General features: G+C 37.4%; 4 protein-coding genes across 6 annotated transcripts; 2 read left to right on the top strand and 2 right to left on the bottom strand.

Annotated features, from left to right (window-relative positions):
• The first annotated feature begins 2,436 nt into the window (after positions 1-2,436).
• brox (BRO1 domain and CAAX motif containing) lies at positions 2,437-14,902 on the top strand. The gene is made up of 13 exons (XM_066677500.1): positions 2,437-2,506; positions 3,129-3,255; positions 3,416-3,522; positions 3,787-3,883; positions 4,143-4,238; positions 4,329-4,401; positions 5,474-5,579; positions 5,668-5,757; positions 5,860-5,945; positions 6,601-6,682; positions 7,454-7,604; positions 10,868-11,027; positions 11,185-14,902. Exons 2-13 carry the CDS (start codon positions 3,155-3,157, stop codon positions 11,275-11,277), a joined length of 1,242 nt encoding a protein of 413 aa, XP_066533597.1. The 5' UTR covers positions 2,437-2,506; positions 3,129-3,154; the 3' UTR covers positions 11,278-14,902.
• A 2,327-nt stretch (positions 14,903-17,229) lies between these two features.
• On the top strand, positions 17,230-66,922 carry disp1 (dispatched homolog 1 (Drosophila)). Of its 3 annotated transcripts, none has more exons than XM_066677030.1 (8): positions 17,230-17,673; positions 40,242-40,817; positions 55,436-55,465; positions 56,338-56,461; positions 57,065-57,192; positions 60,225-60,322; positions 60,417-60,514; positions 61,610-66,922. In XM_066677030.1, exons 2-8 carry the CDS (start codon positions 40,270-40,272, stop codon positions 65,168-65,170), a joined length of 4,587 nt encoding a protein of 1,528 aa, XP_066533127.1. In that variant the 5' UTR covers positions 17,230-17,673; positions 40,242-40,269; the 3' UTR covers positions 65,171-66,922. The 3 variants fall into 3 exon arrangements, with proteins under 3 accessions (XP_066533127.1, XP_066533125.1, XP_066533126.1); XM_066677028.1 differs by having other exon boundaries at positions 40,237-40,817; XM_066677029.1 differs by lacking the exon at positions 17,230-17,673 and adding an exon at positions 26,996-27,104 and having other exon boundaries at positions 40,237-40,817.
• A 3,930-nt stretch (positions 66,923-70,852) lies between these two features.
• On the bottom strand, positions 70,853-83,664 carry rsph3 (radial spoke head 3). The gene is made up of 9 exons (XM_066677783.1): positions 83,427-83,664; positions 81,229-81,316; positions 79,569-79,710; positions 78,094-78,239; positions 75,099-75,302; positions 74,497-74,659; positions 73,869-73,955; positions 72,576-72,655; positions 70,853-70,957 (listed from the first exon to the last, which is right to left on the bottom strand). Exons 1-8 carry the CDS (start codon positions 83,537-83,539, stop codon positions 72,624-72,626), a joined length of 975 nt encoding a protein of 324 aa, XP_066533880.1. The 5' UTR covers positions 83,540-83,664; the 3' UTR covers positions 70,853-70,957; positions 72,576-72,623.
• Positions 83,665-89,885: 6,221 nt separating this feature from the next.
• Positions 89,886-96,535, bottom strand: LOC136702038 (cholesterol 24-hydroxylase-like). The gene is made up of 15 exons (XM_066676858.1): positions 96,387-96,535; positions 96,145-96,222; positions 95,720-95,801; positions 95,555-95,628; positions 94,693-94,779; positions 94,463-94,601; positions 94,048-94,161; positions 93,790-93,946; positions 93,550-93,621; positions 91,281-91,353; positions 91,053-91,137; positions 90,710-90,820; positions 90,347-90,435; positions 90,198-90,264; positions 89,886-90,089 (listed from the first exon to the last, which is right to left on the bottom strand). Exons 1-15 carry the CDS (start codon positions 96,533-96,535, stop codon positions 89,937-89,939), a joined length of 1,530 nt encoding a protein of 509 aa, XP_066532955.1. The 3' UTR covers positions 89,886-89,936.
• Between the last annotated feature and the right edge of the window lie 5,125 nt (positions 96,536-101,660).

Below are 101,660 nucleotides of genomic sequence, written 5' to 3'. Positions count from 1 at the left end.
ACAAATGCAAGAGGATTTTAAGAGCTATGGACTGTAATCAACATATTTACAGAGTAAAGGGTTCATCTTTTCACATAAAAAACATCTGTGCTTATTTTATTAGTGATCTTATTATGTTTTATTATTTTCTCTTCAAATATTGACAAGTTTCATATTCAAACAGTTTTTAGTTTAGTTCCATGTTAAGTGGGTCTGTTTACGAACCTTACTGGTGTAATTTGCCAGTAATAAACAAAACTCTTTTGAAACAATCCTCATCCCCATTTTGTCTGTTGAAAACACACAACCAAGTCTACAACATGTCACTAAAACATGGACCTACTAGTGAGACGTTTATATTTGCAGTGTATTACTGAGAATAGTATAGAATTCTCAGTTTCACATTTAATCACTTAACTCTTAATCTTTAATCTGAGAAACACACATTAACCTATTCACATTCTTCATATAAAATACACAGTCCGTACACCTTTTAATCGCTGCTATCTCTTATTTTCTTTAAAATGCTAACTATGCAGTTTACTCTTTTAAATCTATACTTAGGCATCTGTTCTTCCATTTTTTTTCTCCTGAAATGACTTGCTTATCTGTTTAGGAGGAAATTAGCCAACTCTGGATCTGTATGATACAGTTGCTGTTTCTAATCTTCCTTCATCTTTCAAACATATGGTCAGTGTTTCCTCTTCTTTTACTCCATCTCAGGTCATGGAACTTTTTTGATTTTGGAAGGGCACTGAGGCTTTTTTGGGCACAGTAAAATCTAACATTGTCTCTCTACACTTAGTCACTTCATGGCTGCGGAACGCTATGTTTGAGTACCTGGCAACCCAGTGAGTTGAGACTGCAATGTGATTGGACAGAGGGTGGGATCTCAGAACAAAACTCCAATAGAGCTCCCTTCGGACTGTGTATTTCTCAGAGAATATACTGGCTTCAACACTGGCAGCCATCAGAGACACCAGTGCTTCAACTTAGCCTCTTTCTTTAATCTATGATATACACTATAATACCACACTACAAAACAGTTGGTCAGGGTGCAGTGGTTAAAGTTTGTGAGGGTCTGAGGAGCTAGAGTGTCCTTTTTCAGCCTCCTCAGAAAGTAAGGGCGTTGTTGTGCCTTTTTTTTAACCAGGTGAAAAATGTTGAATCCTCAGGGATGTCCAGGAACTTGAAGCTGCTGACACACTCTTGCTGCTCTACTGATGTCGATGAGACAGAGAATGTAGCTGTTGTTTTTCCAGTAGTCCACAAAAATGCATGCTTTCACGTTTTATTTATGACTGTTAAAACATCAGAAGGAATTTCACATGGGCTAAAAGGTGAAAACTTCCAAAGAGATACAAGCTGAACTTCAGGTTCAAGACAAATCTGTGTCTTAAGGCCCCATGTCACGCCGTCCTCGTCACTGTCTCATAAAGTGTATGCTTGGTGCAGACAAACCCCAACAAACCTTGCTTTTAAAGGTGACATGTCCCAACGCGGCCAGCAGATGGCGGAAGAAGCCTTTCGCTTCGCTGCAGTGTGACTGTACCGTTAAACAAAATTTGGGGTCGGAATTTTCTGACCTAGATCCTTGACTTGAGGGAGGTTACTTGAGAAAGGAAATACACAACTTTAACTGCAGGCACATGCGCCCCATGCACAAGCAGACACGTGTGTATAGGGAGAGGCACTGATAATTATTACACAGCTTTAGTTTTCTGGAGACAGTCAAAATATGCACAGTGCTGTACAATATTCCCTCTACCAAAGCACGTGTGTGTGTACGCTACAGTACAAGTTCCCACTCTATTGGAGTATATATGGAATGGCGTGTCAGAACAGAACCCTAAACCCTAAAAATCTATTTAATCACAACAGTAATTCGAAGTGAAAAAAAGACGCTTTTCTGTGTCAAGTTTACGTGCGTTGCCATGGTAACATTCACAAAGTTTTGTCAGCCTGTGACAGACGAGAACATTTTGGCGACTGTTGACGAGTGTTATATAATTTTTCCGCTTAGTTCTATATAACACTTTACTGAATGTATCACATAACACACAAGTTTAATATTACATAAGCAATTCAATATATAAATAAATATATTACCGGGCCTTTAAAAACTTGTACCAGCGCAATACACAGAGTGATAACGTTACATCGCACAAATATTGCCTGCTCTCTATTGTAGTTCTGGGGAGATCTTGGCCGTTTAAGAATACCCAGTGATCATTTGAGACAACGACTAATAAAGATGTAGCTTTTATATACGACTGATAGATGTAATCTGAGGCTTATGTGTAATTAAATGAGCTACATAACCGGTTATGGGATCCGTGGTTTTATTAAGACTCTTTATGTTAAAGGCTTGGTACATTACGTGAGTTATTTATTTATTTATTTATTTATTTATTTATTTATTTATGTTGGAACGTCACCGATGACGTATGTGAAACAGGAAGAACGGCCATTGTGTTTATTTGGTGGATTGGGTTACACATTTCTTTGGAAGCTTTGCTGTTTTAAGGTTTGACACGTTATCATTTATTTCTCTTTGAATGTGCAGCAAGTTAGGATTTTATGACGGAGACCTGTCTCTCGTGAGGGTGATTTTTGTCGGATCATGTTAGTGTTAGGGCTTCCTATTAAACGTTTGAGTGGTCTATTTACGTTGCGTAGCTAACGTTAGCCAGAACAAAGCTAGTTGATGTTAGCTTCTGGAATAACGTTACTATTTTGACACTGACAGTATTCAAACAACGATAAAACGTAGAACAAAAGCCATATTCTTCAAAAACTATATTCACTATATTTTTTACGTTAGTTAATTAGACGTTTCTACAGACATCTGCACAACACAAGCACTTTATATTTTGTGAGCTGTGTAAAATAATTTACCTCCAACTAATGTAGATAAATGCCGCTTAATGACGGCAGTGGGTTACCTGTTATTCCTGTTGATTATTGCTAACTGAAGTGGTTAAAATTAAAATGCCTGTAGAATAGATAGATCAAGTAGCTAGCTATATATTAACGTCCTTTCTCCCAGTGGTGAATGTATTAACCAAATTCACATACGTATGCATTTGTGTATATCATTTTATAATAATTATTTAAAACTGCTAATACAAACATTGTCTACCAAAAAGGTGTAGGTGCCTCAGCCTGCCACACAATGACGCACTGGTTTCATCGAAATCCTTTGAAGTCTACAGCACCGGTATCATTCAACCTCTATGGAGTTGCATCCAGTCCCGCTGCAAATAAAATTTGCAAGTAAGCTTCCGGTTCGAGTTTGTATGGCACTTTATGTAAATTACATACAAATGTGTAGCCACCATTTGTTTTTGGGCATACTTCTTCTTTCAGTGCTGTGGAGTTCTGAGCAAACTCTGCGTGAATGTTGATAACGATCCTCGTTGACTGTTTGTTATAGTGACCTGAGAACAACGCGAGCCAGGCTTTTGGACATGTTTACGGATGCTACCTGTACTCCAGAAATCATGAAGAAGGCCACTGATGAGTATTTCTCTCTTCTACAGGGTTTGTTGTCTTAAATGCTAATACCTATAACTACCGCTGTATTGCTTAAGATTAAATAATGAAGAAAATACCAAGCTGTGGGAATGAATGATGTGCATTTCTTTTTTGCTGTATAGAGTGTGATGATGGATAAAGATGAAGCATATGCCTAAGGCTACTTACATGTCTAGGTCATAAACTATAGTGTGTATTCAGTCTTAAGTGGTCTGATGTAGACTGACTGCTTTGTGTTCTTTCTGTGCTCTATCTGCTTCCCATCTGTAGGATTTCTTGTGAGTCTGGATGGTACCACACAAGAGAACAAATTACGGTTCATTCAGAATTTTAAGTGGACTGATACTTTGCAAGGAAACATACCAAGGTATTGTAAAAACAGGAATGAAATAATTTAGCTTCTTTTAAACAGTGTTGTCAGTTATATACGTAACAGATTATTTTATTGGCCAGTTTACCAGATAACTATTGAGCTCTTTAATCTAGTATTAACAAGGATTTGCTTGTTAGTAGATAATTGCCATTTAGATTTCTGTGCAGTGTTTTTCAGATAAACCAACTCTAGGCTTAAAACCTGTAAAAGAATCTCTAAGTGCTGTGTAACAAGATTATTTTTTTATATTTAGTTCCCAACAAGATGCAGTGTTTGAGCTGGTGTCCATGGGCTTTAATGTTGCAGTTTGGCATACTAAATTTGCATCACGACTTGCTGGAAAGGAAAAGTGGGTAGATTTATTTATTTATTTTGTATTTGCATTTCTGAAAACTGCGTATAACATGAAACATTTGATATTGGTGTTTTTTTTTTGTAGCATCACAGAAGATGAAGCAAAAGATGTTCATAAAAGTTTGAAAAGTGCTGCTGGAATTTTCAAGTATCTCAAGGTAAAGCATTAGAAGCAGTGTTTTCAATGCTGATTTCAAAACAAGGGTTTTATATTTTATGAATGTGACTGTGTTAGTTATTGAATTAGAAGTGAATTTATAAGTTTTTTTCTATTCTAATATGTGTGGCTGTGTATGTATGTAATTGTGTAAGGAGACATTACGTTGCAGTAAAAACAGGGTGGTGTGTTGTTGGGTGCTAGACTTGCTGATTTTGGTGAGATGGTCACTGTTACACACTAGATAATTGAGAGGAATACAGAAAAAAAGTGTGGTTTTGTTTGTAATGGATGCAGATTGTTTTTGACAGTATGAAAAAAGTTTGGAAACTTCCTGCCAAAATGGTCTTAAACATATAGGCCTTTGTATAGCTTAGATTTGTTAAATGCACACTTCTTACTACAGAATGTATCATCTACTCCAACACATGTTTGTTAGTGATTAAAGGAACCTGGAATTTGTTGTCATTTATAGCCCAGTACCAATGGGAATAAATATTTGTTTTCATTTTTTATGTTTTGTTTAGGAAAGTAGCAGTGATGTTTATATATTAAATCTTTATATATTAAAAGTCTGTATATATTAAATATTTTTTTTCTATATATAATGATGTAAACTAAACAGTTGTATTTTACTGATTTCTGCCAAGTGTGAAAAAAAATTATGCACCTGACTGTATAGTTTTGAACAATAATATATTAATGAATTAATTAATTGTCTGTAACCGCATATCCCCTAGAGGGGGCGCTAGTCTTTCACAGGGTGACACACACTCACGCATTCACTTACACACTCACACCTACGGACACTTTTGAGTTGCCAATCCACCTACCAACGTTTTTGGACTGTGGGAGGAAGCCGGAGCACCCAGAGGAAACCCACGCGAACACAGGGAGAACACACCAAACTCCTCACAGACAGTCACCCGGAGCGGGGCTCGAACCCACAACCTCCAGATCCCTGCAGCTGTGTGACTGCGACACTACCTGCTGCGCCCCCCTGGAATATATTACAAACCTTAAATGTAATAAGTGTGATTAGGGAATTTTAAAAACTTATTTTCTCTTTCCAGGAGGTTCAAATACCCCGCCTCATCACACCAGCTGAGAAAGGCAGAGACCTTGAGCCCAGAGTCATTGACACATACATTGTGCAGAGTCAAGCAGAGGCTCAGGAAGGTGTGGAACATTCTCACTATTTACCTTTCCTTGCAAAACCAAAAAAAAATACATGGGCTTCATGTCATATGTCTTCTTTTCCTTTTAGTGACCATTGCCCGTGCAATTGAACTGAAGCATAACGCAGGCCTTATAGCAGCTTTGGCATTTGAAACCGCAAACTTCTATCAAAAGGCGGGTGAGTTAAAGTGTATTAAAGCAACTCTGTAATGTTTTTATTGGCATGGTTATATCCTCATAATTATTCAGTGTTCAATTCTTCATTTTTGTGTGTCACTAGACCATACTCTTAACACCCTGGATCCTGATTACAGTAGTAAGTGGAGGAAATACTTGCAGCTCAAACAGCACTTTTACATGGCTTATGTAAGTATCCATTATATTTGTATATGTGTATTTTGTTTCACTAAAAATAAGTTTTTTACATGTTTTTCGTCTTTATCTATGTTTCACATTAACTTAAACATTATGTAAACACATATGGTCAGTTTGAATGAACATATAGGTGAAATTGGTTTGTTTTATTAATAAAATGGAAAAATATAATCTAGGTGTATAGTCCTAAAGTTCTAAACATATTTAATACATTTATTTCTTTTTAGCATTATAGAGTGGGCTTCTTCTAGGCCACAGTTTTATAGGAATGTTTATACACTATAGGTTCATTTTAACATTATATATTGACTAAGGAAATATGGTGAAAATAAATAACAGCAGCAGCAGTTTGCACCTAAAACAGATAGCAGTTTGGAGTACTTTGCATGTTTGTAGCTTTAATATACATGAAGTTTGTCAAATGCATAGAAGAAATTGAACGGTTAAAAATGAATTGGTACACTGTAACAGATAGTGTATCTACAGACATGTAGTAAAAGTCCTATAATACGCTGTGATTGACCATGGAACTGTGACACTAACAGCCATATTAGTCATTAAGATTTAAATGTGAGGTTCAGTTTTATTGATTAAATGCTGATTAAATTAATTGAATGGATGTGACAGTTCTATGTTTATGTAACAGGCGTACTGCTATCACGGACAGACTCTTCTTGCTAGTGACAAATGTGGAGAGGCTATACGATCCCTACAGGAGGCTGAAAAATGTGAGTATTTATGAATCAAATAATTCTGAGTTAAAAGCATGATGTTCAGTGTACTGAAAATTAATATATTTTTGTGTGTTTTGAGTCAGCGAATATAAACTAAGGATGATAATTATAATAGTAATAATAATCTTTATGTATATTGCACATATTGATACATTAAAATGCAGGTCAATATGCTTAACAATGCAAGAGCAAAGAGAAACTAGGCACACCTATAAATAAAAAGAAAATAAATCAAATTCTACTGTTAAATCAAGGGGGGTATTAAGACAGACTAGTTAAATGCTAAAGTAATTAAAAAGTGTGGTTTTTTTGTTTTGTTTTGTTTTGTTTTTTTAACAGAACGAGCCTGATGGATGTTTAATGGTTATGTTCATTAATTAATTGTCTGTAACCGCTTATCCTGACTGTCTGTGAGGAGTAGTGTGTTCTCTCTGTTTACACATGGGTTTTCTCCGGATACTCCAGTTTCTTCTCATGGTCCAAAAACACGTTAGTAGGTGGATTGGCTACTCCACAATTTGACCACAGATGTGAGTGTGTGAGTGAATGTGTGAGTGTGTGTTGCCCTGCGAAGGACTGGCACTCCCTCCATGGTGTGTTCCCACCTGCGCCCAGTGATTCCGACCATGAACTGGATAAACCATTACAGACAGACATTTATTTTCCCTCAACAAACATTGCATTTCTTATTTGTAAAGGTTGACTCACACACCCTCTAACAATAGCCTTTTTCCTTAGGGTTTTAATTGCTTTGTCTTGCTCCAGGTTATTCACAAGCAGAGGCCCTGTGTAAAGAATACCGTCAGACCAAAGGCCCAGGCAGCACTGCTAAACCATCTGAACAACTTTTCTTTAGGAAACTTGGTGGTCTCATCAAGAACACTCTGGAGAAATGTCAGAGAGAGAATGGTTTCATGTAAGTGCACACTAAGATTAAATAAACCTGCATTTTTGTGAATAAGATGCTTTGAGGAGTTGTGTCAGCTGTCCTTTAGACATAGCAGTAAGCAATGAATACACTAGATTTATTATCAGAAATATTGTGTTGAGTGTGACAGTGCAACACAATGCTTTACTGTATCTACACAATGTAAACAAAATTAGTAACACTTTCTAATGATTTCAGTACACATTTTGTCCTCGATAATTTAAGCCACCTAATAAAAGTTTTTTTTAAAAGACCTCATAAAAGTTTCATCATGGATAACTGACCAATACATTTTGTACAGTTTAAGGCCGTGGACACATTTAAGACGGTGTATTCAGTAGCAATGCTGACCAGATGGAAAACAACATAAAAAAATATATGTACATCATTTGTATTGAATTCTTGTTAAAAATAAGACTCATATGTCTTGCGTGTGCAATAAGGAAAGTTAACCAGTGTCATATGGAGTCAAAAAAGGGTCAAAATGATTTAGACCTTGTAAAACAATACTCACAAATGTAACAGAATTTGTAACTGCAATTGAGCAACTATATAAATGAAAAATTTAAATCCACCAATGTATTTGAATGCACAAATTTAAAACTAAACAAAAATAATGATTTAAATTCACAAAAGTGGAAAAAAATTGTAATGTATAGAAATAAATTTTAAATGTGTAAAAAAAAAAGATTTGCATTTGTAAATCAAATGTCATGAATGTGTGAATCAGTACCTTCTCAAATGGCTTAAAATGTGTAAGAGCAAACATTTTAGAGGTTCCAAATGTGACAGTGGGAGTTTTTGAATGTGGTGGAAAAAATCCATACTTTCACCTTCTCTGCTGCACGTGCGAATCTCTTTTTGCAGTTGCGGATTTATTGGTTTTAACAGCCAATTGATGAACCAATAGAAAAGCTTTAGCTCGACCAATCAGAACGCGAGGTTTGTTTAACCAATCAGAACATTGATTTGAAGAAGTCATTTTCATTTGTCTGAGTTGCAGAGATGTTACTTTATGTCCTGTCTTTAATACGACACAGTCCTCCACCTGAGTATGAGTAATTAGCTGATTTATATAATTGTGTGTCTTCAGCACAACGGTGAAATTTAACGGCATGTTTAAGGATGGCATCTCCTAGTGGTAACATATATAATGTAAATATTAAAAGGCCCTAAAACAGAACCTTGTGGTACCACATATTTAATGGTCATTGTTACTGCTGGTTCTTCTTGTACATTTAAAAACTGATAAAAGTTGGTCCAGTAGGATTTAAATCAGACTGACACTACTCCTCTGACAGCAATTAATTTATCAGATTCTTACACACTGTCAGACTCTTGTACACAGTATAAAAAACTCATTCATTTATCTACACAAGGGTTTTGAAGCGGAATCTATGTCGGCAATGTAATTTTTAAGATAAAGATCTTAATGTTTTGAGATTAAGGTAATAATTGTTTTCAGATTAAAGGCAAAATTATTTTGAAATTAAAGTTGTAATTATTTTGAGATTAGAATCATAACATTTCGAGATTAAATTTGAAATATGTCAAGAATAAAGTCAATTATTTTTGAGACTAAAGTCAAAACATTTTGAGAATTGTGTCTTATATTTCGAGCATAATATAGGACAACTAGACTCCAGATTACTGTATACCCTATGTATCAGAAAATATGTTCTTTAGAGCTGCAGTGAGGTTTTCTGATAGCTATTTGAGTTAGGTCCTTAACAGGAGAATTGTATACTGGCTAGAGAATGTGAAATGTCAAAAATGGGTTCGTATGAGTTATCACATTGTAACCCAACCAATGTAGCGGAGAAGAAAATGATGATGATGATGATGAACCCAACCAATGTGGATTTGTTTGTTTGAAAAGCACTCTCCCTTTCACTCCTCACACTTCTCTTCCTCATCTCTCTGCCTCTCATTCCTCACTGTTCTTTCTCCATCTGCTTCCACATTCCTCTCTCTCCCTCTCATTCTTCTCTCTTTATGATTCTCCCAAAAGTATTCAAACTAACACAAACATACACACAGACAAGTTTATTTTTTCAGGCCTTCTAAATTATCTTGAAAATCTGTTCCCTTGTAGTGTGTATGTCTGAAAATTTAGGTCACAAACAATGTGCCATTTACCGGAAGTAGAGAAGATAATTCATTTGGTTGTACTTTCATCCATAACATTTCACTCAAATCCGAGAGGTGTGTGTACGAAAGATAATGAAATCCTTTAGAGCATCACTGGATTTGCAGCTGGTACAGCATTGTTCTTTACCTGCAAAAAGGGACTGTTAGAACTTTCCTAGTAGGTCTGTTCTGCACTGCAAGCTGTAGATATACACTAAACAATCACTGGATTAGGAACTTGTATTTACACTCCTTGTCCATTTTATAAGCTCCATTGACAATACAGTAGCGCTGTGTAGTCCTTCAATTACAAACTGTGGTCCACTGCATACTTTCTTTTCCCCATGTTCAGGACCACCACAGAGAAGATATGGTTTGGGTGGTGGATCGTTCTCAGCACGGCAGTGACACTGACATGGTGGTGTGTTTGTGTGTTGTGCTGGTACAACTGGATCAGATGTAGTGTGTGTGTCTGTGAACACTTGATAGTATTTATGAGAGAATACTCTCATGTGTCTGTTCTACAGCTTGTACTAGCAAAACACACAACCACCACAACACCAGTGTCACTGCAGTGCTGAGAATGATCCACCAGCCAGATCATACCTGCTCTGTGGTGGTACTGTTGGGGACATCACCATTAAAGAACAGGGCGAAATGGGCAAAAGTGTTTAAAGCAACACAGTCTTAAAAATAAAGGTGCTACTAATGATTCTTTGAAAGATGCCATAGAAGAACCACTTTTGGTTCCATAAAGAACCATTTTTGCTAATACATTTAAAAGAGTAAAGAACCTTAAGACAGAGTGATGGATTTTTAAACTTTTAAAAGGTTCTTCATACATGCATTTCTTAAACAAAAATTATTCTTTACGCAACCAAAAGCGCTTGTTCTATGGCATCGCGCAAAGAACCTTTTCTAGCACCTTTATTTTTAAGAGTGCATATGGACTACAGTCTCCTGAACTACAAAGTGCTCCTGTATGAATGGTGGGTCTGAAAAATGGACAGTGAGTGTACCAAGAAGGGGCTGGTTACAATATTATGGCTGATTGGTGCATTATCTGGTGTGAAAATTTGTGTGTCTGCATGCTGTTCTTCATAAGATGTTTTGTCTGACAGATACTTCCATAAGGTGCCTGCAGAAGCCCCTGTTTTGGAGTTGAAGGCAAGTTATGGCCTGGCAGAGCCCATTACCTTTGAGCTCCCAGCTGTCAGTGAACAGTGCACTCCTGAGGTCTACGCCACATTTGATCTCACTAAAGGATCGAAAGATGACAAGGTATAAGTGCAGTTGTTTTATTTTAAAATCTTATCATATTAAAAAGATATCTAGTATGCAACACCTATTAGAGATATTCAATAAACTCATCTTTTCCCATTACAATGACATCTAGCTCTACCGTTATGTCAGTGTGATGTGCATTTGTGTCTTCTAGGCAAAAGCAAAACCCAAGCAAGAGGAGGAGATTAAGCCTGTGAAGGAGCCTGATCTCAAGCCTCAGAAAGACACTGGCTGTGTGATATCTTAGGCACTTAAGGAAACGTCCACCTATGGGTCCCTATGACTACAGTACTAGAAAGGGAGTCTGGATCCTTTCGTTCTCATTAAACCTCAGATCATTTTTGTTTGCTTTAAGCTCCGATCACACTAGATATTTGCAGTTGACATCATTCTATGAAATAGGCAGTGCCAGAAAATTGGCAACACAGTCATCCATTCTGGTGCCATTACTTGTGAAACAAACCGGCACACTCACTAACCTTAAACAGTTTATAGAAAAAAAAAAAAGAGAGAGATCTATACTGTCAAATCCAACCTCCCGACTGACTGCGTATCAGGCTGCCTTACATTTATGCACCATGTTGTAAATGGCTCGGACCATATTATATAAAAGTTAGTGCTTACCCACTGCCAACATGACCATTTGCACCATTTTGGATGTACAGCACTGCGCTACAATGCCCATTTTATTCAGGGCACTGCGGCCAAAGTAGTAGCGCTATTCAGTAATGAATTTTACATATAAAGTTTTTATATATATATATAAAACTTTGCATGTAAAATTCACCAAGTACGCTAAGCCTCTTTTCCCCCTGATGTCTGCAGCAAGATTTGCTCATTGCCTGAATTTCATTATAATAAAGGGGAATTTGCTGGTGACATTTCACTGATTAAAGTCTTGTGTGAACACAGCTTTACTCTGGCCCAGTATTTACACTTAAAGTAGACATAAAACTCAGAGCTGGAATACCCTGGTTCCTGTAACATTTTGAATTTACTTTTTTTTTTTTTTTTTTTTTGAAGATTTAACTTATACAAACATATTGCTCTTTTTAAACAGGGTATGTTCAGTTTAAAGACACACTACTTGTTTTTATTGAGATTATTGTAGTTTCAAGACGTTTTTGAATTATTTTTCTGACTCTCAGTACTTGAAATATATGTTTAACTGATTGGCAGGTTGCATTAGTAATTTTACTTGTACTTCTACTAATACTGTGTTGAAATGCCAGCACTTGATTAGAGCATTTCACTACCTTTCTTACAACCGCTAAAACGTATTTGTCTTTAATAATAAGACTAAATTTGGGAATTCCTAAGTGATTCTAATTAAATGCTGTTCTGAGGTTTCTAATCCTTAGAGTAAATAATGTAAATCAAACTGTTAAGCCATATAGAGCTGGTTTCTTGGTATTTACACTAAACTGTAACACCAATGATGTTTAGTTAATGAAGTCCTAGGTTTTATTAAGTCTTATTTTGTCATGTTAATTTATGTTTCTTCCTTAAACATTTTGATCGGGTATTCTAACTATAAAATTACAAATGGAAGGGTATATTATTATTACTACAGGGTACTATGTGTGGAAAATATAGAAGGTTATTTTATTAACATTATGTATAATATATGGAAGAATAATCATTTGGTGTCAGCAGGACAATAAAGAGGTAATCACATGTAATTTCTGGATTACAATCTAAAATTGCACTTTTTGTTCCATTTAAAAAAATGAAGTAAAACTTTTTTTTTTTTTTTATTTGTAGAGAGGTCCTTCACAGACTCCACAAACTGAACATTGTGCTTGCATATAGTCCCCAGAAAAGTTAAGTGCCATCATAACTACAGTCGCAAAATTATTCAACCTTCATTGCAAATTAGGATATTTAACAAAACTTAGAACTTTCAGCTATATCATAAGCCAAACAAGAACTATTTAAATAGCTCTACACAATGAATATAACATGGTTTCTCCAGATTTAACAACAACAAATTAAATCTTTTAATGACTATTGCGGTCTCAGAATTATTCAACCCCTTGAATAAAAGCCCTCATAATAGCACAACTTTGCAAATCAGGTGTTATCTCAAACACACCCATTGCATCTAATCAGGGCTTCAAACTTGAGACTAAGTGATCAATGCCTTGCACAAACTACGAAAAGGATACAAACTACAGCAAAGGCACAGAATGTACTTACAGTCATACAGTTGGAAGCATAGATTGCAAATTCAAAGTTAAAGGAAAAGGTTAAAGATTCCTGTGGATGCGAGTGGTCAAACACTCTCAAGTGACTGCAGAAGACCTGCACTGAGATTTGGTGGCAACAGGCACAGAGGTTTCAATTTGCACAGTAATACACATACCAAATGTTGAAGGTCTCCATGCCAGAACTCCAAGACATACACATCTGCTGACCCAAAAGAACAATAATTGTCAGCTTTAGAATGCTCAAAACCACATAAGTCATGGTAGTTTTGAGATAATGTTCTGTAGGACTAGAACTGGCCTATGGATGGTATGTATGGAGAAATAAGAATGATGCTTAGGCTGAAAATTACACTCTGACTACAGTAAAGCTGGCCCTGGAAACCTGCAGTGTGGGGAGGACAAGATGTGTTTAATCAAGTACCAGGACATCCTAGGAGAAAAGGTCATGCCTTCTGAGGAAGCTGAAGCTTGGATATCATTGGAAACTTCCAACAGTGATCCCAACATCTGTAAAAGTTCAGGCTTGGTTTCAGAAGTAGGCGTTGGTCACCTGACTTGAACCCCTTAGAAAATCTGTGGTGGGATTTGATGAAGGTTGTTGCAAAACGCAAACCCAAGAATATTAGTGAACAGGAGGCCATTGCCCATGAGGAATGAGCTAAGATTCCTCAGTATTTTGAGATTGCGGTAGTGAAAAGTGGCATTTTTTGTAGAATTTGGAGAAACTGCTTGTTATATTAGTTATGCTATTGTTATTGTTTGATTGGTTGATTAGGTTTTTAAACCTAACTGTAATTGCAGCTGTATAGCAACTGTCAACTTTGTGGGATTCTTCCAGGTGTGTATTCATTTAATAAAATGACATATGAAATTGAAAATGAAGGGCCCAACCTTTTTTTTGTGATTAATATTGAGGAGTTTGGTGATAATGCTTGTTTACATACTATATGTCATACTTTGTGCATCATATTAGGTCTCAGTTATGAAATTACACAAGAAATGTATTCACTGCTTGAAGTTTCCTTTGCTTAAGCTACTTTTGCTGTCTGTTTTATAACTGGGCTGAAATTTGAATCATTCCAGATCTATGAGCAAATCCAACATTCTGAGGAACCAATAAGACTAGTTAAAAGAGGAATTTACTATGTTGCTCTTTTAGTATACAGAGATAACTCATGTTATTTATATATATATATATATTATGTCATATGTAAACCATGTCTTACATAAATCATGATTAATACATATGTCTGTCTCATAAGTGCTTACTTATACACAGTTATGCTCAAAATCTAGTAAACCAACTTATGATGTCTGTTATTTTACACAGTATATTTTGAACATCAATTTATTTTCAGTACAAATATGACAAGCACTGAAACGGACAAGGTCTTTAAAATCTCGAAATTGTTCAAATGCTCATTTTAGTGCTAATATGTCTACAAACTGCAGAGTCTAGAAGTATTTTTGATTGTAATTTTGACTGTGTTTGATGAGAATGATTTGCATTCCTGTACATGGTGTGGTTTTTCAGATGCTCGCATTCAGAGATCATTGATGTTACTGTTTCTTTTTTATTACTATTATTTTATTATTATTATTATTATAATTTTTTTTTTTTTTTTTTTTTTTTTTTTTTAACTTGGATTACATGTACATATGATAATCTTCACATTAAGTATTTGCAGATTGTTGTGACACACTGTCATGGACTTAATGCCTTCCTCCATTAAAATATTGATCATATAGCTGTTTTTTTAGCTTTGTGGTGTAGTTTATTTCCTTAAAAATTACTTTGCTCTGCAGATGTTTTTACTCTACACAGTTACTAATATATTGAGCTGCATGTTTATCCACAATTGCAAAATAATTATACTTCTTTGTATCATGATATGTCATAGGTAGCCTGTAGGCTAAGGTGATATCCTTCTCACTAAACTATGGTAGCTATCACTGTCACTATAGGCTATATGTGTGTGGAATAACTAAACATTCAAGTTAACTTTCCATAAATATGCATTGCTTAGATATTTATCTAAATCAAATTGTCTCCACAGCAATGGGGGAAGAGAAAAGTATTGCTAATTGTCAACATTCATGATTCATTATATTCATAATGCTTCTCACATACTTTAAATGAGCTGCTGCTTTAAAATCTGATTAATAACACTACATAAATGTAATTAAAGCAATTAGCAAAGTGTACAGACTGAAATATATATATACACAGGGGTTAGACAATGAAAATGAAACACCTGTCATTTTAGTGTGGGAGGTTTCATGGCTAAATTGGACCAGCCTGGCGGCCAATCTTCACAGCATCTTCACTGCACATTGCACCAGTAAGACCATGTGCATCCAATGGTTCTAACATTGTGTCCTGAAGGCGGTGCCGTGTATCAGGACGACAATGCACCAATACACACAGCAAGACTGGTGAAAGATTGGTTTGATGAACATGAAAGTGAAGTTGAACATCTCCCATGGCCTGCACAGTCACCAGATCGAAATATTATTGAGCCACTTTGGGGTGTTTTGGAGGAGCGAGTCAGAAAACGTTTTCCTCCACCAGCATCACGTAGGTGACCTGGCTACTATCCTGCAAGAAGAATGGTATAAATCCCTCTGACCACTGTGCAGGACTTGTATATGTCATTCCCAAGATGAATTGACGCTGTATTGGCCGCAAAAGGAGGCCCTACACCACACTAATAAATTATTGTGGTATAAAACTGGGTGTTTCAGTTTCATTGTCTAACCCCTGTATATATATATATATATAATTTTTTTTTTTTTTTTTTTTTTTTTTTTTTAAATGGTGGCTGTTCTTTACATGTCCTCCTATTGTAAACAGAGTGTTTGAGTTATTAAAAGGTGCTTTAGAAATGCCATTTATTATCATTATTATTAATAATAATTAATTCAACTTATGTGTAAAGCATGCAGCGGTGAGATGCTTATTCAGCCATAAAACAGCAATACACACTACACTGAACAATCACTGTATTAGGAGCACCTACCTTGTTTCTACACTCATTGTCCATTTATCAGATCCACTGACCATAGAGAAGCACTTTATAGTTCTTCAATTACAGACTGTAGTCCATCTGTTTCTCTGCATACTTTCTTATCCCAATTTCACCTTACTCTTCAGTGGTCAGCACCTCCACAGGACCACCACAGAGCAGGGATGATTTGGGTGGTGGCTCATTCTCAGTGCTGTATTGACACTGATGTGGTGGTGGTGTATTAGTGTGTGTTGTGCTGGTACACGTGAATCAAACACAGCAGAGCTGTTAGAGTTTTTAAAACCTTCAGTGCCATTGCCATTGACTAAGAATTGTCCACTGGTGAGGGTCTACATGATTACTAACATAAACCGTGCAGCAACAGATGAGTTACTGTCACTGACAAATACAAGACTGACCAACTAGGTAGGTGTGTCTTTCAGACTGGACAGTGTTTGAAAACTTGAGCAGCACTGCTGTGCCTGATCCATTTGTACCAGTGCAACACTAATTACCACCAGGTCAGTGTCACTAAGAATGATCCACCACCCAAAACATACCTGCTCTCTGGGTGTCCTGACCATTGAATATCAGGGTGAAATGGGTTAAAATATGGACAGTTGGTCTTATAAATTGGACAATGAATGTAGATATGTGTGTGTTTGTGTGAATTTTCCCTAATACAAACACTCTGTTGAATATTGAATCCTTTAAAATTTCTGAAAACTATCCTAATTTCATGTAACAGTAATGAGCTTGCTGGAACAGATGTTATGGTCTTTTTCTATCGTTTTCCAACACTGTTTGTAAACAGAGAGTCCCTCCCAGTCGTTGCGTCACTTCAGACGACCGCCCTTCCCTGCGTCATCACATACGTCACTCACTTGCTGGGAAAAATAAACATGAAATGTTGCCGCCTGCGAATTTAACCAGGCACATGAACAGTGCAAATCACTGTAGTATCATCCGGAGTACATTTCAAAAGTCTTACTCGGATTTTTGAGAAAACTGTCGTACTGATTCTTGCTGTCGTTTTACCAGAGGGGTGAACAACAGGTTTTCTTTTGCAAAGAGTGGGGTGGGGATGGCCCATAATACTGTGCGTGTGTGTTTAACTCACTGGGCCTGTACCACCAGACACAAATCAGGGCGATGCGACCAGCAGCTGAGTCTTTAATAATAATCATAACAGTTATTGGCCAAGTGATGCTGATTTTTAACGGTACGTAGAAAATCTGCGCAGCTGCCTGGAGTGTGTATTGCGGGAACGGTCTCTTACTTCCTGTAGTGTAATATTGTGGTCTCTCGGTGGTCTCTGTGGTCGCTAGTTCTGATTGCACACGGCTGCTTCACAAACTACAAACTGGCAAACACGACTATTGCAACTCTATCTGGACAAACACGCGCCTTTTTCGGAGGATTGAGGTAAGAATGTCTTCTTGCATGTTTTAGAATACTTTTAAACACTTTCAAGCCCTACATTTTATAGCTTTAACCTACATTCCTATGTACAGCCAGTCTCCTCTGAAAACGACTTCGAATTAGTCTTTTACGTTGAGCTATAGGAAGCTTGCCATCATTTTAAAGATTAGTTTATTAGATTCATACGATAAAAAATGTCTTTTACGAATTTGCGTTATTTACTCCATTTGTTGTCTTTCTTTTTTTTATTATTATTATTATTTTCTCGGATTCGAATGTATTCAACCATCAAAGGTTAGCTATCTGTCTTTTAGTGAGTTTAATAAAGCAAGCTTTGTTTGAGCCGAGAACTGTTTGCTAGCTGTTGTTGCGAGGGGCTTAAGTAACCGTCGTTGTTATGCAGTACAATGTTGGATAGTTGTCAGAATACGAAGCTATTTCACCATTTTTCTGCGATTTCCCCGGCTTCGGTGTGCTACAGTTTAAAATTAAAATGACGTTGAAGTATCCCTTTCAGAATAATTCAACACTTTTTTTTTTATTGCGTGAACACAGGAACAATAAATAAATGGGAGAATATGTCATCATATATTGATGAAAATATCGGTCTTCGTGACTTACTGGGGCTCCTTTAAATTAGCTATTCCCTGAGGATAGTGGAAATGAACTCAAACTAAATACGTTAGAGTGGTCAAAACGAGTAATTAAATGAAACAAATTGCCCTAAAGAGTTTATTCTGATGGTGACAGTATTGTGTGATATTGATTATGAAGTGTGTGAGAGCACTGAATCCACAATTACTTCCAAAGCCACCTACATTAATATGGCACTTTTGCTCCTCCAACAGCCTCTTATGGTAGTCCATTAAGTTTTCGAGAATGGAAGTGGGAATTCACTTTCAATCAGCTTTCAGCAATGATGTCGGGCAGTAAGGGTCACTGTTTGCCTTCCAGTTGATCCCAAAGGAGTTCAATGGTGTTGATCTCAGAAGTTTGTGTATTGCCAGCCAGGTTTTCCCCACATTTTCTTGGCATTCAAAAGACCTTAAATCATTCGGCAGATTGTCAAATTAAGTTTGTGTGGCCTAATTCTTCATGGCTAGAATTCTTTTCTACTTTTTTCTACAGCTCTAGAAAGCTGATGAACTAGTGATTCAGGGTCACTCAGATTTGTCATTAAATCGTCCTCAGACCGTTGAAAAGATATCTTGTCCTTGTTTGGCACAAACTAGTGTTTTGGCTCAAAGTAGTGGTTTTAACCATATTAATTTTGCATCAGTTAGGAATGATGTACACGTTCCAGGCCAACTTCTGGATTATATATAAGCCGGAGTGGTTAGGTTTTTTTGATGAAGTACTATGCTTTCACTTTAAGTGCTTTAATTGCACACACAAAAAAAACCAAACAAACAAACAAAAAAAAACAGTTAATACTCTAGTCCTTTCATAGCTGTCCACCTACATAGATTTGTAGATTTAAAACTAAATTTAGACACTCCCCCCTGGAACTTTAGTGCCCTGCTGATTAATTGGATTCCTTTGTCTGTTGTGTAATTTGCAAGTGATTTTCTAATACAATGAAATTAAGGGCTACAGGTAGGACATTATTTTAATAGCAAATTCAGGCTTATGTTTCCAAATTTGTTACAAACTTCATAATCCTAGCTTTCTTTATTTTCAGTTTAGCATCAGAGAATGTGATGGATCTGTCCATTACTGTCACTAAAATCTTTCCATTGTACTGGCTGCATCCAAGCCATTGCTTAATGTGTTCTGTTTTTACAAAATAGCATATTTTACAGAATATATCTTTATAAATAGCTCAGACAAATACTCATACAAAATGAAGTGATAAATAAATGATCACTACCCCTTTTTAAGCTACTTAATATTTAATAGGTGCTTTTTTTATATATAATTACAACTTTCAAACTCATTTGCACACACACAAAAAAACCCTCATTGGTCCTATGCCAATATTCACTAGTAGGTCTTGCTGTTGTGGGTATATAAATTAAGTAAAAGTTGGACTGCAGTTTTGAATAGCTTGGAGCACAGAAAATTAAACAGCACAGAATCCAATGACTGGATGTTCCTGTTTTATTAAATAATTTTATTGTCAGCTGAAAACTTCAAAAGGATTGTTGTCTGGCTGTTGGTGAGAAGCAGACTGGGTGTTCATAATAACCACTTTAGTCCTCTGGTCGTCTACCTGAGGGCTTTTTGGAATGCATATAAGTTTACACACTATTGAAAAGATTTTGAAAGAGCCCTTGAGACTCTAGATTACTTGAGCTATGCTATCCAGTCAAAAATATGTAGTCATTTGTAGCCTTTCACATGTTTTTACCAACTTTCTATGTTGGCACATTTTTTATTTACCCCTGGATTTTGTCTGTCTTATTAGCCTGTACTAAATCAGCGATCAATTGATCTTACAATCATGGAGTAATTTTCAGTTTATTAAATCAGTTATTTAAAATAAAGTTCTGTGGCTGCCACAGATGATTTGTTTTTCTTTCTGTTACTAGAGCATTTCACGATTGTGGGGAAATGCAGCTTTAAGCTCAGTGTCTTTTTAAGTTGGAAGAGTGTGTTTGAGGGAGAATAATGACTGTTTGTACGTGGCTGAAGTTTAACTTGTCTGTAAGTTTGCATTACCACAAAAACTCATTTGTAACTCGAGTTGTTTTGTTTTGTAACACTTTCTGTAATGCAGTGAGCCATCTCTCCTGTGTTTGGAGACATTTCCCCCTTAAGTGATCTGAAACAGCAAAAATTAGTCAATATTGCCCACGTATGGAGCTGGAATAGGTCTATATCCCCATTTTGGTTTGTGTTTTTCAGCTTTTGGAGTTCTCCGCATTGTCTAATACAACTCCAGATGCCACTGCCACGGACAGAGACTAAGACAGACTAGCATACCAGACTGAGCCAGTGTATTTTAATTTTATTTTTTATAAATTTTTATTTATTTATTTTTTTAAACCTCATTTACTCACTGGGGTTACATAAACACACCAGAACAGTTTAGAGCACACAGACTGGAGAGCTAGCAAATGTTGAAGAAACACATTCTGAATTGAATAAATAGTGGGGTTTTTTATTATTGCAATAGTGAACTTTGCCTTTAAGTGAGAACCAACTCTGATGTTTGTTTCCTTTTTGCATTAGTTCAGAAACTGATATTATCGACAACATTTTGCACCAAACTGTGTTCACATTAAAGATGCAGTGTAAATGTCTGTAGACTGGAACCATTTAAAATAAAATTTAAAAGCATACCTTGTAAGCCAGTGGCAGTAGTACAACATGTAAATTTGGTCATGTGTTTTTCAAAAGCGGACTTATTATTCTTAGTATAATCTGTATGCCATAATAAATAATTTAATATTTGTACATTTATTATATATTATCAATATTTTAAAATGGTGGCACAGCAGGTAGCGTCATTTCTGATTTATGAAATTTCTTTATCAATTCAATAATAGTGTAATTTAGAAAGGAAAAAGTGATTCACCTATGGCAATGACAGGGCACTCTCAACCATTCAGTTTTAAACAGTAATCCAGATTAAATCTGTTGTTGAGGATTAGATGCCCAACTTTATTGACTTGGCAGTTCTCCTTGTTGAATCTTATTGTTATTATTATTTGTGCTATTTGATGCTTAATGATTACATATTTGTAGAAAGCATAAAAAAGAGCTGTTGCCTACCACAAGCATGCTGTTGAACTTGAAACAGGGCCATGTAAAACAAACAAACAACAACATTGAGAAACGCTTTATATTTTCACAAAGCCAGCATGGATGCTCATGTCAATATTATTTTATTTTTTCCAGTCATGAAAACCACAGGTCTTTAGTGGCAGCATCAAAGACACACATATAATAGCTTTCCACTTTCTTTCAGAATTGGAAAACATGTTGGAACCTAAACATATTTTTACTCTTTGCAGATCTGTCAATTGGTGAATTATCCACTGTTGTGGAGGAAGGTAAAACCAGTGTATTTGTTTTTCTTTTAAATGATGGGTTCAAGAGACTTGGCTTTTTTTCTAGGTCTCTACATTCTTTTGCTATGCAGTGTCCAAAAGTTTGAACCCTTTTATTCACTAAGAGATAAAATGTGCAAACCTAAGCCATATTTGCTGGCCAGAGCAGGGAGTGGATTTCATAGCCTTTCACATCGGGGCTGTAAATCTCTAGAGTTCCATCTGCTAGACTTCAGAACAGTTAAAGGAGCTTTCATTATCTTGACGCAAACCAGAGAGGACAGGGCAGAAAAGAAAGCCTCATATTTTAAGCCTCGGTATAGGCCAATCATTGAGCTTTGGAAGGAAATGCCGACTTGATCAATGTGGTGAAGAATGAAAGAGATTATTTTGGAAGGTGTCTGAGCATGGCACAGGGAATTAGTTTTTTTCTCAGACCACGAAATCCCCATTTTAAAGGGAAAAAAAAACATCATCAGGTAGCTCTTTAACAGTTTTTTTACGCTTTTTAATTTCATTAGTCTTTGCGGGTGAATAGGAGCATTACCTCACTTTTTTGATGCAACTTCTCATTATGCTATGTTGCCAAGAGCAGTTATAAATAATTTCAAGACATCCACTTACAAGTCTGAGGCACTCCCTAAAAACTGGAGAGGGGAAGTGAGCCAACAAAATGTTGCTTACTCATGCTGAGCAGTATAGCTTCTGTACCAGTGCTTCTCAAATGTTTTAGACCAAATACAGCCCATTATCAAACCAAAACCTCCAAGTACCACATATGAGTCTTATCACAGAAACAGGTACACCCTTGGTTCTTCCTCTGTTTGGGAATAATTAATTTAAAATAATTACTAACAATTAGAGACAGAAAACAAGTGACTAAGCCTAAACTTAGGCCTAATGTTTTAAACACAAGATACAAAACCTCTGGTGCCTGAGCCTGGTGAATCATGAAAAGATTGTAGCTCTCGGAAAGTCCAGAGTCCAGTTTCTTTAATGATGTTGTCCAAAACACGGATCCCTTTACATTGCCTTCAAGGAAAAGAAAAATATTTATCAACACTAAGAAATTTATAATTGTGGAAAACAGGAGACCATTTTGTGAAGTTTTTGCAATTCTCTCGGGCTAGGGCTGGACAATATGGCCAAAATTTATATCACAATATATTTCTTAATTTCAGTCGATATGATATAATTCCGATATGGGTATAAACAACATAAAAGCCACAGAAAAACTGCCCAGAACAAACAAACGTAACATAACATCACTGTAAAACATCACCTTGTCAATATTAATATTTTAAAATTAACTTTAAAATTGAGAGCAGTGAACTGGGCAGTGCCCTCTAATGACCATCAGTCAGTGACAGATGCAGTAAAAAATGTCTATTGAAATATGGAATACAGGAGGTCCTCGGGTTACGTCAGTCCTGATTTACAATGTTTCGTGGTTATGACACATCTCCCATTTACTGTATAAAGCCTTGTTTTGACTTAAGTGGTTTTGCGTTGCAAACGTCGTAATGCGAACTTTGTGTTTGGTGTGCTCGGCGGAAGAATACACGGTTACGCGGCTCGGACCGCGGAGGATAGGTGATAGGATAAGTGCTTACAGTATGTTATTTACGTACAGTATGTACGTATGTTCCTACTTACACCGAAAATTGGTTTACAACGCGACATAGGAACGGATCAACGTCGGACCCCCTGTATTAGAGTTAGACAACAATTCAATATCAATATATATCATATAATATGAAATGTTTCAGTAACTATTTTATGATTTTAAACATTTATTTTCAATATTTCATATACATTATTTACAACAACTGTCACTGACTGACAGTAATTAATACTTACTCTTCATATTGATATTGGAATTATATAGTGATATACATTTTGATTGTATCGTCCAGCCCTGTTGAAAATGTGTTTTAAAATCAAATAATTGTCATTGAAACATTTTATATTGTGATTATATATTGATACAGAATTATTGTCCTGCCCTAAATCGGCCATAACATATTTTACAATGCTTCTTGTTTTCTTTGAGGAGAAATTATACATTATTCTATAGTACGCCAGAAGATTTGAGCACCAGGTTTAAACCAGAGAATGAAGAACAACAGTGTTGTAATACAATTTGAAATTAGGGAAAGACGGGCCCCCCTCAGTTTTATGACCCTAAAGATTGGACTGGGGTTGTTTTAATTTTATTTTTGAGGGAAGTGATATTCTATCATTTCAGTTTGTTTGAGAAAGAGGCAAAAGAGATGGTGTGCTCCCTAATAAACACTTTGATTGGACCCTATAGCATTTGAGCATTCTGGAGGGAGCCATAACTGCAATCTATGAACATCACTAAACATAGATACATAAGCTGAATTTTGCCAGTGTTATCAAATCACCATCTGTGAATACGCTGTTTGAATACAATATTTGGATAATGATCTGAAAAATAATGAGGGGGAATTAGAAATTAGTGTACTATTGAGAGTAAAGAGTTGTCATTCGGAATCCTCTTCTGTTCATGTATCTTACCCATCATACTTTAGAAATCATCACCAGAACAGGTCTCATTTGAGAGGTAAAATCCTCTTTAATGGCTGATAGCTCGGACCTAAAATCAGCACACATTGGCCCAAGCTATGATTGGGAAAAGGCCACACACAGGACACTGCCCACATGGCTATCATAGACAAATATACCAGTTAGTTATATGTTTAAAATATGGTATCTTTGACTTTGCTTACAGTTCATAATCTGATACACTGTAGCGTTCTTGTAGATAAAATAGACGCAGTTTTCTCTCTCTCTCTCCCTCCCTCTCCCACTCATGAACCAACATTCATACATGGGGCAATTTCCAGCTCTCTTGTGCCCAATCAGGGAACCTGTAAAATGAAATGCTTAGTATACATAACTTAAACTAATATGCCCAATAATCATTCTCTTAACATGCTGCAATAAAATATTATTCAGTGTCAGCCTCAATCACAGTATGTGACAATACAAATCTTATAGGGATGATCAAATTGTTCTATTGCGCAAGCCTACTAATAAATGAGTTGCCTTTTCCTGTAAGGTCCTGTAAACACAGACACAATATAAGTATCTCTTTACATGTTAATGTTCTTCCTTGTACAGTTTATCTTGACAGTCATAATGAGTTGTACCACAGTGAGATTTTATCAGTACAATACTGAATTCCTAAATTTGTCACTAATCAAGACACCAATAATAGACTGTTTGTAAACAACAACTACAGGGTACCAACGTCAAACCACACTCGGGGAAAGGGACATTGGGACATTTTGTGTGGAGTAAAAACAAATTTGGCAGGTATCTTGAGTCTTTTTAAATAATGAAGTTATAAAGAAAGAGATTCTCAATGTTTTCTCTGACCAACTCGATTGTATGTATAGGATGCTATTTGTTATGTTACTTAATTTATTGTGAACAGAGGATTAAAGACTTTAGCTGCTCAACAGTTTTGGACAGATAGCCCTTTTCCACAAACGTGGAACCCATTCAGTTCCCATTTTTGAACCTAGTTAGTTTTTTTTTTTTTTCATTTTCTTTTTTTTTTTTTATATAAAGTGTGGAATTGTGTATATTGACCTTGATGGTGTGCTGTGTAAAAGCTCAGAGCACAGGGGGAAATTGAAAGCGAAAAATAATCTATTTTCTGATTGGGAAAGAAAACTGGGAAAAAGTAATGAAGAAAATGCTCCATCTCTATGTTATGGGGCTGTATAGCATAACACAAGCTGCATTTGCTACGTTTCTCTGCTGTTTTCACTGTTCACAAGCTCAGCAGGATAGCTTAAGACTCATCATTTACATGTGTGTAACATATATCTCTGTGAACTGAATGACTCCTAATTTATCTAACCAAGCTCTGTGTGATCATTCGGACATCCAGTTGGATTTCTAACATGTCTGAAATTTTGGTCATGGTCACAGAATACACAGAGCGAGCTGAAAATGCTTCGGACGCTGCAACGCATTTTCATAGCCCAATCATAGCTCACCTCCAATTTTCTTTGCAAAGTGGACAAGCTCTATTGTCCAGTGTCTTCACAGCCACCTGCTGTGATTTCCAAAATCTCAGTGTTTGCCTGTCTTAATTTCTTAGCAGTGAGGGTAGCCTGCAATTTGAGAAGAACTGTTAAGAAGACCTTTGCAAGGACTGAGCACCCACAGTGGTGTAAAAGAACACAAATTCTGGAGCTTATCTCTCCCACATCCTGCCAAATTTAGGGCTGGTGAATGATTGTAGGGGAGGCTTATCCTTTATCAAACAAGCTTTTAGCTGTCATGGTTAGGTGAACTGGAATTGGCTGTGGTCTCTTAAACAACAACATCCAGGAGCTCTTGCCTTGTATCATACGTCTTTCCAAACATCATCCACAGTTCAGCGTGGAGGCTCTACCTTAGGGACTAAAAATGCTATATTTAACGGCGTCTATACACAGGCACATTTCATGACCATTTCTTCCTCACTAGCTGTAAATAAAGATCCCGTTAAAGGTGTCTGTCCGGCGACTGTATAATTTGTGTTCCTGTTAATAATGTTGTTCTTATTTCATGCTAATCAAACATTGATATTTTGCTACTTGAAGTGAACTTACAATCACAACACTGTGCTCAACTTTGTCTGCTTTTAATATCAAGTGTTGTTTTTTAACGTTTGTTGACCGTTAAATAAGCTCATAGGCCAAAACCCCAGACAGATATCCCTCCACTGCTGACAAACTAAGAAGTAATCCAAAATTTGACTTACCACAAATCAGTGGGCAGCATTACAATCTCGCTCTTATTCAGGACTTCATGTTTTGATAAAAACTCACCGTCTGTTCAAGAGGCAAAGAACTCTACAGGCGATTGACTTTTGCATGTCACTTGTAGCACAGACCATTATGAAGAGATATAAAGATTTGAAGACTGTTCAAAAGTTAGGAACTGTGCCCATTTGGGGGGGGGGGTGTTAATAAAGCCAAATGTTGGGTATGTATGTGCTTTCCTGGCAGTTTGTCCTCAATAAATGTAACTATTAAATATTTTTCTAATTAATATTGTTGACATATGTATCGCAATATATATTGCTGCTGTTTTATCTCGCAGGCTTACTCAACGAGGTTGGACAGCTGCTATGGTATGTTCATGTGACCTTACAAACACTCCCAGAAGTAAGATATCAGTGGAGGGGCCTGGTCTGGGATTGATTCAAGGTCTGCCCCAAAAATAGTTGGAAACAGTTAAAGACAAGACATTTTTTCCATGATTGGGGGAGGGAGATACCAAGTTTCACCCTAGGTAGTGGTCCTCTGTGCAACTTCCTGAACAGCTGTGTTCTCAATATATTTCTCAATCTCAGCCTTGTACGCTCGAGTTTGCACAGGATCTTTCAACAGACATCTTACTGTGCTACATAAGGTAGGCATTACACATTTTTGGGGGCGTGCAGGTGGGGCATATTTGTCTGTAACAATAAATGTGTGGCATTCTGGAAGATTCTGTTCACCTCGGAACAGATGGGTTTTGTTGTCCTGGTTTCTAAATTAGCTTATTCATCTGTTGAACCAGTGAGGATACGAGGTACTGCTGTGAAACAACTGGACACCTCATGAACATAACAGGGACTTGGGAGGGTCATCTTTGGGGGCCAAGTATGATGGTTTCATTGAAGCTATGAAATGTGGTTGAACAGAATGTTTGACATCATGTAAATCATGTAAGGGACCCATGGGAACACAGGTGCCTATATTTCTTCTAAAGTTGGTCCAACACTTTGGAATGTGGGGCTGGGTTTTTAGGGGGCAGCCATGGCTTAATAGTTGAAGAAACAGTCTAAATTATGTCTGTGATATGTTTTGGCTAAAATACCATGAGGACCTAACAACACAGCACGGTTTTCACCAAGGTCTAAACAGCCCTGTTCAGAGCAAGCAGCTTCAGTGCCCTAAAGGATTAAATAAGGACGAGCCACATCTTAATTCATCATGGGATTTCAGGAGTGAGTTTTGCTGTTTTTCTGCCCCTAGCCGAGGGAGAGGAAGGCTAGCTTGTCTGACTGAGCCACTTTGTTTGTTTACTCATTTACTGACACCGCTTCCTGGTTTCCAGTGTGCAAACAGACTGGAGAGCAGCCAATGGTGAGGAAACACTTTCTGAATTTTTATAAAGTTTTTTTGGATTACAATCATGAACGTCGCCTTTTAAATGGGTACTGTTTATTTATGTAATGGTAGTCAGACATTGAGCTCTGCTTATCCTTGGTTTCCCTCACTGAGACCTGATCATGGAAGCTCTGGGACCTTGATTTGTAAGTTGGCTAAATTTGAGAGACTGTACAATATGTGTGGTCCTTGATTGTTGGAACATCTGACACAGAAACTCTCCTCTCCTCCAGAGGAAACTTGTGTAGCAGTTGAGCCACATGTGACCCACATTTCAACTCCATGTCTTCTTCAGCACCCAAGGTCCTTAGTATTCCCACCAGAGACTGTACTAGGCAAACCTCTGGACCACTACATATCCCTGTCACCACATCTCACATCAAGACACTTGCTTTTTTAAAACAGTATCAGTATAACGAGCTAGAATAGCATTTGCTAACAAGTTGGTTCCTAATAAATCTTGATTAGATCTTTCTAACTTATAGTAAAGTCACTTGCAGTGGCCCTATAGGCTACATTGGTGTGTTCACTCATACAAGAGGAGGAGGTAATATTTAGGCAATGGAAATTAGCCAGTTATTATCTGGAGCTGAAGTTCATGGACCAGCACTGCTGATTGCTAAAGCCCCCCATTCAGTGATTTGGATAAATGAGCATGGTTTTAAAAATGTTGTTATATAACACATTGTATAATTGCTACAGCAATATATGAAGAAATTCATTATAAATTATATTATCAGTCACTGTTATGTCCTCACGAAACTTAGTTTTTACTTTTTATAGTTTCATGGGACTATATAAGTGGTTGTACTTATTTATTGATGGACAGTTCTGCAGTATTTCACTTTTTTATGCATTATTTTAATTTTTATTATGCATTTAGTCATTAGAGCATTAAAAACCTAGCATATTGGGTGTGAAAGATACAAACTGAAACTAGGCACTTACTGTTTATTAGTACAGATCTTGTCCTGTCTCAAGTCAGGTTTACTATCATTCCTCGTTTAGGTCTCTATTTCTCCTCTGTCTCAGTTTCTGAGAGGGCCCCCCCCCCCATGCTTTAGGAACCGCACATCATCTATTTAGTTAAAGTAATCCCTCGCTACTTCGCGGGTTTTTTCAAGGGGGCTTTTTTTATTATTTACATGTATTAGACTAGGCCTGTAGGTGACAAAATATATAACTTACAAGTATTTCTTACGTATTGTTCATGTCCACATCCGAGTGAAATTTACTTACGCTAAATCACATCCTACCAGTTTCTTTAATAGAGTAATTCCTAAGCTATCACATGTAGTTCCAGCTGAAAAACATTATAGAATGAATGTTTAATGCAAAGGGTGGGTTGTTAACAGCACAGGGAGGGTTTAAGTCCAAATACTCATTAAATACATAAAAAATAATCTTTCCTTTACTTCACGGAAATTCGAGGGATTACTATGTTTGTTTTGCTGTCACACTTTTGCATCTTTGCACCTCTATCAAATCCTTATGTTCTGTGTTTATCAATTCCTCTCCGGCTCCACCTCTTGTTTTGTGTGTTATGCTGTCGTCATACACTCAGGTATTATACTTCTGTATTCTCCTTAGTTGTTTCTCATATGTCTTTCCCAGTATTTTCCCATAATATTCTTAAGCTTTGTTTAGATGTTGCAGCATTTGCAACAACATGTAGGCTGTCTCAATTGGCTCTAGGCTTCCTAGCTGCACAGGTGATGAACTAAGGCTTTTGCACCAAAATAATACACTGAATGTTAGAAAAAAGACATGGATTTTGTAGCTGAATATGAACAGATTTGTGTTAGCAAAGTAGAAGCTGTAATTTTAAGGACGTACATTTTGCACTACACAGGGATTACGACACATTTGGGATGGAGCCACATAAATGTGAGTCCATGCATTCATACATAAGTCATTAAAGTTCTATCGATCAATCGATCGTGTGATTTGGGAACTCTTTCTCTCATGCTTTGTGGTGTTTTGATATCTCTTAAGAGGTACTATAGCCGCCTACTAGACTGGCTTGATGATGTAAGGGAGGAACGTCTGGGTTTTTTTTATTTTTTAACTATCCTATGTATACAGTGCCAAAGATTTATATTTGCATTAGGCTGACTTGGTTCAGCTTTGTTTAACCTACTGCACAAATGCAAGTTTTATAAATCCATCACTTGAACTTAAGGTTCTTTACCAATTTTAAAGTATTACCATGGTTCTTTATGGAACCAAAAGTGGCTTTTCTATGGCATTGCTCAAACTACCTTTTGTAGCACCTTTTATTTTTAAGAGTGTAAAACTATACTTGCCTTAAGTCATGTTTTTTGATAGATTTTATTTTTTTTTAATAGCATATTTATTATTAAAAGTTGACATAGTTTCAACTTTTGGAATTCATGGTTTCTTGCTCCAGAAGGTAGTGTCGTCATTAGCCATGTTTTCGTACAGCGTGACACTGTTAATAAGCCAAGTAGCTCAATATTTCTTTCGGAACACAGTATATCCATGTATACACCTCAGCTGTAATAGAATATTGGATTATTGAGGCCATTCTGAATGCAGTCTCTATCTGATTGTATAAGAGTTGTGTATAAGATTTAAATAATCTTATAGAAATATAATATCTGTATAAACACCTGTATCTGACTAGAGTCCACATTTCTGAAGTTTTAATACATTGTGTGTGTGTGTCTGGCTTGTACATGGCAACATCGAAATGCTCTTACAGTATGTTCTGGAGGGGTATGAGTCTTTCAAGTTTCAGAATTATGAATGGCTGCCACGTCATGCAGAATATTTGCTTCATATAGAAATTCCTTCAGTTCAAATTAGCCTTTTAACTGCACACTTTCATCCAGGCATTTTATATCACCAGCATGCAACTTGTGTGCTTTGGAAAGTTGAAGGACATGACGTTTTCTTCACGACTGTTCTGTAATATGTGCATGCAAAGCACCTTTTTGAATCTGCTCTAATTTTTAGCCACTAAAAAAAAAACACAACAATAAAACCCCTGGTAACACACATTTCTGCACCCCTCCTTCTGCCTGGAATCCCGTGCACATGCTCATATTCATGTAATTTTCCACTGAGTGGTACTCGGTGCATGTGCATCATTTTGGATCTGTTTACTTGTAATATGCAGATAAACAAAGGTGTTCATTTGATTGTTGAGTAGAGTGTACATATGAACACCTCAGTCTTAATCTATAAGATTGGAGAAAATCTTTGCATGTAAAAATCCTAGATGGCGCCGAAGAGGTCAGCTGCCTTCAGGAAGGCAGGAAGACCAAGGCTGCGTCCGAAATCACATACTTGAACAGTATGTACTGAATTGTATCCAGTAGGCACTGCCCAACTTTTAAAGCTGTACTCTTTAAGTACGCGTCTGTGCCGTATCCACGCTACATCGGATTCACTACATCTGCCATCTTGCCAACATCCTATGATGTCACACCACAAACAACAAAAGTCCCATTAGTCTCTAAAAGCCCTGTTTGCCCACTCTGTTTTAATTTAATATTTTTGCCAAACATACTGGGGCTCTTTCCCCTATGGAATCTAACTCCACACTGAGACACCATCGTGCAGTAGCTCAGAGAAGACACACTGAGGAATTTATTGATTCTTTACCTCAGGAGAAATGTAAGTAACCCTAGCCTTCACTTATAACAGCTCTAAACATGTGCAAGTTACGTTAATACCACTTTAAACAACAAGCAAAATTGGTTTATTGTTTTCTGCAGACTTGCTCATAAATTTACTTAATGTTGTCCATAAACACACAATTTTTTTTAATTGTTCTATCATACACTTGTAAAAAGCAGGTTCCCCCCCTTTTTTTAAAAAAAGCACTGCAGTGGAATCATGGGATAGGACTGTGATAATGTTGCATACTTTAAAATTTTCCCAGATGAAGTACAGCTGGGGACTTTCCATGTACTGCACGACGAATACTATGTATTCGGACACACTAGTCATTCTCATGTACTGCTTTTGCGTACTGTTCAGTATGGAAGTGTTTACATAAAATTTAACACCGGTGCACAGCAGTGTACATTGGCAAAATCCCAATAGTTATAGCCATTTGATGCACAGTCCTAATACCACTGTGGAAAGCGCATCTACATTTGAAAGGCATTCTTTGTTTTTAATATTGTGTTTCTACGAGCCACTTTTGAAATAGGTTGTTTGCAGATGACATCGTGTCATTCTGAAGGGCAGAAAGTGATTTTATACGACAGGATAAAGCCTGGGCTTTGCATGGTTTACGGTCATTTAAAATAATTTCCACCAATAAATCACAGGGAACATGTATCAAGCACAAAAAGGAGAAACATCACCTGCAATCAGGATGAGCCTGAGGCAGCTTTTTGTTCAGAAGATTCTTGTTTGAATTTAGTTGTGTTGCTTGTAGATGTTTTAGATTTATCACCAACGCAGACACAGCACCAACACATCTGTGTAAAACACACTTTTCACTTCTGAAAGCCACATGAAGTGCCATATATCTGAAAGCCATGAAGTGCCATATGCTGCACCTTTTAAGGTGAAATGGAAAGGTTATCTTAATTGTACAGTTCATGAGGAGCGAGTACTTTTATTTTGCTCAGTTCTGTGGGTGTTGAGTGTCCACTGATGATGGATTTTAAACCTAACGTTACCTTATATAAACAGCCAAAAACTAAACTGCCTGTGTACAGCAAGATCGGAAACTTTTGTCCAATTTGCATGGCCTTCAAGCCCTCAGACATAGTTGCATTAGACATCGTCATGTTACTGTCATCTGTAATCAATAAATAAAGTGACATAGGTCACTTTATTAGCAGTCTGATGCTGCTTCAGGTTGCTGTACAACCTGAAATTCAATCATGTAAGTAGAACGGATAAGAACTATGCAGAAACACCAGAGTCTTCTTTGGGCCCAAGCTCACCTCAGATAGTCACAGACAGTGGAACCTGTATTGTGGTCAGAGGGTACTACTACAAAGGGATAAACACTGTTATTAAAGAAAAGTGCACAAGCCAAGGTCTGTTGTGATTTTTGGGTGTATCAGTTCCACTCCCACGGATTAGGTGAGATGCATATGTGAGAAGGTATCTTTTGATATGGAGGCGTATTGGAGAGATGTATGCAGCTGGCATATGTTTTTCATTTGTATTTACTCAATACAGTTAAAGTTGCTCTTTAAATTATTCTATGCACAAACAAAAATGCCAAAATAATCCATAAAATATTCACATCATCCTGCTGATGTTTACTCTCAACATCTTTTTCAATATGGGGTTTTTATATTTCCACACTCCTTTGTAAACCATGTAGAGTCAGAGGCACCTGGAGAAATTTTACATCCATGCTCCAAAAGTGGACTGGCCAGACTCACTGGAGAATAGATGCATACCCTTCGACAATACTGCTCTCTGGCATGCGTTCCCAGCTTCTTCTCCCCGTCCTCCCCCTCACTGACCTGTGCAAAACTTGGAAGAGGCTGAAATTCCCGGGGCCCCCTCACTGTTTGTTGAGCTCCAGCCAGGCCTAAGATTGACTCTGGATGGCTAGGCTAGTATTTGGCCAGTTCCTCAAAGGTGAAATCTGAACTGTTGGACAAACACTAAAACTGGACCTGAAGACAGCTTCTCTTTTAATCCTCTCTTCTTTTGTCACCTTTGATTCAGAGTTTGATTCAGAATTTGTACGAGTTCATATTTGACACGATAAATTGGATCAACATGTGTAATTGGAGCCCTGTGTGTTGAGTTCCGATTACGCATAATAGTAAACAGCAATCTACCCGTGAAATACATTCACATTTCTTTGTTCTCTTTACTAAAATAGTAGGTAGTAACCAAAAAAACTTAAGTTTTTCATGTTTGTTAATGGGTATTATATATGATATTTAGAGTTAAAGGGTACAGATTTGCATTTAGGATTGAACTAGTATTTTCGTCGTATTTAGTGTTTATTTCAGTTTTCAAAATGAATATGTTAAAAAAAAATTCCCTAAAAAATAAAACTATGATAATAACAAATATTAAATTAATGGACATTGACAGTCAAAACAAATACAAACTGAAAAGGTATAGGTTAAAGCATTAGCTTATTGTGCCTACCCTTTTTACTTAGTCTTTTACTTCTGTATTTCGATGAGACAAAACAACCACAGGAAGAAAATCAACATTCCTCCTTTTATTTATTTATTTATTTATTTTTGTAATAATGATCAATTCTTGGTTTTGTAAGTGCCTACCACCTTATTTAAAATAAATAAATAAAAATTTACTTGCAAAGTGAGCTACACATTTTAGTTCCCTATCAAAACTATTCGACAAATAAACCCCTTTGATGGACTTGAATTTTTTTTTTTGCACTTGCTCTAGTTTTTTGTAAATGTAACTGTTCTCCTGAGTTCATATTTGCTCTCTTTAGTTTCAAACAACTTCTGAACAGAGTTGGGAAATAAGTTGTATTGTGCTTTGTACATTAATTGTCCAGCATTTACGTTAACCACATCACAGAATTTTAAAGTATGTAAATTAATACATAGTTTGTTGGTTGGCTCATAATCCATAATCCTTTTGATTACAATTCATATAGCTTTCTTTTGTTGCCTTAAAATTGGTTTAGATTTGTTTGTTTTTTTGTGTTTCCCCATACCTCCACACAGCAGGCCTTGTATGAAGCTATGAAAGAACAGTATATAAAGTGATTTCTCATTCAGGATGTCTTTAATTGTAAGTAATATTGCAACTCTTTTAGGGATTTTTGTCTTTACATTATTTACATGTGGTTTCCAACCTAATGTATGATCAATTATCACACCCAGAAATTTCACACCTTCCATTTTGTTGATTCTAAACTGCCCTGTGTGGGTGGGCACACATCTCTCCCATATTAGTGGAATTTTTGTCTCGTTGGTAAACAGAGGATATACACAATATGGTTTAACTGGGCACTGCGCTTTCCATTCCATTTTTTCCCCAGCAATTTTCAAAATGAGGTCATTTTTATATGTACGTTTATTCATTTATTGCCACAAAATAAAAGCTGTTCCTTGTCTCCTACTGAGATATGCGATGTTAACTTGATAGTGGTAAATAGGAAAAATATGGAATATATATGATAAAGCATAAGTAACTTTGTCATTTTTCATTTTATACCTTTTTCTGTAGCTATTTCTAGTGCCTTCTATACTGTTTTCTTTCATTTACCATTCTTCCTTTGGACATTTTTGTGTGATATATTAATTATTTTGCATATTTCCACTAAATGAATCTCTTTCAAAACTCAGTAACGGATGTATACCACCTTTCCTCTTTAGCTCTCATCTTCTTGAAATCTGGTGTTGTTTGCTGACCTTGTCAGATTGATGAAGTGGAGGTGATCATTTCTTGGCTTTTGATTAGTGCCTTCATCCGCGTACAGTGCCCTTCTCTGAAGCTTCTTTGCTTTGAAGTGCGGCCAGGCAGACTCTAGTTATTTCAGAGAGGGCGTCCTTACTCAACTTTATTGGCTTGCTAAAAAGACACATGACTAAATCTGGATGGATCACGATATGTGATTTTTAAATATTTAATGCCATAATCCAATCATATTAATATGATGAAATCTCATGAAACATTTTTGTCAAACAAAGATAATTTAGGGAAAATGAGGGTAACAGCATTCTTTGGTGAAATGAAAACCTATGTAAATTTAGCAAGAATCATAAACCTAGCTCAGGAAATAAACAAACCCTGGTGAACACCTTGCTCATAAAGTTTATCTTTATATTTCCACATTAAAGAAAGGAGGATCATTATCATTACTGATTACCTGTTTAAAACCTAACATAATGATTACTAGCTTAAACTCACATGATGACTTTTAGAACTAAAAACTGAATAAACATTATAAAATATTATAAATAAATAAATAAAAATAAGGCTGTGCTGATATTTAAATTTTTTTTTGTTTGTTTTTCAAATATCAAAAAAGGTTAGTAAAATAATAACAGCTGTAAATTAAACAGACATCTCAATTCAGTGCTTGCTGCACAGACCTGGAACTGTGTTGTTAAACTATTACAAAAATCTATAAGCTGCTGCAGCTGATAAGGAAAAATAAAACTCCTGTGGAATGGTGTGAAACCTGTTAGATTGAAATACACAAACATTGTGCAAAATACTCACATGTCCCAAATACTTTCAATTAATCCCTAAAAATCATTCATATGGGCATAAAAGTAAATTGACGTTATGTTAGATGGGCAAGAAACAGGATTGGTGGAAGGAAAATCTAATTAAAACCTGAGGTTTTTTTGGAATATTTGATTTGGCCTGTTTGCCTCAAAAAAAACAAAAAAACTATTGGTGCCAGATTTTTCTTTTAGGAAGCATTCACTATTTAATTTTTTTTTTTTTTTGGGCCATTTTGTGTATCAATACAATTTTTGGAATCTTTACACACTCTTGAACAATGCTGTTATAAAATTGATAAGCATGATTATTTCAGCCACTATAATCATGATGTAACATTTTAATACTGTTTCATGTCTTCATTTTTCCATCTTTTGTTTAAAAAAAAAAGTGCATTCATTGAATTTCATTGACATTTTGCAATAAATGTAATATTTTATCTTTGTTTTCAAATAAAACAACCTACCTAGGAAAAAATCCTCACTTCCTAGGAGCAATCAACAATACAAATTAGTTGCAGCCCTTTTTTCATAACTGCTCCCACTCCTGGATTAACTCTGGCCACAAATATTTGCTCTAAAACGAGTGGAAATTTTAAACTTTTTCACCACCATGGAAATAGAACTGCCCTTGTCCTCTAGTCCGACTACAGCAGAGAGCATCTCGTTTCTTTCCTTGGATCTACATGACGTAAACAGCTTTCAGTGACACTGGCAGAAACAGTCTCTATGAAAAACAAACAAGGAAACACTGTGCTGAGATTTTCTTTTTTCCAATTGTTGGGGTTGTGCAGCTAATCATGTAAGCATTGGATGTATACACACAATTTCAGTGCAGACAGATTTATGAAGTGACTTAAATGCTTTTTGTGTTTGTCATCATTCCAGTGACATGTGGACAAACACTTTAACATCTTTAAATTTAGACATTGACCTATTTACAGAAGTTTATTGAAACTGTCAAATGAAAGCGCAGTATTTGTGGGGTTGCCAGTTTAGGGGGATGTTTGTGACGCTAGTTTGTCGACTCCTAGAAAGTAAACAGTGCGGCTTCAAGAGGGGGACTGTTTAGCTGCAGACTATTTGAATACGTGGTCTTGCTTTGGGCAGAAGTTTTCTTTGAGTGAAATCCACATCTTTAAGGCAAAATAAAGAATCTCATCTGTGTTAACATCTTGTGCTCGTTCATCTTAGGCTAACATTTGTTTTCTCTCTCTTTAACCCTGTGAATGGCTGTTTTGTAAGATGCAAATGTTCATTAAAACAGCTAACAGGCTAGCAAGTTCTGTTACGTCTGGATAAAGTGCACCTGAAATTGTAACACACAGGAATTTTACCAAGTGGCCAGCTCTTGTACAAGGAAAGTAGCTCAATTTTTAATATACACTGTGAAAGACAATTGTTCATATCTTTTTAGCCAATTAAATGTCTGTCAAGCTCTAATTTTGTTTTTTTTAAAGTGAACCAGATTTGAGACCAGAAGGTCGCCAGTTCCATCCCCTCAAAGGAACCACACTGTGTCCTCCCTTAGTCCACAGCTGTGGTGCTCTTGAGCAAGGCACTTGACCCCAAATACTCCCCAGATGCCGAGGGTGACTGGGTGTGTATGTGTGCCTCCCCTAATCACCAGTGTGTGTGTGTTTACTGCCAAAGATGGATTAAATGCAGAGAGAATAGCATTTTCAATTAAGATTGAAACAGATTTTTCTTGTCAGAAAAATAAGGATAAGAAACAGAGTATTTTATAAATAGGCATCGGTATCAACATCGCAGAGATATGTACACATATAATATTGGATATATTGATGCCTGCAACACGCTCAGAACACAACACGCAGGTCAGTTCATATATATATATATATATATATATATATATATATATATATATATATATATATATATATATATATATATATATATATATATATATATATATATATATTTTTTTTTTTTTTTTTTTTTTTTTTTTTCCCTTCCCCCATTCTTGCTATATACCAGACTTGAGATGCTCATCTGTCTGTGGTCACTATTGTCTGATTCTCTCTTCATGGTACGTTTTCAATAGGAGACAGATCTGGACCATTCAAGCACATGCACTCTGTCTACAAAGCCACGTATTTGACTTGTGCAGAATTACTGGGAGAATAACTGGGAAAATGTCATCGTCTTGATGACAGCAGAGGTCTCTCAGTAATACTAATAGAAGCCTCTGCATCGGTGGTACCTTCATACATATGCGCATAACCAATGCCATGGTCACTTTTCCTTGGTAACAGCCTGAGTATTTTCTTTATCATTACATTTATATAACGCCTTTCTAGATACTCAAGGATGCTTTACAATCAACACGGCTCAGAACGCCATTCAATTCAACACTCAATTCTGAACTGCATCGGGCACTAAGGATTCACCCAGGATAGAGCGCCAATCCACACTTATTCACTCACACCAGGACAGTTATTACAGAAGCCAATTCACCTAACCTCCATGTTTTTGGACTTTGGAAGGAAACCGGAGACCCCGGAGGAAACCCACGCAGGCACGGGGAGAACATGGAAAATCCATCTACATGGGACTTGAACCCAAGATCCCAGGGCTGGGAGGCGAACATGCTAACCCCCAAGGCTCGTCTTATTTATCTTGTGCCGCCCGCCCAAGTAGCCTTATTTAGCTCTGGCACTTAGAAAAGCGACATGAAATGTGGACTCGTCATGAACTTTTTTTTTTTTCTTTAAAAAATGTAAGCCACCCCACCATGCACACTGCACACAGACACTCCGGCTGTAAGCGTTCTTTAATATAATATTGTGACAGCAGATCAGTTGGATTTTATTGAATAACTGTTTTGTGAATGAAATGTGTTTTTGGCTGTTCACCAGTGCACAAAACTCCGAAGGAAAATATGGATTTAATTACGCATAGGGAGTTTTTAGATGCTAAGAGATAAGGTCATATATTTAATGTATTCTCAGAATATTCAGGTTTTGTTTACTGAAATATTCAGACTTTATTCTTTTATCGCCAGTCTCCAAGCCATCATAGCTCCATTTGTATAAGTTTTGCAATTTTTTTTTTTTTGTTTTAATAGCAATGTCAGAACCCCTGATGGATCCAAATGAGAAAGGCTGGACTACAGAACAGTTTTATCAGTATGAATAATAGCACATCATATATTTAGACATTAATTATTAATAGATAATTCAGGCATGTCTTTAGTTGTTGGGGTCTTCATATTTTTCATATTTCGTCAGCACTTCAATATTTGTCATTCAAGGCCTTGAACTTCATAAACCAACAAGACATCACGTAAGACTTTGGTCATATTAAAGAAACCATCTATAAATTCACCATTCAAGTATCCCCTTCAAAACTTGCTTTTTAATGTGACCAGTTTTATTTCATTTTTTTTTATTTATTAACCGGTAAAATTAGGTGTTGGAAGATAATCTCAAATAATACGGACTCCACGAGGAGAGATTTGGAAAAGTTAAACCTTCACATTCACACACAGAAGGTCACACTCACTGGAATAATGTTATTTGGTTTTATTCTAATGCCGGGTGTTATTTGTTGTTTTTGCTAAAAAACAAACAAAGGCTTGTTAATAGAGGGTGCTAGAACCACTCTCCATGGTGGAATTTAACCTGGAGGTTGTGGGTTCAAGTCCTGCTCCGTGTGACTGTCTGTGAGGATTTTGGTGTGTTCTCCCCGTGTTGGTTTTTTCGTGGTAGGTGGATTGGCAACTCAAAGGTGAGTGTGCCCCCCAGTGAGGGACTGGTGCCCTCTCCAGGGTGTGTTCCTCCCTTGCGCCCTATGATTCCGGGTCAGCTCCAGACCCACCGCGACCCAGAACTGGATATGCGGTTACAGATTATGAATAAATGGAGAAAAAAAAATTTAATAAATAAAAAAAAATATATATATAATATATTTCCCCAGCCGTATTGTATTGTGCTTTATAGCGCTCAAACATTTCTTTGATATATTTAATCATTTCACTGAAATCTGTGAAATATGTGTTTTTTACTTTGTAAAACGAGGATAATTTAACATTTTAAATATTTTTAAAATATTTTAACCCCATCAATTTCATCAAAATCTTCCTGCATAGATGTGATTTTTGAACTGTATCCTATATGGCTAAGTGACCTTTTTTTTTTTTTTTTTTTTTTTTTTTTTCTCTCTCTCTTCCCCCCCCCCCCATATCTTCTTGTTTAGATTAGTAGTCCAAACATCACTGGATTGAAGGACATGGCTCTGAATGAAGCATCCAGTGATGAGGTGTCATGCAATGGCAGAGCTCCACCAAGCACCACAGCTGCCACTCTCGTGACCAGTGCCAATTTCACCAATTCCACTACTGCTAAAGCTCAAGAGACCAGTGAGTTGGACCAGGGATCAACACCTTTGAACATGGGACCTCTGAGGCCTATAGAGCCTTCACAGTTGGCACCACCATGCCAAAATGGATGCCTAAAGCAGAATGGCTCCTTTCAGCCACCCTCTTCTTCCCTGTCCTCCTCCACCTCACCAGCATCTTTGTCACATCTAACAGACTCCCAGAGACTGACCAAGCTGTTACCTAGTTCTCTCCCACCTGCTTGTTGTGTCCACTGTCCTTTCCATGAACCTGTTTGTTGCAGTGGGAACCAGCAGGAAGGCAGCCTTTTCCAGGGTCCTTTTCCATCAAATGCTCTTCATCTGGGCTCCTGTTGTGTGCAGGGCACCCCTTCCTTCTGTATGCACCACCATCGCTGGCAGGAGCACTTTCAGAATCAACCCAACATGGCCACATTAAGGTAAGATTTCTTTGCATCACTTAAAGTGCATTTTTTAATTATTTAATTTATTGGTTGATTGGTTGCACCTAAATGTTTGCTCCTAAATTTGTTAAAGCTATTGGGAATACTGTGTAGTTTTCTAATTAAGTTAATCTAGTTACTCATGGCCCACAATGTAAATGCATATGAGTGATGGGTGGTATCTACATTTTTCATACTGTCAGTTTTAAAATATTAACACGGTATACAGCATTTCTGTGGGGCTGCATGAGCCTCTCATCTGTGAGCACCAAGTCGAGTGCAGGGTTTTTGCAGTGTTCAGTTCAGCACAGCTCAACAGTGCACACCACCACACGTTAATAATAAAATCCAATTTCTGAGAGAGCAAATTTAATACTGGTGTTGGAGGAACAGAAAAGTTTGAAAATAAGTGAAGTAGGATGGGTTCTACACTGTTTCGAAGCATAGCTGGCCAGCTAATCAGCATTTGTGGTTTAGCACACCACAGCTGAATATTCTCCAGTGAACTCCAGTTCACACCACACACATTTAAAGGATAAAGTCTCATACTTGTGAGCACAAAGCGGAGTCAAGAGTCTTCTGAGTATTTTGCCTGTATTCAGCTACATTCCACACTTTTAACCTAAACTCGATGCTAAACTCAACTGGGGTGGGCCAATAGGCTTGAGTTTTTTTTGTTTGTTTTTGTTTTTTCCCCCCACCACCCGTTTTCAGACTGAGCAGTCAGGTAGCTCCCACAGTGCCCCCTCCCTGTGGCTCTCGTAAATGCACAAGAATGAACCCTGGCCTTGTAGAGTCTAACACAGAACAGAAATTTTAATCACAGCACATGTCATAATTTTGAAATACTGCCCTCATTTTGAGATGCCGTACACATTTTTAAAAACTCAGGTATATGGTCTTATCATTATACCACCCAACCTTGCTATGTTAATGTAAACAACTTTTGGTTCATCAGTGATAGAGGGCTGTCAGTCATGCGCATTCATTAGAATATTAAGACTATGCCCATCCCATACTCATACAGGTATGATAAGAGCATTTTATATATTTATTTTTTTTGTCGAGGGTATTATCATAATACTGTGTTGTCTTTTTAAACAACAACTAAGGGTGCAGCGATTTTCACAATACAAATATATATTTGCTCCATGATACAATATATTTTCGACACAACATGGAGAAAGAACATGATTTTAATTTCCCTTTTTCTTTTTTTTTTTTTTTTAACGGAGATGTCAGAGGCCAATACAAACACAACAGTATATTCGGAAAGGATGACTGGTACCAGAACTTTTCATATAAAAGAATATATTAAAAAAAATTCCATATAAATTTCAACTTAAAAAAAAATATCATCCATGAATACATTGTTGTATCTTTCAAAGTTTCTCAAGATTATACTTTCAGGTTTTTTTTTTTTTTTTCCCCTCCCCCCCTTCTTCCAAATGAACAAAACTTTTGACCCTAATTTAGCATAAGGGAACACCCTTTAGAAATTATAAGGTGGTGGGTAATATAATGCACTGTGATTGCTTTACAATTTAAATGTTCTTTTTGAAAATTTTCAAGAGTTAGTGAGTCATGCAATTACAGTTATTTAGTTGAGACGGAACCTGCACAGTGCCTATTCAGAATAAAGACTGAGGCAAAGCCAGACAATTGTATTTATATTTTGACTGTTACACAACATATATTTAATTTCTGGTTTTCTATATTTCTTTGCCTTAAATACATTGAGTCTGTACAATATAAAAATGTATTGATTACAGAGAGCGATGACTGATTGCACCTCAGACATTTTCTATTCCACGTCTTAGCCAGTGTAAGGGCAGATCTTCAGTTACACATGTAAAGAAAACTCTTTTATTCTGTTTGAATGTTATTCATAGTCACTGACCAAGAAAAATCTGTTTCCAGTGACTGCTTGGTTGCACAGAAGTTTGTTCTTGCCTTTACTTGCCAACCGCAAACTGCCTGGTAAGGTATGATTAACATAATCCGGAGTGCCTGAACAGTCATGAAAGAGGCAGCTGACTCGCAACAATTAAAGCCGCTGTCCACTCCGCCTCGCCCTTTCGGCTTGTTTGTTTCAAAGGTACAATCTGAATAAATACAACAGCATGAGTAGACTGTAATACCACAAACACAGGACAATAATACGCAAAGAGTCAGTATAGTGAATGCGCCGTTTAAAGGGAACATCAGCAATTGTGGGGAAGCGCAGTCCTAAGCTCTTCATTTTTTTTTTTTTTAAATAAAGTGCAAAGGTTTGTTTGGGGGGGGACAGGGGACTACAGTAAAATAAATTCAATATTACCCATCTATGGAGCAGGAATAGAGCAGTATCCTCATCCCCCCCACCCCCACCCCCAAAACACCATTGTACATTTGCACTGTTTGTACCTTTTAGTGCCAATAATGGACTTCTATTGTACCACAGCAACCCATCGTCTCGTTTTCCTGGACCAAACAGCAAATAGTGACTTTTGGAGATTTAATATACTATTCAACTGCATGTATTTACAATTATTAAGCTTAATAATAGTAAATGCTTATTGTTTTGGAACTTCAAAAATTTTAGGTATGCCTTTATATACTTGAAAACAAGTGGACAGGAGTGGAAATTTCTTTACACCACGTCTGTGGCCCCTATCGTCCCCATACAGCTGCTCCTGGATTTTTGATGGGACCAATTCAGCACAGACCTTTGAGTCTGTGTGGGTAATGGAGGTTTTTAGCAAAGGCTGTTTCTATCTGCAGTTTAAAAAAAAAAATGAGAATGTGTCCCTCTTGTGAATCTTTTTTTCCCAGGATTCTCAAACTTCAAGGGAGTTTTTACTTGCCACTGTTTGACTTGCTTGTTTTATTTCCACATTTCTGTAAAGCTGCTTTATATCACCAGGTTGTAAAAAGCGCTATACAAATAAATGACTCGACTTGACTTTACATACTTTACTTACCATGGCCAAGTGCTCTCAGAATTCTGTTTCCTTTTTGGTCATTGTTATTGTAGCTAATGTGAATGTTTTTTCTAAATAGTTCAGTCCAATTTATCGTGTCCAACAGCCCCAGTGTAGTTGAAATCCAGATACATTTTGTTAAATAAAGTAATCTTCGAATTACTTGTTTTATGGGAAAGGGAGGTGTCAAAGCTTATACACTGAACATACAGAGCTGTCTCTGTGACAGCTGCAAGCCCTGACGAGCCAAGATGTCTGAAAAGGACATTTGTGCTCTGTTTGAGTGTTAGAAATGTTTGCATATTTGCAAATGATCAAGCCAAGCTACTGAGCCTAAATCTGAACCGTTGTTTTTGCATCCTAATGATAATTCAAATATAATTGGTATTCCTATTCTAGTCCATTATATATGGAAATATTAGCTAATTATTTTGTAGGATTTTATCAACACCAATTATACAGGAGCACTTTGTAGTTCTACTGTTACAGACTGTAGTCAGTGTTGGGGTAGTTACTAAAAAAAAAAAAAGTCTATTACTGATTACTCACTACTTAACTGATATCGTAATGGGATTTCTTTACTCATTACATTCTGTAAGATATTTACTCTACTTTGTCATAAAATGATAAGATTAAAGAAACAGTCAAAGCTAAAACATGGCTGCCTCTCACAGCATTTGTAAAGCAGTATATTCTCCTTAAGTGGCCAGTCCGGTAGGGAGCTCATAGATCTCGCTCTCCGAGGTCCTGCCTGTCATCAAGCCCTCTGTCCAAACTCTGTCTTGCCGGACCCAAAAAGCCCCACTGCCCTTCTAAAAAAATTTCCATAACCAGAGATGGAGTAAAATGAGAGGAAATATTGGCCCTGTTTTTAAACAATTGATTTAAAAGAGTAAACGCCATGGGTTGGTTGTGTGCTTATATAAAGAAAGTGAGGCATTGCGACATTTGAAAGATGTTAGGTGTGTTTTATATGAAAAAGGTGAATAACTATATGATGGAAAAGTGTAAATACCATTGTTTTAAAGAAATTGAGGCAGAGTCGTGTTTCTCCGTGGTGTGTGTGTGTTTTTTTTTTGTTTTTTTTTAACATATTAAGGAGTAATTGTGTTTGAAAAGCCTCACATATTCACCTATTTAAGGTGGAATGGAGAAAGCAAGCTTAGTAGTACACAACAAATAAGCGTTTCACTAGTAGGTAGCTAGATGTTTTAGTGACATGATGTGCACTTGGTCATGTGTTTTAAATGGATAAAATGGGAAAAGTTTTTCAAAACGAATTTTGTTTATAAAAATTAGCACTAGCTTTAACTTTGCATAGCTGTTTAATGTGGAAATAAGTATTAAGTAAGAAGCTGGGCAAAATAAGATTCTTAAACAGACCCATTTAAGGTGGAACTAAATGCTTGAATATGAAAATTGTGAATAATTGGTAGAATAATAAAATTGGTTTGTGCGTTTTAAATTAATAAAGTGGAATAACAGTTGCTTCAAAAAATTTCAAAACTAGAGCGCTAGTTTCAAGAACCAAGGACTCGTATACGGACATGTAAGGTGGAACGAAATGTTTGATTATAAAAATTGTGGATAAGATCTGCCTCCTAAATTACATTTATGTTGGAAAGGAAACATCAGCCTTGTCTAGTCAAAATATTTAATATTATTAATATATATATATATTTGCGTAGATAGATGTTTTAGTGAAATGATGAACACTTTTCTGTGTAAATATGTTGATTATGGCACATTCTTCTTAGCTATTACGGTCCAAGTTCTTAAATTCGTCTCTTGCTTGTTCATTCAGTTTTCCTCAAACTGGCAACCTGCTTGAGCTTCACGTCTGTGGAGGAGGCAGACAGCTCTGACCACTTTTGAAACTGTATTATAGTTCCGATTTTAAACTCTGTGTCATCATTACAGATTACTCCTTTAAGCAAAATAAAATATTCAAATAAAACTTCAGTGGTCAAATAAATAAATAAGTAAAACATCTAAATCATGTTCCCAAGTATTGCTGAATGAACAGAAGAAAAGTCTTCATGAATTAAGTTACAGAATTTTCAAGGGGCTCTTTTTAAACTTACTTGGAGCTGCCTAAATCTATGATCAGCAAAAAAACTACTCAGAATCCACTGCTGAAGAAAAAGCTGTTAGCTCACTCACCTCTGTAATAGTGGTTATATATATTTGGTTTCACACACACACACACACACACACTTGTGGAAACTTTAGGAAGTGTTAATAATGTTATTAAGAATAATGTGAAAAATGAAAGCGTTGTATTTAATTGACAATTGTAATGTAATTACAAAATATTTAAATACTTGGTTACAGAAAAAATGTAATCACATTAATGTAACACGTTCCTTTGTGCCACGTTACCCCCAACACTGGCTGTAGTCCACCTGTTTCTGTGCATACTTTATCCCCATTTCTCCCTGCTCTTTATTGGTCAGGGACCTCCAGAGAGCAGGTATGATTTGGGTGGTGGAGCATTCTCAATGCTGCAGTGACACTGACGTTGTGGTAATGTTACGGTGACAACTCCTTCTTGCAGCTTCTTCCCGTTTTATTTATTTATTTATTTATTTATTTTTAAATAAATTTTGCGTCAACACAGCACTCTGTATGACCTAGTGAAGCTTAACTGTCAAACGATCAGAAGGTTAGTTAACAGACTGTCTCTTGTTTTCCTGTTTACGTATTTTTGTACAAAGGCTTACTCATGTCCTACTGTATTATCAGGCTATCTGTGTCATCTGACAGAGCTTTTTGTGACTAGTGTCAAATAGCTTCACAGTGAGATGTAGCCAATATTGCCACGGAGTTTTAAAAAAATGAGAGGAACAGAAAGCTTAGGGACTGGGTGAAAGAGTGTTCGTGTGAGTAGGTGTACCCAAAGGGGTATATGTTTCTAAAATGAAACAGCTGTATAACACAGATATCATCTCAGTCAGGCCTAGGGCATATTTATCTTTGATGGGATCAAAAAGAGTTCAGAAGATGCAGCTGGATTCTGAATGCAAACAAAAGCAATAGCCCTGCCCAGGTGTGTTGCTTGTAGTCTTGTTTGCTCTCTGTCTAGGCATGCAGAGTGTAACTGCAGAGCCACTAATATAGTGTTAATGGTAGAAAGTTAAGATTTACAGCTGCTCTCATTACAGTACTTGAGGTAATCTCTCCCTTTGTTTAAAGTGAATTAAATCAGTACTTTTACTGTAGGGCGCATATAACAAAGTATTTTAATTCACTTTGTCTCATTATATCAATAACCATAGGGCTGGACAATAATTCAATATCAGTATTTATTGCAATACAGAATGTTTCAATAATAATGTGATTTTAAAACTTATTTACAGTATCTTTCACTGACTGATGTTAATTACAGGGCGCTGCTGTCAGTTTCTTGCACTCCATTTTAAAGTTGGTTTTAAAAAAATCTTGACAAAGCCAAGAGTTTGATGATGTCATGTGTTTAGTTTGTTATTGGCGGTTTTGCTGTGGCTTTTTTAGTGTTTATATCGATATTGTATTTATTTCATATCAACCGAAATTAAGAAATATGATATATATATGTTTTGGTCATATCTTCAAGGCTAAAATAATCATATAAGAAATTAAGTGTAAATATGTGCTTTACAACTGTTTAGGTGCATGATAATTTAAGTAAAAGTATACTGTATACATTTTGTTTGCTAAAATGTTAATACACCCTCTGCTGACTCCAGGGTGTGTGTTTTGTTTTACTGTAATTTTTTTTTTATTTGCATAGATATCTTTAAGGTACACAATTGGATCCTAACACCCTCATGTTGTTAAACAAAATATATCTGCACAATAATTATTCCTGACAGTTTATTGGCAAAGACTTCGTTGACTGATGTTATCACTGTGAATAGAAGTATTTAACATACACATGCACAATTTAAGAAGTGGGGGTAGTGTAAATCTCAGAGAAATGATTACAGCGCATAAAGATCAAGAGGAGATGGACATGTTCTAAAATCCTAATAATTGCGCCGACATCAATGGTAACTTTCATAAGTAGTTCACACATGTTGTGGGTGCTGATCCAATGATAGATATTTGTGTTTGCCACCTATGGCTGATAAAAGTCTGGATTGCTCTTTAGACTTGGCACAGTAACTCAACCTCCATTTTTATGAAAACAAGCTGAAATGTGAAAAAAGGTACATTTATTGTTCATAATGGTACAGAGAGTGTAAGTGTAAAACAGTGGTTTTAGAGTCACATTGCACTATTCTCTTCTCCAGAAGGAGAGGTGAATATTGTATAATAACACACACATACATGCATACACACATACATACAGGAGGTCCTCGGGTTACGTCAGTCCCGAGTTATGATGTTTCGTGGTTACGACACATCTCCCATTTACTGTATACAGCCTTGTTTCCACTTAAGCGGTTTCGCGTCGTAATGTGAACTTCGTGTTTGGTGTGCGCGGCGGAAGAATACACGGTTACGCGGCTCGGGACCGAGGAGGATAGGTGTTAGGGTAGGATAAGTGCTTACAGTATGTTATTTACGTACAGTATGTACGTATGTTCCGACTTACACCGAAAATCGGTTTACAATGCGACGTAGGAACGGATCAACGTCGTAAATCGAGGACCCCCTGTATGTATGTGTGTGTGTGTGTATGTTGAAGGAAAAAAAAATAAATTATATATATATACAAATAAAATTTTTTTGGATAATCAAATGCCTAAGTTTTTTTTTTTTTTTTTTTTTTTTTTTTACGTAAAAATGTAATTTATCAACATGCCATGTGTAAAAGTTTGGATCCTTTACACAATTATACTTAGTAACACAGCTTATGGCAGAAATTACACCTTGCAAACACTTTTTGTATCTAACTAAAATTATTTTATTCCATTTATCTCTTTCAGGGATATTATTGGATTAATTTGGCATGCACAGATTTTAGAAAATCCATCTAAAAATTCAGGAACGGTGGCAATTCAAGACACTGTTGGGTTGTTTACTAACTCTCAGGCCCCGTCCACGCAGAGGTTTTTACTGGGTTTTGGCTTTCCATCCACACAAACGTTATTTAAGGTTACTGAAAACAGAGGTTTTCCAAAATGTTGCCCAAGGTGGAGATTTTTGAAAACGTTGCTGTAGTGTTCTTGTGTGGACAACAGTAGTGTAGTGTTTCTAAAGTACATTATAAAAGGATAAAGTATACAGTATGTTTTGAAGTACAATAAACTACTACATGCAGCTAGCACTAGAATTTAGATTCCCACATATAAGTATAAGTGATGATTTATTGAAAAGACATGACCCATTATTAAGAACTAGATTTAATAATTTCATGACTTTTGTAGCATACTACATAGGAAGTATGGCGTTATTTAAGATTTAACCACCATATTCTTCTCATGCGTTGTGGTGTTTTGAGGCCTCTCTGTAAGAGGAAGTATGGCCCCCTATTGGACTAGCATGAGAATACAGCTGTTTTCATATTCATTTAGACAGGGTTATTTTCAAAAACAAAGAGAGGAAAATCTTAGCTTTTAAATAAAAACTGTTTCAAAAGAGCACAGAATCCGTCATTTGTCAAAGCCACTTGTGGCAAAAATGATAGAGCCACCCCTATGTTGCACAGTGGGCCAAGTGTTTTTTTCTATGACACGTAGTTCCTACTTACCTTTGATGATTCTGGCCAAAAAGCCCTATTTTGACTTCATACATTGATTAAAGGAGAGCATGGTTGAGTGTTGGCACAAGTTTCAAGAGTCCGAGAATTGTCTGGTTTTCAGCTGACACTTTAGAAGGTCTGACACCTTGTCAAAACATATTGGATACTTTGCATTGTTTAGTGTCCAAAGTATTGCACAGGCCACAATGATGATTATGATTTGCTGAATGTTAGAGCATTCTTCTTATTGGGTAGATACAGAGGCAATATAATATTACTAAATTTAAAAAAAAAAATGTTTAATTTAGCCTAGCATTTATTTGGATGCCCTGTAAGAACAGGCTTGAAGGAAATTACACCCACTCTACCAGTACTACACCAAGGCCTAAAATAATGGCTTTTACACAGTGTGTTATATTTCTAATACAAAGTCATTTATATACAGTCATGGGCCACATGACTCACTATTTAACTATTTGGGTGTAACAACTATAATTTCCTGACCTCTACAGTGTGCACTGTGTCCTGAGGGAGTGATCCTTGAGATTTCTGCTCAGGCCAAATATGCCTCACCCTAAATATGCCTATTGTTTGTTTCAAGATGGATGTGAGGGGAAATATGTCACATGACACCTAAATTTAACCATAAAAACTTTATATTCAGCTAAACATTTCCACTCTATATTTTGCAGAATTTCATGCATCAACAATTGGGGGGGGGGGGTGGTTATCAACATTAATCGTTTACTGAAATTTCCTATTTACATATCCTGGAACAGCAGACATGTTTTAAAATTTAAATAGGTTTCACGTAACATCCTTGATTTGTAGCTATAGTTAGACTAACAATCTAGTGGATAAAGAGCTGTGAAAAATCTTTTCCTCTACTAATTTTTTCCTACCCATACTTTTGCTTACTTGTCACTCTTGAATGTTTTAGATCGTCAAACCAATTTCAATATAATATCAGCGCAAATGCATCTTTTAAGTGATTACTTGGAATAACTATCTGTATCACCCTTGTGGAAAATTAACGTCCCTTTTAAACTAATAGCAACAGCCTTTGGCAGTAACAGCTGCAATCAAATGCTTAATTTGCGAGCATGTGGAGAGAATTATTCCAAATCCCTAGGGGTCATTTGGATGTTTTAGGCAAATGTTTCTTGGTCAGTAGTAGTGCTCTATGCCATTGTGAGCATTTATGCTTGTGCCTTGGTGTGTCAGCATCGTTCTGCAAAGGGCTGAATCTCAAACATTCTCTATACAATGCTGTACACAATGTACTGATGTAGTAGTATAGTTTTACAAATCTGTTAAGTGTACAATGTAGGGAGTAAGGTGCAGTTTGGAACAGAGTGTACTTTACATGTCGTGCCAGGAAAGCAACAAATACAGTGTCAGCTCTCTTTTCCATTCATATTTTTCCCTTGTTCTGCATTTTTTTTTTTTGTTTGTTTCCTTGATGTCCAAACCAATGTCAGAGGAAATCTAAACTGTAGTCTCTTTAGTGTGGAGAAGAGGAGTTCATGTTTGTGGACTCCCTCTGTTGAACTATGGTCTTCCGATTGTTGACCAATCGGCCTCGTTGCGGTATTTTTCTGGTAGTTTCATACATTGCCTACAGTGTAGTTTTGACACAGAAGCATAAATTGGCCTTTACAGCACTCCCATGGATGCCATTATTACCCAGTGGCTTTCAAAAGTGAGGCCTGCTGTTCTTTAGATGTTCATTTAGGTTCTTTTGTGACCTCCTGAATGAGTTGTCAGTGCGCTTATGGAGAAGTTTTGCAGGGGCAGGCCACTCTTAGGAAGCTTCACCACGGCTGTTCCATGGCTTTTCAGTTTGTAGATTAGAGCTCGCACAGTGGATCACTGGAGGCTCAGAGCTTTAGCAATGGCTTTGTAACTCTTTCCAGACAGAGTTCAGTGACTTTGATTTGCATCTCTTTTTGAATCTCTTTACAATGTGGCACCACATTTTAACCTGATTCACATTGCCAGACAGGTTCTATTTAAGCAGTGTTTATATTCCTTTGTTGTGGCTAGTGAAATTGAACCCAGTTGCCAAGTGAATTTTGGTTGACTGGTTGATTTAGTAGCTGTGGGGCCAGGTAGAGCTGAACAGCATTTTATCCTTGATGAATTAAATCACTTATTAAAATGTGGTTACTTGCTTTACCTTAGCCTTGTATTAAAATTAATCAGGTGATCTCTACAGGTGATCTATAAATATGCAAATTAGGGGAGATTAGGAAGGGGCAAATACATTTTTACAGCACCAGATATGAAATAATTATTTTTTCACAGTGTCATGGTACACCCAATGCCTTTCCTGTTTATTATGCTCCTCTCCTGATTAGAATATTTTAACATTGTTTTCTCAGCACTTGCAGAGTGTTTGTCACAGAAGTATGCAATTAAGAAAAAAACCAGGAAATACTATTAGACAGCTGGATTTGTAATTTCAGTGATTTACACTGATAGCATCTGCACATGGCTTACATTTGGACATTGTTTGTATCTTATTTATTAACTCCAGAACCCTGGAGCTGTGTGAAACTTGCCACCCCTGCAGCCAACATTTTTCTATTTTTAATTTAAAGTGGTTGTGGGTTCGAGACCCGCTCTGGGTGACTGTCTGTGATGAGCTTGGTGTGTTCTCCCCGTGGATCACTGGAGGCTCAGAGCTTTAGCAATGGCTTCGTAACTCCTAAAACGTTTGTAAAATGTAAATATTCTGAGAATCATGCATTATGCTATTGACGGTTGATGAGTTGATATTAGTTCTGCGGTGATCGTTTGTGCTATTTTCATATGATGTGTGTCTGAATACAGAAGATGACGAGCAAAACATTTGCACAAAAAAGAGAATTACAGCTTTTCAATGCAGGGAAAATCACTCTTTGGCTCTTCTAGGTAGGTCCACCAGTGCTTCTAGTAAGACATCACAGCCTTTTGCTCCAGCCTCTTTATACTTACCGTCCACCTCTGGAGTCATAGCCACAACACCTTTAGAAATAACCCTGAAAGGGGTATCATCTGGTGTAGCAAAATTTTGGACTCATGGTTTTACTTCCAAAAACCAAAACAATGAAACATCTACATTTACAGCAAGAATGTATTGTTTACAGCAAGTTATTTAATGCTGCTCCTGTTAAGTGTTTTGAAGCATTATTTTCTTGTTTGTTATTATAATAAGATGAAGTGAAAACAAGCACTGAAACTGAATGTACACAGTTAATTATTTTGCCAGGTAACTTTTATATCATCTGTTAAAAGCAGCATTGAAGTCACATATTAACAAACAACAGAAAAGCTGGTTAAAATCATATTCTTACAATAAACCACAATTGGTACACTATTATTTAAATAAAGTTATTTAAAGGTTAAAGCCTTTTTACATCTTGATGGCCACTTTGGAGAACAGCAGAAATGGTTGTTTGTGGCATGGTGTGAAAATATTATAATTTGATTTGTTAAGCAGGCTTTGAGTGGTCAGGGTGTGTATACACACTGCTTCTGCTTTTTTGAAAATCTGTAGGAATCTTCAAAATACCTTTTAGTCTGAAGAATTTATTATTATAATTTTTTTTTTTTTTTGCTTTAATCCCTTCTGAGGGAGGTGTACATAGCATTTACTGCAAATTTAAATTTGGTTTGTTAGTGATACACAGTTCACTTGTTGAATTAAACATTGGAGAAAGTGAAAAGGTAGTGTTTTGCCTAAAAATGTAATAGTGCAATATCACAATCCAGTGGTCATGGTTACATTTTTATATGTACCATATCACAAAAGGAATAATTATGGTCACATTTTTCTTTTCAAGCCAAATATGTCCCTGGAATATCGGCTTTGATTCAATGCACTTTTACACAAAAATCAGCTGCTTTCTTATTAATCAATCATTTGCACCTCTTTGACTAATGTTAGATTGTTTTGAATCCTGTTTCTTCTTAGCAGTGAATCCCAGGGTCACACAAGGTGAGCATCTGCAAAACACAGATGAGTGTTTAGGTTTATTTTTAATTAAGGTTAATGGTTGGCTGTGCATACTTTTTTCTTTTGATCAGGCCAAAAGGAACTCATACACATCCCTTCAGTACTCTTAATGGGGCTTGTGTAGAATATGCAGATGCTTCAAAGCCAGAGTTGTTACAACATCTGGTTGTTGTATTAACATGTCCACTGAACTTTAAAAGGGATTTATGGCCTTCTTAGAAGTTACCCTGTGGTGCAAAATTCCTGCAAATGGCTTTTGTTCATCTGTGCCTCCCAATACCATGGCAACCACTAATTATAGCATTCCACGGATTCCCTTTAAAGATGTGAAGGAAGAAAATTACAAGCTCCTCTCGGCCCCTTGGCCTTAGCTCCTATCATTTTGAAATATTTGAGATGTGATTAGTGATTGGCAAAAGTGGCAGGGAGTGTATATACTTTATTTTGTGCCTGTCTCAAAGTGGAGATATTGGCGGCTGTTGTCAAACATAGAAAATAATGTGTTTTGAAATAATGGGAGAAAACATTAACATTTCTTTCTTCTTGCTCTCCGTCTAGTAATTTCCATACCCTAGTGTCCCCAATTATTTATTCTCAAGAGTCTTTTACTGATTCATATAAATAGATACTGCCTTTTATAAATCACAGCAACCCTATTTTATCTCACAAACTGTCATCCACATCATAAAAGATGACCTGTATAGTAAGTGGAGCTGAAACTGGACAATAATGGTCATTTTATAGTTACAGACTATAGTCCTCCTGTTGCTCTGCACACTTTGTAAGCCTGCCTGTTCTTCTGTGGTCATATCCAGGTATTACTGGTGTTATGGAATGTTTTCACACTGTGTTTATGATTTGTTCATTTGTGTTGCACTGGTAAGAGTTGATCAGACGATTGCTTCAGGGTTTTTTTTATTATTATTATTAAATAAAAACACTCCTGCTGTATAGACATTGTCCGCTATTAAAGCTGCCAAAGACCTAGAGGATGACCAACACATTCTGTGAAGGGCCAGATGAGCTAATCTCTCTGCCTTTGCATCTACAAGGTGACCAACAAAGTAGGCTGTGTCTAGCAAACTCTCCAATGAGTGGGCACAGTGTTTAAAAAATGTAGCAGCATTGTGGTGTTTGACCAGCACAACATGCGCATGTGACCAGCACATTATTCTCTAGCTGCTAATGTTCCATGTAATGTAAAATTTCCTTTTTTGGTGATCCTGTGGGAGCCCTGACCATTTGAAGAGCAGGGTGAAACGGGGCTAAAAATTAGGCAGAACAGCTGATAGGCCTAGAATACAGTGTGTAATTGTAGCACTACTGAGTACACACAAATGGTTTTGTGTAGATAATAAAACAGACAAAAGCCCTATTCAGACAGGATTCATGTTACGTTGGGAGCTGGGGTAAATGTCATTTTTACAGAAGACGTCAGTAATGTTCATGGTGGATTCACACTGGATAAGGAATCTCTGTGAACATGACTGGTTGGAGTGGCTACTCTATTCACACATTGCCATCACACAGTGGATCATACATAGCAGAGCTGCTAGAGTTTGGACTGTCACTGCTGCTCCAAGAACAGCCCTTCCACCAAAAAGTATCCAGCCATGATGAGCTTCATTAATTCTTTACATCGTTAATATAACCTGTTCAGTGGTAACTTAACAAGTATGTTTATAAACCTACTTATAGCTGCCAGAAAGTTCTGAGTGTTTTTTTAGGTCTGAGTTTATCGCTTGTACTTTGAATTGTATATTAATCACTAAACACCTCTGGCTCCTCCTGTTTTAAGAAAACCCACAAAAACGACTTTTTCCCAGGATATGAGGAATATTCCCCTCATGTCAATTCAGATTTTTGTCCAAAAAATGCAATAAATTGTTAAAAAAAAAACATTCATTTTTTTAGGACAAAGGCAAATGTGATTTTATGCCTCCAGTACCTAAACTTTAATTTCTTTTTTCTTTTTGTCTTACAGCCCTGCAAAGCATTTTCGGTTTCCCAAAAGGTAAGGGATCTACCATTTTATGTAATATTACAGTTGTTTATATATATATATATATATATATATATATATATATATATATATATAGAAAAAAAATACAATTTTGGGGGGAATCTTAGTTCAAACTGAAAGTCCTAATCCTAAAGTATTTAAGGTACAATCAACACTGCTAGAGTGAAGCAGAGTATAATTTTATTGTCTCAGTATAAAAACAGAGGATTGTTTTTATATAAATGTTTACTTTCTGCAGTCATCTAGCTAATCTTCATTCTTTTACTAACATATATGGTTTGATGGGTGGCACAGTGTTGCAGTCACACAGCTCCAGGCACCTGGAGATTGTGGGTTCTAGTCCTGCTCCGGGTGACTGGTGTGTTTTCCCACTGTCTGTGTGGGTTTCCTCCGGGTACTCCAGTTTCGTCCCACGGTCCAAGAACACACATTGGTAGGTGGATTGGCAATTCAAAAGTGTCCATAGTGGGTGGATGTGTGTGTGTTGCCCTCCAGGGCGTGTTCCTGCCTTGCGCCCAATGATTCTGGGTAGGCTCTGAACCCACCACAACCCTGAACTGTATAAGCGGTTACAGATAATGAATGAATGAATATGGTGTGATGCTTAGCGTTTCATTATTTACACAGAAACACATCAAGCTTTCTGCAAACAACAGTGTTAATGAACACATGCATATATACACTTTGTCTGTTGCAATTCTGACGTAGATATCTTAGGGCCCTAAACTCGCCTTCTCTTTTTCCATTGTTTGCATTTACATATTATTAGAGCGAAATGAGTCCCACGTTACTTAATTTAATATAAGCACCTCCATAAAATCATGTTCATTATACCTGTTATCCTTTTTTTTCCCTCCTTTTAGTTATGCAGAGCTCATTTCTGACTGGCCTGTGGTTGTCCTTGGTGTGTGTACAGTGCTGATAGTGGTATGTACGTTAGTAGGCATCCTTGTGCCAGACCTGCCCGAATTCTCAGATCCTTTACTGGTAAGTATATGTTGTATTTTTGTGTTTTTCTCCAGACAAAAATCATAAGTTTTAAAGTCTTTATGTTTTTGTAGAATTAATTTTGCACATCACCCACTTGATTCAAAATTTGAATAACTGTTATAATAATAAAAATAATAGCTTATTTTGTAGTGGAAGCATCTCACAGCTGCAAGAATTCCACAATGTAAAGATCGACGTATCCCGTGAATAATGGTCTTTGCTTTTTCATAGCTTGTGTTAGAATGTAACAGACATAACCTCATCAATCATTTCAGCTTGTGGCTGAATGGAAGCATATTCCCGTGGCTATATTAAAAAGTCTGATGGAATGTCTTTTCAGAATATTTAAAGCTATTACAGCGGCCAAGAGAGACAACATTTGTGTGGTTGTATATGGATTTGAAATATGAATTGCAACAGTCACTTAAGAATGAATGTCAATATAGTTTTAGTGTATTTTTCCTACTTTCAGATATCCCTAGTGAACTGAATTGGTATAAGATGATGTACATATTAATATAGCATGATTTTTTCCCCCGGCACTGCTTTTGAATAATATATTTTTAGTTACTCTGTATCCTTTATTTGTTTATTCCTCAGGGGTTTGAACCGAGGGGTACTGCAATAGGTCAGCGGCTTGTCACATGGAACAACATGGTAAAAAACACAGGCTACAAAGCAGCTTTGGCCAACTACCCCTTCAAATATGCAGATGAGCAAGCCAAAAGGTAACAAAGTCATTTTCTTATGCATTTAGTATTCTATAATGAGGACTGTGATACAATGACATGAAGCAATTTTCATGCCAATCAGTAGTGAGTGTAAAGGGCAGCGTCACAACACAAGCCACAAGCTAAACTCTGTGGAAAAAGACTGATAACTTCCCTGTCTTCTGAACATCATTGTGCCATTACAGACTTGAATTAAATCCAAACGAAGCATGGAGAAATGTTTCTGGAATTGTATGTACTACTCGTAAGGGCTATTAATGCTTGCATCTTCTTTTTTTTTTTTTTAATGGAGTGGAAAGGGCTGACATTGGTTTAATCTTTTAATATATGCAATATTTAAGTAAGACATCGCTTGGAAGTACATTCCATTCCATTATCTGTAACCACTTATCCAGTTCAGGGTCACGGTGGGTCCAGAGCCTACCTGGAATCATAGGGCGCAAGGCGGGAATACACCCTGGAGTGGGTGCCAGTCCTTCATAGGGCAACATAGTGCAACTTCATAGTCCTTCACTCACACCTGCGGTCACTTTTGAGTCGCCAATCCACCTACCAACGTGTGTTTTTGGACTGTGGGAGGAAACCGGAACACCTGGAGGAAACCCACCCGGACACGGGGAGAACACACCAACTCCTCACAGACAGTCACCCGGAGCGGGAATTGAACCCACAACCTCCAGTTTGGGAAGTACATACGCAAGGAAAAAAATCATGTATTTAAATCACTTATGAACATTGAGCAGGTGATTAAAAACACTTTGAAGGCAATAATAAAAGAAAATACCGAAGGTTCTCGTACACAAACACTTGCTTGGGGCAGACAAAACAGCTTGGTTTTTAAGTGGCACACCACAAAGTGGTGATTTTTGAGCAGCTGATCTTCTCTGGGGCGCCAAGGTGGTGCAGCAGGTAGTGTCGCAGTCCCGCAGCTCCAGGGACCTGGAGGTTGTGGGTTCAAGTGACTGTCTGTGAGGAGTTTGGTGTGTTCTCCCTGTGTCCGTGTGGGTTTCCTCCAGGTGCTCCTCCCACAGTCCAAAATCGCACATTGGTAGGTGGATTGTCGACTCAAATGTGTCCGTAGGTGTGAATGTGTTTGTCGCCCTGTGAAGGACTGGTGCCCCCTCCACGGTGTATTCCTGCCTTGCGCCCTATGATTCCAGATAGGCACTGGACCCACCGTGACCCTGAACTGGATAAGCGCTTACAGATAAAGAATGAATGAATGATCTTCTCTGAAGATCCTGCTCTTTCAAATCAGAAAACCTCCGCCCTGCTGTGAGTGGCTGATTAAAGAGACTTCCTGTCTCCAGAACAGTATGTGACTAGCTCGGAAGCATTGTTAGCACATCGTCAATGACAATGATAGTGATTATTACAGAAGTATGTAATGGTAACAATATGTTAGGGCTTGTAAAGACTTGGATAAATCTCAATATTTTAAGGTAGTCATTAACGAGATATATAAAACATCATCTTACCAAACAGTACTATCTGTCCTTTACTTTTTATTTTGACATGTTTCAGTATATTTTTTTTTGACAAAGACACCAGATTCACTTCATCTCAGGTTTTTGAATAATGATTTAAAAAAAGTGCTATTACAAAGCAGCTTTAGAGGAATTCAGCACCAGCATAACTCTACAGTGCATAATACATTAGTACCAACTAATTAGTGTGGTTGGCCATGTTAAGTTGTGAAAGGTTCCAGACTTTCCCTCTCTATGGACCCTAGAGAGTCTGGAATTGTGAGCCTGGGGTAAGAGTAGTGCTGTGTGGTGTGATCCTTCCTTTTGACCAAAGCATGAAACTAATGCTTTATTAAGACCCCAGGGAACTGTGTCAACTTGGAGAAAATGCATATATTGTGGCCCTTTTGAATGGTAATGAATGTTTACCCCCCACAAGAGCACACAGGAATGCTCAAATTAATGTGCAAAAGCATCTGAAAAATTTGCCCCCCCCTCCCCTATTTCCTTTCCTCCTCCTAATAATTTGTCCCCTTGAAGAATGTGGGTTTTCATGAGCCTTATTAATGTTGGATGAGTTTGTCTGTAATGAAGCATTTTACATGTCTCCTCAGCAAAACACAAGGATGCAGAGCAGAGTGCATTAAAATTATTTTAGCACAAAAGCCCCTCTAGCACCCCAGCCTTATGGCTGGCACGCTGCCATCATTCTTGCTCGTATCGGTGCCACCCAGGCTCTCCCTTGCCCAACACTAATGGGTTTCTTTCAGCTGTCAACAATGTATGCCCTTTGACTTTCAGCATAGTACAGGACCTGTGGGTCTTCAGTGCAATATCAATTGTAAAGGTTGTAATTTCATTGCTGATTGCCACTTAACTCTCCTCTGCTACAGGGGCGTCCAAACACAGGCTGAACAGGCTAGTGGCAGTGTTGTTTTCACAGAGGCTCTGTGTGCAGTGGTAGCTTGGGTTGATGTCCCTCTTCTTCTTTGCCTCCCTGGAATAAAAGTAGTACAAAAAAAAAGTAAACTCTCCAGAAACATGGAAATTCACTGAGATTTAAAATGATCAGACAAGCTCTGAGTGATGAAAACAGTCATTGGGCCTGTCAATTTCTCAGGGCAGGAGAGAGGAAAAATACAGACACTAACAAATCCAGATGTAGATAAAACACAAAGCGCCTCTAAGAGTAGAAATGAACCATGAAACACATGGACAAATTAAACAATATAAATATAATTCAAGAATTTGCTGACACAATGTATTTTGCAACTTATCTTTATTGAAGACCTACATTTATGTGATGTCTAATCCATAATTAATTCTTATATTGTTCTATTAATATTTTATACATTTATAAAATTACATACCGTATTATAACATTAAGTCCTGGATGTGGGGTAAATTCAAGCAAGTCCCTGCTATAAGTCAAGCAACCTCAAATCAATCATACAAAATTATAATGCTCCAGTTACCACATTCCCCCTCAGTTTCTTGTTATACTAATGATTAATAATTAAATATTCAGTTAATTTACTTGGGATTTGCCTTATGTTTTGATAGTCAGCAAGAAGACAGGTGGTCAGAGGATCGCTATGAAAGAGATAAAAGACAAGCAGAATGGGACTTCAGTAAGGACAGTTTCTTCTGTGATGCTCCAGGTGGGGATTTTATAAAACATGTTTTATAACACAATGTAAATTAAGAATGCTATTTAATGTTTTGTTTAATTAATGCCACAATGTTTTCCAATAGGTGACAGCTACTCTAGAATTGTTTTTGCTCCTGCTGATGGGAAGAACTTGTGGAATATGCAAGCAATAAAATCCATGTGCAATTTTGACAATACCAGGGTATGTGTTCTTGAATTTTTTGTGAAAATGCTATGTTATATTTCTATAAAGGTGGGACACACTGCAAAACATACATGTGATTTTTAAGGCAGTAGAACCTTCAAACCGCATTAGGGGTAGAGTTAGGGGGGCAAAGCCCAAGTCTTTTGGGCCACAAGGTGGAAATTAACAGGGGCAATGTATTAGAGCACATGACATGGGCGATCACATCTGTGATGATACCATTAATGCTGAACGATATATATATATATATATATATATATATATATATATATATATATATATATATATATATATAGGTCCAGTTTCAGTTACACAATATCAAGTCACATTGTTTGTGGATTATAACAGTATAGTGCCTCAGGAAAGGATTCTGGGTGCTAATCTACTCCAGACCTGTTATCCATTAAAACAATTAGTGTGTTATAAAATGAAAAACACAATAATGCAGACTCTAAGCTGTTGAACAGCTAAAATCCTATAACAAGCAGGAATAGGAAAACACTTGTAAAACAGCAACTGGTCTCTTCTGTTCCCAAACTCTTACCGAGCATTTTTAAAAAAAAGATGTCCTTGTATGTCCCTTTATTGTGTTACTAGCATTAATAATAAAATATAATTGTTTTTTTTTTAAACAATACATTTTCTCACGTCATCGTCATCAAAATGTCATCTAAATACTATTTTATAATATAGGCTGTAATAATTTTAGACATTATTGAATTACGTTTTTATTTACATTTTGCCAAGCAGCATACCATTTTTGGATATACCAGTTTTTTGTCATAGAGTTTTTCTAATAGTATTTGGTCCCATTTAAACTAGATTAATTGTAACATGCACATTGCAGAATAAATAATTAATATAATACAATAAAAATTATAATTGTATAAAATGATATGCATCTGTGTTTTTAACTGTAATTTGGTGCCTATCAAAAACTAATTCTATTTTAATATCAGCTGATAGCTTTTAATAAATGTTTCATTTATACTTTACAATTTTATAATATAGTTAACATTTATAATTGTTTTATTCATGCATTTTAAACAATTAACTCTTTAAATCACAAATTTTTAATGCTTCTCTTTTCAGGTTCGCTCTCATCCCAACTACAGGGATTTGTGCCAGCGCACAACAGCTGCCTCTTGTTGTCCTAGCTGGACTCTTGGGAATTACGTTGCTGTACTTACCAACAAATCATCTTGCCAAAAGATAACAGAACGAGATGTCTCTCACACCTTGAAGGTCCTGCGTTCCTGTGCAAAGTACTATTATAATGGTACGTTGGGTCCTGAATGTTGGGATGTTACCACCCGTAGGAAGGATCAGCTTAAGTGTGCCACCGTCCCCAGGAAGTGTACTAAATACAATGCTGTTTATCAGATTCTTCACTTCTTAGTGGACAAGGATTTTCTCAATCCAAAAACTGCGGACTTCCTTTCACCGGTTCTCAAATACAGCATGTTGTTCTCTCCCACAGAAAAAGGTGAATCTATGATGAGTATTTATTTGGACAACTTTGAGAACTGGAACACTTCAGATGGTGTGACTACAATGACAGGCATAGAGTTTGGCATCAAGCATAATTTGTTCCAGGAATACCTTCTTACAGATACTATGTATCCTGCAATAGCAATCGTGATCGTGCTAGTGGTCATGTGTGTATATACTAAATCGGTTTTCATCACCATCATGACCATGTTTGCAATCATCAGCTCCCTGATTGTCTCCTATGTCCTTTATCGGGTGGTTTTCAACTTTGAATTCTTCCCTTTCATGAATCTTACAGCACTCATTATTCTTGTTGGTATTGGTGCTGATGATGCCTTTGTCTTGTGCGATGTCTGGAACTACACAAAAATTGACAAGCCCAACTCTGAACTCTCTGAAACTGTTAATATCACACTTCAGCATGCTGCTCTGTCAATGTTTGTCACCAGTTTCACCACTGCTGCTGCCTTCTATGCTAATTATGTCAGCAACATTACAGCCATCCGCTGTTTTGGTGTGTATGCTGGTACTGCCATCCTCGTCAATTACGTTCTAATGGTAACCTGGCTGCCGGCCGTTGTGGTCCTTCATGAGAGATACCTGCGTAACCTCCTCATATGTTTGAGGCCCACACACCAAACTCGTAGCGTTACTGCTTTTCTGACATGTCTGTGTCAGAAAGCTAGTCAATGTCTGTTTGCTATTTCAGAAGCCTCTCGTATTTTCTTCACTAAAGTATTACCATGTATTGTAATCAAGCTGCGCTACCTATGGCTCTTCTGGTTCCTGGGCATTACATTTGGAGGTGCATATATTGTCTGTGTGAATCCTAAGATGAAATTGCCTTCCCTGGAACTTTCAGAATTTCAGGTGTTTCGTTCCACGCATCCTTTTGAGAAATACGATGCAGAATACAAAAAACTGTTCATGTTTGAACGCGTCCATCATGGGGAAGATCTCTACATGCCTATTACCATTATATGGGGTGTTACTCCAATAGATAATGGGGATCCCCTGAACCCTAAAAATAAAGGTAAGCTGACACTTGACACTAGCTTTAATATTGCTAGCCCTGCCAGCCAAGTATGGATTCTCAACTTCTGTCAGAAGCTCCGAAATCAAAGCTTTGTGTTCCAATCTGATGAGAAAGACTTCACCAGTTGCTTCATGGAGACTTTTAAGCAGTGGATGGACACCCAAGAGTGTGATGAGGCTCGTGTTTACCCTTGCTGCAGTCAGTCCACGTTCCCCTACAAACAGGATGTGTTCGAGTTGTGCATCAAGAGGGCCATTATGGAGCTGGATCGTAGCACTATCTATCACTTGGACAGCAAGACACCAGGGCCAAGGTTTGACATAAACGACACCATTCGTGCCATCGTGCTAGAATTTCAAAGCACGTATCATTTCACCCTAGCATATGAGAAAATGCACCAATTTTACAGTGAAGTGGATGTCTGGATCCAGGAGGAGTTAAAGAATGCTCCTGAGGGCTTAAATTGTGGCTGGTTTGTCAGCAACTTGGAGTTCTTTGATCTCCAGGACAGTCTATCAGATGGCACTCTCATCGCTATGGCATTGTCAGTATTGGTGGCCTTCAGTGTTATGCTTCTGACTACCTGGAACATCTTTATTAGCCTTTATGCCATTATTTCTATTGCTGGGACCATTTTTGTGACGGTGGGCTCATTGGTGCTTCTGGGCTGGGAGTTAAATGTCCTGGAGTCAGTCACCATCTCTGTGGCTGTGGGACTTTCTGTGGACTTTGCAGTGCATTATGGTGTTGCATACCGCCTTGCTCCAGAACCTGATCGAGAGGGGAAGGTGGTTTTCTCGTTGAGCAGAATGGGTTCAGCCATTGCCATGGCTGCGCTCACCACTTTTGTTGCTGGGGCTATGATGATGCCATCTACAGTACTGGCCTACACTCAGCTTGGCACGTTTCTAATGCTAATCATGTGCATCAGTTGGGCTTTTGCTACATTCTTCTTTCAGTGCATGTGCCGCTGCATTGGTCCTCAGGGCACCTGTGGACAAATTCCTATGCCTAAGGCACTTAAGTGTCAAACATTTCAAGTAGATACATCAGAGACATCGTCAAGTCACGGCCAAGGAAAACACTGCCAGTCAAGCAAGTACCACTCGGATGCTCAGGGACAAGAAGTGGAGCTTGAACTTGAGCCCTTGGCCGCAACCAGTGTTAGAAACGCAAATACAGAAAAGGCAGAAGACAATGAGACAAATATTCAGCTCCCAAATGGGAATATTCCTCATCATGCAGCTTGCTTTCAGTTTAAAAGCAGAAATGAAAATGAAAGAGAAAACACAGGCCCTGAAAATGATATACCAAGCACGGGTCCTGCACATCTGCATCAGTATTCTTACAGCACTGGAAATAGTGTGGATCCTTATCCTCGGCACTTACTAACTACCCAGTGGAACGTTCATCACCCATGTTTTCAAGCTAAAGAGACTCCATCCCCAGCTTCACAGTATGCCTTGGCAAGTAACCATGCAGCCAAATTGCACATGACCACAAACCATCACTGGAACTGTACCCAATGTGCCCCTGCCCATTTCCACCAGTGTTCAACGGCTCAACACACAAGGCCCAGCCCAATCAAATCTCAAGGCTGCCATCTTGGTGGATGTGGCATGCACACATTGCAGCTACAGTGTCTGACTCAACCACCTGATGGTTCAGGACTGGATGGGTCTAACATAAACAACACTTGCAATCCTGAACACTCTTGTCTAGAGGTCCAACCAGCTCACTCCAACTCTGCAACTCACACCCAGCTGCCTAAAGTTCCGTGCTGCAGCTTTGCTCAGAAAGCCAGAATCTGTGTAGTTAATAATGAAGCGCAGTCAAGGGACAAAAAGAATAATCCTCATGGCTGTCAGAACATGACGTGTAACCACACGAAAACAAATGTGAGAAATGACAGTTCCGTTGTTCAGGCTCGTACCATGTTGGACAAAAGTGACCAATGCACAGAGTATCACAAAGACCACAACGAGAGCACGGACTCTTTGAAACAATTTAAGCTCTTTAACAGGACAATACAACTAAAGTGCAATTCAGTAGAGTTCCATAAGCCAAAAACGGAAGACAACGCACTTCCCGTTAATTTGCCCCCTTCATCTGAAAGTTTATGCTGAAGGTCAAATGAGCAGACCGCAGAGGATGTGTGGGTGTACAGTAATTAGTTTAAGAGTGTGTATGGTATTCCTCTGCAATGAAATGTACCGAATTAAAAGATCGGTTTTTGTTTTTTCATGTACAAATGTATTGTATCCAACGTTCAGTACATGGTTTTGGATTATGGTGAATACCAGTCTAAGAAAACCATTCTGTATTGAACATTGAACTTTAAATATTTCTTCACAATTGCACATCAGTTTTGAAAATTGTTTTTCATAGAAACATCCGGTGTAACGTTCTGTCTCATCGTTCCAAGTGACCTTTTTTGACACATAGGTATTTAACAGTGTTAAGTGTTTGTATTTTAATCTGAGTATATTTAACATATTTTCAAAAGCATTTATATGATCAATAACATCTACAATGTTTAATTCATCACTACACGAGCGCCAGCCAGAAAGCTTAAAAGGATCAGATGTTTTATTAGATTATTCAATATTTTGCAAAGGGGTCACTTATCAAACTCCTGCATTTGCTTTTCTTAACTGGTTTTCTGATTACAGAAAACTGAACCATTTTAACAGTGCCCATATTCACATTCTGCTACCATTGTAGGCAAATAAGAGTTATTAAATAAATATTTATTTTAAAGCTGACTTTGAGTTCTCTAGATCAGTGTTTCACAGTTCTGGTTCTGGCTCCCCACAGCACTGAATGGTGTATGTACAGTTTCCTCTTAACTCTCTTATCCATCACGTACAGCTTTTTATGTCACTTGGAACATGACGTCTGTATTCCACTCAGTATATATGGTAGAGCAATGCAGCGCTTTTCTTATGGCCATTATGTACATACTCACTCAATACTCACTGTGTGAGTTTATAAAGGGTTTTTATTTTTGTTTGATATAATAAAGTTTTATATTTGGAGCTGTTATAAAACAGCATTACTGCATTGTCTGATGGGTGAGTCCAGCTTCTGTTTAAATCTTACAACCCAGATGTCTACAAACAAGCTACCTTCATTATGAAAGCTGTGATAGAAATCCTACTAAAAATAAAATGGACACATTGATCCTGCACTCACCACCCTCACTAATCTCTTTTATCAGGTCCACTTACCTTTACAAGTCCAATTGATACTTCTACAATTACATACTTCACCATGGTCTTCAATGATCAAGACCCCGAAAGCTTTTGATCTATATTAGCAACATTGCTATTGATTTAGTGTAATTAATGTAGTGTAATATGCACTTTTGTATATTTTTCTCACTATGTTTATTCCCTCAGGGAATGAGGTGGAATAATGCATTTTTTTAAAACCCTGTTCTCAATAACTGGCCACAGTTGTTGATGCATCTTGTAAAGTCAGAGACAGTAGCACATCTATTGCTGCAGTTTTTGTCAGTCATGGCCTAGGCTTTAATGAGTGATAACAGGGTGCTTCCCATGGGTTTGTAAACTAAAGCAGGACTGCTGTCTCATCCAATTTTAGCAGCACAACGCACACTAGCACAACACCACCACCACCACATCAGTGTGTTACTGCAGTGCTTCACATGGTCCACCTCCCAGATAATGCCTACTCAGTAGTGGTCGTTTGAGTCTTGACCATTGGAAGAACATGTGAAAGGGGCTAACCACGTATACAGAGACTGGTCTATAATTGTAAAACTAAAGTTCTTCTGAATGGTAAGTGGAACTGATCAAATGATTTTAATGTCATAGCTGATCACTGTGTGCAAATTTAAAACGTTTTTTTTTTTTTTTTTTTTTTTTTTTTTTTTTTTTTTTTTTTTTAAATTGTGCCTGTCTAAAGAAAAAGTCTCCATTTTTGTTGATTTTTACTTTACTACTTAAATTGAACACAGCAGCTGTCCTTCACATTGTGGAAAAAAAATCATGATAAATGGGCCAATAGAAATGCTCCAAAATTATTTGAAATAAAATCTATTTACAATGACTTCCACTGAAAGTGTTTCCTTCTCCAATCAAGTTACTGTTTTGGAGAAGCACATTTTCTTTAGACAATGATGAAATATTTACATACTTTGTGAGCAAATGTTAAATGCATTCCAGTATTTGCCAATATCCTGCTTTTACCTTCAAATTTCAAACCACGTTTTCAGGCAGTCCTGGGATTTTTTTATTTTTTCTTTATAAAATGCAATTAAAGCAACAGTCACGTTGTGTAATCTCAATTTCATATGTTTATCATGATAAAATATACAATATTTTCCCTATGGGGGCATTTTCTTGGCTTTTACATAGCTATCGCTATATTTGCTGCATCGTTTACAACACACACATTCAAATAAACAATATTGCGTTTGCACAAACCTCTAGTTCTTAAAGTTTAGAAGCTTTATTGAAGCAGGCACTTTTGAGAAGCTACCATATTTTTTTTATCTGCATCTTGCTAATAGCAAACAACCAATGGACATGTTCCTGCTGCGTTATGAAGATGAAAATCATATCAGCATCAGTGGCGGTGCTAGATTCAGTGAATATCCTACTCCTCATTAGCCCATCCCAGATACCACCCATATTCCTGATACACTGTCTATACTGTTATGTATGAACGAACACAGTTGACGTCAAATATCATGTACAGACCAGTAAATTAGGGTATGTTTAAAAGAGCCAAATAGTAAAAACCCTCAGAGTTATGTAAAAACACTCTCCTTCTTTGCTGCAATGTTTGTGTCTCTTTATCATATAATCTATCCTCCTTTTTCTCTTTTATTTCCGCCCTGTCTCCTTTTCTCATCTGTCTCATTTTGTTGCATCTGTTTGCACTCGCTGTTGGGGTTTCAATTGCTTGCTCACAATCTAGTTTAATAGTCAGGGACAGTAAACAAAAACACTCAATAATGCATTAACTAATCTGTGATAGACACACCCTCTTTTATTGACTTCCGTGGAACACTGACTAGTCTCGTTGTGGACAGACAAACAATATAAATTAACATGTAGCTTTAAAAACAAAATGGCGGCACGTTGGCGCAGCAGGTATAACTAGTGTCGCTGTCACACAGCTCCATGGTCCTGGGGTTGTGGGTTGTGGGTTGAGCCACGCTCCGAGTGGCTGACTGTGAGGAGTTTGTTCATTCTCCAGTTTCTTCCCACGGTCCAAAAAAACCGTTGGTAGGTGGACTGGCGAGCGTCTATAGGTGTGAGTTTGTCGCCCTTATAAGGACTGGCACCCACTCCAGGGTGTGTTCCCGCCTTACGCCCAGTGAGTCCGGGTAAGCTCTGGACCCACCTAGGTTTGCTTTAGAGGATTTCACCCCCCTCCAAGGCAACTGTGTATCCTTCCGGCCCCTAGGGTGTCCAACACTATAAGACGGGATGAATTCTCATGTTTTTGATTGTCCATGCTCAACATTGTTCATCAGTGTCCAATATTAGTTGGGTGGGGTGTGTGAGGCCTGGGTGTTATTAGTGATGGCTATTACAAAGCTTTTCGAAGCATCAACACAGTTGTTTTGAAGCCTTTATTTGTTACCTGTCTACATGCTGCCATCTATTGTCCAGTTTAATTTCCTACAATGACTTTATTTTGGATCGTCATTATGGTTCCATTAAAGCTTATTCACCCAAATAAAATTTAATTATTTATTATGGCCTAAGTGTGTTTCATCTTTTGAACAAAAGTCCACTGACACAATTCTCCCTCTTACATTAGCCATGGGTAAAGAAGATAATGTATGAGTACTAAATAAGCATTGACAAGCATGTAACATGAAGGATTCAGTGTGAGAATGAAAATTCCTTTGTCACTGCTTGGTCTCACTTTTTACATGAAAGTGCCCCCGTATTTGAGACCTGGGTTTTTTCTTGAGCGTTCATTCCATGATAAAAGTTTTATTAAGGAAACAATTACTGTAATGGGTTCTGCTCCTGTCACCTTGTCCATTTTATCAGCTGCACTGACCATACAGGACCACGTTGTAATTCTACAGTTACAGACCTGCAGTCCACCTGTTTCTCTGAATACCTTCTTATCCCCATTTCAAGTTGCTCTTCCAATGGTCAGGACCCCCCACAGAGCAAGTATAACTTTTATGGTGTATCATTGCGCTGCAGTGACACTGTTGTAGTGGTGTTGTGTTAGTGTGTGTTGCACTGGTATGAGTGGGTCAGACAGAGAGTGGACAGTGTTCAAAAACCCAAGCAGCACTGCTGTTAGACACCTACCTCACTGGTCGACCTTGTAGATGTAAAGTCAGAGACAGTAGCTCATCTGATGCTGCACAGTTTATGTTGGTCCTCCTCTAATCCTTCATCAGTTGACACAGGACACCACCCACAGGATGTTGCCCACAGGACCTCAGTTGTTGTCTGGATATTTTTTGGTTGATGGGCTATTCTCGGTCCAGCAGTGACACTGATGGCTTTAAAAACTCTAGCAGCACTGCTGTGTCTGATCCATTCATGGACTACCATCTGTAAGCCCTCTACCATCTGTAAGCGGGAGCCCTCATGTCTGTGCTACATTTCTCACTCTTCCTTTGCTTGTTTAGCTACACATTTTTATAGTGTTCCATTTCCTGGAATCAAATATCAGACATAACTATCCGTTTGTTTATGGGTATGAAAATGGGGGAAAGCATTTCCCGAACTCATAGCCAGCTATGACTATGAGACAGCAGCAGCAAGTCACCCAGAACATAATTGAAGATTTGCGGTTTCCTGCTCATCCCTCATGGAGCCTTCTGAATGGGCCTGAGTGTCTCATTTCCACATCATAAATCGACAGCTGAGAGTGGGCTTTGACTAGACCTCTTCAACTACTTCAGAAAGTTATTTATTAACACAGCTATTGACACACCCAGACAGACCTCTGAACACTCACAACTCTGTAAATATTTATTTGTACTTTTTACTGTTTTTTTTTTTGTACTGTTTATAAACTGCCATTTGTTTACATACTGCTGGCTCATGGTTTTGCTCTGGTGTCCACCAGATGGGGATGGCTTCCACGTTCTCTGAGGGAGTTTTTCCTTGCTGCTTTCACATTGGTTTGGTCACTTGGGGCTAGGAGGTCTGTAACACTAGTTGAAAATAAAATTGAACTGGATATATTTCAGTGTAGTGTTCTGTTCTGTTGAAAAGTCAACGCTTTTCCAAGCTTCAGCTTCTCAACAGAGGTTCCTTCCTTGTTCATTTTTCACAAGATAACTTCTGCCTATTCATGAAAACATACCATTGTACTTCATTCATTCATTGTCTGTAAGCGCTTATCCAGTTCAGGGTCACGGTGGGTCCAGAGTCTACCTGGAATCACTGGGCGCAAGGCGGGAACACACCCTAGAGGGGGCGCCAGTACTTTACAAGGCAACACACACATTCACTCACACACTCTCACCTATGGACACTTGACTCGCCAATCCATCAACCAACGTGTGTTTTCTCAGAGGAAACCCACCTAACTGTTTATAATTGATCCAAAAGTGTTTCCTGTGTGATAACACTATACTGATTTTATTACAGAGCAGTTTAAGTAGCATGTCATTCTCAGTCTCAAATATCTAAAATCTGAAAAGCAAGCTACCACAAACAGAGCAGAGAATAGTCAAAGGAGCCAAGGGGAGGATCAGAGACATACAAAATCAATTTTCCATTTATGAATAGTTTTTAATTATTTCAAAGTCATTATGTCTTCCTGCATAAGAGTGAAAACCAGACACATAATGCCATGCAATATTTTTATTTCTCGTATTGAGATACAGGCCAAATTCTTCTTTAGTTGTTCAATGTGTAAAAAGAGAGGAGCCCATGCAGAACGAATGGAATTACCTGTGATAGAAAAATTGGAAATGTATTAAGTCATGACCAGGCAAGTGTCATCTGGACATTTATGTAGATAAAGATATAAATGGACTAATGTACAGCCTTTCATATGACTTTTATGAGTCATAGGGTGCAATTATTACACTGCGATCTTTTTTCATTACTTCTAAAATAAAAGTAAGCAAAATCACAGAAGGAAATACTGTGTTTGCGAGGGGAAAACAACAAATAGATGGCATTAAAAAAGCGAAGAAGCAAAAAAATGAAAGGAAGGAAAAAGGACAGAACAAAGGGACATTTCAGGATTCCAGTAAACATTGCAGTAACTTTAGGACAATTGTTTATTTTTTATTTTTTTTATGTTATTCTGAAACTCCTCTGGCAACACACAGGTGCTTCCCTCCAAACATCTCTGTGTATGAACCTTCTTTTAAAAGAATGAGCAAATCATTACTTTTCCTCAGAAGTGTGTATATATATAAATACACAATTCAGATCATTCATTCATTATCTGTAAGCGCTTATCCAGTTCAGGGTCGTGGTGGGTCCAGAGCCTACCTGGAATCATTGGGCGCAAGGCAGAAATACACCCTGGAGGGGGCGCCAGTCCTTCACAGGGCAACACAGACACACACACACACATTCACTCACACACTCACACCTACGGACACTTTTGAGTCGCCAATCCACCTACCAACGTGTGTTTTTTGGACTGTTGGAGGAAACCGGAGCACCCAGAGGAAACAAACGCGGACACAGGGAGAACACACCAATTCAGATCAATCTAATTCTATTCAAAATTCAGATTCAAGTTCATTAAACTGGTCTTTTAATATAATTTTGTTTTGCAAGGATGTTTTTGCCAGAAATATGAGTTATGACTTGCAAATAATTCAGGAAATACTAAAAAATGTATAAATAATGAGGTAATCTAAACTAAATATGTAATCAAATGGTCTTCAAAATGAACCCTAACTCTAACCATGGCTTAACAATAATTCTAGAATATCATATCATCAATGTCCGTTCAACATTATATTTCAATATCATAGCAAAAGGTTATCCACCCCTTAACAAATACAATGGATTTCATCGCAATGACCATGCAGCATTATAGCAACTACATGAGATACAATAGCAAAAGCCTAGCAACATTAAGAAACCTGACTGCAACAGCAATCCAGATTACGCACCCGCCACAGCCAAATGTTTTAACTTTTCAAATGGTTGACAAAGCAACTTAAAACCCATTCATGAACTTTCTAGACTCTCAAATTATTTGCTATATTGAATGTTAACAGTGGAGAATCACAGTAAGAGCCCATACACGCCCCCTTTTAAAAAAAAAGATGGGATTTTATTGTGTGATTTGTTTCATCAATTTCTGTATTTCTTGATTATATTTACAAAGTACCAACAACACTGTACATGAAGTCATTTACAATCATTTTGTGGGACCTTTTCAGTAAAAAAAGAAAAAGGTTGAATTAACATCATAGTTTATTTAATTGTTTATATATACTGCGCTTTTCTGAAGCTAATATTTTAAGTGAAACTGAGATACAGTCCTAGGTACAGATATTATTACATTACAAATAAATCAATTTTAAATGTGTGAATTTACCAAGAGAAGAAGAAATGATCTGTGAAGTCTAACAAGATGAAACTGCTGTCATCTGCCGCTGATCGCATCTTGGATGAGAACTGTAAAAGACCAGTAAAGAATCTAGTGTTGTGTGGATTGATTTAGAGGAGATAATTAAGTGATGTATATTAAAGGAGCAGTATGTAAAACTGACAGCAAGGGTTCCAAATTTAAAACACTGCCAACTGAGAGTTGTCTGCCACACGCCAGTCCTCCCCAGATATGAAGCTTACACAGGCTGCCAACTTGAGGACAGTGAACCTACATGTACGAGTGCAATTCAAGTTCATGAATTTTGACAACTGATAACAAGTGATAACAAGTCCAAGGTAGTAAACATCCGTGGCCCATCTGCTCCTACGCTGTGACTGACCCCAGTTCATTTTAGCATGACAGCATTAGCCAACAGTAGTTGGGATCACATTACCTGTGTCAAACACTAGCCTAGCTGCACATGGAGTATGAAAGTGAGTATTCAAATATTGAAAAGACTTAAACTGCCCTTCCTTACTAGTATCTCAGTGCCTATCTGTTTTGGAGAAAATGAGCCAACTCTGCGTGTGTCTTATAGTCCTGCTGGGCTCTCATCTGTCTGAATCTTTCTAATGCATCACCAACATTTACTTGTTTTACCCCGTCTTGGGTCTTGGAGTTTTTTAGAAGGATGCAGAGACCAGTAGAATCTAACGTCATCTCTGTTTGCTAGCTCACTTCCATGGTTGCAGGACACTGTGTTGGTCTGGTACTGTGTTTCATACCTGGCAACCCGGGTTGTTGAAACGGAACTGGGGAATGGGCAGTGGGCGGGAATTCAGACCAAAACACAATCACTATGTTACACTCCAAAACGGACTCTTCTCAAAGAAGAATACACTGCTGTCAAAGATGCTAGTGCTTAAACTTAGTATGTTTCCTTAATCTCTGATGACGAATCCTGGTCACTGTATGATTTATGATATGAATGATGTATGAATATGATAAATATGTTACATATTGCTCATTTAATATTTTAGGAAGAGAAGTGTTAATGAATTGTCTACTGTGATGAAGGAGAAAATGATCTCCTGAAAACAAATGCTTAGATGCATTCTTGCATTTTACATAACAAATAAACAAGTAAATAAGATTTGAATATGGATCTGAACACAAACACAAAAAGTTAATCCCAGTCATTTTTACTGTGTAGAAATACAGTATTAAACTGATGATTGTTTTACCTGGAATGTGTCTGTGTGAAAATCCACTTTCAATGTTATAAAAATGTAAACTTACGGTCAAACACTGTAAGAACAGCCTGGCGTTTCTCCAAAGCATTTTTTACTTCTGCAACCAGCCAAGGAAAGAATCTCATCTCTATATCTAAAGTATAGATAGTGAAAAAAGGTATAGATTAAAGATAAATGACTGATTTATCAACTGTACAACTATGTGATCCATCAATATGTCATGTTAAGAGTACAACATTCATTCATTCATTATCTGTAAGCGCTTATCCAGTTCAGGGTCACAGTGGGTCCAGAGCCGACCTGGAATCATTGGGCACAAGGCAGGAATACACCCTGGAGGGGGCGCCAGTCCTTCACAGGGCAACGCACACTCACACACTCGCACCTACGGATACTTTGGAGTCACCAATCCACCTACCAATGTGTGTTTTTTTGGACTGTGGGAGGAAACCGGAGCACCTGGAGGAAACCCATGTGGACATGGGAGAACACACCAAACTCCTCACAGACAGTCACCAAGAGCGGGAATCGAACCCACAACCTCCAGGTCCCTGGAGCTGTGTGACTGCGACACTACCTGCTGCGCCACCATGCCTCCCAGAGTACTACATGTAATGTGTAATTAAAACTGATTCTTTAAAATCCAGCGAAAATGCTGAGGTCAGGAACCTTACCTCTCTGTACAGGGTCATAGAAATAGCCATGTTGCTGCAGAGTACTGTAGACGGAGGGCAGCAAGTCAGCTAGATAGTGCTGAGCAAATGTTCTAGCAGCTATTTTTTCTGCTGTCTCTTTCTCCTTTTCCAGTATTTGCCTTTTCTGCATAATTCTGTGGTTCTGGAATCAGAAAAAAGCACAAATTGAGAGACATTTGAGATGGAAATAATAGGCGAAGATATTAACTTAGTTACCATGGCTACATTAAGCTGTGCCAAGATTTTGGAAGTTCTTGTATATGCAATCAATCAGTGTAGAAGTAAAAACATTTACCATTCACCATAAATGAGTTTGCAGTACTGTGCATGCTGAGAATATTTGGTTTACACTTTTAGCTCAGAACTACTACTTTTAGCTGTATGCTGCACTGTTTAAAGCAGTTTAACCCAGAGGGGCTGCCAGGGATTTTGGGCCCCATGAAAATACTGGCACCCCCAGTGTTCCTGCCTTGCGTCCAGTGATTCCGGGTGGGTTCCAGATCCACTGCAACCCTGAACTGAAGAAGTGGATAAGACAATGAATTAATGAAAGTTTGAAGTGAATTTTAAAGCTGACATACCCTCTCCTCACGGCGGCGCCTCTCCTGTTCCTCCAGTCGCTGTACCTCCACCATTTCAGCATTTCGCAGTGCCTGGAATGCAAGTTGTTGGGTCCTCAATCCAGCCAGCTCTTCCTCTTCTAAAACCTCCAGCAGAGCCTGCTCCATGGTCTTTCCTACAAGCACCTCCAAAACAGGCTGTACTTCCACATCAAAGTTAAATAGCTACAAGGGGGAAAAAAAGGGAACACATGACTATAGTTCTCTAAGTAATATGAAGAGAAGCATCAGTCACTTTTATAAAACTGAGATGTTGCACTACACATTTCATAATTAATGTGGTAAAAACCAGGTGACATTTGAATACTTCAAGCTGTGCAGGCATTTACACCCAAGGGCTAGACTTGCGAAACTCTAGGGTGACTAGATCTCAGATGGTGAAAATGGTGGCACGTCTTGGGGGCGGGGGGGGGTGATGAGCTCTCACCCCTCGCTGCTGTTGTATGCTTAGCTGAACCTATGTGTGCTTTTAGGTCCTTTACACCTTTATTTGCTACACAAAAAATGGAAATTTCTTTTCTAATTCATCCGTAAAACTTACATTTACGTTTCGGCATAGCTGCTTGAGATGAGGGTGGGTACACGAGCTTTGTCTGACGTAAACAAGGACTACTGACGTGCAGACTGACCAATTAAATGTTTACAGAGAAGATTATTGACCAATAACGGTAGCTGTACAGTCAGACCGTCCAATCAGAAGATTTTAGGCCACTTCACCACGCCCCCTTCTCACTCAAGCGAACCAAACGGAGTAGGGGAGGGCGTGACTAGTTTGTGAGCGAAACACTTCTCGAAATCCTATGTAAGCTCTAGAAAAACAAAATCCCGGATGTTTGTGAAATTCCGGACATATTTTAAGTCTAAAAAAGAGGACATGTCCGGGTAAAAGTGGAAGTCTGGTCACCCTAGGGTAGATCAAGCATGTGGCTTTACAGTTACATTTTGCCTTTACCATTTAACATAACTGCTACAAAATATGATTATCATACATTCAATACATTTTATCAGTAAAACTATTTACAGTGTTTGGCTATTACTTGTTATTACTCAGTAAGAATGTCGCCTGCCTGTGCCATCACTCAGTTACACTTAGTTAGTTAGTTCTGTAAAACTAGGCAGAACATTATTAAAGCATTGAACAGAAAATAAATATTAATCAAAGTTAATAACAGCCATGCAATAGTTGTAATTTTGCATCTCTTTGTTAAAGATATCAAACCTTCACAAACAGCTACAACTAAATCATTTTTCTCATCTTTTTCATCTTTCATTCAAAATATTAACCCATTAATTTAATACTTAGTGCAGACCTCCTTTGCTAAGAGTCTTCTCCTATAATGCTAAATGAAACTGGAGAACTAATGGAACAAGGTCTGAGAACATCTGAGAGGATATGGAATATAAAGAATAGTTTAAAATGATATACTGTTATTTAAGCTCTAGAAGACCTGCTGTGTCTGATCCACTCATATGAGCGCAACACACATTAACATATAGGGCTGAAACAGCTATTGGGGTAACTCAAATAATTTGATTACAAAATATTTCTAATTCATGTCATGAAAGTCCAGCTGCTTTTAATGTCACTGCTATCGTATAACTCCCGCTTTGTAGACTACTGCGCAGCTCTGGCATCATAGTTTTACACGGACTGTTATAACTGACGCGCATTTCAAAGATTTAGGGCGGCGCGATATATTTTGCTCTCTATGGTAATGGCGGAAAATGAAGATACTGGTGTGTGTAAAAGGCCGATAGGGTGACCAGACATCCTCTTTTACCCGGACATCCTCTTTTTTAGACTAAAAAAATGTCCGTGTGGAATTTCACAAACGTCCGGGATGTTGTTTTTCTAGAGCTTACATAGAACTTCGAGAAGCGTTTTGTTCACAAACTAGTCCCGCCCTCCCCTACTCCGATTGGTTCGCTTGAGTGAGAAGGGGGCGTGGTGAAGTAGCCTAAAATCTTCTGACTGGACGGTCTGACTGTAGAGCTACCGTTATTGGTCAGTTTGCACATCAGTAGTCCTAGTTTACGCCAGGCATGTCCTCTTTTTCACCATCTCAGATCCGGTCACCCTAAAGGCAGAGAATGTCTAAAGTGTGGGAACCATTTACGCTGCCTAAGGTAGACAATGCTGCAGCACCTCAACCGAAAGCGGGTGCACGCGAACACACACACACACACACTGATAGGTTACATCTCAAAACACACCTTCCCCATACATAAGGTAGTAATAATAAATGCAACAATTAATGACACATTAATTAATGACTACATAAATAACAGCCATTTGCTTGCTCATTTTAAGAGGCCTTTCATTTTGCAGTAACACACTATTGATATAGTTGTTCAAAAACACAAAAGTATTATTTATCAGATTACTCGATAAATCAATGAAAAAAAAACGACAGAATACTCGATTGCAAAAATATTTGATAGTTGCATCCCTACTAACATCTCTACATCAGCGCCAATGCAGCACTGAGAATGATCTACCACCCATATCATACCTGCACTGTGGTGGTCCTGACCACTGAAGAACAGGGTTAAATAGGGATAAGGACGTATGCAGAAGAACAGGTGGACTATACTCTGTAAGCTTAGGAGGCTAGAAAGTGCTAGTTTATGGTCAGTGGAGCTGATAAAATGGACAATAAGTGTAGATACAAAGTAGTTTTTCCTAATCTAGTGATTGTTCAGTGTATAAAACCAAACCATAATGAGGGCTAATTATGCATGAGTTATTTATGCAGTTTGCACAGCACTTATTTCTGGGATATACATTTATTTATAGTTGATATTTGGAGGGTCTAATAACCTGTAGAATTTATATATTTGGCAAGCTGGTGACTACAGGCCAATAACAGCTTTAACAATAAAAAAGATTTAGAAAAAGGCATATTAACCAGAAGTGATTATATATTAAAAGTATATTAAGGTAAAAGTCCTGTACCTCTCCTTCGTCTATCTGTGTGGCAGCATCTTTTCCAGATTTGGCAGGGATAAACAGAGGAGTTGTTGGTTTGTCCAAGAATGCATCTGTCTGACATCCCACGCTGGTATCTTCAATATGATCACTCAGCTCCTCCAAGTATAACTCTAAGTTTCAAAACAAATTTTAATGCAGAATACAATAAATATAACTGACCTTCATCTGACATGTGACACTGCTACAATCCTCATTAAATAAATGCCATGTTTTTTTAAGCCTTTTCAATGAATTAATATCAGCCTTCCACTATCTCGTGAAGGAGTCTTTTCACTGCAGAACTGTTTTAATTCATGCAGTGCTAGGTTTCGAGCTTTGTGTTAGGCTTGCAACAGCATTTATTTTAGGTTTAATTCAGTACTTTTACGAGGCCATTTCAAAATGTAATTTTATATATTTTTCTTTGATTCTTATGAATGTTAATGTGATGTTCCTGAAGTGAAATCACTGCCTTGCCAAGGATGGTGTGTGCTGAAAGGGGTGGAAGACTTATACTGAAGCCGATTCTTATCTTTATAAGGAAGTGGCTAGGGGTGCTGCGTTGTAGTGTGGCATGGTATGGGAGCGGGGTACTGGATCTACCACTTGCAAGTTTAGTTGAGGAATTTAAATGTGCAAAGGTGAATCACAAGGTAAAAGCAGCAACACCAGTCACAAAAACTATTTCTAACTAGTGTTTGCATATGTAGTGTGTATAAATGCAAGTGTTAAATTTCAGTATATTAAACTTAGCATACTTAGAACCATGATAATGATTTAAGTGTGATAATGATGGCCACGCTTGTCCCACAAAATGGGAAATGAAAATGGATGAACTTGTCAGGTCTGGAAGATTTTGTCTTTGTCCCAGATAGTGCCCCACTCCCCTACATAGTGTCCTTCACAGATTATAAATCTTATACTACTATACAAAGACACAAAGTGTACAAAATGTATGAAAGAGGGAGGTGACACTTATATGAAATAGACATAATTTTATTATCTAACATCCAATACATTATTTTAGTGCAGAAACCTTTTTTTTGTTTGTTTGTTTTTTTCCTATGACCTACACTGTGCACTACACAGTTTGGCAGGAGATGTTGAGTTTCTGCCTAAAGTAGTATTCCCATCAACTTATGGTGGGGGAGTTTTGAGCTGTGAGCTGGTGAGTGGAGAGGTACATGCAGGTAGTTTTGGGGACTAAATGCATATTCAGATATCTGCACATACAGTACTGATTGAAAGTGCAGGTGCAGATGTCTAAATCAATTTTTAAATCAAGCTGAAATGAAAATGGATTTTTTATGCTGCTAGTTTATACCCTAGTTCAATACACTATATAGTTCAGTACAATATATTCTATCGTGTCTTTAAAATTTGTGTGAATTTTTGATCCTGTAAAATGCATAAGATTACACATTTTATTTCTATTTCAAAGCGACAAAATATTTCTTTACCAGTCTGTACATCTGTGTGCTTTCTCCCCTGAAGGGCCTCTGGGGTTTGAGAGTGAAACTGCTCTGTTGTCTGCTTTTTTACCATGGCTCTTCTTCTAGCCTCTTGCTGCCTTTGAATCTCCATAGAGTCAGGCTGAGACATCTGACAAATGAATAATGCCATTGATCAGACAAACTGTATTTAATTACTTAATTCCATATAAATAAGAAATAAATGTTCCCTTAAAGCCAATGTCCACTCATTTTTATACTTTTCTTCAAATTATGAGTTCCATGTTTTATGATGAATTTACTTTAAAGTGGTGCAGAGAGAATAACCCAGGCTTTGGACTTTATGACTTTATTTGGCCTTTTTTTTCCTGCAGTGTCATTCTGGATTTGTATCTGGATTGATACATTAAGCTCTGTCACAAACCTTTGCCAATAAAAACACTGTCTTGCTGTGCATTCCGCATCTAAGGCCTTCACTCGCAGAACTGGACTGCATTATATGTTACATAAAGACATGTTAGAACTGCATTGCAGCCCTCCATCTGTCAGCTCGTGCTGCAGTGGAGTGCTGTTGGAAAATGGGATTTTGTAGTTTTTCCCTCTAATAAATTTTGTTAGACCGGCTGACAAAGTCGTGTTTAGCAGAGTTGCAAACTCAGGATTCTACATGACACACGAGTTTACGAGATGTGTTGAATATTGTGACATTTTACATCTTTCTTCAGAGAAAATAGCAAACTTGCAAGTGAATCTTGTCAGTATTTTAAGATCAAAGTTGTTATTACCCAAAAATCGCTTCGTTGTTTATTAATTATAAATAACTTTTTTCGGCAACATTATGTGTATAGTTGTTGGACAAGTACCTAAACGTCGTATTTATAAGTTAACCACCTAACATATGCAACCTTTTGATACATACCCTAACACAGCCTCTGCAGAAAGGGATTTAGGATTTTTTAACCATGTGGGAGTCTTTTAGTCAAATGTCAGCCATTAATGGATGTATATCAATAGGCCTTTTTTACACAAAGAGGAGGGTGTCCAGTTCCAAGTGAGGTGATGTGTAAAACTATTTCCAGCTTGCAGTTCTGCTATTAAGATACACAAAATACAACCATTGTATGATGTGCAAAAATCTAATTTTGTTTAACGTGCATTTGTGAATAGAGCCAAACAGACAGACAGACAGACAGCACTTTAGACTTATTTCCTTTTACCGTCTGTGTTTCATTTAAATAATAAATTCAGGAAATAAACTAAGAATACTTGTAATTGTTTTCTTAATCTGATATTAATTCCACCTTAAATTATGTTTTTGTCCAAATATGACCATTTACTCCATTGTAAACTGTGATTTGATGGTTGACATACACACATTGGCTAGCTACTACTCACTAATGAGGCTTTGTTTACGTTGCCATGCAATGCCACTGAGAATGTCACATTATCAGATTTGACCCACCCTTTCAGCTTAGAGCAGGCAGATGTTTGCAGTTTCTAAAACACTATTAAACTGCATTACTGTACAATGTATTAAATATAACAAAATATAACATATCTTTAAGTTTGACATACATACGTTTTTGTTGTATCCAATTTATCGTCTAATTAGAAACATTAATGATTTGAGTTTTATTAGATTATTATTCTCAATTTCTTAAATACTTACATATGGCAACACATGCTGTGCATAGGTATTTCCTCTAACAACACGTCGATCGTACATAATGTTTCCATAGACACCATGTCCTTCATTCCTACATTTCATTGGAAAAAAACAAAACAAAACCCAGTATAATGATAATCACAAACTAAATTAAATCAAACAATATATGGAGGATGACCACTATTATTTTCAAACAGTGTTTGCTGACTTAGGCCAGCCAAATTAACTGGATTTTTCATTATATACAAATGTCCTGGCACCATATATAAGTGCTATAAACTAATGCCTCCTCTTCATATATAGCACACACCACGGAAGCAGGAAGTCAGGGCATGGAGGGTGGTTTTGCACTCCCTGCTTTTCTGGATTTTAGATGTTCAATGGGTAAAAAATATTATAATAATAAAATTAAAAATAATAATTTAATAAAAATGTATTTTTGACATTTTTTAATTTACATGAAACAGAAAAACTAAATAATAGATTTCGAGAACTCAAGAAGTTGTAACATTTTGAGATTGAATTTGTAATATTTTGAGAATGTAAAGTCACTGTAGACTACCTCACAACATGCCATTCATTGCATTTTATGGTAGAAAGTGTGTAAGCATGTGAAGAAACCTGCCTCTCGCTGATAGGTGCAAATATTGACTATCCAATAGAATTTGATCTTAAAATTAATTACACATTATTGGCTTAGGTTTAATTACAAAACAAACCTGACTGGTCAAAAGAATCCGTTATAAATCTTATAAAGAACACAAAAGCCAATAATATAAACGAAAGCCACAGTTTTCCTGTGATTAAAAGCTGAAATCAAAATGCTATAAAAAACCAAACTGCAGCTCCAAAGAACATGTTTTCTTTAGATATTATACAGAGTATAATGGTCATGTATTTTTTCTGTAGGTATTTGGAGTTCAATGACATCATGCTTAAAATATTACAGATTCTCTCTCAAAATAACTATGATTTATTCTCCAAATATTATAATTTAAATTTCAAATTAGTATGACTCATAATATTGTGTGTTTAATCTTAAAGACATGTATTTTTTTCCAATTGAACCTATAAAATTGTTGTATAAATTTGTGCATTTATACTTATTTGAAATATATAATCTTTAATAAAATATATATTCAAATCAGATCAGATCAAATCAAAATGTATTTATATAGCACCTTTAACAGCTGATGTTTTGGCAAAGCTTCAAATAACAATGTGAATCAGAATGCACCATGGGAACAAGCTGAAGGTGACAGTGGCAAAAAAAACCTGGACAAAGGAACCTTGAGAGGAACCAAGACTCTTCTGATCAATGTACCGATACAAATGAACAGAATCACCAGTTAAGTCTGTCATTATGCTATAGTTTAGTTATATTAGAGTACTGATGAAAGAGTGATGGAATTAATGTGGGTTATAGCAATAATAATAATAATATTATTAATAGTAAAATAAACAGTGTCATCAATCTGAGGCAACAATAATTGTAATAATTATAGTGCTGCAAGCATCAGTCTGAATGTTCCTAATCCATTTCTACTTAAATGTAATTGAGGTTTGAATGGCTTCCATACGACAAGCATTAATGAATTTGTATATTTATGAAAAGGCGCTTTAAGAACAATTTACATACAAATTAATGAATGAGGCCATGTGTGTAAAACAATACAAATAAGTACCACAATATAGCGACAGATAAATGAGCGACATTACATTTTTTCAGCAGTTAAAAGTTTAAGAATTCTCTCATGAATTTGTTATGAATGTCATGAATTTTACACTTATCAGTAGCATCCCTTTTTTTTCACGCCTTTTTAGGGACCTTGGATGGATTTTCTGTCCTTGCGTCTATAAACGTGTCTGTAATTTGTAGACAGTCCCTTGGCTCTTATAGCATTTACGGCAGGACATAAGGGACAGCGCAACGTATTTATCTGGTAACACCGTTAATTCAGACCTGTCATTAGGCAGAGAACAGGAAAACGCTGGACAGGGCGCAACTCATTTTAATAGGAAGAAAACCCCATTTTCTGAGTAAAACTATTGTTGTGAATTGTTATAGAGTTTTTCAGTAATAACGTGCAAACAACACAGAAAAAAAATAGAGAAAGACATCAGAAATGCCAGAATGAAACTTTAGATAAATTACTTCAGATATTCAGTCTCTGGGTAAAACATGAAAGGGGCTCGCTTACTGTGTTACCACGGGCTCCTTGTATTTGAGACGAGTTGGAACAGGTCGTGGGCGACTAGAAAATGTATAAGATCCATTAGGAGCCTCGCTGTGAAGCTGTAGAGACGAACTCATTGTACAAGATAGATTTTAAAATAGCATTAAATCATTGACATTTTACTGTAGAAAAACTGAAGGTCGCTACTACTCGAGGAACCTCTTGTTTCTGTTGTTGAGTTGCCCCTGGCAACAATAACCCGTCAATGTAAACGCAGATGTACGCCAACTGCTGGTTGCTTCCATACAATAGAACCACCGGCCTTTTCTGAGGGAAACGTTTTAAATAGTAAATAAAAAAAACAAATTCTCGTTTGAACATGTGTTTAACAGTCATTTGACGACCTTACAAGCAATACAGAGTATAAAGAGTATTTCGCAATTTAGATAAGTGAATATCTAAACATATTTTTACAAGGATGCGGTGGAGGTACAGTGAAGTGGTTTATCGCTGTTTTTGCCCCATGGGCCCAGTTGCAATGTTAGGGGCACAATTATCAGAACACACAAAATATTCACATGGCTGGATTGATTTACTTAAGCTATTAAATATTTATATGTTATTTATATGTTATATCAGATAAATACATTAGTCAAACTAAAAAGCTACTGTTTTGTTAAATAGCTAAATTAGGGTTTTAATAATCAAACTTATCAAATTATATGAAACCAACATTGAAAGGTATTCTTTACACACTACAAGACTTATTTTGATGGAAAGGTATTTAATTTATATTAATTTTAACAGACTAATAAATCTATTAAACTCTCATTATTTGACTAAATGGTGTCAACACTACAGCTATTTATTCATTACATAATACAAGGCTTATTTTGTTATTTACTTTAGAGCGATTTTAATATTGAGATCATGCCCAGGATCGCACCACTCCAAAGAGGGAGGGTCACCATGTAACCATCCTAAAGAAGTCAAGGATGTCAGGACAATGGTAGGAATTTTCATTTTCATTCCATGAAAAATTGTCATTGTGAAGCTTGGCCGAAGTCGAGTCCGGTTATTCTGCATTGTGGAATAATGGCAAATGTAATATTTGAATTGACTTTAAAGAAAATGGGTCTTCATAGGTGCAATGTGATTTTTATTTTTTATTTATTTTGCCATCCAACAACCGCTTGCTGCCTGTTGTTGTTTCAGCTCTCACTTTGGTTAATCTTGGGGTAATTCCTAACATCCAGTCTTTCACACGTTGACAGCTCTGCTATATCCTTCTCTCGCCATTCCGATCCATCATGTTCACAACCTGTTGCTTTTTCATCAGATTTATGCTTTGATTTTCTATCATCCTCGATCACTCTCATGATATTTTAATTTAGAAAATTCAGCATGAATGATGAGTGACACAATAATAATTTTATTATTATATATTATTATTATTATTATTATTATTATTATCCACACTTGGTCCTTATTTGCTGCTTAGCTCTGCTATCTTCTATTTCTTTCCTTTTATTTTTTTGAAACCTACTTGTTTTTCTGTGATAGAGTATCAGAGCTTTTTAATATACACAAGTCAGCAGCACACTACAAAGCCAAAACTGGATATCTTCTGCTTTTGATACTTTTTAAACTAGTGCAATTGCTCTAGGAACCAGGACTGTTCCAACAACCAGGACATTTTCATCAGGCTACAGTAGAAGAAACTTGTGAAATGTCTCTTTCTACAGAGAATGTCAGCTTTGGAAAGGGATTTTCGGAACCTGCTATCAGAGTTTAAGGACTGGCATGTCGGAGCTGAGGTGTAACAGTGAGTGGGAGTACGGGCAGCAGACAGCGGGCTGAGGACCTAACAGAGCAGCGGAGAGTGGAGGGACACAGATCCAGACCAGAGGATCGAGTGGATGGCAACACTGCCGTGAGTACAGCTAGAGATGGGCAATGGGTGCAGATTGAAGCTAGACCCAAGCACTGTGCTTTGTATAGCTCTGTAGTCTTGTCTTCTACTCCTGGTACCACAGCTGGTCCAGGAAATTCAGCTGCTAAACCTAACACTGCTGCTGAAAGAGCACAGCACAGAACCAGACCAGAATATTGGTCTTATTCACTTCAGCTGAAAAATAGCTTTGAACCACTGCATGCCCTTCCTGAGAATCACAAACGCAGTGAACACAGCACAGAAAGTGCCAGAAGTGTCAGCCGGTCACAAAACCCTAACAAACATACTGCAGACACCCTGATCTTTGGAGATGACACTGTTAATGGGGTAACAAACCCAAAACTCATGGTGAAATGCGAGCCAAACATCACCGTCCCTGAACTTACTGCAAAGCTTCCAGCTGTACTGGCTGAGTAAACAAATGTGAAGAGGATTATTTACACGCTGGAAAGAATGACACTGTCAAGCTAGAGTCTGAAGTTTTAAAAAGAGACTTTAATGACCTCCTTAACACACTCAGTAAGTTCAACATACAATTTTTCATCAGTGGACCTCTACCTGCAGGAGTTACCAGTATGTTCTGAAGGTTACTGGGATTAAACACCTGGCTACAGAACAGCTGCAGGTCAAATGGACTGAACTTCATTGACAACTTTAACTTGTTCTTAGGGAAGAGAAAACTTTTTAGGAGAGATGGACTGCACACAAACAAGAGGGGTGTTAAACTTCTGACAGACAATCTCATTTTCTCAGTGTGCAATCTATCTACTTCTCTTGGTGGTGGCGCATCAGCATCAGCATCCAGGAACTCTACTGTACAAGCTAATGACACCATGCCACAGCCAGAACATCCTCTCTCCACTGAGGATGACCTGAGAGAGCAGCAGACAATAGACATGAGTGGCAATGACCAACTCTATCAGCTGCCAGAGACACCAAAACCCCAAGAGGAATCCTCCATTTCCTCTAAAGCTTGGACCTTTGGTGCCTGTAATCTCTCCCATTCCAGTACTTATCAGAGAGAGAAAGAACAGGGTGTTCAGGTCAGATTCTGTGAATGAAGCCAATCTACAGCATATAAAATGTGAGACAGAGATTCTGTGGCAAAGTGCACGAGTTACTAAGTTAGCTCTTCTAAATATCAGATCTCTCACAAAAAAATCACACTCAATTAATGATTTTATTACAGCACATGGGCTTGATTTTAAACTTTTAACTGAGATTTGGCTAAATGAATGCAGTGCTGCAACTGTTTTATTGGAGTCGGCTCCTCCAGATTTTCATTTTTTAGATGTATCTCATGCCAGTAGAAAAGGTGGAGGTCTAGCTGCTCTGTTCCATGGTTCTTTTCAGTGCAAGCAGTTATCATTTGGTGACTTCACAACATTTGAGAATCTCTGTGTAGTTCTGAAAGGGACACCACAGATATTACTAGTAACTGTCTACAGGCCTCCGAAGTACAGCGCTAATTTTATTGATGAATTTACAGAGATGCTGTCTTTTATTCCTACTGACTTTGACCATTTTGTTATTGCTGGTGACTTTAACATATCGACAATCCCAAGGACTGTTTTGCCAAGGAACTGCACGCCATATTGGACTCTTTTGGCCTTTCACAGCATGTTACCGGGAGTACACATTGTCATGGTCACACGCTGGATACTGTTATCTCAAAGAGTCTCAACATATCGGTGACTGTGAAGGATGTCACGCTGTCAGATCACTACTGTGTGTTCTTTGATATGTGGGCCTCACCAGTCATCAGAGACAGAAGAGTTTGTGTCAAGAAAAGGATTATAAAGGACTGCACAGCTACACTTTTCGTGAGTGAAATGTGCACTACACCATGTGAACGATCCAACTCTGTTGATGATCTGCTGAATAGTTTTAATACAAACATTGTCAGTGTTATGGATGAGATTGCGCCAGTTAAAATGAAGGCTATGTCTTGCAAACAGAAAGCACCATGGAGAAATGCTTCTGTTGCTCAAATCAAAAAAAGGGAGTGTCGCAAGGCAGAACGTAAATGGCGTAAAACAAGTCTTCATATTCACAAAGAAATCTACAAAGATAAGCTACGTGAATACAACTCGACAATATGCAAAACACGACAATCCTATTTCTCTAGCATCATCAACAATAACATTAACAACAGCAAAATCCTCTTCACCGTGGTCGACATACTTACTAACTCACCCACACCAATGGCACCTGAATTAGTATCAACTGAGAGATGTAATGAGTTTGCATTCTTTTTTAACACTAAAATCCAGAATATCAGGCAAGCGATTAGTACATCTATATCCAACAATGAGTCTGTACCCTCTACATCACCTCATAAAAAGTTAAAATGTCAGAGTTCAGTACTGTTGATAATAAAAATTTTAATCGACACAGTTAATCATCTCAAATCATCCACTTGTAGTCTTGACACACTACCAACCAATTTTTTAAAAAGTGTGTTTCACACTATAGCACCAGACATACTCCACATTGTAAACACCTCACTCATGTCGGGGGTTTTTCCGAGCTCACTGAAAACTGTAGTTGTAAAGCCTCTTTTAAAAAAGAAAAATTTTGAATGATCTCTGATAAGTAACTACAGGCCAATTTCTAATTTACCGTTCATTGGCAAAATCATTGAGAAAATAGTTTTCAGGCAAATCCCTAGTTTGTTGTCCATTAACAGTAGCCTAGACAAATTCCAGTCCGGGTTCCGGTCTAATCACAGCACTCAGACTGCTCTAATCAAGGTAATTAATGACATCCGCTTAAATACAGAGGCTGGAAAGGTATTTCTTCTATTACTTCTTGACCTTAGTGCTGCCTTTGATACCATTGACCATAAGATTCTTATAGATAGTCTCGCAAACTGGGTTGGACTCTCAGGAACAGTCCTGAAGTGGTTTGTTTCTTACCTGGAAGGCAGGAACTACTTTGTAGAAATAGAAAATAATATTTCAGAGAACATGCCAGTGACTAGGTGGTGTCCCCCAGGGCTCTATTCTTGGTCCACTTTTATTTAATTTATATATGCTTCCTCTTGGCCAGATTCTACAGGACTATGGGCTGTCCTATCACAGCTATGCAGATGATACTCAGATTTACATGGCCCTGTCCCCAAACGACTCTGGCCCAGTTGACTCATTAAGCAAGTGCTTTGAACATATCACAAACTGTATGGGACACAATTTTCTGCAGCTTAATAAAGATAAAACTTAGATATTATTTGGGAATAGCACTGAGAGACAAAGATTGGCTACATATCTGGACTCGAGGGCCCTCAAATGTAAAGAACTGGCTCGCAACCTTGGTTTATTAATGGACTCAGATCTCTGTTTTAGCAGTCATATTAAAGCGGTTACTAGATCAGCATTTTACCATCTTAAGAACATCAGTAAGATTAGAGATTTTCTGACTAAACCAGACCTGGAGAAATTTATCCATGCCTTTATTTCTAGCAGGATTGATTACTGTTATGGTCTCTTAGCTGGACTTCCAAAAAAGACCATTAAACAGCTTCAGCTGATTCAAAATGCAGCTGCCAGAGTTCTCACTCGGAGCAAAAGAAGAGATCACATCACCCCCATCCTCAAATCCTTACACTGGATACCAGTCTGTTACAGAATAGACTTTAAGGTGTTATTACTGGTCAATAAATGTCTAAATGGGGTAGGACCGTGTATTTATCAGATCTGCTACAGAGATATGAGCCGAGCAGAGCTCTCAGATCTTTAGGAACTAGTCAGTTAGTCCTGCCTCTGGTCAAAACTAAACATGGAGAGGCAGCGTTTAGCTCCTATGCCGCTTTTAAATGGAACCAGCTGACTGAGAATATTAGAAGAGCCCCGACTTTAGACACTTTTAAATCAAGACTTAAAACACTCCTGTTTGAGCAGCTTACAGCTCAGTTTAAAATATTCTGCACTTTTCTGTAACGGCATTTTATTTCTTTTATTTCTTTTCTTTTATTGTCATTTTAAATTGTTTTAATCATTTTAATCATTTTACTCTTTTTATGCAATTGTCTTATTGGACATTTATGATTTTATTCTGGCTTTTAATTTAATTGTTTCTTTTTCTGTAAAGCACTTTGAATTGCTTCTGTATGAAAGGTGCTCTATAAATAAACTTGCCTTGCCTTGCCTTGCCTATACATTTAAATTGTATTGATATAAAATGATGTGAATTTTAAATGACAGTTCATATTTGAAGAATATTATCACAGAAATAAAAGAAAAAACTATCACATATATCTTATCTTATATAACAGGATAAATAAAGAACCCAAACTTTTAGGGTTCTACTATTCAACCGATAACAAAAAGAAATCAGAATTACAGATAGTTTTATATATATATATATACATACATATATATTTAAAAAAATAATAATAAAATACAACCTCATGGTAAATCTTACAGCTCCTATGAATAGTTTGTTTCATGAATTATACATAAAACATTCATCAATCAAGCATTCAGAAGACAATATTAATCATAAATTAAATATAATTATTGCATAGTGTTTAAAAAAATAAGCATAAATAATGGCCTATTTATCTTCAGAAAGACAAATGGTTAAGACGTGCTCTGAGAACAATGTCTGATTCTGCACAACACTCCACTCTGAGGGCGAAGAGTTCCAGTATCCTTGATATTAAATGACTGTCCAGGCACAAGACTGAATTCAAATCTCTGGAGAAGTTTTGCAAGCACAACTTTGGCCTCCATCTAAACATGAACAAATTTGAGTATGTAGACAGATTGAAACAACATTGTTTGGTTGATCATAATGTTTATGTGTGTGTGTGTTTTTTTTATATTTGTGTGTGATCTCACTTGAGAAAATGTCTGCCCAAGACATGACCGTGGACCAAGAGCGAATGGGTAGTAGCAGAAATACGGTCTTCACACAAAGAAAAAAGAAAAGTTAATATAATCATGTGCAGAGAGTCTTATTCCATCTAATTGCTAAGAGCACTACTTACTTGGTGGCATGTGCATCAAACCTTTCTGGATCAAACGTCAATGGATCTTTGAAAAATTTCTCCATCCTTGAAGAGACATAAGAACTGAACTACAGGGGGCAGGGGAAAGCAGTGACAATGAAAATGTCAATGTAAGTTTTTAAAAACACATAAGCAAATTATAAATATTCACATATATTTCAGATATTTTATAGACTAAATGGGAACAAATGAAATAGGCTATGACATTATATTCATAAGCTTTCCCCTGCTTCAACACTGGGCTTTATAATTAGCTGGTAAACTGGGCTGCATCCATACATACTTGGACACCTTGAACATGCTGGGGCATCTAGGTAAACCTTTAAATTCAAGGCCACTTACTAAAAGTGCACATCCTGCGGGGATTTTAAGTCCATTGATGACAGTTTCCTCATGGAGCCAGCGAAAGGTGCCTGGTGCAGTGGGGTACAAGCGAAGAGTTTCCTTCAAAACCTATAAGACATACATCGTTAATTCAACCTAATCTGAAAACAGCAACTGTCCTTTATGTTGCTTAAAACATTCCATCAACTGAAATGCTCCAACTTAACATGGAACATAATCTCGTTATAAAAATGCACATTGAAACTTAAGAATGTTTCCTTCTGCTATTATGTTTCTTTATCTGTTTTGTGATTTCAGACTGGAAGTGGACACTATGTTTTTGAATATTTTATGTACTAACCTGAGATAAATAAGTCAGCTTTCCAAGATCATCATAGAATATTTCACGTCTTGTCCCAAGCACCTCATCAACCTCCTCCTTAACCCTTAATATTAAATGCAAAATATTTTAGAACTATAAACAGCTGGAATAACCATGGAATATTTTATCGGCTGACCCTAGAAATGCTAATACGTATTATGTAAATGATTAACTAGGGATTATTTGATGGGAATTTCTTAGTTTTACCTTTTCAAAATATCTGGATGCCTCCCCAGCTCCATTATGGCAAATGATATCTGATTGGCTGTTGTTTCCTGCCCTAAATATAAAAAGGTTTACAATTTTAGTCAAATTAACAGCCTACATTTACTGGCAAGGTTTAACAAGAATACACATACAGTCCTGTTATATATTCAAAAGGTGACCACATTCTTCAGTTTGCCTCACTGCACAAGCCTTAAAACAATCTCATCTCTTTATTCACTTGATCGATTTCAGGGTCTTGGTTGCAACAGGGCGAGCAAAATCCAAATATCTCTGGGCACTGCTACCTCTAACTCTTCCTGGGGAATCCTCATGCATGACAAGGCCAGCCATATGATATAATACCTACAGTGAACCGTCGGTCTACCCTAGAGCCTCCTTCCAGTTTGCCTTGCCTAACATACTTCTAGCAAGATGCGTCCGGTGGGTTTCCCTACCAGATGCCGGAACTACCACAGCTGGATCCTCTCAACATAACCAAGCAGTAGATTTATCTTAAAGATTTGCTCTAATTTGACAGATACTCCATTCCAGTGTCCTGGCATTGACTTTCCTGCCACACATTCTCACACACTAGTATCTATCTACTGAATCAGGAGTTCCAGGGCCAGCCAGGCCTCCTTTTCCACTTGACAGCCTTCCTCATCTCTAGGACGCTCACACCTATGGACAATCTTTGCATCGCAGAGAAAACCCATGCAGAATCAGGGAAAACAAGACACCAGTTCTCTGGTTTGTTTGCACACTGTAAAAAAATGTTGGTATGTATCCCTAACACAGTAATAGGAAAACAAATACACTGGTTCAAACTAACTAGTCTGGCCTATCAGTAACACTGGGTGTTCCTTGGGCACAGGGAGAGGGGTAGGGGAGAGCTGAGCTACATTTATTATCAGAAAGATATGATTTCCGAGCACATGCTCATTGAAACTGAATCGGTTTTGCTGCAAATATCCATCTCAAGCAAGTCCAACTTAGCCTGTAGAAGTGGAACACTGACAGTATCTTGAGTGGATTTGTCCTCTCTCCCCTACACCCTCCAGCAAAGAGGTTTCAGAGTGTTGTGGCTTTGCAGCCTGGCTTCAGATATTTGGAGCCTCGGAGTTTCAGAGATGTTCAGGATTCTTCTTGCAACTGAAGAGGGACTGCTTAGTTCTACAGATTGTCTAAAGAATGTATGCTTAGAAAAATGTGTCACAGTGCCAATTAAAAGGTAATATAATACATGATCAATTAAAGGGTACGTGTATAATTGTGGGAACTGCAGTTCTCTCTGGTTTCTTTACGTCAAGAAGCGCCGCATCTTTTAAGGTGGAATGGTATGTTGGAGAAGAACAACAACTGTTGTTTGCACATGACTAAGGTTGAACTTGTCTATAAGTTTTTATTCATTGTTTCAATAACCACAGACACTCATTTATAACTCGGGTTGTTTAGTTTTTTAGCGATTTCATTCTGTGTTTACTTTCATGTAGTTAGCATTCCCCTGAATTAAGAGTGGATTCCGACCTACATTTTTGCTATATTACATAAAACACTGGATTTTTTCAACAAAATGTGCATTCACAAACTGGGGGTGAAGCTTCTAAAGGATCACTTGAGAAGTGTGTGTTTGTGTTGCTGTGAGTTTCAAATTAATTAATTGTCTGTAATGATCCTGTTCAGGGTCACAATGTATCCAGAGCCTACCTGGAAACACTGGGCGCAAGGCAGGAACACACCCTAGAGGGGGCGCCAGTCCTTCACATGGTGACACACACTCACACATTCACTTACACCTAGGGACAACTTTTGAGTAGCCAGTCCACCTACCAACGTGTGTTTTTGGACTGTGGAAGGAAGAGCACCTGGAGGAAACCCACGCGGACACAGGGAGAATAAACCAAGATTCTCACATAACAGGCCTCGAACCCACAAACTCAAGACCCTGGAGCTGTGTGACAGTGACACTACCTGTTGTGCCATCATACTGTCCAAATAAAAAAATATGAATAATAAATTCCAAGCAAAAGCTACATGCAACACATTACTATGTGTTTCAGACACAAGACAGAGATCGCCTGGAAAAAAACGTTAATCCCCTTAAAAAATTTATTTTCAAAACATTTTTGACATGTGCCAATTAAATCGCAGTCTGAAAATGACTTACTTATAACATCTTCATGCTTCCAACACTACCACACCTGCATGAATTGGAAACATGGACATAGTACATCAAAATCAAATTAAATATAAATAAATAGTAACTCACCTGCAATAAAGAATGTCACAAAATTGTCAAGCATCAGTTCATTGTCTTCCTCATTATCAGCCTTGAGTTCCTCTTCAAGATAAAAAACATTACTATAATAATAGCGTCATGAGATTCTGAATTCATACTTAATTATCCTTAATTTAGAGAGACTTTAGACTGTATTAGTCAGCAAGTTGTAATAGCTACAAAAAATGCTTTAAAAAATGGGACAGGTTAAGTCAAGTGCTGGTCATTTACCAGCTGATTTGAGGATCTGTGTAAGGATGTCTTTGGGCACATCTTCACCATTTTCCACAGCTCTTTTCCTCTGGTTTATCCATTGGGCTCCAGTTGCACGCAGGAGTTCAACGGCATCTTTTATCTCCTGCACCTTTTTCTTGTTTTTGGGAAAGAACTGTGAACAAGTAAAAGTAAAATACAAAGTTATATATTATTCGGATACATGCGATTATACTAAATTTGTCTTAATAAGTTTGTCTTTAAAAGTGATCTCACCGTGAAAAATGGATCTCTAACATAATGAACCATGCCCTGCAAACAAAGTTCTATGGCATTTTGGAATGGGGAGTCATGTTTCTTCAGCAAGTCCAAATCAACCCCAAAGGCCACCTAGACACAAAAAAATTAATGCAATATTATTGTGAGGAACAATTACCTGCATGTTGGTCTAATAGGTCACTGAGGTCACTTTACAACTTTCCTTCAGCCAGACAACAAAAATGCTGACCTGACCCAAGTACCAGCTGTGGCAGAGTATAAGTTACTGTCCTTGCTCTACTAAAAATGTACTAGTGTTCCCAACCTAACATCAAGCATCAAGGACAGTGGCTAGTAAACCTTTTTATCTTCACTGTGGACCGACAAAATTAGGAGTTTAAATAGATTTGAGAGAGGAAAAACCTATCAAAACCTTGCAAATAACATCCAGCGTGACACAGTTGACCAACTGGTGCATGTTAGCAGTTATCTGCTCGTCTGCTATCTCCTCCAGCCTCTCCATTAGATGTTCAGCCCTCTCGTTGAAGGTGCCCATTAAACCTCGTAGGTAACTGTCAAGAGTTATATGAAGAGATTGTGCACCTTTGTTATTTACAACCTTTCAGTTTTTCTAAAACAGATGAGTGATAGCGCATAACTCACGAGCTGCTGAAAGCAGGGTCCATGATCCTACGCTGCTTGTACCAGACGTCATGGTTCATAGCAGTCACCAGTCCATTTCCCAAGAACCTGTAGACACCAACAAATGTGACTTGAAGTTGCAAACACATTAACATTTTTAATTAGCCCCTAAAGGACAACTAATGAATCGATTAGCTGCAATCTTCAGCAAGTCAGAATCAATATCTTAATTTTGCCAAGTATTTTACACAAACAAGGACTTTGTCTGGGTGATACAGAGTGAACTTCTTGAACTTAGCAATGCCAGTCGAAATAGAAGTTGTGTTAACAAGGTCCTTTCAAAGGCCATGCTTAATGCCTCTTCAGATATACATCACTGAGAAAGAGGGATCCCACGTCTCAGTGGAAAATTGATTGCTATGTCTTGCATAGAGAAGCGTAGGTTGTATAGATGTACAATATTCTTTGCTCCATTGCACTTTCAAAGGGCATCGCTCAAAATGCAGTCAAGCATTTAAATGTTTGCATGAATGTTTAAAACTAGACTAGAAATAAGCACAAAGTCATAACAGTAATCAAAGTTATGACAGCTGAGTGTTTTTTCATATTGGAGTGAATCAGAGAGGGTTCTAGCACTAATGAGAATGTGTATGTTTTACTGTCTCAACAATCTTTTTTTTTTCCACAGTGCTAATTAAGAAAATGTGCTATCCACTGTCTAAGCTTTCTTCGTAAAGTCTACAAAGTCTGTACATATGGATCAAAACTGGAGAAAATTAATATTCTTGTTGTGCTTGTGTAGTTACAACAAGTAAAGTATGTTGTTAATAGCAAGCTGTTAACTTATAACTCATAACTTATGACAGAATATGACAGAGCTTACCTTTTTCCAAACAAGGTGGACAGACGCTTGTAGATAAAAGGATCTTTGGAATATTTGGGGGACATTAAAAATTCCTACAGCACCAAAAAAAGAGATAACGGATTTATTTCATTTTGTAATATTTTATAAGTCAGGTTATCTTTTACTGTAAACTAAAATATATACTTTTGTAGCTTCAGGGCAAGTCACAACGAGTGCCACACCATGTAAGTTATTAACTCTGTAGACCGGGCCATATTCCTCAGCCCTGAAAAATAAGAAAAATACAAGCATCTCACTTTGACTCAGTCAAGAGAGCAACTGAAACCTCATACTACAATGTGGCTTCAATGAGACCAGAATTTCGCAACAGGAATTGCTTTTTTTCTCTAAGTGGAACCATAAATTGTATTATTCCCTTGTCCTTTTGTGTGTGTGTGTGTGTGTGTGTGTGTGTAGAGGGAGAGAGGGAGGAACTGAGGAGGACATACGGTGGGGGCGTTGTTCAAATTGTACACGCGATGATATAGTTTCAAATATACAGACGTTACATAAGCCGTTTGAAACTACTAGCTACTGCTATCGTTGTCGTTGTTGTTATACAGCCTTACCATTCGAGTAATTTGTCGTGTATGACACGCTCCGAATTCGTTTCCCTTAGAAGAGTCGGTAAATGGCCAAGGACAAAACTAAGAAAAGACGACAAAATATATCTTGTATGTAGCGTTCCACAAGAGTAGAATCGCATAGAAACATTATTTAAAAAGTATATTGACTGACATGGCGTTACTCCAAATAACTAATACAAATATTAATGTATAGAATATATATCATTAAACAGAAAGTCTCTTACTTGTCCCTTGGAGGTCCGGGAATGTGGTCAAAAACGCTGTGAATATGTCTCACGTAAAGACAATACACAACGAATGCAATTAAAAGAACGTAGAAAAGATATATAAACAGCTGAATTGCACCTTCCGATAACCTCTCATACAGCGCCATTCTTGACACGCAACTGGTTAAAATGTTTGAACTTCCGGGTGTCAATCATCGAACTTTGATTTCTATAAGGCATAGGGTATTTAGACAACAGAGGGCACTGCGTCCATATAGATAGTCTCAGAATGTAAAGTTCAATAATCCTGGATGACGAGCAGTTTGTGGTTTAATGTTGCATCAAACCTGGGGCCACTGGCAGCTGTTATTTGTAATTTTTCCTCATCGTTTTACAAATTCCAAGTTTCCAGCTAGGCAGAATTTCTGCTAACATATATATTATGATGTATATTTAATACATTTATTCATTCATTCATTATCTGTAACCGCTTATCCAGTTCAGGGTCGCGGTGGGTCCAGAGCCTACCTGGAATCATTGGGCGCAAGGCAGGAATACACCCTGGAGGGGGCGCCAGTCCTTCACAGGGCAACACAGACACACACACACACATTCACACCTACTGACACTTTTGAGTCGCCCGTGTTTTTGGACTGTGGGAAGAAACCGGAGCACCCGGAGGAAAACCACACAGACACGGGGAGAACACACCAACTCCTCACAGACAGTCACCAAGAGCGGGAATCAAACCCACAATCTCCAGGTCCCTGGAGCTGTGTGACTGCAACACTACCTGTATATTAATACATAATATATATTAAAATACTCACTTTCACAAAAGACAACTGTTTTTTTATTAAAAATATTTAATAAAAATCTTTAAATTAATAAAAAATCTAACTGAAAACACTGAACCTGAAAAAACCTTTAAATAACTTAAGTATATTCAGGTTCAACAGGTTGTTCTTGTCACACAGCTTCAGGGTCCTGGAGTTGTCTGTTCATTCCCCACCTTTGTAAAAAGTTTTAAGTCTTGTTTTTTTTCCCCCATCTGCCACAGCATGATAAGAGCACTTATCACTTTCCCCACATCCTTTGAAAAAAATCTCGCCTGGCTTCCTCATGAGTTGTCACGAAAAGAAATAAAATAAAATCCTGGAACTACATGAAAAAAATGTGTTTTAATTTAAAAACAAATTATTTACTTTATGATTAAACATGACTAACAAGCCCTTAGTTGCAATGGCTATGTCAGTGAGTGCTAATTTAGTGACTGTGCTGCTGCTATGTAGACATCCAGATAGTGTGTTAAAAAAAAAAAAGATGATTTTTCATCTTGTAATGGATTAAATTGAAGTAAATAATTTTTCTCAACTAGGGGTGTGGAGTAAATGAAGGGAGGGATGGATGGTTTCAAGAACAATGGCACCAGAAAAATGTACACGCATATTTGATATTTGTTCATATAGTGATCTGCTTAATGGAGGCATGGTGGTGCAGCAGGTAGTGTCGCTGTTAAACAACTCCGGGTGACTGTCTGTGAGGAGTTAGGTGTGTTCGCTCTGTGTCTCCATGGGTTTCCTCCAGGTGCTCCTGTTTCCTCCCATGGTCCAAAAACACACATTGGTAGGTGGTTTGGCGACTCAAAAGTGTCCGTAGGTGTGAATGTGTGAGTATGTGTCACCCTATGAAGGACTGGTGCCCTCTTCAGGGTGTGTTCCCGCCTTGCACATTCCAGGTAGGCTCTGGACTCACCGCGACCCTGAACTGGATATGCGGTTACAGACAATGAATGAATGAATGATCTGCATAATCTATTAATTTAAAACAGAATAACAAGACATTTTGGCATGAGCTAAAACATATTATCCAAACCATGGACAGTGAAAATGAAAATGTTGATTTAATTTAGTGTCTTACAAAATATTAAATTATATCACAGCACAAATCACCTTTGATCATGTGATAATATTGTTAATTCACCTTAACAAAATCTAAGGTTCTCAACAAATCATATGGAGAACAAAACTGATAAATCTGTAACAGTTGCCTTTACTAAAAGATATACCATTGCTCAGGTTGATAACAGACTTCAACTGATGTATTGATGGACAAAGTAAAGCTTTTAGCATGTATTTAATAATGTACTAATACTGAAAGCCAGACATGGTCATTCAATAAAGCAAATAAATTTGCGCCACTTTTTGTACATATGGCCCAGTTATAGTACTGGCATGTGTTGTGTGGGCCAGAGAGGAAAAGACTGCCATGAGCCGGGCTAGGCTTAGATTATTGCAAGTGCTGTGTGGGCTGCATTTCGGCCAAATGTCAACAAAGGACCAAAACATAACTGACGTCTGGTCCATATAAGTTCGACTAGAGTTGTTGAGGAAACTAAACTAACCCTAAGTCAACAATGTCATTATATCTACTATATGGAAAAGTCCATAAGAATATCAATATAAAAGTATCTTCTGTCTGATTGATCTATGAAGGGTCATACACACCTGCTCCTCACATCACCAAAGTTTCTTTTTGAGTGTTGAAATAAAAAAGTTCGTCTTCAGCAGAAACTGTGATATAATTAATGGCATCTAAAATTTAAACCCCACAAATGAATGCATTTCCCCGAGCACCCAACTCAGTCAAACAATAAGGAATTAGGACAAGATTAAATCAAGAGTCAAGAGAAATTTACAAAGGAAAATACATCATAGTGTGCTAGATCCTCTAGTGTTGTACAGCTGGCATCATTAATTGAGTTTTATAACAAAATAGTGTGATCTTCTCAAACTTCTTTAATCCCAGTAAGTACAGCCTCTAGTGAACAGACATTTTCCACAACAAAGCTTGGGTCCACTTATGGCAGATGAGAGACTGAGCAGTTTGTCTGTTTTAAGTATTGAGTCAAGGAGGGCACATGATGGAGCAGAAATTAAATAGGAAACTAAAAAAATGGAATAAATAAGATTGTTAAGCAGAGCGGTTTGTAAGAAACATGAATAAATGCAGAATATAGGAATTATAACTGGAAACTAAATAGCGAAATTTTATCAAATATTGACATTTTCCTGTTAGTACTTGCGATGCACATTTAGGTAGAAAGTATTTTAACTTTCTTTAACTAACATAACCACTGGCCCCAGCTTGGCCTCACTCACTTAAAATGGTGTAGAACCACCAGTGCATATGTGTATGTTGTATGTTGCTCTCTCTCTTTTCTTGACACTTTCCACCACAAACTACAATGGAGAATATTGATCTATTTGTTAGGATTAAAAAGGAATAGAGTCCAAGATGACTCTAACCTGCTGTCACCGTTTATTAAAGAGCTGGAATTTGATGATTCGCTGGTTGAGATTGCAAGGAGAAAATCAAGAAAGAAGCCTGCTGCTTCATGTAAAGTTGTATTCAGTATGTTTACTGAGGTGACTCATATTCTCAAATGAATGTGTAACATAGTAATGTATGTACTTTTTTTGTACTTTGTATGTAATTTTTCCCACTGAGAATATCACATGCATCATATGCAAAAACGTACATACATTACTATGTTACACATTCATTTGAGAATTTGAGTGTCCACAGTTAACATACAGAGTTTGTTCCTACCTGTTGGCTTCAGGCTTGAAATCAACATAGTTGTATTTAACCTCCTATATACAGAGGCAACCATTACATCTCTCAGCATGGCAACTGTAAAATTGTTTTCATTTGCTGTTGGTAATGAGCTGGGACCATTCCTTGGGTTGTCCAACAGGATCTGTGCAAGTGTGTAACATCACCACAGGGAGTTGGGCCAGATCTAAAACAGAGTATGGTCAGAGAAGACGCTGGTAGAGGTTGGAGACTAATCCTAGCTGACTAGGGAGCAAGTTTTCAGTACATATTCGAACACAGCCTACATAACAACCAATCAAATAAAAGCATTCATCTGCGACAGCAACTCAGAGACCAGAATGCCAAGTCTATGCAGGTGCGGGGAAGAGAACACAGATGCAACAGCAGAATATATGTTTATTTAAAGGTGAATAAATATGTGAATGGAAGTACGTTTTCACCAAAAACAGGGAGATTAGGTGTCCCGAGAATCTCTAGTGATGGCCCTGATAAATAGTGCACCATTTGCTGCTCTACAGTCTGGTTTAATATGTTTACAAAAGGCCAGTGTCTGTAAACAAGTAAAAAAAAACAGTCTTGGACGACACCACACCAGCTAATACACCAGTGTTAAATCAACACCATTAGTGTAAAAATGTAAACTTGTCAACACTCTCAGTGTTAATTTAACACTAATAGTGTTGATTTAACACTGGTGAACACATGGTGCTGTGCAGTATTCTATGCTTACTTTGTCTCTCTTTGCTTATGGCAGGGGCATTTGGAGTATTTTAGACAAGAGAAACAACTGCAAATTGAAGATTTTGTTATATTCCTGCTTCGTTTGTGTGCAATATTGACTTATTCTTGCTGTTTCTAATCACTTAAGGTAGAATTGTCTCCAAACTCGAGAGGTGTCTGACTGCATTACCGAAAGTGCTACAAAACTAAGCAACTAGAGTTACAAATGAGTTTCTGTGGTAATTCAAACAGTGAATAAAATTTACAGACAAGTTCATCTGGAGCCACATACAAACAACAGTTGGTTTTTCTCCTCAAACACACCATTCCACCTAAAAAACACTTCTGAATGTAAACAAACAGAGAGAACTACGTTTACCCACCATCATGGTTGTTCTCTTTAAGGACGCCAGCAGCTACAGCTACTATTAAAGAGGTGATAAAAATGATGATGTCTGATGCTGTAATATGCTCTGGTCTTATACCAAACAGGTTTTGGGCACTACACTGTTGAATGTGAAGTCGTGTTAGAAAAGTAGGTGGCAGGATGGTATCCACCCCATGCGTGATTCACATAGTCTATTAGTTAAGTCAGTAGAGTAGTGCTTTAGCACTGCTGACAAACCAGAGCTGAGGCTAGGCATCAGACAGACAGGCTAAACTGACCATCAGCTGTCTGCCTTGAGACCTCACCTAGGTACAACATTATTGAGATTGTGTCTGTTCCCCCAATGAAATATGACCATACAAAAAAAAAAAAACATTGCCCTAACAAGTTAATTAAAAACACACTATTACTTTCAACTTTCAACTACCTCTGATCTAAACTGATCTTTTAATTTGGTCTGCTTAATATAAGATAACTTCATTCTAAAGCTGTCATTGTTAATGAAATGTATTAGTAATCAGAATATTGATGTTGTATGTCTTACTGAGACTTGGATTAGACTC

This window comes from Hoplias malabaricus, chromosome 7, assembly GCF_029633855.1.
Source record: "Hoplias malabaricus isolate fHopMal1 chromosome 7, fHopMal1.hap1, whole genome shotgun sequence".
Lineage (NCBI taxonomy): Eukaryota > Metazoa > Chordata > Actinopteri > Characiformes > Erythrinidae > Hoplias > Hoplias malabaricus.
Note: the sequence above shows the minus strand (reverse complement) of the source record. Positions and strands in the feature narration are given on the sequence as shown.

Bases quoted from the DNA above. Each gene is read 5' to 3' on its own strand.
- brox (XM_066677500.1), top strand. From the start codon at position 3,155: ATGACGCACTGGTTTCATCGAAATCCTTTGAAGTCTACAGCACCGGTA. The intron at 3,523-3,786 runs GTTTGTTGTCTT...TCCCATCTGTAG, and splicing joins GTATTTCTCTCTTCTACAGG to GATTTCTTGTGAGTCTGGAT. The intron at 5,580-5,667 runs GTGTGGAACATT...TTTTCCTTTTAG, and splicing joins TCAAGCAGAGGCTCAGGAAG to TGACCATTGCCCGTGCAATT.
- disp1 (XM_066677030.1), top strand. From the start codon at position 40,270: ATGGCTCTGAATGAAGCATCCAGTGATGAGGTGTCATGCAATGGCAGA. The intron at 55,466-56,337 runs GTAAGGGATCTA...CCCTCCTTTTAG, and splicing joins CATTTTCGGTTTCCCAAAAG to TTATGCAGAGCTCATTTCTG. The intron at 57,193-60,224 runs GTAACAAAGTCA...ATGTTTTGATAG, and splicing joins GCAGATGAGCAAGCCAAAAG to TCAGCAAGAAGACAGGTGGT.
- rsph3 (XM_066677783.1), bottom strand. From the start codon at position 83,539: ATGAGTTCGTCTCTACAGCTTCACAGCGAGGCTCCTAATGGATCTTAT. The intron at 75,303-78,093 runs GTACAGGACTTT...TCCCCCTTGTAG, and splicing joins CACAGATAGACGAAGGAGAG to CTATTTAACTTTGATGTGGA. The intron at 73,956-74,496 runs GTAAGGTTCCTG...TCTATACTTTAG, and splicing joins CTATGACCCTGTACAGAGAG to ATATAGAGATGAGATTCTTT.
- LOC136702038 (XM_066676858.1), bottom strand. From the start codon at position 96,535: ATGGCGCTGTATGAGAGGTTATCGGAAGGTGCAATTCAGCTGTTTATA. The intron at 94,602-94,692 runs GTGAGTTATGCG...AACTCTTGACAG, and splicing joins GACCCTGCTTTCAGCAGCTC to TTACCTACGAGGTTTAATGG. The intron at 90,265-90,346 runs GTAAGTAGTGCT...CTTTGTGTGAAG, and splicing joins TTTGATGCACATGCCACCAA to ACCGTATTTCTGCTACTACC.